The sequence below is a fragment of the Canis lupus genome, chromosome 13 (genome assembly GCF_003254725.2).
Source record: "Canis lupus dingo isolate Sandy chromosome 13, ASM325472v2, whole genome shotgun sequence".
In the NCBI taxonomy this organism is placed as follows: Eukaryota; Metazoa; Chordata; class Mammalia; order Carnivora; family Canidae; genus Canis; species Canis lupus.
In genome coordinates this window covers 45,315,497-45,459,675 of record NC_064255.1, presented here as the reverse complement: position 1 = coordinate 45,459,675, position 144,179 = coordinate 45,315,497, and the positions used below count along the sequence as shown (strand labels likewise).

Here is a 144,179-nt window from a genome sequence, read left to right as displayed (position 1 = left end):
CTTAAATTAACGCGCTTACCCTACAGGGTGCTATTTTTTGCCCCGTTTACAGCTAAAAGAACTGAGCTCATAGATGCCAAATTAGTTGGCCCACAGACAGCTAATAAATGCTAGAGTTTGAGAAACTCAGGCCTTTCTTACTGTAGGGCCAGAATGCTTCCCTACCCCAGGAGAAGCTGTGAAGTGGTGACCCAGAGGCCACATTCGGCCTACAGCTTTGTTTCTTTTGGCTCACCTACAATTTTACATACCGGAAAATTTTAGCTTTTCTTTTAAAAATTGTAAGGTGTGGCAATTATATGCCTGCCTTCTCACACAGCAATTGTCTTAGTTTGGGCTGCTATCACAAAATATCATCCATGGGGTGGTTTAAACAACAGACAAATATTATTTCTCACCTTCTGGAGGCTGGAAAGTTGCGATCAGGGTGCCAGCAGATTCAGTTCTTAGTGAGAACTCTCTGGCTTGCAGATGGCCAGCCACCTCCTCCCAGTGTCTTCAGGAGAGACAGGGAGCTCTACTCTCCTTTCTGCTTCTTTTAAGGACACCACTGAGCATACCGTGGGGACTTCACTCTCATGACCTCATCTAAACCTCATCACCTCTCAAGGACCCCAACTCCAAATATCATCACTTTGATGTTTACAGTGTCAACATATGAATGGAGGGGGCAGGGCACAAACTTTCAGTCCATAACAGCAATAATTGGCTAAAGCTAAATAATAGCTGCCTCATTAGGGCATGAGATTTTATTTCTCTAGAGTCTGCACTTCTTAATTATATCAGACCTAGTTCTATTCATTTATTTACACGGTCCCTTGGCCCCAGTAGTTTTTGAGTTTTCACTATACTCTGCCCAAGAGATGCTATTGACCCTGGCTGGGAGTCTTGCTGAGTTTTGGGTCTTGGAATAAAATGGTAAGGTAGATATCTTGCTGCCTCAGGACACTGCTGAACACAGGGGAAGTCCTGATGTAGACTATGAAGGACTTTAAATAATTGATAGACTGGACTAAATTAAAATAAAAAAAACTTCTGCTCTGCAAAAGACAACATCAAGAGAATGAGAAGACAAGCCACAGGCTGGGAGAAAACATTTGCAAAAGACACATCTGATGAAAGACTATTATCCAAAATATACAATAAACTCTTAATGCTCAATAAGAAAACAAATAACCTGATTTCAAAAATGGGGCAAAGACCTTAACAGACACCTCCCCAAGGACATATACAGATGGCAACTAAGCACATGAAAAGATGATCCACATCACATGTCATCAGGGAAATGAAAAAATGAGATATGGCTATACACTGCTTAGCCAAAATTCAGAACACCGGCAAATCCTGGCAAGGATGTAGAACTATAGGAACTGTCATTCACTGGTGGTGGGAATGCAAAATTGTACAGATACTTTGGAAGATAACCTGGCAATTTCTTATAAAACTAAACATATGCTTACCCTAAAACCCAGAAATAACACTCTATGGTATTTACCCAAAAGAGTTGAAAAAACGTGCGCACGGATGTTTGTAGCAGATTTATTCATAACTGCCAAAACCTGGGAGCAACCAAGATGTCCTTCAAGGTGAATGGATAAACTGAGGTACATCCAGGCATGGAATATTATTCAGTGCTAAGAGGAAATGAACTGAGGGCTCATCAGGCTCCCTGCTCAACGAAGAGTGTTTCCCCCTCTCCTTCTGCCCCTCCCCTTGCTCGTGCTCTCTCTCTCTCTCTCTCTCTCTCAAATAAACAAAATCCTTAAAAAATAATAATTTAAAAAAAAGGAACTGAGCCATCAGGTCATGAAAATGCATGGAAGAACCTTAAATGCACATTACTAAGTGAAAGAAGCTAAGTTGAAAAGGTTATTCCTTCAGTATATTTCCCACTTTCTGACATTCTGGAAAAGACAAAACTATGGGAACAGTAAAAAGACCAGTCATTGCCAAGGGTGGGGGTTAGGGAGAAGAACAGAAGGAGCACAGATTTTTAGGACCTTGAAAATACTCTGGATGGTGTTATAATGATGGATACATGTCACTATATATTTGGTCAAACCTATAGAATGTACAACACCAAGAATGAACCCTAAGGAAAACTATGGATTTTAGGTGATTATGGTATTTCATTATGGTTCCATCCTTGGTTTAAAAAAAAAAAAAAAAAGGACCATTCTGGTAATAATGATATTGATAATGGGCGAGAACTTGGAAAACCAGAGGCAGAGATGACAGTGAATTGCAATATCTTGGATGGATATTGAATTTTATTTGAGGTCCTTTTCTGGAGGTCTAAGCCACTCTCATCTAGATCATAAGGGTTCAGGAGATCCCAGATCATATCCAAGCCTTTGCGTTTGATCAAGAGCTTCCCACTAAAATCTCCCATCTGGTTCCATTTGCCTACCCCAGGCAAATGCAAACCACAGGCATTTGACCCTAACTGAGGAACGGAGTGTCCAGACAAAATGAATGTGTAGACCATGGTGTGTGCATTTTCCCAGCAGTCTCTGCAATTAGAGGACTTTGTAATTCAAGATTGGCATAGCAGTTGTATGAGAGAAAAAGGAATTTGTTTGCGGTTCCTAGATGAGGTATGAATAACATAAATCCCTAACTCACATTGAGCTTTTATTGAGCTTTACTTCTAAAAGTAATGTCTTTGGAATACAAGACACTTTGTCATCTTGACCCAGTGGAAATTTTGATCTCAAGCTCTTGACGCTAAGGACCATTTCTACCCATGTTTTAATTAGAATGATATCGATATTGATGAAGAACCCATTTTTCAGAGCGAATACAATTAAGCCAGCCAATTAGTTAAGAATTATATTCAGCTGTGAGTAAACTGAGGCCTGAAAAAAATAGTGTGTGGATCACACAAGAGTTTATGCTCTCACAGGAAAGAAGTCTTGGAGAGAGTTTCTCCAGGGAAGAGACTAGGATTCTATGAAGTCATTAGGACCCCCGACTCTCCCATTGTCCTACTCCTCCATCCTTGGCCCATGGCTTCCATCTTTAAGGACTCATTCCAGCATAGGCTGCTGGCAATCCAGCTATGACAGAAGGAAAAAGGAAGAGCAAGGGCTAATTACCTCTTCTTAATGAACCTCTTCAGAAACCCCACCTACCAACTCTGCTTATACATCATTGGGCACATCACAGACACTTAGCATCAAAAAAAAAAAAACTGGGAAATGTAGTTTTTTGGCAGGGTACCTCACCCAGCATCCCCCTGAGAAAGTGGGGAAAACAGTTATGGAAGGCCACCTTTAATCCAACCACACCCGTTTAATTTTTTATTAATTTTTGACGCATCATAGTTCAAAACTTCCAGTTTTTTCCATATTTTATTTTACTAAAATTATTTAATTCATATTAATTCCTTCTTTTTTTGAAATTTACAACAGAAATTTCATTCATTCCTACGTTTTAGTCTGTAACTAATTTTACGATCCACAGTTTATGCCATCGTGAGTCTCCCTTTGTGTATATTATTTCTGCCAAAGTAAAATTTTCTATTATCAAATATTGCACTTTTAAATTATCTCAAGAAAATTTTATTCTATTCCTACTGATATTGTGGAAAACAACATTGCTTTACCCTATGATTTTTCAAACCCCAGAATGTTTAAAATTACAAAGGTAACTACTGTTAAACATTTCTTGTGTATCCTTCCACAAAAAGCCAAATGTATATTATGTTTATTTCTTAGCTAATCTGGGAGAAAATAGAGACTACTTCGGTAAAAGAGATCGTTAGAAAAGCAAAGAGAAGAAGACTGCGAAGAGAAGAGACCCACAGAAGAAGTTTGACCTGAGGAAGCCCAAGCAGACAGGAAGGGCAAGTGAAAGAAAAGCCTTCCCCATCAGTCCAAAAGGATTACAAGGTGAGGCAGGTGAGACAGAGGCTGGGGAGAGAGAAGGTGGAAATGTGCCCATCTCCCTGCTCCTGACTGGAGGGAAAGTATAGTAGGTAAGTCTGGAGGACCTCTTGCTTTGCAGGCCATTTGGACCTCGCTAGAGACTGCTCTGCAAGATAACCTTGCCTGTACCCCTGGTGGCCTCTGTGACAACAGACAGAATGCTCAGTCAGAGATGGGATTTAGTTTGCCCTCCTGACCATCCCCTTGCTTTCTGTGTTTCCTGAACGCTGGATTGACCAGCTGGTCAGCGATGGTGCCCACCTTCTTGGGAGACCCACACTGCCCCTACTACAGGCTAAACAGCTGGACCAAGAACTGGATGGATCCATGGCAGGGACTCCCAAAGGGAGATGGGGATAAGGGAAGACAGGGGAGATCTTTTAGGTCCTAACCTGTCTGAGAAAGACTAGAGACTCTATACGTAGAACCCACAAACACCAACAGAGATACCAGTGGAACATTCAAGGCCAGGACCAGGCCAGCCGTATCTCAGGGGACACAAGCTGCACATAACAAAAGTCTAGCACAAGGTCACAAGACCCCTTTCCTATAGGACCATGAGGTTGTGGAAGCCTGTCTTCCACATACTCGGGTGCCATCTTGGAGAAGAGTAGAGGGAAAAGGGAAGAGATCTGAAATACTAGGAAAGTATCCTCCCGACACCCTGGATTGACCATGCATAACTTTAAAGTGTGGAATCAGACCAAGTTTTAAATTGAATTGGGTTAAATCAATTCCCATTCCCCAAAGGAATGAGAGATGAGAGGAGTTCTCGAGGCAGGATTTATCAGTTATATTTAGCTCCATAAACTTTCTTTGCAAGTAGGATTAAGGAGAAGCCATCTGTGACTTCACCAGCGCTGGTAAATTCTTTAATAATCTGAGGGTCAAAACGTTCTGCTTCCTCCCATAACTGCTGTTGCATGTGAGCCTCACTTGAGGTAGGTCTGGAGACATTGTTACCTCCATAGACAAATAAAGAGAGACGAAGGAAGTGGGTCATAAAAGAGGAAGTAGTGGAAATGGTGGAAAGGGCACAGTTTCTCCAGAAAGTGCTCTTTCCACTGGGCAAATGAATGTGAGGCTCCAGATTCACCATCAAAGACCAAAACAAAAAGAAAGAAAAGAAAAGAAAGAAAGAAAGAAAGAAAGAAAGAAAGAAAGAAAGAAAGAAAGAAAAGAGAAAAAAGAAAAGAAAAGAAAAAAGAAAAGAAAGAAAAGAAAAGAAAGAAAAGAAAGAAAAGAAAAGAAAAGAAAAGAAAAGAAAAGAAAAGAAAGAAAAGAAAAGAAAAGAAGAGAAAAAAGAAAAATCCAGTTTTTCAGGGCTAATGGTTATATCCCGGGCACTGCTCTCTAGATACAGTGAAGTTTCTCACTCCAGCCAAAGAGTAGGTTTTTGGACAGAGGAGCCCCCACACACCAAGGGGACCAAAGCAGCTGCCCTCCTTCTCAGTGTTCTGTGCTCCCCAGGCATTTACGAATTCTGTTAAAGCTCCAGACCGTGTTCCTCATTTCATTTTGTGCCAAGGACAATTTATTTGCAGCTTCCCCAGCTCCCACAAGACCTCACTGTACCTCCGTTGATCTGATTTAATTAAAATCAAATTTTGGAAAAGCTCACACACAGGACTTGACTTAGAACAATGTTCATTGTTCTTCCTTGCTAATTTACTGGAAAGCCATATTTAAGCCCCGTTGCACCCACTGACTGGAGACCCGACAATATATGATCATCCAAAGATCACTTCTAAAAAAAAAAAAAACAAAAACAAAAAAAAACAAAGATTCACTTCTCACTTCCTAAACTAGTTATATGGCCAGGCCCAGGTTCATAGGAAGCTCCGAGATCTCATGCACCTTTTCCAGGAGCCAGAGATTTGAGCTCTGTTTTCCTTTAAGATGCCCTGGAAATCTCAAGCATGGAGATGCTGTTTCTAAATCACATTCTCTCACTCTGTGGGCTCCAGCTGCTCAAGTTTCATGAGGATGACTTCTCAGGGCCTTCAGATCTTATTTCACATCCAGCTAAGTCTGGTCTTGATTAAAGTTGCAGTGGGGAAAGCATATGGCAGTCAGAGATGCAGAGACTGGCTAATAAGCCCCTGCAGGTTCACGCTGCAGAAAGTAGGAGCCCATAAACTGTCTGCCGTGCATTGAAGTTGGGCTCCAAATGAAACACGAGCTCGCACATTCCCTGTGTTTATATTTTGGGGTTAATTGAGTTCTTAATTATTAAAAGGGATTCCAGCCAGGCAAGGGATTTAGTGAACTAAGTATTAAAATAACACATCATCGAGGCAAATTTTCTCCAAAGTTCCCCTCATACAATAGGTTTGGAGACTCTCTGCTGTCCTATATTTTTACAGGAAAGGAGGGGTGGAGCTGAGACCATTCGAACTTCACTAAGCTTTTGCATCTGCAGAGTGGAAGGGATAATGCCTTTAGCCTTCGAACTCTGTTAGGACCAGACAAAAACACTTCTCGGAAACACTGGCATTTGCTGCAAGTACCAGCCATGCGAAGAGGAAATGGAGCCTCTCTTCCTGTCGTCAAAGTTCCAGGCCAGACCAGACCAGACCAGACCAGAAATTGCACTGGGCACTTCTACAGACGTGGCATGGGGACAGTCTTTGCAGAGAGATGTCCTGACGGAAGGGATAGGTACATGGTACTCTTTGTCCTAAATTCTGAGGAGCTCTTTAGGCTGTAGGAGAAAAGACTTAAGAGGCGAAGTTCCCCTGCTTCATAAATATTTTGCTTTTTTATTACAATCGTGTGGAATATTTCAAAATAGAAGGCTAGTCTTGCAGCAAGGCGCTCCTGGTTTTTAAGACGTCTGCTTCCTTTCCTGTTAAAATAATGTGCTAGTCAGTCTTTTTCTTCTTATGCGCAATTTTTAACCACCACTTTTCAAAAATGTTCCTTCCGAACAAAGAACAGTGATGTGTTTTCACTGCAGCCCATAGGACAACCAGGCTTGACCTGGTAACCCGTACACTCGACGGTGGATTTTTCTTGGCTACCAGGGTCCTGCCTTCGCTGGGCAGCTTTTCACAAGTCAAATCCCAGGATTTCTAGAAGTGTCCACAGTGACGCATGTCTGGGACCTGAAGGCCGGAAAACTGAAAACCTAAGAAGGAGGGAAAGGGAAAGGAGCCCCATCACTAGGGGAGAAAGGAACAGCACTGGGGGGGGGGGTGCGGGGGAGGCAGGCAGACAAGTGAGATGCTCAACAGCTTCAGAGAGAGACAGCTTAACTTTGACAGCTGCAGTGTTGATGTTCTAAGGGAATCTGGGTTCTCAACACACCCATTTAGCACCTGCTCTACATAGTTTCAAGCTTAGTTCTCACGGAATCATCCCATTTTATCCATCAGGAAAGTGAGTCTGGAAGGTTAACTGACTTGCCCAAGTTTACAAAGGAAGCACAGGCACAGTAGGGATTTCCGTCCCAATGTCCAGTAGCCCAAGAGCTGGGCACTTGTTCCACAGACCAAAGAACCTGATGATGCTGCCCAGAGGGTCAAGAGTTGGCTCTCCTTGAGCAATGGCATCACTCAGGGCTCTGCAGTTCTAGGGGCAGGGGTGGGGGAAGGAGACAAGAGGAACTGGACAGTTTGGCGGCCACCTCAAGGTAGAAGCAAATGGTGAGACCTCAGACCTACCCAGCTATTTGGTAGTTATTACCTACCCCTCTTATCTACCTATTTTCACTCCTACCAGCACTTTCTCTTCCCTCTCTCTCTCTACTACTGCCCCCCTTGAAATACATCTCTCTCACCCACACAATCACCTCTCTCCTTCCTCCCGGGGCCCAAAGGGAGCTCCCTCCTGCTGGCAGGATAGCCTAATTCTTCCTGGTTAGGGCAAAATCCCGAAAGAGAGAGAAGCAAGGAGAAGGAAGAGAAGAGAAGGAACCCAAACTGATGCCAGAGTGTCTTCAAGATGATCCCTTAGTAGGAGTTAGCAGGGGCCAGGGGGTCACTTTAGGTCCTCCTTCTGTATCCTCTTGTTCCCAACACATGTCCCTACAAGGCTCTGTGTGTCTCTACAGAACCCAGGCCCTGCAGAGCCTGGTGGCGCTCCTCCACCCCCAACACAGATGGAGGAATAGCCCTACAGATGGGACAATTCCTTTAACACGAGTAACACTCCCTGTGGGGCAATGGTGGGAGCTCTCGCCACCTGAATGTCTTCAGGTTGGAGATTCAGGGCACTGGGTGAGGTCTCCTGCCCCCTGAGATATGGGGCTGCCCCCGAGACCTGTCAGGAACCTCCCAAGCTCTGTGCCAAACTGCCTGAGCACAAAATGGCCCCTGAGCAAACTTGTTCTGGCAGGAGTGTGAAGGCCAGTCTCTTTTCTTCCTGGGAGGAAGAGAGCCCTCAGGTCACCTCTCAGATAGCCAGGACACCACCACCACCCCCATCCCCAGCACTTCATTTGACATCAAGGGGGTGAACCTCTGGGGAGGGCAGGAGATTATTCTTCCCTCACAGGAATCATCAAAGCCTCCTTCTAAAGTTTCTGGCCTGAGTATTATTTCTAAACTGGCACCAACTCAACACTAAGGCTACTTTTCTAAGGTGCAAATGCTTTACTTCAGGAGGCACGCGTGACTTTTGTCGAAGACTCATGACCTGGTTGGAGTCCCCCCGGACGCTCCCTCTCTGAGGCAGAGTTCCAGCTTCAAGGCAACCTTCAAATATTCAAAGTCACGTTGCCCCCACCAAGAGTCCAGCCTTCATCAGCGGGTCCTTGTATGTGGCAGACGTGCGCTCACGTACAGTGGACAGAGTGTCTCCCCCAGGCTGGCTCTGGAAAGTCAGTCTATTGGTCAGAAGGTGGAAGGCCTGTCCTCCTGTCAGTTATGCTTCCAACGTCCCTCCTCAGCAGTGGCCCTATTGCACGGAACATCCAGAGTCCACTGCTCTGTAAGCTTAGCCAGAGGAGAAGTGATGAAGCAAGCAACCCAGCTCTCTTCTCTCAACCAAACCTGAGGAAGTGTTCTATCCATGGAGACAGCACCATACTGTCATCCCCATTCAGCTTCCACATTCTTCGGTGTGGTTCTGAGACGTGGCAGGCAAAGCTGCCTCTGTGGCTAGAACTCCCCCATCAGACAACCGTGGTACACCTGAAGTTTAGGACCATCTGCCTGGGACCCTGTGGAGGGGACTTCCTTTGTCAGTCGAGACCCTCGCTGGACATGGGCGAGAAGAAGCACATGAGTCTGTGGGGCCCACATAGGCCCACCAGGTCCTCTAAGGTCTTGGTTGATAGACAGGCTTCCCGTTGGACTCCCATAAGTGGTATTTTGCTCAAAGACTTGAACCTTGAAGAAATGAGTGTTCCATGCTCACACTTACTTATAACCCAATTCTTTCACTGCCAACCAAGCCTAAGGGAGCCCAGCAAAATGCTGATTTTTCCTAAAGCTACTTATTTAAAATAGCAGACCCTACATTGTTTTCTTTGAAGGGGGGTGAACTTGCATGGCTGATACCCTAGTTCATGTTAAGTCTGACCAGTGGCAGCCGAGGATTGCTCTTGGTCTTCTTTCCAATTTCAAAAATCAAAAGAGAACAGCGCTGCTCCAGGTTATAAGCATACACGGATCTGCAGGTTCATGGGAAGAAGGGGGAAAACAAGCCTTCTTTTGTTTTCAGGACTTCTATTATCATGATTAAGAATATTTAGAAATAAACAGCTTCAGTTAGAGGTAGTTCCTGCTCTTGGGAAAGAAGTCTTCCAACAGAGGAAGCTTACCGGGACAGCAGGAATATTTCCAAATGGAATGTCTTTTCCAAGTTTCTGCATAAAATTCTCATTGTTTTTCAAAGCAGAGAGCGCTCGAGTGCTAGTGAACACAGCACCATCCTGCAGTTGCTAGAACATTGACTTTAAAGCAACTCCCCAGTGTATAAAGACTGATGCCAAACAAGACAACATATTTCAGAGAGCTCCATCCAAGAAGGCACAACGGAATCGCATCCAATAATCAACAAACCCCCATTATCTTAGATTTCCCCAAGGAAGTGTCTGTCTGACTGACACAAGATGTTCTCTTTCAGTGTGAGCGAGAGAGACTCTATTCTGCTCAAATAAAACAGTTGCCTTGTTGAATCTCTTTAAATTGCTATCCACTGTACACTTGATTAGAGATGCGTTTTAGGTCCACCAGCATGATTGGCATGTATCAGACTGGCAATTCCATCCCTCAGTCCATACTGGTCGGAAACACTTCTAGGAATGAAAAGGAAGGGGATTGATCAGATCCGTGCAACACAGCTCATGTGAATAGAACCTGAAGTTCTCACTCTTTTTTCTTTTCTTTTTTTTTTTAGATTTTATTTATTTATTTATTTATTTATTTATTTATTTATTTATTTAACAGAGAGAGAAAGCTCACAGGCAGGGGGGAGAGGCAAGGGGAGGAGAAACAAGCTCTCCACTGCACAAGGGAGCCCGATGCTGGGCTCGATCCCAAGAGCCCAGGATCATGACTTGCCCACGAGGCAGATGCTTAACCAACTGAGCCACACAGGTGCCCCCTCATTATGTCTTGGATTCAACATTTGTCGCTTTTATGGCTGACAGACAAAAGTTGCTGATGAATGTAATTTCGTCTGATACAAAAATTTTCTATCTTGGGTTTAGTTTTGTTTCCAATGTGATTTACTGAAAAAATATTGACTACAATGAGATTCTCTCATCAAAACCCAGCGATAGTAGCCATGTACTGCTTATCCTGTCTTTACTTAAAATGCTGACACTTTGTTCACCATAGTTTATTTTCTTCATTAACTTCGATTTTTAAGTGAAAGGCAATAAAGGGGAAAGGAGAGAAAATGAGTGGGAAATATTAGAAAGGGAGACAGAACATGGAAGACTCCTAACTCTGGGAAACGAACTAGGAGTGGTGGAAAGGGAGGTGGGCGGGGGGTGGGAGTGACTGGGTGACGGGCACTGAGGGGGGCACTTGATGGGATGAGCACTGAGTGTTATTCTATATGTTGGCAAATTGAACACCAATAAAAAATTAATTTATTGAAAAAAACTTCGATTTTTAAAAATATCACATTAAAATATTTTATTACTGAGGGTTTTTTGTTACCCAGTGCAACCGCATTACTTGCTAGATAGACCCTAGTCCAGATCCTGGTGCGTACTGCTCTTCCTAATGAATCTCAGAAGAAATGCAGAAGCCCTGTTTGAAGAATGCAGTTTATTTTCCCTCAGCAGGGGAACGGCAAAAATGGTTCTGACAGTGTCTTATATGAGGCTTTCCAAGAACTTTGAAGATGCCGTTAAACCGGTGCTACTGCTTCCTCTTCTCCCCAAGGTCCGATGCATAGTGTTGGGCAATGCACAATTCTAGGGGACATTGTTCTCATCATAGTCCAATCAGTGCTCTGCAGTGCTACCCACTGTCAGTCCACAAGCTGTTGGTCCTCGGTCCACCATTAAATAAAGAGCTTGCATCAGAATTTAAAACAACTGTGTCCCTAAGCACCTTGGTTAACTCTTTTTTTTTTTTTTTTATAGCAAGACTTTGTCCATGAAGGAATCGGTGCATTGATTTACATTCTGGTCCAAGTTCTCTGAAGACGGGGACTTTGAGTAGCACTAATCCAAGTGACAGGAGCTCCCTCAGACCATGGAAAGCAAAACGTGCACAGCTGAATGTGGACTTTCTCTTTTCACCTCTCCTGCCTTCGTGATAGATGCACCTCCAATAGCAAAACCTGTTCAACCTCTCCTTCAATCCTCACCCTCTTTTCCTAACATCTCCAACATTTGCAACGTTCTCTTTCCCTTTCCTGGATTGCTTGTGAGGTAAAGGTTGCAGGACACTGTTCTGGTTAAGAGAGAAAGCTACCTTACCCAGGAGGACTTCCACAATCTTGACACCCATACACAGCATCTATTTGTTAAAATTAAATATAAATAATGTAGAAGCTTTACTACACCGAGGAAGAGTTTCCTTTCTTTCAGACAACCAGTCACATTATCTTAAACTGTTATATCTCTGGAGATGCCAGAAAAATTGGGGATGGAGGCCCTTTCCCAAAAGTCTAACCCGGAGGTGCAGAGCCTAAAGAGCTGGGTGAAAGCCTCAGTGAGAAACTGGGGAAGAGGAAATCCTTTGTCCATTTTTGCCCTAAGACTAGTATTTTAACTTAAACTGTGGTGCGTGGCCATTGGCAGAAGGGATATTTAACTTATCAATTCACTGACTGTAAGGATATAAATTTAAAGATCGATGTTCTCTGACAAAGTATCTGGTTAAAAAACAAAATAGAAAAAAAAAAAAAATCAGGCTTGGAGAAGCCAAAATGGCAATCTTCATTTTTTGACAGGAAACATCTCTGCTTCTGAGACGTGATTTTAAAGGAAAGAAAATAGTTATTTAATGTTATACATTTTTCTTCCTTTCATCCGGAGTTGTGGCTTTTTCGAACACTAGCAATATTATTCCGATGAGTCTCTGCAATTTCTTAAGAGAGTTTCTTAGCAATATTACTCCATCTTCCAGGTGAAAACTAAAAGATTTGCTTAGAGTAACCCTAAGAGATGAGCACTGGGTGTTATTCTGTATGTTGGTAAATTGAGCACCAATAAAAAATACATTTATTATAAAAAAATAAAAAATAAAAAATTTCAAAAATAAATAAATAAATAAATAAATAAATAGAAAAGAGTAACCCGAAGAGTTTCTGAAACTGAGCTCCCTGGGGATTTGGGGCCATGGGAAATGCTAATAATTTGAAAAATATTGGACATCATAGAAGATCATTAAAGAAACTAAGTTCTCCTCTTCCCTGTTTAAAAGCAAAGAGCTTTGTTTAAAACATTTATTAACAAACTGAATTATATCTCAATAAGAACTCTTGGTTGACAGGGTGATGGTGTTAGGTTGCATAAGAGGAGATTAATATTAATACACACAAATTTTGTTCTCGCTGAGGAATTGCTTCCCGGGCCTTGGGTATTAAATGTCATATCCTTTATTAGGTACAATGATATAGTTATTTAACACTCACATTTTCTATCATACTCTTTGGATTTTATGCCTGGCTATCCTCCATTAATTTAAGTATTCTCCAAATTTATGGAGAGCTGTAAAACTAGTAATTAACTTATAGATTTTATCGAAGGAATTGCTATTTATTTCCCAGTTTGTCTTACCACCACTGGCATCCTCTCACTCCTTAAGCAACATTGCCATCTCGTGGCTAAACCCATAACTTCCCAGGGAAAAACACCAAGCCTAAATGAACTAAAGAGACCCAGAAAGCACCAAAGATTAGACTTGATTTACATCCCTAGAATTTCCTCCAATTGTGGATTGACTTGGTTAGGGAGGGAGAAATCATCTCAAGAAATTTTACAACTTGGCACACCTGCGTGGCTCAGTGGCTGAGCACCTGACTTTGGCTCAGGTTGTGATCCTGGAGTCCTGGGATCGAGTCCCACATCGGGCTCCCGGCAGGGAGTCTGCTTCCCCCTCTGCCTATATCTCTGCCCACTGTGTGTGTCTAAATTTTACAACTTTAGTTTCCAATAATCAATGCTGTTTTGTTTTACCACTATTTGGCTCTTCAATGAAGAAAAGCTGAATTCAGACAAGGAAAACTTCAAAAAAGAAAATAACTATCATTTCCGCCAAAGCATCTCCGCTAGAACTACCAGCCCACACATTTCAAATCCTGGCACATTCAAACTGAGGTTACACTTGGCCCATCTGAATCAATATTTCTTCTCTGGAGCTAGTTTAGAACCTGCTTTTCAACTCAGACACTGTCTTGATGAGAGAGTCATCAGGCTCTAAAAAGAAAAGACGTGCTTCGGTTTTCATGAATGGAAGTTGAAACAGGTTCACTAAAAAAGAAAAAAAGAAAAAGAAAAAGAAAAAAAAAGAAAGAAACAGGTTCACTTCCAATCTTCTCTTTGGGTCATTAGGGACTTTGCAAAGATAACTGAAAGAGTCAAATTTCCTCTGTTCAATGTTTGGGAAAATCCCAGTGGAGGTAGGCCATCTGTGAGGTCTAATATTTGGATGTCAGTTGCACTCTGTTTTCGATTTTTCTCTAGAGACTCATATGAATAATCATAAAGATGTTCTATGTCTGAAACATCCAGGTGACTAGCTGCATTTGGCAGACAATCATGACGAGGCAAACTATGGCCAATGGGGACTCATTCTTCTATGACTCTCTCAGTTACATACAGTGAACATAGATCTACAGGGTTGAAGGAAACAACTTAGGAGTTTGGTAAGAAATACACTTTCTGACAACTCAACAAGGAAGCTCTCCAAACATGAAACACAAGAGAGGACAATTTTAACCTCTAGGGAAGAAAAATAAAATTGCTCTTCTTTTTCATCTTTTCCTTTCATTGAAAATCTAACTGTATAGCCCATAATTGGCCATATTTTTATACGTGTGTGCAGAAAAAGAATGAATGTGCTAAATTTCCATAATTTACCTGTCACTGGAGTGTGACAAATAATTTAAAAATCTCAGAGGTTTTGAAATAAATACATTATTTTCCATTTAGAAAGTTAAGGACAGCATAATATGTGCAATAAATTATTTCTGTAGTATTTTGCTTATGGATCATTAGAGCCAGATATAGACTAGTGTTTTTCAAACTTGTCTGCTGATATTAAAAATACAGATGCCCCTGGAGATTCTGATTCAGACACTTGGACAGGAGCCCAACAATCCATCTCTGATAAACATGCCAAGTGATTGTCATCATCAAACAAATTTGGGAAATACTAGTCAACATTTTTATTGAAGCGACTTAAGAAACATAGACATGACCACAGTTCAGACTCACTGGAAGAATCATTTTAAGAATCGATTGTCATTTTTAATAACCCAAGTATTCCAAATTTTAGAAAATAATTATTTGAAATTTTCTTAGAAGTAATGCATTGTATAAATCAGGGTATGTGCATCTTTATATGGCACGCTGGTCAGTGTTTTAATTTTGAATAATATCCGCTTGTCTCTTTCATTGATTCGTAATGTCATTAAAGTTTAGGTGCCTGTTTTTAAGAAGTATAAATGATATGCATTAGGGATATTACCTAGGAAAACTGAAACTCTGATAAAGTAAAAGGGAACAAGAGAGAAAGTAGAAACGAAGCAGCAAAAGCATGACATGGTCAGAGATTTAAGGAAAAACACAAATGCTAAAAAAGACTCCCGGACATTGATATGGGGCTCAAGGGAATTCTATTTAATGATACCATTGATAGGAGAAGAAAATAAGACAAAGGAAAAGAGAAGCAGAGATATAAAGAGTAAAGATGGAGGCACTTGGGGGGCTCAGTCTGTTAAGCGTCTGACTCTTGATTTCAGCTCAGGTCATGGTCTTGAGGTTGTGAGAAGGAGCCCCAAGTCAGGCTCTGCACTGGGTGTGGAGCCTTGTTGAGACCCTCTCTCTCCCTCTCCCTGTGTCCCCCCAAAACTGATGTTCTCTCTCTCTCTCAAAAAAAAAAGGCAATAAATAAGAGATTTCCATTTAGGTATTTCTTTCTTTCTTTATTTATTTAATAATAAAATTTTTATTGGTGTTCAATTTGCCAACGTACAGAATAACACCCAGTGCTCATCCCGTCAAGTGCCCCCCTCAGTGCCCATCACCCAGTCACCCCATCCCCCACCCACCTCCCCTTCCACCACCCCTAGTTCGTTTCCCAGAGCTAGTAGTCTTCCATGTTCTGTCTCCCTTTCTGATATTTCCCACTTATTTTTTCTCCTTTCCCCTTTATTCCCTTTCACTATTATTTATATTCCCCAAATGAATGAGACCATATGATGTTTGTCCTTCTCCGACTGACTTATTTCACTCAGCATAATACCCTCCAGTTCCATCCACGTTGAAGCAAATGGTGGGTATTTGTCGCTTCTAATGGCTGAGGAATATTCCATTGTATACACAGACCACAGCTTCTCTATCCATCATCTGTCAATGGACACTGAAGCTCCTTCCACAGTTTGGCTATTGTGGCCATTGCTGCTATAAACATCGGGGTGCAGGTGTCCCGGGGTTTCATTGCATCTATATCTTTGGGGTAAATCCCCAACAGTGCAATTGCTGGGTCGTAGGGCAGGTCTATTTTTAACTCTTTGAGGAACCTCCACACAGTTTTCCAGAGTGGCTGCACCAGTTCACATTCCCACCAACAGTGCAAGCGGGTTCCCCTTTCTCCGCATCCTCTCCCACATTTGTGGTTTCCTGCCTTGTTAATTTTCCCCATTCTCACTGGTGTGAGGTGGTATCTCATTGTGGTTTTGATTTGTATTTCCCTGATGGCAAGTGATGCGGAGCATTTCCTCATGTGCATGTTGGCCATGTCTATGTCTTCCTCTGTGAGATTTCTCTTCATGTCTTTTGCCCATTTCATGATTGGATTGTTTGTTTCTTTGCTGTTGAGTTTAATAAGTTCTTTATAGATCTTGGAAACTAGCCCTTTATCTGATACGTCATTTGCAAATCTCTTCTCCCATTCTGTAGGTTGTCTTTTAGTTTTGTTGACTGTATCCTTTGCTGTGCAAAAGCTTCTTATCTTGATGAAGTCCCAATAGTTCATTTTTGCTTTTGTTTCTTTTGCTTTTGTGGATGTATCTTGCAAGCTCATGGATTGGCAGAATTAATATTGTGAAAATGTCAATGTTACCCAGGGCAATTTACACGTTTAATGCAATCCCTATCAAAATACCATGGCCTTTCTTCAGAGAGTTAGAACAAATTATTTTAAGATTTGTGTGGAATCAGAAAAGACCCCGAATAGCCAGGGGAATTTTAAAAAAGAAAACCATATCTGGGGGCATCACAATGCCAGATTTCAGGTTGTACTACAAAGCTGTGGTCATCAAGACAGTGTGGTCCTGGCACAAAAACAGACACATAGATCAATGGAACAGAATAGAGAATCCAGAAGTGGACCCTCAACTTTATGGTCAATTAATATTCGACAAAGGAGGAAAGACTATCCACTGGAAGAAAGACAGTCTCTTCAATAAATGGTGCTGGGAAAATTGGACAGTCACATGCAGAAGAATGAAACCAGACCACTCTCTTGCACCATACACAGAGATGAACTCAAAATGGATGAAAGATCTAAATGTGAGACAAGATTCCATCAAAATCCTAGAGGAGAACACAGGCAACACCCTTTCTGAACTCAGCCACAGTAACTTCTAGGCTTCTAATTTAAATAGGAACTTACTTATTGGGGAAAAGTCTTAATAGGTGATAAAATGAAGATTCTTCTTTCACTTGTAGAAGTTAAGAAAACGTGACTCCCAGTGGTCAGCAGCATTTATTCTAAAAAACAACAAATAGGTTCTAAAGAGGCATTTCCTGAAATGGGTCTTCTAGAACAATACCTTTACAAGAGCACCGTGAAACAAGGGTCTCATGGTGAAATAAATTTGCAGGTGCTGTATATGACATCCTCCCTGACGTTTCCCATGAACAGCAGGTGATGAAGAGCTCTTCAGGGTTTGGCAGCAAAGATCGGTTCAACTCAGCTTTTAACACCTTTTTCCAAATGGACAGGGCCACAGAATACTTTTTTTTCCCCACCCCATGTCTTTTAACATCCCACAGACTCAGTGAAGAGAGGGTGGGCTTAACATGAGAAAACGTGGCTTTGAGCTTTTGCTCCAACATTTACTAGCCTCCTGACCTGGGATTAGGTTACTTAATAACGGCCTAGAGACTTCACTTCTCCATCTGTAAAATAGGTTTAATAGCACTGAGTGCTTACCACAATGTCCGGCATACATATGTCAGATTAAGTACGTGTTATTAGTGTTCCACAGAGGATTTTCTGGGAAACTTAGGGTCTTCTTAAGCTTTCTGTCAAATTATCAATATAAAGGAATATTAAGAAAAATAAAGTGTAAATATTGAATTACACCATCGCTCTTAAAACATCCAGGAGAAATTTATTTTTCTAATCAAAGAAAACCCCCCAATGTCTCTTCTTGTTTTCCTCTCTACCCACTGACCCCCTCCTTTTTATTTTGTTAGGCAATTTCACATCAAACCAAGAAAGGTCAGTGATTTGCAGCAACAAGCTAGAGTATGCAAGCAGATGCATCTTGGATCAAAGGTAACCATTTTCTAAGTCTGTTCAGGATTCCGTAACAAAAATACCATAGAGTGGGTACTTTAGACAACAAGCATTTATTTCTTGTAGTCCTGGAGTGCAAGATTAGGGTGCCAGCAGATTTGGTGCCTGGTGAGGACCCACTTCATCGTCCTTCATCGACAGCTGTCTTCTTGCTGACGAGGTGGGAGGGATGGGGGATCGATCCCGGACTTCTTTTATAAGGGCACCAATCCTATTCATGAGGGCTCCACCCAAATGACCTAATCACCTCCCAAAGGCCCCCACCTCCCAATACCAACATTTTGGGGATTAGGTTGCAACATATGAATTTGCGGGGAGACAAATGCCCAGTCTGTAGCAACCATTTCTAAGGTGAAACTGCCTTTTAGAAAGAGAGCACTCTGGCCAATAAGACCGCTCATACCAAACACAGCAGTAGAAGAGGTAAACGCTGGTTTTCATGCCTTCGACCACCCCAATCAAAAGGAAAAACCTTGGCATTATATAACCTGCCAACACCCCACCTCAAGGCCCTCCTCGTCTGTCCCCCTATCCATATGACTTTCAGGAAAGAATCCAAAACTTCATTCAGATTCTGGGGTTACTGCTCCAAGTTATGTGCATTTGCCTTCTGGCATCCTTAAGAGTCCTCAATTTGAGTAAAGTTCTAAAACTGAAATGTCAAGAATCTGCCAATAAAGTGCAAGTAAGTAGGGAAGCCTTGCCAAGAGGGTTCCTAAAATGCTTCTGTGGAAAGTAGATTCTTCAGTCTTGACAACATGTCTTCTCTGGTTCTGATTCATGCCTCTTTCTAAGGGTGAGTACAAGGCCCTTTATGTCCTCCGTAACACTTCCGGTGTATTATTTTAAGCTGCATGTGTATCTCCTCGGGGTCATTCTCATTATATGTTACATGAAGCTGGGAAACCTCCCTCAATAAGTTAATACTGGGTGCTACATCTAGGCTTCTAGGTGACAGTGCCGTGGAAGATTGATTCAACCCACTATCAACATCATGGACTTAGGATGATCTCCCAAATAAGAGGTTATCTTGCACCATCTTTCAGAGAGATCACAGACCCATCCCATGTACATGCTGCCAAGGATGATTAAACACATTCTTTTCACGACTGAAAGTCTTGTTCCCCATTATATTCCCAGGGCCTAACACAGTGCCTGGCGCACCATTTGACAAGCATCGGCAAGTGCTTCTTAAGTGAAGGAATGATGAAACAACTAACATTTCCATTCTGGCTTCAACTTGTGACTCACTCAGCTGAGGCAATCCTAAACCCTCTTATTCTGAAGACATGGCTTGGAAACTTGTTCCCTGGTCTAAGAAGATAGCACTAAGTAGAAGAGAAATGTAAGGCCCCGCCCCAGCATCCCAAGAGCAGATATCAATCACTAAAGGGTTTGATTCATCGAGTGGTACTCAGGATCTTCTTCTGTCCATTGTCCAATTACTTCTAAATAAATATATACTTCTAAAATACATCTCACATCACATTTCAATACATTATTTTGGTTGTAGCACTAAAATTGTGGTTTAAACTCTATTGAAATAAATCTATTACATACCCATTTGTCATCTTCTTTTGTTCACCCAATAGAAAATAGAGTTAGCTGCCCAATTTTGATATACTAATTGCCAGTGATACTATGGAAAGTATAATATTCATGCTGGCACCTGGTGGGCAATTTTTTAAGCATAAAATTGTCCCATTACATTTCATTTTGAAATAAGAAAATTAGTTCCTGCTTTATTTTCAAGGCCCCTGTTCACTCACTGTATTAAGGCCAACACACTTCACTGCTTTGGTATTTAAATGGCATACACCGAATGTCACTTACCCATATGGTTCCTGGGCTCACATTTCAGTGACCTAATGCAGTTTGCAATACTAGCTTCTTAAAAGCTCCATAACACTTTGCCCTTAATTATAGGTGTGATATTATCTAAAGTCAGACTACGAAGAAATCTCTCACTCAACCCAAACTTTATAGAACACTGTTGGCAGCAATTCACCTCATGAAGGATGTGGGGTGCCTAGAAATGAATTATAATGGTCTGCAAATTGCCCTGGAGCTTGGGAATATAGCAGGTGGAGCACACAGCTGTGGTAATGGGAAGTGTCAGATCTGATCTTAGGAGTTCCTTCTCCCTCATTTTACTACTAATGATCCCAGGATCATAGGTTTAGTGGATACTTGTTAAGATTGAGTGATTCACCTGTGAATGACATAACTGAGTTACACTGAGTAACATTCTCTTATACAGTTCATCACATTTTTCCTACTGCCTGGCGTAACTTCCTTATATCTGCCTTCCCAATTAATGTATTTAAATTCTTCAACTGATATGCTGTGCTGATGTCATTTTTGTTTCTGTCTTCCATCATTATCTGCTCCCTATGACAAGAAAATCACCAAAGAATGCAACTGGACATGACATTAAGCTCCCCGAGGGCCAGAACCATGTCCATCACTATATCCCCAGTAGTAGGTACTGAATCTAGCACACTGGAGGGACTCACTGAGTAAGTATGCACGAGTGTATGAATGAATGAACCAATAAGCAAATGAAATGATGTTATAGGCTATGACAGAAAAAAAAAAAAAGACAGAGTAGATTGATATTCTGAAAGAAAAGGCCTTGGAAGAAGATTGCATGGTGTATCGGAGGAACAGCTTCCTTACATATAAGTTGAAGACATGCCTGAATTTGCTGTAGGAGCAACTAAAATAATGTAAGTGCAAACTCCACAAAAATGGTAAAGCACTACTCAGAGACAGTATCTTGAATGTGATGACAATGGATTGTGAATAAAATTAACTAAAATTGGCAGTTAAACTACAGCATAAAATTGCAGCAACCACAAGGTCAACCCCAGAGCAGGGGTGGGAGTCCAGATTTACTGAATAAATTTGTGGGCCTGGTTCAGACCTTACAGAATGGAGATGGGCAAAGGATATCGCTGAAGGTGGGGATCTGGAAAGAAAGCATCTCAGTGCAAAGAACCTGCAGATAGAGAACCACTCTTTTTCTTGATTTTATTATTAGATGTTAGGCCAGTAATATAAAAATTGACATTTACCAGTTTACAAAGTAAGAGTTTTTCATATTTCAAAGTTACTAAAGTTAAGGTGCATGCCCAGATGAGATGAGTATAGGTCAGTCTCCTTGGCTTTTGTAGATTCTTCCCCCCAATTATTCTAGATTCTTCACCATTTCCTGTGTGGTTACAGTTCAAATTAGAGACTTGAGAAATGACAAGTGTCCAGACAGGGTACAGAGCAAATAAACTGAGGCTATGTGTGAACATTTTCCAAATCAGGGCTGAGTTACCCCGTTCAATTCCTAAAAATGAATTCTCATTGCTTAGTGAGATTTTAGAAAAGGTCTTTTAACATATAACAAAGTAATAGTTGCATGGTTTCAACGTACACCAACTTTTCCAGGGATGCACTTACTCTGCAGATCAAGGCATGACTAAGTTTTTTGTTCAAAACTCTATAAGGAGTTGTCCACCATTTCAGAATATCATACCCAATGCTGTTTATGATGTTGCCAGTCGAATACATATGGATCTGCACTTGTCACTCAAAACTCTACATACAGGTGTAAGCAACTAGTGACTTAATTTGACCTTCTTGGATGGCAATACCAAAGCCTTTTTACTGAAATGCATTTTATTAAAAACTGCTTTCCCTTTTTTTCTGCTTTGTATTAAAATCAGGATCCTAAGCTCATTATCTAAAAGCCTATATGCATTTGGATCGTATTAACATTGAATTCTATTTCAGAATGACCGGAATATTTGTCATAAAGGGGCACTGAATCTGGCAGCGTTGAGAGAATGTCTAGTCTCACCCAACCTCCACACTCTACAATGAAACTGAGACTCAGAGAGGTGAAGTCACTTGCTCAAGGCCACAAAGCAAACTGATGACCAAGTCAGAGCTGGAAATACCCAGACACCAAGGCCTCCCCAAAGCATGCTGCCTCCCCTTCATGTGATGACTGCATAAGAATACACAGAGGGAGAAAAACTAACCTCATGCTTCAGAATGAGTTGATGACCATTAGACCCAAGGGCCAGGGATGGAGGAGGTCACTCCCACCTCCATCTACCAACACAAGGGACAGGATGCTTTAGGGGGTTTTTTGCTTTGGGTTTTTTGTTTTTTGTTTTTTTCACCTAAAAAACATCAGGTGCTAGTTTGGCACTGAGTTTATACAGAAAGAGCTGTGGCCAATTCAGAGTTCCTCTCTAAAAGGCACATAGCAAAAACAGTCGTTTGTGAAGCTTGTGTTTAAGGCCACATCAAAGTGTGTGGGGGGTGGGGGTGGGGGGCATACAACACATTGCTTATCTTGGGAAAACTACATTCCATTATTACATAGAACTTGAATTTTTTCATCAGTCCTTCACAGTAATCAAGGTATATTCGCTCAGTTTAAAATCAATAAATGGTACCCCTAGTTTTAAACCTTGAGTTTAAGTATTTTTAATCAGATACAGTTCTTAGGACATCTGAATTTGCAAACAGCTAGAGGGAACAGATAAGGCACATGTCCAAGTCACTTCTATATTTAACATGTACCTTAAAACTGCACGACACATTCCCACAAGATAAACACGAGGCAATTGCCATTGATCTCAAAGCTGGTTCTAGCCAAATCACTTTGCATTTATGAAGCAACAACATTCTCGCAGGTAAGCAGCTTTGGCATTGGAACCCAACTAAAACCAAACTGGGCATCCTCAAAGTAGGAAAAGACAAGCAAGCCCATGATCTATAATCTCTGCAATCATCGCCATCTACCTGTAGCCTGAAGTCACTGCTACCACAAATTCCCCAGCCTAGGATTAGAGCTGTCCTCCAAACAAAAGAAAATTAAAACACTCAACATCGTTTTCTAGCCTTAAGCCCATACCAGCAATTACAATATTTATGACCAATCTGTAAACTAAACTGACTCTGTCTTTTGAACCCCACATGGTAAAGATCTTCCACTTTAATTTGTATGGTTGCCCTAAAAAGCCCTAGTCTCTGAAGATTAAAACCCTGAATCTCTGTGATGGACTTTGCTTCAAATGAATATGATCCTAAACACCTATGCAATCGTTTTTATCAAATTAATGGAATTTGTATCTATAAAATAAAATAAAATGCAGTATGTCTGACGTTACAAGCACGCTAAGCCAAAACATTTAACTCTCTGTGTGGAGTGATACACAGAATTGCGTTTTCACATTATCTTAAGTGAGTTCTGAGGCAGGCAGAGGAGATAGAGATGCTGGGAAAGTTGGCTGTTGCAGATGTACTGTGGCAAAGGAACATGTCGGGTGGCCTTAAAACCCTAGGGAGAAAAACAAACAGTTTGGGATTATGGTCACTTTCTTAGACTTTCTTTTGGAAGGACCTAAATGAAACTAGGGTGGTCAAGCTGGGTTTATAGGGATAAAGCCTCTCAAGTGGAGGCTTCTCCTGTGTCACCCATGGGACTTGCTTGGCCAGCATCAATGAGAAGCCCCAGAAATGAAAGGTGTGAGATGGAAGTTAGAGATGAGTTCCCTGGGAAGCAAAACATTCATTTTGGTCCCCAGTGCTGAGTGCTAAAAAGAGCATTAAAATGCAGAAAACTTGTTCCAGCTAAAGCATCCCACTTACTTGGCAATCCACATCTTATTGGAGAAGGGCTCCGGCTTCGAGATAGCTGAAAATATAAAAGAGTAACGTGAATGACACAGTAGGGGAAGCTCAAAGAATGAATCCCTGTGACATTTTATTCTAAAACCACTTAGCTAGTTGTTCTGAGGCACTTTAGAATGATGACATCACATCTAAGGTAGAACAATTCAATTCCTTTTATATGCCCTGAAGTATACGGGCACTCAATTTGGTTTAAATTATGTCATTCATTAAAATCTGAGCTCAGTGGCCTAAGTGTTTTTGTTTACTTGTTTGTTTGTTCGTTTGTTTGTTTTAATGGTGCCTGAAGACTTTGAGATTGGATGCACAGTGGCCATATTGAATTCAATGCTTTCCAGAAAATAATTATTAGTGGTAGTACAATGAACTAATTCAAGCTAAAATGATCAAATACTCTGTATCAGATTTTTATATGAATCCTGTCATGTGTCTGAAACCCTGTCCTATTAAGGAGGGTCACTGGGAAGCCAGGAAAGAATCACTTTCCAAATATCACATTTGCTTTCACTAAGCAAAAGCCACCACCTATACCTATAAACCTGTTACAGCTCAGAAATAAATGACTAGAAGCAATATTCTTGCTCTGAGCTTTCAAAAACTTTATATAAATAGACACTAACAAAGATGAAAGCTGTTCTGGATGCATCAAGACCTCAAATGCCAAAATCAGACTAACTATAAATATTTGTATTTTATTTTCCAGGTGTACCCAGTCATTGTAAGGAGAGGATGGTGGAAAGGGACAGAAAGTTGGCAACAGTCTCACCATTAATAATGTATTTTAGGGGCGCCTGCCTGGCTCAGTTGATAAAGCATGTGACTCTTGATCTCAGGTTCAGGAGTTCAAGCTCCACATTGGACATGGAGCCTACTTTAAAAAAAAAAAAAAAGAATATATTTTATTCTCATCTAAAGTTGAAATTATTTGGTTCTCCTTGGGCACAAAGCAGGAAAGAGAAAGAAGGGGTGGGAAACATGCATAAGGGCTTTATGTGAGGGATACTGCCCACCAACAAGCCATCCAGTGGGAGTCCAGAGGAAAAATTTGCCATGTCTGTAAGCACGATAGGTGTGTGATACTGGTTTTTGATAAGCCATGTCCTCTTAGAATAAGGAGATTGTGATTCTTCCAGGATAAAACTCTCAAGATTTCCTTTTTACTTATCAGTCCATTAAATGCACTATCCTTTTGCTTCTATCCACTGTAAATACTTATTCATGAATACGGATAAGTGAGTTGTATTAAAATTGCCAAGAGCAAAAGATCTGTGTCAGATACGTGCCTTTTCCATTCTCAGGCCATTTCCTTTTTCTGGATATTCCTTCTCAGTTTCCCAGCTCATTGAAATTCCACACATTCTAAAAAGCTAGATCAAGTACCAACTCGCCCACCTCACTACCAAGTCCAGAAAGAATCCCTACCTCCTTGCCTGGCTCTAGTCCTTCGCGCATCTGGTATGGATGGTGGCATATACTGCACTCAGTTACTTGGTTTAAATCATATTGATCTTCCTGTATGGAAAACCATTCAAGGAAGAGACCATGTTTTCATCATTGTTGTGTCCCCCCTCCAAATCTAGCATCCATCAGAAAAGGAAGGAATAGTTGATAAAGAGCATGCTGAAGTAATAGGTGCTCACTAAACTCAGAAAAGTAGATCTTATTAATGGAAGGTGGAGGGCAGTTGGTTTCATTTTGTTTTACAGAAGGAGTTTCAGAAGTTTATAGCTAGAGCTGCATTACTAGAGATAATTTCAGAGAAGTGGAACCCTGTCAGGTGTGATTCTCCTCCATCAGTCTCCCTAAAGCAAGATTGAACAAATATATAATGAATTTTTATTTGAAGGAACAGCAAATTTTTAGCCTATCTGGTGTCCAGGTGTCTTGGTCCAGCCCTGTATTCAAAAGGCATTGACTAAATATTATTTGTTGAATAAATCAACAGTGGTGAATCATAATAATGTTTTTGGTTTTTAGAAATGTTTTGGCTGCTATTTTTTTGACAGAGGTATTAATAATCCTCCCAAGAACTCATACACAAGGAGCCCAATGTTATTCTTCCTACTTTGAAGTGTGGAGGAAAATTAATACCTGCAATGCCCTATATACAGTATTGAAATCCAGACCATTTGAGGAATTTCTCCAAATTCACGAAATAAGTTGAAGAGGAACCAAGGATCTGTGTTTAGATCACTCCCATTCTCCATTCAGAAAACTAGATCTGTTGCTCATTCCAAAACAAAAATAAAACTACAAGATATGTAAAGTCTATTATTCTTTGTTTTTTTTTTGTTTTTGTTTTTTTAATTTTTATTTATTTATGATAGTCACACAGAGAGAGAGAGAGAGAGGCAGAGACACAGGCAGAGGGAGAAGCAGGCTCCATGCACCGGGAGCCTGATGTGGGATTCGATCCCGGGTCTCCAGGATCGCACCCTGGGCCAAAGGCAGGCGCTAAACCACTGCGCCACCCAGGGATCCCCACTGCGCTACCCAGGGATCCCTATTCTTTGAAGTAAGTAAGAAAAACTCAACTTTTACTTCCTTCTTCCTTGAATGATACATTCCTTAGCCCAAGGGAGCATAAAAATCAGTTTGGGGTTATTGCAACCGGTTCTCTTTCTACCTATAGACCTATAATCACCTCTTTTATAGGTGACTACTGGAGATAGAAGTGTCAACTATAAGATGCTTTGTGTAAAATTATTAGATATATACCGTGCTTAAACCAATACGGCTACGGGGGCAGATGGGACTTAAACTCCTGCTTCGACATCGACTTACAGATCGCACTGAATTCCACTAAAAAAAAAGAGAGAAATAGTAGTTTGTGAAAGTTCACATGGCTTAAAACAATATGCATATCCCACAGACCAAGAGGTTTTGCTGATATGATTACACTTGCCCATTACTGGGCATCAATCACCATGGGATACACTCTTCATTTCTTACAGCTGCCCAATATTTGACAATAATTTTAAGGGCACTTCCCATTGCAACAGCTTTGGAATATTCAAATTCTTGGTGCTAGAATATTGTTTTGATGAATAAATTGTTAGAAATTACATTCAAGCATGCAAGTGTCAGAGAATGTAAGCCCCCTGAGGGCAGGGATTTGGATCTCTTTTGTTCATTGCTGAATCCCCAGCACCTAAACTATATATGCTTGGGTCACATATAACTATTGAATAAATAAATATTGTTGAATGAAATGAATTAATGACTGAGGAAGGGAGTGAATAAATAAGTGAATAAAAAACTAGATTCACTATAATGAGATTTTACTTGCAAAATCCTTCTTACAAATTTCCCTTCATTCAGTTTTTTCCTTTATTCCAAGTACTTCTTTTTAGGTTTTTCACATTTTGTCTTGGGAGTTTAAGCTGGGAAAAATGTTGGCAATATGCTTGAGGAGAGGAAGAAGGAAGTTAAAATGCCTATTTGACGTAGAATACATGAATAGTGGCTATTCCCTCTCCCTCCCTTCTGAATTGCACTACAGAGACTCTAAAATTTCAATTTCTTAACAGAAAGTGATAGTTGCAGGAGCTAGAAGCATGTTTTCCAAGCCCATTCATCATAGACAATGTGTGGCTGTCATATCAGCCCAACCTGATTTCTGTAGGTTCAACTTTCACAGCACAAAATATTTTATTGAGATACTGTTCACTATAGTGGGATGTTTAAGCTGAAAAAACCCTTAAGTTCTTTTAAAATATGCTGGTCCTGTACTCCCTTACATGTGTGAAATGTTTGCCATTGAAGCACTTTCCTACTTTCTCAAAGAGAACAGGAACTGAGACCAGCCAGATGGTGGCTTTGCACTGGACTGAAGAACTTCCCTTCAGAATTCTCTTAATTATTTCTAGGAAGGGCAGGATAAAAAAAACCCCATTGTGTATATTATACAGAATATTCAAGCCCCCATGGCCGCCCAACCCCCACAGGAACACACAGTAATACACTTTCATACATACAGTCCGTTTTGAAGGCTGCCCAAATTTTACCATGTTCAGAACACATCATACCAAGGAGAGAAAAACAGAGCAAATTCCTCTTTTCCAAAAATGGAATTTGTCAATAAAAATTTGGCCAATTGTATCCTGAAAGTTCATTGATCACTTCCAAATGCTTAGAATCATAGAGGGCTGCCAATAAGATGAGCTCAAGGAGGTTTGCCCTTATAATAGCATATTTCTAAGATGGAGGAGGCACATATGGCTTGTTCCATCTTATAAATAAAGCCAACAAAGAAGTTAATGCCCAAAAATTATGAAGAATCATGGAAGAATCAAAGAAAAGAATCTCTTTTTCCCAGCCAGTCCCTCTCCTCTCCTTTGTATGAAACGTTGTCAAGCAAGTCTTTAGACTTCCTCTATAGAATCTCTGGATTTATAAATGTTCTCGAACTTGTGAATCAAACACTGGGGATGAATTGTCACTATGCAAGGCCACCGTACAAAAGCCCCTCTCTTGGTGACAGCTTCTCCCTTCATAATGACACAGTCATTCTCCATGAGAGCAGGCCACACATGATAGAAGACCAAGGGAGCAGTGAAGTCAGAGTCATAGCTGCGACGGTACCTATTTTAAACACACAAAAGAACAAAGAAGAGACATTAAGCAATTGATGTAGCATAAAGGGAGGACATCAGTGTAAATTTTCATTTTTTATTACACTCAGACTAGATAAATATGGATCCTGATTGTGTTATTAAAGACATGATTCTGGGCTCTTAGAATAGGAACCAATGATAACACGGACCTAACATGGACTCACATAGAACAAGTCATGTTAGACGAAACTCGGTCCTTTCCTTCTCAGAATTACAAGTTACAGTTCAGGAACACCTGGGTGGCTCAGCAGTTGAGCGTCTGCCTTCAGCTCAGGGCGTGATCCTGTAGTACCGGGATCGAGTCCCACATCAGGCTCCCTGCATGGAACCTGCTTCTCCCTCTGCCTATGTCTCCACCCCCCTCTGTGTGTGTGTGTGTGTGTGTGTGTGTGTGTCTCATGAATAAACAAATAAAATCTTTTTTAAGAATTAAAAAATAAGTTACAGTTCAGGGAAACACTTGAGATGGAGACCATCTGAAGTCCTATAGGCATCCTGAAAGACTTCATATGCTATCTTTGTGGGCAAAATAAGAGAAAAAAAGGTGGATGATTGACTTAAGTAGGTCGATCAGAAACTGGTTCAATGATCTTATCCAAAGTGAAATAATTAGTGAGTCGATAAGACCTTGAATGAAGGTGCTCTCTCTCAATCTTTTTCTAAGTAACATGTTCATCAATGATCTGTGTGAACTATAGAAAAATCACTCAAAGGCTAGGGATGAGTAGGAAAGAAGAAACAAATGATAGTTTCAAAAAAAATAGCTCAACAGACAAGAACAATAAATTGAATCTAATAGGACACAACGTATGTGGATACATATGAGGTCCTAAAATTGAGTCTAAAAAGCGTATAATTGCACAGATAGAGGTGATAAAGGCTTAATCACACAAGCACAAGTAAAATAACAGGTTTCAGTTGAATTCAAAACAATCAACAACAGTGTTATACATCTAAAAAAAACTGGTACAAATTAGCTGGATTAATGGAGAATAAGAATGGCAAGAGTATTGGTCTCTCTAAGCTGCTCAGTTCAAAGCAGGGGACTACACTCAGTGTGGACACTTAAAAAGGAATACTCAGAAGAGCATGGAGCATAGGCCAAAGAAACTGATGTATCAAGAAGTCTCAAATCCCCTTTATATAGAAAAGCCCAAAGCCATGAAACCAGAAGAAGGAAGATCTGAGTAATTGCTTCAAATACATGAAAGGGTGTCAGGGTTTAAAAAAAAAAAAAAAAGCATTAAAGTTGTTTTGTGAAGTCCTTGAAGTAGAACCAAATAGTCATCATTAGGAACTCTAGATTCAGCTCTACAGTCTTCCAGATGTACAGGCTACAGAGTGCCCCAAGAAGCAACAGGTTACATCTGATTAAAGTCATGGAAGCAGGAGGCCCTCACAGGCCCTCTGTGAAATGTGCAGGTTCCATAAACTAAAGTGGGTACACATTTCTGAGTGGTTCTATGCATTCTACAAAGGAGAAAGGAATAAAGGAAGAGGGAATAAGATAACATGTTCTGTAAAGAAATCAAAAAGATCAATTGCAGTGTAATGTTCGAATACCAGCTCTTCCATGAGTGGACACATGTTAGGAGCAATGATCTGAAAGAAAATAGAAACAGGGCAATGGCAGGAAAATATGGCAAGCTAAAAGGCAATTGGAAACACCATCACTGTGAATTTGATAAGCAAAAGAAAGGTATGTAGTCTCTGTCATCAATAGCTTGTAGGGACTGGGTCACCGCCCCATTAACTCTGCAGACTGAACAAACACCAAAAGCTAACATTTCCTGAGAGCTCACTACATGCCAAGCAGCGTCTAAGTATTTTATCTGAATGAAGTCAACTGACCTTCTCCAGCCCTAGGAAACAGGTATCATTATTTCCCCTATATGACAAAGAGGGAACTAAGCAACAGACAAATTAGATAGCATGCCCCGAGTTACAGAGCTAATTGGTGGTAAAGCTGGGATTTGAACCCAAGCAGCCTGATACCAGAGCCTCAAGCCTCAGAGTGTTCTTAACCACTAGCTTGCCCTCTTCCCAATAATCTCTAGCTGTATCATGAGATCCCATAAAATTTCAGTAAAATGTTTTAAATTAATTTCTTCTAATTTATAAAGGAAACATGTACCATGTAAAAGTTGATAGAAATCTAATGGTCCTAGAGAGTCTAGAGCACACATTCTCAAATGCTTGTGTGATAAGGAACACCTAGGTGTTTGTTAAATGGCAGACTCTTGAGCCCCACCCCAGACCTACTGCATAAAATATCATAGAGTGTGATCCAGGAACCTGCCTTTTTAACAAGATTTGAGTAATTCTGACACAAGTGATCTATATGCCATACTTTGAGAAACATGGCCTAAATAATGCAGTAGAAACCAATAAAAAGTAATACACATTTGTAGGTAGATAGCACCTTTTTAAAAAGTGTTCTAGACAGGCTCCAGGCATTCATTAGTTCTCCCCAAGACTAATGCATTCAATGAAAATGATAACATCACCTCTGAATTACATTTGACTGAGAAAGAAAGTGACCCCAGGAGAGGGGTCTGGCCTGTGGTACAGAGAAGTATAGAGCAGGCCCTGGAAGCCAGGTTCTTTCTGTTGATTTCCCCACCCAGAGTTCTTTTCCCTAAATTGTTTCCAGAAAATAGAGAAAAGATTATTTATTAAAAAGAAAAAAAACAACCCTTAGCTTCTGCTCTTATGTCTCTTACTTGCAATCATTAAAAATTTCTCCATCTGCCCCAAATGCGATATCTAGGGGTGGGTCTAAAGTCTGCATTGCAAAGGCAATGCAGCATATCTCCTGGATGAAGTCACTGAGGAGACAAAAGTCAACTTCAGGAGGAAATGAAATCTTGGGATTGACATTCATGGCTCGGATTACATCCTGAAAAACAAAAAGATGGCATCGCCTTGTTACCAACCTGTGACAAGAAGCTCTGACACCCAAAGGGGGTTATGACCGGTGGGTGGTGGGAAAGAGCAAATGGGTCAGAATATCATAAACTAGAAAAGCCGCACATGTGCTGAAGCGAAAGACTCACTGATGGGAAAGGAGAAAAGATGATGCAGGGGACAAATGGCATGCTAAAAGCCAAGAGAGTCTCCCCCCAAAACTAAAGCAAACACCCTTAGTGGCTTTTATTTATTATTTCCTCATTTTTCTATTCTAGGCAAGTATAGGAACTCTGTGGGGTCATGACCATTGTTGCTCCCAACTAAAAACTGGAAAACTGGGACGCCTGGGTGGCTCAGTTGGTTAAGCATCTGCCTTGGGCTCAGGTCATGAGGCCACAGTCCTGGGATCCAGCCCCACATCAGGTTCCCTGCTTGGTGGGGGGTCTGCCTCTCTTCCCCTCTTCCCCTCTCCCAGCTCATGCTCACCCACACTCTCTGTCTCTCAAGTAAATAAATAAGTAAAATCTTAAAAATTAAAAAAAAATTAAAGACTGGAAAACTAAAGCACAAAGGTTAAGTAAATGTGCAAGGTCACATAGCTAGTAAGTGGCACAGCCAGGTTGCAAATCTATATTGTCCCTCAAGCCATTGCTCTTAAGCACTATGGCATTCTATCTCCAATCTTAAGAAACCATCTGAGGTGGGCACTTGACGGGATGAGCACTGGGTGTTATTCTGTATGTTGACAAATTGAACACCAATAAAAAATAAATTTATTTTAAAAAAAAAGAACCCATCTAAAAATAGAACTATAAAGGTTCCCCATAAAATGTCTAAGAAATATCCGTTAATGACTGCTTATACAAAGTCAATTGGATGCTCCTCATTTCTGCTATCCCATTACATACAAGAAATGCCGAGCATGGGATTTCTGAATTACTAGTATTCCACGTAAAGAGGAGCAGCAGCAAACCAGTCACGCCAAGAGACCCAGCACTTACGTTAACACTGCTTTGGGAATCATATAGATCAAGATGACAAATGATATAATCCAAGACGGCATCCTCAAAGTTATTCGACCCCGCCAGAGATGGTGTCAACGATTTCCTCACACGGATCTTGAAATGTCTAAATGCCATTTTAGCTACATGGAATGCCTCCTGCAGGTAAAAATGCAGCAAATTTATTAGGTAGAAGAAGAGGAGGGAAGAGGTCCGAGGCAAGGAATGAAGAAAGACTACTCACCAAAAATTCAACATCACATGGGTCTTCTGAACACTAAATACAGTTGGTCAAAACTAATTTTAATCTTGGAGAAAACGCAGATCTCAATTTTGAAAAGTACATAAATACATATACAACTATGCATGTTCACTAATTTCAAGACATTTGCTCATTGCTCTGCTAATTCTGAGTGTGGGAGGCAGGACAGTGCAGAGGTTCAAGGAAACAGATCATCTGTGGTTGCATCAACACTTAAAAAGTGCTGGTTAGGAGCACCTGCATGGCTCAGTCAGTCAAGCATCAGACTTTTAATTTTGGCTCAGGTCATGATCTCAGGGTCGTGGGATCGGGTCCCGCGTGGGGCTCCATGCTTAGTGGAGCTTGCTTCTCTCCCTCTTTCTCTGCCCTTCCCCATGCTTGCGCTCTCTCTCGCTCTCTCTCTCTCTCTTTCTCTCTCTCAAATAAGTAAATCTTTAAAAAATAATAATAAAAGTGCTGGTTGATCCTATGATCCTACAGCAATGTCATCTTACTGGTCCAGAAAAGAAATTATCAGTGTTTATGTTATACAAAGACACTTATCAAGCATCTGGCATGTTCCCTGGCATATATTAATTCAACAAGCATTTATTAAATGTCTGTTATATAGTAGGCACCAAGGAAACTCAGTTACACGTGAAAGACATGCCCCTTAAGCTTACAGAACCTTAGCCGACCTCTTAATGAGATAAACCAGGGTTGGCAAACTTTTTTCGCAAAGAGCCAGAGAATAAATATCTCAGTCTTGCCTAAAATACATACAGTCTCTTGTCACATTTTTTTTTTTGACAATCATTTAAAAATGTAAAGCCATTCTTCATATTCTTAGCTCTCAGGTGGGATTTTTCTTAGAAATACAGGCCAGGACTAGCTCTGGCCCATGGGTCCTAGTCTGCTGAACCCTGAAATAAATGAATACTACAGGATAAAGTTCAGAAGGCTCTGATAATTCTGTTCTCATCCCAGTAGGTTTTGTTTTGTTTTTAAATATGGATAGTTAAAATAAATAAATAAATAAATAAATAAATAAATAAATAGATAGATAGATAGATAAATAAATAAATAAATAAATAATAAATAAATAAATAAATAAACAAACATGGATTGTTCTCGTGTCTCATAACGGACCCTTCGTATCTCAGTACTCACAAAACAAATACCTTTGGCTTTGAGAATTAAGGTTTATGTATGAGCATCTTCAACCTGCCATACTCAAGGAGCCGATGTACTAGCAATTTTAGTAACTACTCCTACTTAAATAAACAGAAGAGTTAACACAAGCACAGCCTTCTGAGGTTTTGGAGAATGAGAGGAAATAGCAATCAAACGATAGCCATAGCTGCACCATCTCAATAGTGTACATATGCACACATTGGAGGGCCCAGCGCAAATCAATATAGGATACAGGCATTTGAGATAATCCTATACTTATGGATCCATCTGCTATGACAAATGTCTGGTCGACACAAATATTCATAGACCCGAGTTGTTCTTGATTGTGAGTAACTGTTCATCCCAAATATTTGTAATGGAAGGAAGGAAGAAGCAAAGAAGCCAACAGGCAAGGAAGGAAGCAGATGGAAATCCCCCCCTCCTCCCTCTGCGACCTCAGGGTCAACGGGTCCTTCCCGGCTGTATGCTCGGGTCACCCAAGCGCTGTCTGCCCGTGGCGCAGGTGTCACCTACCACGGTGGCGATGTAGATGATCCTCTGCACCGTCTCAGCCTTGTCGATGCAGCGCCGCAGCAGGCACTGCGCATCCAGGCGGGCCTGGGAGTAGGCGTCGCTGAACCGGGACAGGAGGGCAGCCTTGCGGGCCACACTGGACAGTTTGGCGTGATTCGGGGACGGGGTCCTGATCTTGGCCACGGCGGTGGAGGGGCTGGTGGACCGGCTGCGGCTCTGGCTGCGGCTGCGGCTGTGAGGGGCAGGGCTGGGCGTCCGGCTCCTGGCCGACCTGTTGGCAAGAACCGGTGGGAGAGGCAGGCTGATGCGCTCCTCCCTCCTCCCCGGCCACCTGAACTGCCAGTGATGCCCGTCAGCCGTGCAGGGGAAGCAGGTGCCCCCCAGACCTCTCCGCCAGGCATCCAGTACATTTGCGGTCAGATGCTCTAAATAAGCATGGGGAACTGGCACCCCAGGTTATTCTTTCAGCGGCCCTGCAAGCTCAACATTGATCGCTGGCCCTGTTAGGGCTGCGGAGCTCTGAGGCTCAGAAGAGTCAATAGGGTCCCCAAGTAAAGTGGCACTGCTAGCAAGAGCCAGCATTAAAGAGATCAGTTGACTTCTTACCCCAGCCTTGGGGGTACGAACAGATCACGGGCCATATGGTCTAAACAGGATGACCACTGAACAATGAGAAAGATCTGAGTTCTCCTTCTATCGCAGTGGCACCGTTGGCTCGCCTCTCCAAAGCCTAAGTTCTCACCCACAATGTGTTCGCCCTATTTCTGGGTGGGAGTGGAGCTAAGAATAGATGTGCAAGTACTGGGTGAATGTAAAGCAGGGTATCAATGAACGGCATCAAAGGCAATGGACGGGGCGCCTGGGTGGCTCAGTGGTTGAGCATCTTCCTTTGGCTCAGGTCATGATCCCGGGGTCCAGGGATCGAGCCCCGCATCAGGCTTCCTATAGGGAGCCTGCTTCTCCCTGTCTCTGTGTCTCTCATGAATAAATAAATAAAATCCTAAAAAAGGGGGGGGGGGCACTGGGCCCCCAAGGAGGGAGGTGTAGAAGAAACTATGGAGCAAACAGTAATACAAAGCCCACTCTGAAGGAGGGACAGAGGGAAAGCCCTCCAGTGTGGTTTGACAATTTCCAGGGTGCAGGAAATACTGCCACCAGGGCCAATTTCCAGCTACTAATGTGACATCACATTGAACTCAGAATTAGGCAGACTTGCACAGAATCGGTCCTTGGGAGCCAAGACAAGCTGGTATCAGCACAGCATGCCAGACTGACTCCCAAAACCAAGAAAGGCCAAGGTGGCATATAGGGGGATTGGGGACCAGGTGTGGGGGTGCCTTTGACAGTTTGGATCAGGGCATGTTGTGGGGCTGAGGGAGGTGGTGGGTGTTAAAAAGAACAAGGAAAATGCTCCAAGAGAAACATCCTGCTTTGTCCTCACTTAACTCCGAACGACCTGTCTTAACCTTCTGTCCATCCGTAGAAAGAGATGTCACGAGAACACTTACCTACACACTCCATCAAATGAAATGAGATACAGGAAGTAAAATGACAGATGGCCATCCCAGAGGGAGGACTCCCAGGCCTCAGAGAACAGGACCCTCATATTATGGAATATTCTCTCAGCATGGGTATGGCCCATGCATGACAGGTGCACCCAGATCTGCTCTCGAGCCAAAGAACCATCCTCTCCTCTTGCCTAGCTCTCAGTTTCATTCCTTGCGCTTCCACGTCAGCCCCAAATTAATTAGTGTCCAAGCAGAGGTATTCTCTCTCTCTCTAGAAGGGTGCAGTTAGAGAAAATAATCCCTCTACAATTCAAATATTGTGGGGGTTTGGGTTCTGGATGTCATTTCACTTTTTTTCCAAGCCACGCTTTTACCACTACTGAAAGGAACTGAAATGAAAAGATCTGTAAGTATTTGTCAGACCTTCCTTGAAGCACAGATTTTTCAGCAGACAGAACAGCTATCTCATCCTTCAGGGTTCGGAGCTGTTTCTCATAATCAAAAATCACTTCGGTCCGCTGGTCTGGGTTCCTCTTGTCGATGCTTCGCTGGTCCAACTTCCTCTGCTCTGAGGCTCGAGGCTCTGCACCCCGCAGCTCCACACTTTTATGCTCTGTGCTTCTGTGGCGGGAGTCCTCCTGGGCTTGAAGAGATTTAAGCCTGGGCAGAAAACAAAAATTAAGGAGGAAAGAAAAGAGAAAGAGGGAAGAATGGAGGAAAGGTAATAGCAACAACTGGCATATGTGGTAACAGAGGCTACTCTACTTAGCAATGCCATTACTGCGCTGGAAAACTCACAAGCAACCAACACAAATCAGAAAGGAGCAGACTGCCAGGGTCAGAATGCCACCCATGTCTGCAGCTTGCACGCAAAAAAGGCTCCAGGGGGCTCCCGGCGGCTCAGTGGTTGAGCATCGGCCTTTGGTTCAGCTTGTGATCCCAGATGGAGTCCCACATTGAGCTTCCTGCAGGAGCCTGCTTCTCCCTCTGCCTATGTCTCTCCCTCTCTCTCTGTGTCTCTCATGAATAAATATTCATAAATAAATAAAATATTTAAAAAGAAAGAAAAAAGAGAAGAAGGCTTCTGAAAAAGGAATATGTATGCAGATCCTCTAGCAAAAGCAGAGTGGGCCTATAGTCACCCTGGTTTCTATTAGGCTGGTCTTAACTGCATAGAACTCTGGAAGCATTTGACCTTCAAAACCTAGGTCCAGAAGCTGGCCAGAGAAGCAATCTCCTAGCTCTTGGATTCTCTGGACAGGTGGAATATGGGAGGAAATGACAATACAGAAGTGGAAGGGTGAATTTACAAAAATAATGTATTCTAGAAACAAAGCTTCGGAAATAAAGTTGTCATCCTTGTAAAGACACAAAAAGGTGTGACTCCCTAAAAGATACAAAAAGGTTTGACTCCCTAAAACAGCAAAGCCACACAAAGAGAAGGTGCTGTGATGAAAAGGACAATGATATAAGATGAAAAAATAAGGGCTAAGATTAAGGAGGACACAGAGAAGCTAACGATGCAATAGCAGAATTAAAAGCTGCTGCAAACAGTAAAGAACAGAATCGCTACTACAGGAAATCATCGAATTATAGGATCAAAGAAATTGAGAAGGTCTATCAAGTAGGAAATAAGAGATGAACATGACAGTGAGAGTTCTTCTCCTAAGCAGGCTGGGGTGACCTCTGAAAATGGTTCGCTAGTCACTTGACCCAGAAAAACCTGCAAAATCATGCAAATCAAGAGGTTCAGATCTTTCTATTCACTTTAGGAACCCACATGAAGCTGCCCAGGCCATCAAGGGCATGCATCTCCAAAAAGCCACCAAGTATCTGAAGATATCACTTTGCAGAAGCAGCATGTGCCATGCTGTCACTACACTGGTGGAGTTGGCAGGTGTGCCCGGGCCAAAGAGTTGGGCTAGACACTGGGCTGGTGGCTCAAGAAGAGTTCTGAATTTTTATACTTAAAAATGCAGAGAATAATGCTGAACTGAAGGGTTTTGATGGAGATTCTCTGGGCTTTGAGCCCATCCAGGTGAACAAAACCCCCAAGATGAGGCATAGAACTTAACGAGACTTGTGGTCGGATCCACCCATACGTGAGCTCTCCCAGCCACATTGAGATGGTCCTTACTGGAAAAGAGCAGACTGTTCCTAAGCCAGAAGAGAAGGTTACACAGAAGAAAAAGATATCCTAGAAGAAACTGAAGAAACAGAAACTGGTTCGGGAGTAAATTCTGCATAGAATAAATGCAAATAAAGATAAAAAGAGTAAAAAAGAAAGAGAATGATGGTGAGAGGGGAGATAGAAGTGGAAAACAGAAAACTACTCCCAGCTACAATGTTGGTGGTGGTGTTCCCAAAGAAATCAGAACAATGGAACATGTGTGAAGGCAGCAAAAAAGGTCTTCGTGTGTGTGTGTGTTTTAATATAACTCTCCACTTGCTTTTGGGAGGAAAAATCAAAATTAAAATCAAGGAAGGTATATCACCTTATACCTGTCAGATTGGCTGGAATGAAAAAGACAAGAAATAACAAATGCTGGCAAGGACATGGAGATAAGGGAACCTTTGTGCACTGCTGGTAGGAATGTAAATTGGTGCAGCCACTGTGGAAAACACTATGGAATCTCCTCAAAAAATTAAATATTGAAATGTAGTAATTCCTCTACTGGGTATTTACCTAAAGATAACAAAAACACTAATTTGAAAAGATATATGCACGTCTATATTTATCGCAGCATTATCTACAATAGCCAAGATATGGAAGCAACCCATGTCCATTGATAGATAAATGGATCAAGATGTGGTATATGTATATGTGGTGTGATGTGATATGATATGATATCAACATATATGCACATGTATATATACATACATATGTATATGCACACATTAGATATACACACACATATACAATGGAATATTACTCGGCCATAAAAAAGAACTAAATCTTGCCCTCTGTGACAACATGGATAGACCTAGAGGGTATTATTCCAAGTGACATAAGTCAGAAAGAGAAAGGTAAATATGAGAAGACTTCAGTTACATGTGAAATTTTAAAAAGCAAAACAAATGAATAAACAAACAAGTAGAAACAGACCCATAAATACAGAGAACAAAGTGGTTCTGTCAGAGAGAAGAAGTGTGGGAGACGAGCAAAGGGGATGAAGGGGAAAGGGAAGTATAGGCTTCCACATCTGAAATAAATAAGTCACAGGAACAAAAGGCACAGCATAGGGAATATAGTCACTGACATTATAATAGCATTGAAGGGTGACAGATGGGAGCTACACTTGTGGCGAACCTAGCATAAGGCACAGAGTTGTCGAGTCACTATGTTATACATCTGAAACTGGTGGGACACTCAGTGTCAACTATACATTGAATTAAAAAATTCAAGGAAAGTATAACCTTAAAGCATGTGTTTATGTTCTCCTTCTAGGAATTTATGGTTAGAGAATAATCAGAAATTTAAACTAAGACCTGCCACAACAATTATCACAGTTGTTATCTCCAATGTTTAAAATCAGTACCAAGGTAAAATATTCAATATTAGGGAGATATCTAAATAGTATAACATGGTGCATCTATTTAAAACTAAGTTTTGCAGTATTTTTTTCTTAGCAATAGAAAAAAAACAAGGTTAAGTGAAAAGATGGTATCTAAAATTGTATACTTAGGCCTATTTTGCAGCAATAACTCTATTTTTCAATGTATCCGGTGGAATAAATTGCAAAATGGTAACAGTAACTGGCTCTGGAATTACGAGAGGGTCTTTGGGTTCCTTTTACACTCTATTATACTTTGAAAATGTTCTATAGTAGATAGCTAATGTTTTTGTAGTAAGAAAAAAATACATTAAACATTAATAAAAATATTGCTGCCTTTCCTCTCTGTGAACAGCTTCTTTCATATTATAATGGAGCACCAAAAAGCTAAATTCAAAGATCAATCAGCAGCCTACAATAATCCTGTCATTTTTTTTTTCTTACTGCTTTCTTAGCTGATTTATTTCCTCCTCTGCAGCCAAAAGGGATATGGCCGATCTGTTCTTGGTTTCTTCAAGAGTCTTTTCAGTTTCAGCCAGACTGTAAGAGAAATCAATAACTAAAGACAGATTTTTTCCAAAATTGGCAGACTTTCCAAATCAAGGCATAGGTTCTCCCAGGAACTTTTGGCATATGATATAAATTCAACATAAACAAGATCAAATTATGAGACATCTGCATCCAATCAGATGCTATTGCAAATATTATGGTGCACTTGTATGCAAAAACATGCTAGCGCTCTTTCTCAATGTCAAACACAAAGACATTACAGAGCAACTACCATTAAAAGGCTATGTAATAATTATTAACATTAGAATGCAAAGGGCAAAGAAACTTGTTCTCCTTCATCTCCCCCTCCTAATTTATCTGCTCTAATCACACCAAATCCTCAAGCTGCCTCTCCCTATAAAATCTCCATTTTCTGCAATATAATACCATTTTCTGCAGTAGTTTCATTACTTTGCACCGTAGAGTTGCATTTGACTTAATTTTCCCAGGCTTCCTAAATATAAAAAAAAAAAATTATTTGCCCACCTACAAGGAAAGTCTTCCATAATCACACTTGACTACCAAGTATTTCATGTCTTCCTGCCTCTGACTTCCACCACTTATTAGCATGATTTTCCTGAGTTTTTCAACATAGCTAGGTCATTGCTAGCTTCAAGGACTCTCTTCATTGTAGGCAAATCATAACAAATCATATTATTTCTTTAGGTCTATCTAAAATTAAAAAAGAAATGGAAGTATGTGGATGACATGGGATGGAGCAGTGATTCCCAATCAAGTTGCCCTAGTCCAGCAAGAGATCATAGGGTGGGCAAAGGTTTCGTGACTTCTCGGACCCTACTTCCTTAACTATCCAGGCTCTTCCATCACAGTTGTCCTGAGGCTAAGAGAGTGCAGTTGCTATCTAAACACCTGTCTTCTTCCTTCCTTTTAGATGGAAGAATCAAAGGCCCAACACTTGAGTCCTTCCCTAGACAGTGAAGAAGATTGAGAAATAAGAGGCTAGCAGGATCCCTACCAAGTCCCCACAGATTCCAGCCAACCAGGCAGTACAAGAGGTGTTGTGATTACCCAAAGTTCCTTCGGGTCTCCTCCTTCTCCTCGCCACCTAACAAGTGCCCACACATCCTGTGAGTGCTTTCTAGTACAAATGCCGCCCCTGACTCTCTCAATCCGAGTGTGTCTCCCCTTCTCCCGAGTGCCTCCAACACTTGGTTCACACTTACAATCTCATTACAAACACACTGTGAACTACTTAAGGGTGAGAATTTTCTTTAATTCATCTTTTTTCCCCAGCACCTAAGACAGTGCCTGTAACACAGAAGATATTTTTTAAGCTGAGAAATGAATGAACAAAACGTCTAAAGTCTTTTTTAAAATGCCAAAGTAGCAGTAACTTCATAATAGGACTACTGGAGATTAAGAGGAAATTGCTGTGATTTAATTCAAAGGTGAATATGTTACAGGTTTTTTAAAGGATACATGGAGGGGGAAAAATGAATGTTTTTGTCAAGAGAAAAATTAAAAGAAGCAAACAGACCAAGAAAGGAAGGAGAGTATGAACAGGAATAAAGTAGTTATTTTTTTTTCTCAAGACATGGTACACATGTGTGAACACATATACATACAACCAAATGTACATGCTAATTTGGCACTCTTGAGTGATATACAGAGAGAAGAAAAGGAGGTACATCTGTGTGCCAAGCATTCTTTTAAGCAAGTTAACATATTTTATTTATTTTTTATTAGAGATTTATTCATTCATTGAGAATATACCATGTGACAGGCATAATGTTGGGTGCTGGAGATACAAAAGTGTCAGAATAGCAAATACAAGACGGAAACCCTTTGGGGCTTCCAGTCTGGTGGATCAGAACATGCCAACTGATATTTTACAGTTTCAAATTGTGGTAAGTGCCATTCTCATATCACTGTGAACTATGGGAAGGGAAGGAAAGACCTTTTGATATACCTGGTCATGGACAGACTCTGAGAAAGTCACATTTCCGCTGACACCTGAAAGATAATAAAGAACCAGCCATGCAAAGAGCCAGAGAAAGACTTCCATTTTTCTGAAAGAGCACAGGCAAAGGCTTCAAGGTGAGAAAGGGGACCACAGACTAAATGAGGGGAGCCTGGCATGAGACGAGGGTGGAGAGAGAAGTAGGCCCAGATCACACAGGGCTGGAGAGTCCTGGTAAGGAGATTAGAATTTTTTTCCCAACAGTAAAAGGAGGCCACTAACAGTTTTTAAGTAGGAGTCTGATTTTATAAATTTCTGTGTGTAAAATGGACTGTAGTCGAGCAAGAATGGAATCAGGGTAGCCAATTGGAAGGCGACCGGTATTAGAGCCTTGAACAAGGGTGATGGTGGTTGAATAGAAAGGGACAAGGGTGGAAGATGTTTAGGAGGTAGATCCAACTGGATTTGCCAGTAGATTGGATATAGGAAATGAAGACATATGCAATCCATAACTGGAGACCAAGTATAAAATCTAAAAGTCTTCCTTTGTTGAGGATTCATCAAACTTGGACAGACCTGTCCCCATTCAGCACTGTATTAGAATTTGCGCATTTGAAATTGAGTCAAAACCAATCTGGTCTCCACAAGATTAGACATGGGGAATCTCCTTGGTGGGCCATTCATTCCACAGCAGGTAGCATCCTGATCAAAAGGCTGGTAGAGTAAGGAGAAAAGAGAGACCTAGCTATCATAGAATATGGGGGACAGAGAACACAATTTGTGATGCCTTAAAAAAAATAAAAGCCACAGGTGGGTTAAAACAAACTAGGAAATCTGAAGTAAAGGAGCAAATATCTTCCTCTGTGCAACTTTCAAATGAGATATACAGGGTTTGGCTGTGGGAGGGGGTGTATATATAGACACAAATGATAAAGAGAATATGGTGAATGATCATGTCTATGGGTGTTCTTAGCACTATTCTTATAAATGTTCTGTTGGAAAATATTTCCAAAGAAAAAAACTTTTTAAAAAGCATGTGGTCATAGTTTTCTTGACCCCTGATGCTCCTTATGGGTATTTAGAGAGCCATAATGATAAGAGAGGGAAGTAGGAATTCCTGGCTCCTCTTGGTGCTGATAGAAGTAAAAAACCAACAAAGTCTTGAAGCCCTGCTTCACAGCCAGTGGCAAATGGGAGGGCCTGGCCAGCAGCACTTGCCAGCAAATTCTCCAGAAGACTTAACCAGACAAGCCACAAATCAGCAACCCTTACTTGGCACAAAACTCTAGTGCCCAGGAGGAAACAAGGCAGCAAGAACTCATAGGGTAGAACCAGATCAAAAGTCCCTCCTTTCCAGCACAAGCCATCCCTCATGAGCATGCAAGCATCCCTCTACTTCCAGATGCCAGTCTAAGGAAGGAGGAGGGCCCAGGGGACTCCTGGAGAGAAGGGAGAGAAAGCGCCCCCAACAGAAGTTTGAACTTGGAATTAACTGAATATTCACAGGAAAAGGCCTATAGTAAACCAGAAGAGAAGTGGTAAATTTAATTATCCTCCTCACCTCATTCCAAAGCAGCTGATATTAGTTGAAATCAGTTGTAGAAATTCAGAGGAATTGTGTTTTTGCACATTACATTGGTAAATTTTGACCGTTGCAGCCATTAAATTGCTCATTGACAACAGTTCCAACTGGAAAATGCACAAGGGGTGTGGAGGTAACCCTGTGTGTGTGTGTGTGTGTGTGTGTGTGTGTGTGTGTTCATGTGCACGTGCATGCAAGCACACACAAAGAAAAATGTCTGGAGTAAAATCAACCAAAATGTTAGCAGGGATGAGATAACAGGTGATTTTCATCTTTACACTTGTATTTATTGTATGCATTTTGAGTTAGCGACAATCGTGCCTCAGATAAACCTCCTTGGCTATAGTACTGCCACTGCACAAAGCTGTTGTATGCATTTTGAGAAGGGAATGTTTATTACTTTTATGTTTTCCTGAAAAGGAAATCTCATCAGAGAACAAGGCAGCATGCCACACCCTATTCCATCACAAGTCCTTAAAGAATTCCTTGCTGCCTCATCCATGTCAGCAATGGAGCAGGGCTCCAAATGGAGAAACACCCAATTGATGGGTTTGGGTGACGTCGGCTGAGTGCAGTTTCATACACAGTTGTCTGCCTTCCTCAAGTGCAAACCCAAGGCTTGCACTTCTTTGCAGTGATTCCTTGACCTTGCTACCCTGGCTTTGCCTTGATCTCTGCTGCTGCCTTGCATTGCTTAACTTTTTTTTTTTTTCATTGCTTAACTTTTTAAAAAAACTTTTCCTATCTACTAATTGTTCCAAAATCTTGAAACGCTCATTCTTTAAAGAGTCTGACTTCTCAGCCAAGCGTCTATACTCCCTAAATGAACACGTCTGACAGATGGATGCAGCCTCTTCATCTTACTCTTGCTCTCTTTTCTTAATTTTACTCTTTGTCTGACTTTCTTTAACCCTCTCCCTTTTGCATCTTGTTTTTCTTTCAAAAGATAGATTATCACGTGACAATATTCCCCTGTTTATATATATAAGCTGATAATAGGCCTCTAGAGAAGAAGGAGCCCCAGGGATGGAGCCAAGGGGACTAGGGTCTTAGGTATCCTATTATAATATAAAAATCTTATCCCCAGAGTCAAAGACATTGCTCTCTGCTCTCTCTTTCTCTCTCTCTCTCTCTCTCTCTCTCTCACACACACACACACACACACATACACACACACAGTAGTTATTTGCAGATGTCTACATTTTACATGAGCCACTATTCTCCTTTTAAACTTAAAAATTAAGAACAAACAATGCTTTTTGGAAAAAGATAACTTGCATTCCTCTTACTCGTCTTGAACCTGGTTGAGTTGACTACGAGTTGAATTCAACTCAGCATCTATTTGTTGAATGTCCTGATCCCGAACACCAGACTCTTTATGTTTCTCCTTATCAAATGTGTCCTAGAATGATACACAAATCAAAAATAGTCTTGAATATATGAAATAGCATGATGGGTTGCAACACATTGCACTGAGCAAAAGAAAAACAAGCACAAAAGTACACAAATCCATAGTTCCACTTATAGGCTGTTCTAGTGCAAGCAAAATTAATCTAGAATGATAAAACTCAGAAGAGTGGTTGCCTGATGGGGAGGGATAGGTGACTGGGAAGTGACACAGGAAATGCTCTGGAGAGATGGAAATATTTTAGAACCTAATAGGGTATGGGTTACATGGATATCATCAACCTATGGATTTCACTGCAAGTAAATGATACCTCAATTTTTTTATGGCACATCATTTTTTTTAAAAGCCATTGGAATATCATCCCATATCTTCATACTCAGAATAGCACCCACAGGGTAAAAATCTAAGTAGCATGTGAAAATCCCCAGGGAAGAAAAATTTGCTTAGAAACAACTGCTATCTATGGTTAGATATGCTAACATATCTAACCTTATGTTAGTTGTTCCTGCACGTTTATCACATTTAATTCTCAAAATGGCCCTATTGGGTCAACAAAAGCATTGCCTCCACTCAGCAAGCGAGACAACCTACCCAGAACCCTAGAAGAGTGACAAGAATTTTGCCCTGTGACCTCCAAGCAGGAACCCTTCCGCCCCTGCCCCCTAAGGCTGCTAAGAAAAGACTCTCTACGTGCCTTAATTTTAGAAAAGACTTCATCTAAATCCACATAAATGTTCACAATCAAGGTTACCAATGTTTAGAGATGTTAATGCCTTAAGCAAGGTGTGTGTTCTCCTTCCAGTCTGGGCTTCAACTGTCTAAAAGCTGACCCCATTGCACAGAAATCACCCCCCTATCAACTGCAAGTGAGGATACTCTGTCAGTCTCTAAGAACTAAGTTTCCACTGGGTGTTATACTATACGTTGGCAAGTCGAACTTCAATAAAAAATATATTTTAAAAAAAGAAGTTTTCAATTAGTTTCACTTCATTCTTTCAGAATATGGAGCTTTCCCCCACCTCATGGTCTCTTTCTGCGGCCCCATGGTACCCTAAGTGTCTGTGTGCCTACTCTGTCATTCCAAAGCTCTTATTTAGTGCCTAGGGTGGGCAATGTCCCAGATGTGGAACATCACCAGGGCCTTCTTACAGCTGAGGAAGCAGAGGTTCACTGATTTGCCTCAGGTCATACCCTGGGAAAGAGACAAAGCTGAGAATTGAACGCAGGTCTGTTTGAAGACAAAGCTCAAGCCGTTGTGCCACATACTACTGCACCCAGAAACTCACCTTGTGTACCTGTGTCCCCGTTCCCCAAGTAGAGCAGAGTCCCTCAGTAGGGTAAAAGCCATATCTTAGATATGTTCCCGGAGCCAGATTGGGTTGCTGAAAGTCAAGGGTGATCCTTGAGCATCCCTACCTGCAGAGAGGGGACCTTGCTGTCAACAGGTTTTCCCAGGGAAGCTGCAGTAAAGGAGGCTTCCAGCCAAGGCAGTAGGCGCGATTTGATTATTTCCACACCATCATAATGACCGCCTAAAAGAACCCACAAATCGGGGCAGGGAGAGAAGTTCAGCCACACAGTGTGAAAGCACAAAGAACAAAAGAAAAAGAAGGGAGAGCCCGACGGGAAAGCACGGGCCCTTCTCACCTTCTTGGGCTGCAGCGGTGAGGATCCTAAAGAGCTGTCCTTGCACTTTGGAAATTTGTTCGATGAACTCAAGGCATTGACAGAGATTTTGATCACATGTGTTTGTCTACAAAAATCAAAACAGAAAATCAGTGCCTTTCCTTTCTACTGGGACCCTCTGCAGGTAGACAGAGGCCGCCTGGCTCCGGTATGCTCCCAGGCACAGAGACTGCCCTTTGTCCATCAAAACGTCTTTTCCCTTTCCTCCTGGGCACACAGCTAGACCACTTTCCCCAGCTTTCCTGGCAGTTGGTGCAGCTGTGGAACTGAGTTCCAGTCCTTGGGACTAGAAGTGATATGTGCCATTTCCAGGTAGACCCAGAAAAAAGCCCCTTGAGTGATGCTCTTCTCTCTCTCCTTCCCCATCTTCCAGCCAGCTGCGGAGGGCCCAGCAGAGGACCCCAAGGGCATAAAGGGTGGTGGAGCCACAAGATTTGAAAGGCTACTCATTGAACACTTGCAATGACTGTCACATACTCAAGAAAGTGTATGTATATGTGCATGTGTCTCTGTGTGCATAAAGCCACAGAGATGTGTTTTAATAGCAATACCCCTGGACTTCCTTCCTACTCAATGGAACCCTGCAAAAAATCCTCTTATAAAGTGAATAGACGGGATCCCTGGGTGGCGCAGCGGTTTGGCGCCTGCCTTTGGCCCAGAGCGCGGTCCTGGAGACCCGGGATCGAATCCTACGTCGGGCTCCCGGTGCATGGAGCCTGCTTCTCCCTCTGCCTGTGTCTCTGCCTCTCTCTCTCTCTCTCACTGTGTGCCTATCATAAATAAATAAAAGTTTAAAAAAAATTAAAAAAAAAATAAAGTGAATAGACCCTTTGTGACACAAACTACTGTGTCCTGATTTACCTGCTTTATGGATCCATGTCTTCTACCCAAGTTCATTATGGCCATAAAGAACACTACTCGTTAACAGTAAGAAGGTACTGGGGGGGTGAGGATACCATGGAGAAGAAGACAAAAGAGACGGCCGGGGCTCTATGGCACATGCAGACCGGGAGGGGAGGTAGCAGTGAAGATAGTTCCAGGCGATGGAAAATGTGAGCCACAGTCTACTCCAGGGCCTACAACCTGGGAAGTCAGGGAGTTCTGAGAGGAAGTGAAATCTAGGCAAGGAGAAAGCAAGCAGATTTGGGGGGTTTCGACATCCACAGAACATGGCGAAACCGAGAGCTGGGCCTTTAGCTATTATTCTTTCTCAAGCCATGGAAAGGCAGGATCTGTGGGTGCTGGGGATCCTGAGGCAGGAAGCAGGGCACCAGAAGGATAGAAATGAGAACAAAGAGGAAGAGCGACCTCCAGGCAAAATGCTACAAGTCAAATGCATGTGTGTGCCCTCAGGGGAAGTGGTGCAGGCAGGCCGTAAGCTCCTGCGGGCAGAGGCTGTGGGCCTGGTCTCTGGAGTCAAACCCAGTTAAGTACTGGACAACAAGAAGATTCACGTATTTTGTGTTCATCACATAACTCCTATGCACCAGGCATTTTTTTTTTAAGACTTTATTTCTTTACTTGAGAGTGAGAGCTAGAGAGAGGGTGCAAGCACACACAGGGAGGGGAGAGAGAGAAGCAGACATTCTGCTGAGCAGGGAGCAGGTCCAGGCTTCATCCCAGGACCCTGGGATCATGACCTGAGCTGAAGGCAGAGGCCTAACTGACTAAGCCACCCGGGCGCCCCCACCCCAGGCTATTGGTGCCTTCCGTACAGAAGCTCAGTGAAGCTCCATAGCAATGCACTGTGAAGTAGGAGCAGCACTGTTATCACCCGCATTTTCAGATGACAAAACTGAGATGCAGAAAGGTTAAATAACCTGTTCAAGGTTACCTAGCCAGTAAAACAGCAGAACTGAACCTGGTGCCCATGCTCTGAAGATCATAATTAGTGCTGGGAGCAGAGGGAGGACAGGATGATGCGACATGAGTGAATGGGGAGGACCATCAGGAAAAGCTGCCCTGGAAGGGCAGGATTCAGAGTAGTAGAGAGAAGACGGTGATCCCCAGGGAGATCAGCAGGGGCAAAGGCCCTGTGGTGGGGACAGGAGCGAATTTAGTCACCTTGAGAACCAAAAGTAAGTGTGTAGGGTAAAAGCACAGAAGGTGAGAGAGGTTGGCAGGACAGGTCCCGGAGGACCTTGCAAGCCTGGGAAGGAGGCTGGATGGGGTGGACTCATGGCGCCCTAGGGCGAGCTGCGAGCTTAGGTCCACGCTGGTGACAGCACTGGTGACAAGCTCTGTTATGGCAGTTAAGTCTGATGCAGCCATTTGTCTCTGTGTCTCATCCTTCTATCTCCTTCTCCTAAAAAGACAAGGAGCTCTTTTTAAAAATCCCTTTGTCTCTTCTATGTCTCTATCGGTTGCCACTGGTATGTCTAACAAATCAAAGGGCTCCAAAGTATTTGACAAATGAATGAATGAACGAACGAATGAATGAATGAATGAATGACTTACCAGCGTAATACTGACATCGTCAGAACATTTGGAACCCCCAGCTGAACAGCTGTGCCCATTCCTCCCTCGCTGAAGCCCTTGGCCTTGCCCATATGCCTGCACTTACCACGGTGAACCTGTTACAAACAGCTTTGGCCCCTGACTAGACCCCTGACAGGCTGAGTGTCCAGGAGCGGGCCTGAGGGTCCAACGGACCCGAATGATTACATCTCACCATTCTGGGCAATCCTACCCAGGTTACTTGACTTTCCTGAGCCCATTTCTTCTCCAGAAAAATGGGGATAATGCCTTGCAGAGGAGAATTAAACCCAAATATTGCATATCTAGCACCTCAGAGACAGAGGGCACTCCACAGTTGGTACCTAGGAGGTATTATGGGTTACTGAAAGGAGCAGTGGGCACAGAAATAAGGCAAACCTGGGTTCAAATACCGCGTCCCACGTATTTGCTGTATTCTCAGAAAAGGTATTTTATTTTATTATTATTTTTTTTTTTTAGAAAAGGTGTTTTAAATATGAGCCTCTGTTTACTCCTATTTAGTAACATGCTGGTCTCATGAGCTAACTTAGGTGCAGAGTAGAGGAGGGACAGAATAATTAAAAGTATTATTGTAGTATTACCACCATCTGCTTCTATGCCTTACCCAGTGCCTGGTACAAAGGAGGTGCCCAAAGGAATGTCTGTTAAGTGGATTTGTACACACAACTTAAATCACAGAAGAGAATATACAGTATAGGACAGCTCCTGCTCCCAAGACCTGTCACCACATACTGCAGCTTCTCACACAAAGCATCACACAAGACACTCAAGTTGCAAGGGAGCCCATAAAATAAATAGAGCCAAGATACGAACTAATTATGCTGTTTCCTAAATTCCAATGTCCATGCCTTCATAAATCAGTGAGTTGCTATTCTTTGCAAGGCCTTGGGCTGAGCCCAGAAAATAAAGCTACTAAAAAAATTAAAAGTTGCCTATCAGTGAGCTCACCAGCTGGGGAAGAGGGGTGAAAAATGGGAGAGTACAGAGGATTAATAGTTATCTTCAAGTTTATTAAGTGCTCTAGGTGGGTCGTGAGCTGTAGGAGGAGCAAAGCATGCCCTAGTGCAGTGAAGGGCAAGAAATTAAGGTATTTCCAGAGAAGGAACAGCAGGTACCAAGGCAGGGAGCAGCAAGGTGTACCACAGAGGCAAGTGGGATACATTTGGTCCAGAGACCAAATAATGATAAACTTAATTTGCCACATGAAGGGCTCTGAGCTTTATCCTGCCACTGAGAGACTGGAGGGAGCAGATGGAGGAAAGTGGTGATGTCATCCAACTTACTCTGTGTTTTACAAAAATCGCTCTGGCAAAAGCCGATCACATAAAGTTCAGATGAGAGGGTGAGCCTGGTGGGAAGGGGGGCAGTTGTAAACATGTGGCTGAGAGATGCTGAGGGTTGTGGAGATGCCAAGGGCCCCCTAAAGGCCCTTCCCAGCCCTAAATCACATCTGTGTCAGCCAAGGTCCCACTGGTTCTAGCATTACCTACAGAGGATGTCAGAAGGTTTGAAATAGAAAAGAGGTGTCCAAGGGATGGGTTCTGTTCTCAGACAATGTAGGGGATCTGCAGAACATTCAGGGAGAGCTGTCTGGTAAAAGTACCTAACCACTCTTGAGCACTTACTTTGTGCCAGCCAAGCCCTGTGTTGAGAGCTTTGAATACAGTTTCACATAATCCTCAAAATAACCTTACAAACTGGATACCATCCATCATCCCTAATTCACCAATGAGGAAAATCAAGATCTTAAGCAATTTGGAGAAAAGGTGGTTGAGCTGGAAACTAAGCCTGTTCCTGCAGCCTTTGAGGCAGAGCCAGGCTCTCAACCATGGCACTGTACCCAGAATAGAAGGAAAAGACTCTGGATCTCAGCAGAGAGGTAGGGGCTGGAAGTGTGGTTCTGGAAGCTTCAGCAGATGGAGAGAGGGGAACCCATGTGCATAGATGAGATCCCCAGGGCAGGAGAAGGCAAAGGGCAGGGCTGAGGGCAGTTTTGCTGTTTCAGAAACTGGCTGAGGAAGAAGGGCCAGTAAATGAAAACAAAACAAGAGCAGTGAGAAATAAGAGGACAGCCAAGAAGGGAGGTAAAGAACCAGGAAACCAGAGATGGAGATGGTTTATTCTCTGCTTCACTTATGCTTTTAGGCTCTCAACAAATTTTTATGGAGGAGACTACTGTGTGCCAGATTCTAGAAGTACCATGAAGGGTAAGAGAGCCTCTTCTCTCAAGGAATTTATAGTCTAAGAGAAACATGTAAATAAATGCAAAACCAGAATTACTTGCTATGATAAAAGTAGGTCTAGATTTCACAGGTGAGGCTCAAAAGAAGAAGTGGTGGGGGGCCAAGAAGATTCAGGAAGGCCTTCACCTGAAGAGCTCTGTGGGCTCTCATTCCTATTTTCTAATTGCTCTAGTGTAAAGCCTGAGCATTGAAAAGTTTTTTTAAAGTTTTCTGAATGATTTTTATGGGCAACCAAAAGTGCAAACCACAGCTCGAATGGGAAGGGAGATCAATTTAATGAGTCTAGGGACGTTTAGGTGGCTCAGCAGTTGAGCGAAGGGAAAAATGGGGGCTACCTGACAGATATTTAACAGTAGAATCCTGAGGGTGTGATGAACCCATTTGTGAGGCATGGTGGAGAGAGGGGGCCCCAGGTTTCAGGCTTGGACCACAGCAGGCAATGCGGTGCCATTGCCCGACCACAGGACACAAGTGGAGAACCAGCAAGGTGAGAGAGGGGGAAACTAGTCCTGTTGGGTTGGTGTTGGGTTGGGGGATGTCTAGAGCATCCACATGTTGCAAGCTGGAAGGCGGCTGGTTGGCTAGGTCGGGGGCTCTGAAGAAAGCCCAACCTGGAGATAGATTTCACGGTCACTCACATCGGGGAAGTAGCTAAAGCTATAGAACTTGGTGCATCAATTGCCTGCAGAAAATCCAAGGAGATAAGAACCAGGAAAAAGAAGTAGGGCTTGGCTATCAGGTGGCCTCTGGGGACCATGAGAGAACAGTGACAGCAGAATGGTGTGGGGTTACTTGATGTATTTCCACATTGCACGGGGTTGAGGGAGCAAATGGAAGCAAGGAAGGAGTAAAGACTATGAGGATAGATGAGTCTTTGAAGAAGTTCCTTGGTGCGGGAAGGAGAGCAATGGGACAGTGGCTTCATTCCCATCCTTTCAAGGTCCCCACTCTCTTGCCCAAACAAAAGTTCCCAATAATATCAAGCCTAAATATTGCCCCATTTCCCAATACCTTGCCAACATGCATCCACATGACTTGTCCAGCCTTACTTCCCTCTGCTCCCGCTCAGCAACTCTCTTCACTGCAGCCACACCCCTGCCTTGCCTTTGCACACGTAACATGTGTACTAGAACCACCACCAACCTTGATGCCTTTGACGTCCTTTACTTGGGAGCAGCCTTGACCTTACCATTTCTCCTTGTGACAGCCTGATCATCCAAGCCTCTACCAATGGGTCTTTCACATCTTTGATCCTATTCCTCACCTTGAATCACCTCCACAACATGGAAGAGAGAACACTTTTCATCATTACATTAATCAAATTTATCACTAAATATCCTTCATCAATTTGCAAGTTGGCTGGAAAAGCTATTTAAACCCATCGATTTCAGCACAAAATACAGTGATTTACATTTTAAGAAACCTCAGTCTAGGGACCCCTGGGTGGTTCAACAGCTGAGCGTCTGCCTTTGGCTCAGAGTGTGATCCTAGTCTGGGATCAAGCTCTACATCAGGCTTCCTGCAAGGAGCCTGCTTCTCCCTCTGCCTATGTCTCTGCCTCTCCCTCTGTGTCTCTCATGAATAAACAAATAAAAGCTTTAAAAAATAAAACCAAAATATTGAATTTTAGTTATAAGACAGCTTAAATATACCCCAACATTTTAGCAAAAGCTTCTATTTAGACCTCTCCGCAGGATTTTAGCGTCTCAGCCTGCGGTTAATATCTCTATTGGATTTCTTTCATTAATTATTTTCCTTAAATATTAAGCAATGATGATATTTCCATTAACATGTTTGTCTAAGAAGAAGCGAAGAAAGGGAAATTAAAAAGATGATAGACCCTCTGTTAAAAATAATCTGTCTTAATCACTCGTCAATTTCTTTCCTAGCCATGAATTCCTCATTAGTAGCTGTGGCAGAAACAGTAGCACCAATCAAATATTCCACATGCTTTCCATTTCTCAGGCTCTTTTACAATTAGATTGGAGCCACATAACAATTCCGGCCTAGGGAAGATGAGTGAAAGTGATATATATAATTTAAGTGCTCTCTCTCCTCCCCTACCGACCTTTGAGATCCTGTGAAGAGATGACTGGTCCACGAGGTAGAGGGCAACTGAACCCAAGCCAATTGTGGAAGAGAGTTTTCACTGGACTTTGCATGAATGAGAAATCTCTTTTATGCAAGTTTAGGCACTAAGATTTGGATTTTTATTCATTACTGCAGCATAGTAGTAAAAAGATAAAGGGAAGAAAACGTGTTTTCTATAACTTTACTAGATTGAATCCCCAGGAATGTAGAAATGTGTTGACTATGGGGAAGGGCAAAGGCAGCCAGGGAGTCTGTTTGAAGACACCATAGCAACTACAAGAGCCCTTTTGTATTGACAGTCAGGGACATTTTGTCATATAGGCAACATCTATTTCAACCACAAAGAGTATCCTATGACAGAGGGACTCCTCCCTGAGATCTCCTTTTTTATGTACTAATATTGAATATGCTGTTTTCACTTAAGAGGGCAGCTTTCTATAGCACAAGGGAGTCATGCAAGAGGATGCATCATCAGCTTTCTCTATCATCCCCACTCACATATCAGATAATCAAAAGTTTCCAGAATGTAATGTCCTGGTGTCTATTATCAAGAAGTGGAATCCTATTCTCTCTTAGGGATGGGTGATCAAGGGTATAGTAAGGTCTTACCATTTGCTCCTCTAATTATATATAGTACATTTTAAAAAGTAATCAATCGCAGAGCATCTGACCAAAGGCATCTCCCTAGTCCACAAGACTCTGGGTAGAAACAAAAGAATCTCAGGAGGAGGAGCATTTCAGCCCAGAGCTGACCTTCTCCAGGTACTGCTAACATTGGAGGGAAGTTAACTCTTCTTCTTAACATCTCTATGGGTTAATTAGGTCATCAGAACCCAGTTCTGCATAGGTGGTGATTTGACCCTTTTGTAGAGTTGACCAAGAGGACCATATAGATGTTGCATGATCAACTGGGGGCATTTTGGGGCAGCATACTCCTTCTTACTTGAAGGATGCTTCTCAGAGTCTGACCTTGTTTACAGGTCTCCAAAAAGCATGACGCTTTTGGTTCCCCCCCCCCCCCCCACCATTGCTCCTAAGATAAAGTCCAAACTCCTTAATATACCACCCAAAGCCTCTACCCTCTGGCCCAACAACCCCACCTCCTCAGCCTCATCTCACTTCCACTCCTTGCCTTGAACCATTCACAGGCTTCCCCAAATAGGCCAGCTTCTTCATGCCTCCCTGCTTTTTACACATGCTGTTTCCTTTACCCTTCATCCTCTTCTCCAACTGGAAGTCTATCATTAGGATGCAACTGACATTTCTAGTCCCAGCACTGAGCACAGACACATCATAAACTCTGAAAAAACTATTAAGTTAATCAATAAATGTACATTGCCAAATGTGTAAATATAGTGTCTAGTCCAATAACCATTTATTGAGTGAATTATTAAGCTCTTAATAATTGGCTCAGTTCTTGGTTGAACAATAAGAGATTTTCTATGGCTTTTTCACCAACATACTCAATAACCACAAAGACGGAAAAACAATTTTGAAGGTACATGTTTGTACCAAGCTGTCCCTGAACAGCCAATGGAATCCAAGTTTTAAAGACCAAGTAATACAATAATTCAACTTCTCTTTAGTAACTAAAAGAAAGTGAATTGGCAGTGTTTGCTGTTGCATTTATTAGGTTTCTCTAGTGGGGTTTTGAAAAATATCCCTCCTCATAATTTGTTTTTAATGAATAAATTTTTTAAAAAAAATCAAGCAAGTTGTGATTCTGCCTAGGGCCCAGAAGATTATTAGATGTTGTAAGATTAAAATCCAGCCAACAAATAAAAATCAAAAGCTTTGGGGCAGAAAATTACATTTTTAAAAAATTTACTGTGTCTGACAACATACATAAGACACGATGAAAAGATGGTGGTGATGGACAGATTAAGGCAGAGGAAATGGGAATCCATATGAAGGAAATTATAGGACAGAAAGAAGAAAAACTAAATAGGATCTGTTAATCTAAATGAAGGAAAATGAAAATTTTGCATTGTGTTTTAGAACTAATCTATTCAAGTTATTGATCTTTTTCACTGAAAATAAATTGTTTCACAAGGGGATGATTTTAATCACATTCTTAATTCTAGTGTAGTATTTATGGTCTTTTATTTTGCTTGAGTTTAGTTAGAACTAAATCAATGTGGTCACAGTCAACAAAATCAACTTTCCGTAACAAACATAATTTAAAGCTTTTAATGAAAAAACCTCTACAACCAACATTTTAATAATGTAGTTTGCTACAATGACTATTCTGTATCTCAAGATTTCAAGGAAAAAGTCCTTGGAACTAGTAAAACAAACTTGCAGTATTACAGGAAACATCTTAGCAGTTGACCAAAACCCACACTATAGGTGACAAGTTATTAAATAAGTCTAGATGTAACCTAAATTTTGGTAGGTGGCTTATAGATATTTTCTTATCCTCTGCCTTTCACCACATACACACACACCAAAAACAACAACAACAACAACAACAACAACAACAAAAACTATTAAAAACACTTGCATCCTCTCAATTGTGCCCCTACTTGGAAATCCTGGCTTTTGGATTCAATTCCAATTTCAATAAAGGCTGAAATAAAGATACTGGAGGACCATCTTTAATTCTACACTGGATATGAGGTTTTTAAGAAGAGAAATGAGTCCAAGAACCCGGATGTCTGGGAGAATGGTGGTGGCACTCAGTCAGTCATTATTTTCTGAGCACTACTAGGAGGCAGGCATTATTCTAAGTGCCGGAAATACAGTGATGAGCAGGAAAAGGGAGAAATCTTGGCCCTCTGGAGCTTACCTTTTAGTGGGAAAAGGAGAAGGAAAGATTGACAATTCAGTAAAAGAATAAGTAAAAATGAGAAGATGTAGCTATCACAGAAGTAATAAGGCAGAAAAGGGACACAGTGAGTGCCAGCGGCAGGGGTGGGAGATGGTAATTGTGAACAGAGTGGTTTCTCCTGAGAAGGTGACATTTAAACAAAGACTTAAGGAGGAGAGAAAGTGAAAATGTTGATATCTTACTTAAATATCCACAGGCAAAAGTTTTCCAGGCAGAGGGGAACAGAGAGTGCAAAACGTCCTGAAACAGGAGACTGGCTGGTATGCTCTAGACTTCTGTCCAATAGAGTAGCTACTATCCATATGTGACTATCTGGGTTTAAATTAATTAAACTTTAATGAAATTTACTTTTTAAAATTTAAATGAAACTTAAAATTCAGTTCCTTAATTTGCACTTGCCACAATTCTAGTACCAAATAACCACCATATTGGACAGTGCCTGTATAGACCATGTCCAATCCTAGAAAGTTCTATTGGACAGCTTTGCCAATAGAAAGAGCAACAAGACCAATATTGCTGCAGTAGATTAAGGGAGTAACAGATGAGGTCAGAGTTTAAAGGAGCACAATTGTGTAGGACTTTGATAGTCATTGTAGGAACTTTGGCTTTTATTCTAGGTGGGATAGAAAGTCTGAGGATTTTATCAGAGAGGTAACTTGATCTGACTTGACATTTAGGATAATCACTTTGAGATATTTTTATAATAATCTAGATGAACGATGATGGAAGGATGGTTATAGCAGAGGTGGTGAAAGGATTCTGTGTGCATTTTGAAGTAGATGCCAACAGATTAAGCAGGTGAACTTGTTGTGAGGTGTGTCAAGATGAAGACAGTGAAGTCAAGAGGCCAGTGTTCATGGCATGGGCGAAGCTAAGTTAGATTTTAGACTGATTGGACTTCAAGATAATGATAGCAACAACTGAAAATGTCTAAAAGGCAATCGGAGAAGTGAGCTCAGATGAGAACAGGCCCTGAATACAGATATGAGATTCATGGGCTTATATGTGGGAGAGAAGCAAGGATGGAGGCCCAAGAGAAGATTGATAAAGTCTTGAATAATTACTATAGGAGGGAAGTGGACAAGGCAAGGAGACAAACTGTTAGAGCCTTAGAAGAATGGAGATGTCAACAGCCAAATGCAACAGAAACACTAGACAGCCCAGGAGAAATGATCATACAGAGAAATGGTCACAGATTTTTTTAGAAAGGCATTGGTCTCTAAAAGTGCATTCTCTATGAAGGTGGGGGGATGAGCCTGGCATGGGGGAGAGAATCTAGATTGAAATAGTTTGTAGATAGACCACTGTTACTAAGAAAGGGAAGTGTAATAAACTTTGGCATGTCTTAGTACTTATGTGTAGTTTCTAAAAAAATCATTTGATTCAGCAAAATGGTAGTGTCATTTATGTTAAACATGGTCTTGTGACAAACCGAATCTATTTTTTTGTAAAAAAAAAAAAACCTTATTATTATATTTTTAAGTAATTGAGGCTTAAACTTAACAACCCCAAGATCGAGAGCCTCAAGCTCTCTCTCCTAGCTGAGCCAGCCAGGCACCCCCAAAACTGAATGTACTTTTTAACATTCAGAGTTTACTTAGGTCACAGGGTAATAACAAGAAAAAGGATGGAAGGAGGGAAGGAAAGAAAGAAGGGAGGGAGGGAGGAAGGAAAGGAAAGGAAAGGAAAGGAAAGGAAAGGAAAGGAAAGGAAAGGAAAGGAAAGGAAAGGAAAGGAAAGGAAGACGGAAATGGAAGAAGGAAGGAAGAAAAAGAAAGGAAGGAAAAGAGAGGAGGGAGGGAGAAAAGAAAGAGAAGGAGGGGAGAAAAAAGGAAGGAAAGAAATAGAAAGAATATACTATAAGATGTAGTAGGAGGTAAATGTCAATTTTCCTGCGATCTTATAAAATTAAATTAAAGTAAAATTAAAAAAAAAAAAAAAAACCAGGGATCCCTGGGTGGCGCAGCGGTTTGGCGCCTGCCTTTGGCCCAGGGCGCGATCCTGGAGACCCGGGATCGAATCCCACGTCGGGCTCCCGGTGCATGGAGCCTGCTTCTCCCTCTGCCTGTGTCTCTGCCTCTCTCTCTCTGTGTGTGTGTGTGTGTGTGTGTGTGACTATCATAAATAAATAAAAATTAAAAAAAAAAAAAACCACAGACCACAAAAAAATGGGTGGCTCAGTGGTTTAGCACCTTCCTTCCGCCCAGGGTGTGATCCTGGCGTCCAGGGATCGAGTCCCACATCGGGCTCCCTGCGTGCAGCCTGCTTCTCCCTCTGCCTGTGCCTCTGCCTCTCTCTCTCTCTCTCTCTCTCTCTGTCTCTCATGAATAAATAAAATAAAATAAAATAAAATAATTTAAAAAAAAACACAGTCCTGCAATCTTGATGGGGAAGGAATAGTCACAGTGCTCATTCTTTAAAAGTGGGCAGAGGTGGTAAATACTCAGCAGCAGAGAGGGGGGGCGAGGAGAAAGCTCTAAGTGCTGTTGGAGCTCCCCTCCACCACAGGAGCCCTGGTCCAAGGGGGAACGCGGAAGCCCAGAGACTCAGACGGCATCCAGTTGCATTTGTCCTGGTAGGATTTCAGAAACAAGCGGATTTAAATTCAAAAAAAAAAAAAAAAAAAAAGAGAGAGAGAGAGAGAGAAATTTGAGATCCTAGAAAGAACTTCGCGTATCATCTGGTTGAGCGAGTCTCTCCTATTTAACAGACGAGGTACCGAGACGCACGGAGGGGACATGCGTGGGCGCAGGCGCCTCCGCGGGTCTGTGCGGCGCCGGCCCTCGAACCCGCGGTGGCGGAGGGGGGCTGGGTGCAGGGCCGCAGGCGCCCCGCGCTCCGCCCCGCCCTTCCACTCGCTGAACCTCTGCGCCTCCCCTGCTTAAGACGCACGGGTCAACCTGAGCAGATGCAACACTGAGTTGCACTGGGTGGTGGTGGTGGTAGGTGGCGGGGGGGGGGCGATTAATGGGACTTAAGGAGCTCTATGGGTTCGATGCCAGAACGCCGGCTTCCTACAGAAGCCCTGGCTCCAGGCATCCCGAAGTCGGCACACGCCTGAAGCCCGCAACGTTGACAAGTGTCCATGTCACTGCCATCTGGGGGTATTTTTTATAAAAAGTCATTTGGGGAATATAAATAATAGTGAAAGGGAATAGAAGGGAAGGGAGAAGAAATGGGTAGGAAATATCAGAAAGGGAGACAGAACATGAAGACTCCTAACTCTGGGAAACGAACTAGGGGTGATGGAAGGGGAGGAGGGCGGGGGGTGGGGGTGAGTGGGTGACGGGCACTGAGGGGGGCACTTGACGGGATGAGCACTGGGTGTTATTCTGTATGTTGGCAAATTGAACACCAATAAAAAATAAATTTATTATTAAAAAATAATAATAATAAAACAAAATAATAAAATAAAATAAAATAAAATAAAATAAAATAAAATAAAATAAATAAAATAAAATATCACCGCGAGACAACCCCTGCTGCCCCCGAGCCTCGCGGGGAGGCAGGACCAGGGCTGCGCTGCGAGCTGGGGACCCGGACGCGCCCCGTTGCTAGGGCCGCCAGCGTCCTTGGTTACCGCGCGGGGGTGGGGCGGGGAGGGCGCCCTGGGACCCGCGGGGCGTCTGCGGCCCCGCGCCCCCCCCCACCCCCGCCATCCGGGTCCGGGGCGGCCCCCGAGCGAGCCCCAGGAGGCCCCCGCCGGGACAGGAGCGCCCCCGCCCCGCCCCGACTCACGCTGTACTCCGTCCGCCAGCGCTCCAGCTGCTCGTGCAGGGTCCGGAGCGGCTCGCCGGAGACCAGCCTCCTGAGGTTCTCTGCCATCGCTCCCTCCTCCCCGCGGCGGCGCGCTGGGCGGCGGAGACCGAGCGCAGGACGGCGGGCGGGTGGCCGGTGCGGCGGGAGGCGTGTTCTCTCTCCGGGGGGGCGGGGGGCTCAGAGCGCGGCGGGAGCTTCCATCCTCCCCGCTCGGGTCAGACGGGGCAGGGTGCCCTGGGCCACAGCCGCCGCGCCTCAGCCGCTGCCCCCGCCGCCGCCCAGAGTCCCCCCGCCCCCCAAATACCGGGCGATTATTAAACAAACCTTGACGTGGGCGGCCGGCTGCTAGGGACGCGCACTGCGCAAGCCTTGGCAACGCCGGGCGCGGCGGCCCGCGGGGACTGCAATTCCCACCCGCCTACCCCCCACCTCCCACCTCCCACCCCCCACCCCCGGGGCCGGGCACCTGCCCTGGAGCGCCCTGGCGCTGCTCTTGCTGCTGCTGCTGCTGCTCCTGCTGCTGCTGCTCCTGCTCGCGGATGGCTAGGCTGCCCGAGGCCGCGCACACTCCGCGCGTGGCCCGGGCCGGGGTGCCGAGACTACCGAGGGCGCCCACTCCACCCCTTGATGGACCAAGACTCGCCTGCAGTGTGGGATGGGGGCTCCCCGAGGCCTCCTGCCTGGAAAAGCAAAGGTGGTTTCTCCGTGGACAGTTTGGTTAGGCAGTAGGTAAGCACCTAGCCTAGGCGGTAGGTAAGCACCTATTTGGCGCTTAGGCAGTAGGTAAAGCAGTAGGTAAGCACCTAGCCTAGGCAGTAGGTTAGCACCTACCTGGCACCTTCCTCGGTCCTCTAACTTCTCAGGCCTTCAGTGCTTCCCTTGTAATACTTAGGATCTGCAGGGTGCCCGAGTCAGTAGATTGGAAGCTCCGGGAATGTTCACAAATCCAAGGTGATCCCTCGGGTTTGGACATTATTTGGTGTCGTTTTAGGATCACTGATCGCTCTCAAGTTTCACTTACTTCTCATTCTCTAACAAACTTTGTGAAAGTTTCAGACCCCGTTTGGCACTATTTCAAAAGGGTGTGTTAATGCCACAGTGGTCGTTTAAACTGCTTAAGAAATGAAACAATTTAAACCATCATTAAGCAGTTTAGAAGCCCTTATTTTATATGCTTCAAATGATGAGCTGATTGCAAATCATCCTTATCTAGTCATTAAAACAGCAGGAATGGATCGGAGCCTCAGGTAGCCAGCTCGTTTAATTCAGTTCCATTTCTTTAGGTACTTGAAAATATATGAACATTGCACATGTACAAATATGATAATATTCAAAATTATACCACTTTTTTTTAAATTTCTCTTCATTACCGTGGTTTTACTGTCCTCCAGTAAAAATGAGAGGCTTATTTCTGGAGCCTGTGTTGCTACCATCTTCTGTAGACTACAAAATAAGAACTATAAAAGTTCTCATCACAAGGAAAAAAAATTGTGGCTATGTGTAGTAATGGATGGAGTATTGTGTTGGTCATTTCACATTATATGCAAATATTGAATCATTATGTTGTACACGTGAAACTAATATAATTACCTTTGTCATTTATATCTCAATAAAAACAAAAACAATAAGGACCATAAGGGTACATGACACATTTTATCATAGTAGAGCAATAATTACTAAAGTAAGAGAAAAAATCAGAAAACCTAAGTATTCATTAGTTCCTTCCTTTAAAAAATATATTAAGAAGAAGGAAAGGGATGGAGAAAAATTCCACAGCTCTCTTAATTTGGAGCTAATAATTGCATATTTCAATAGGCGGTTGGCATCTTTGAGCAGTCCTACTTATTTATTCATAAAAAACAAGATGCAATATTTGCTTATGTCAGATTAGTGGTTAAGTCCTCTTCCTTGCTGTGGGCTCTTTAACTGCTACTCCTTGGTTACATTATAAACAAGGAACAATAGTTCTTACTTCACAGGATTATTGTGAGACTAAATTTTAAAAATTCCTGTGAAGTGTTTAACAGTGTATTACTACAATGTAGATCACAGTATTGTATTTAATGGTGATAACTAGTTTGGAAACAATCTAAATCAACAATACAGTGACGGTTGAGCAAATCCTTCCATTCAATGTTGCACAATGCAAATCTCGTTACTGAAGAATATCTAGTATCTAGGAATTCTCACTATAAAGTTAAGTGAAAAAAAGCAGGAACACTAAATTATATATATATTGTTATACAGTATGAACCCAAAGCATGATTATCAACTACTTTGCTCCTTTACACTTTTCTGATTTTCCGAATTTCTACCATGAACACTGATTGCTTTTATGAAAACTTATTCAGAAGCAGAATTACCCAAAGGATCTTACCACCTTCAGAAAAATGTTAGCCCAAATATCAATATTAAGTTGACTCAAAACAGAATGTGCTTTGACCAGATGTCCAAATTACTAATTGAATAGTCTTAGAGTCTTAGAATAGAATGGATCTTTGAAATCACTTTAGAGTTTGCTACCTGAAACTGTTTATCTCTACATATGCTCTAGCCCCACAGCTGGATTCAAGACCCTTACAGCCTGGAGTCATTTCGTGTACCACTTGGTTTCCCCAGAACTCTGCAGCACGTGCGCCATGTGTAGCAGGAACTTCACGTTTATCAATAACAAAGCATCATAGTCAACAATGACTCAAAACAAAGTGTTTTAGAAATTTATTCATTATTTATTCCCTGCTACTTCCAAAGGAGGATCTGAGATAACTTATAGTAAAACACTTGTAGAAAATATCATTGTTAGATCAGAAATATTTTTGTAGTGCAAAAAGCAAATATGCCCCCAGTGTAAGCCTATGTATTAAGATTGAGCTTTATTTAACATTTAACCTGCACTTTATGAAAGCCATGCAGAAAGGAAAATGACTTTTATGATTATTGTTGAGTTTAAAAGTACACAACCACTTCTTTTAATGGAAACACATTTTCCTGGTACCAATTCCAAAATACGTTTATTCTTTTCTAAAGAGCCTAGAATAATACAGATGACAGTGTACCTCCCCCACTTTTCTTTTCTTTTCTTTCTTTTTTTTTTTTTTTTTTTTTTTTTTTTACCAAATACAGCAAGAGTCTTGATGTGACTGTTTCTTGTGGTCACCTTTGATCAATGCTGAGGGGGTGACACTAGAACACATGTCATCAAAGAGAGGGCCAAGCAATTGATACCCCATTTCTTAGCTCTCTAGTGATGCTACCCAGTAACAAACTTAGAACTTCCATACTGGTAGGAATAAGTGGACATCCTCATAAGTGCCCTTAATAATGGTCCCCTCCACAGAGCTTCTGTTGGGTGCTGGATAGCAATCAATTTAAGAGAGAGCTGAAGCCTGGAGTGCATAATAGTCTGTGTTGCAGATGAAAGAAGAAGCCATATGCCTCATATCACAAGCGTGAAGCCAACAAGGTTGAGACTCTATTTTAAAAGTCTACTTTTGGGGGATCCCCGGGTGGCTCAGTGGTTTAGCGCCTGCCTCCGGCCCAGGTCATGATCCTGGAGTCCCAGGATCAAGTCCCAAGATCAAGTCCCACATCGGGCTCCCTGCGTGGAGTCTGCTTCTCCCTCTGCCTTTGTCTCTGCCTCTCTCTTTCTCTCTCTCATGAATAAATAAATAAAGCCTTTTTTAAAAAAGCCTACTTTTTTATACCAATGGAAGAAAACATCAGATTAGTAAAGGCTTTATTTGGAAAATATTTTTTGTCTCAATTCGATTCTTTTAGGATACTATCACTAGGCAATTATTTGGGAAGAAAAGATAAAATCAAATTTTTCTTTTGTGGTACACTATAAAGTATATTGCAGAAGTTGAAAAAACAATAAACTTGGATCATGATGGACACTCTTGCTTTATCTCACCCTCTGCCAATTAGTGGTTTCTTGTGATTTTACAGAAGTCTTTAATCACCCTGAACTTCACTTTTATTCCATCTACATAATGAAAAACATGGACTAGATCAGCTCTAAGCAATCTCTTGCACTTCTGACGTTCTTTAATGCTGGTTGTTTCCTTTGTTTGCTTCTTTTAACATACTGGTTGTAGTTGAGATTGAGCAAATCATGCCCTTTATTTCAATTCTTGGTTCACAGTTCAGCTTGGGTCAATTCTTGCATACAATTTATCCTGCAGGGTTGCAGGAAGAACTAGTGCACTTAACCTCCAGGAAATAAGCAAGGGGTTTCTCTATAGTTGCACTTTTAATAAATTTAAACCTACCTAAAACTGACAAAATCTTCCTAACTCCAACCCCCCACCCCTACCCCAGGCTCTCAGAGCTCATCCCTGCTCTTGTTTATGCTCTTTCTCCTCTCACTTTTGGAGGTGTTGATATTGTTGCAATTATCACATTATATTAAACTTATTTGTCTGCCTCCTGTATAAGCTTGTAAGCTTCCTGAATAGAGGGAGGTTTATTTGGCTTTCCTCCACATAGGAACGGACACATTCTAGGCCCTCTATAAAAGTTTGTTGAACCAAACTGCTAATAAGTGAAAGAAAGAAAAAAAGAAAGGAGGAAAGGAGGAGAGGATTGGCTGCTTTATATCTGATGTCATAATCCTGTTGAGGCAAGAGACAGCAAATTTAACAGCCAGTTGGTGGTTCTTATGGCATCATAATTCCACCACTAGCTAGGAGCCATTTGTTCTAGAGAAGTGTCATGTGATAAAAGTCTGGACGGATTAGGAAAAGTCCATAATTTGGCCCACTCTGAATTTTACCTGCATCAGTCAACTGGAAAGATTTTTAGTTAGAGATTTTTAAGAAACCAAGAAAAGATTAACTGAATCCACTCAGTGTCATGAGAGGTGTGTATATACATAGTTCAACACTACATGAAACATAAATATATACAACAAACTGCAAGGATATACAGTGGAATCCTCATGATTTTCAGTTCTTCCTCATTAAGTACAGTTGCATTTAGCCAGTGTGGTTACAAGAATCACTCTGTTCAGCTCTGGCCTGGACGCTTTTACCGGTGCCCCAGATACTAATCTGTGTGCCATGCTATTCTTGTCCTACAGCTGTCTGTGTTAGGACATTGCTCCTTTAGGGTAGGGCCTATTGGCATCAGAAGAGAATCTTTTAACCTTTTCTCACCCACTAGCATGAAGCTTCCTTTAAATCCAGTTGTCATTGGTGGTATTGCTCAGATGCTTTGTCTCCACTCGCAGGTAGCAAAATACTCATTTATCCATTTACTTCGTGTTCTTCAGTCTGAGTGCTCCCTATACGCATTTTATCAGCTTCATTGGGCCCTTTTTGTTCTTTGCTACATTGCAAGAAAGGAAAAGATTTGAAGAGTTTAAGGGGCATCTGGGTGGCTCAGTCAGTTAGGTATCTACCTTCGGCTCAGGTCATGATCCCATCCCTGCTGAGAGCCTCCTTCTCCCTTCCCCTCTCTCCCTCCTCACTGTGCTGGCTTTCGCTTAGATAAAATATTTTTAAAAGTAAAAGATTTTAAAAGAAAAAAAAAAAAAACACCACCCATTGGAGAAAGAACTAATTGGTTGGGATCTGAACTGAAGGCAGGTTCCCCCACTGCACAGAAGCAGGGATGCTGTTTCCTGTGTCATACCAATAAGCATTCCCTGCTCAAAGCAACAGTTCAGGATTTTTCTGTAAAATTATTTCATGCCCCTTATTGGTTAAACTATAAAAACAAGAGGAAAATTTTAATATCGCAACTGTATCACCTTAGCACCTAAACTATAGAGCTTTTGTAGCAAATACAGATAAGAAGGGGGGGGGGGCGGAGCCAATTCAGTGCGAGTTTTGAGAGCCACAAGGTAGCCCTCCTATCTCAACCCAGGTCTTAATTATCATTGTGATGGAATATTGAGGCATCCTTGTCCTCAATGTTTTCAGCTCTGCTAGCTAAATGCAATGGCAAATACTTGGCTCTGAAAATGGCCATCGAAGGGGTTCACTTAGGATATTTTAAGCTGTTGCAAATGTGCACTGGGTGTGATCTACACTGTAGGATGTCCTTAAGCATCCTGGGAGAGGACCTGGGACAGCATGAGGGCGGTCCCTAAGATGAAGGATGTTGAAATAGGTTTTTTCATCACATTTGATAAACATTTACTGAATTTCTAGGCAACAGAAACATTTACCATAATCATAAGGCAAGATTAGACTTGATCTCTGCTCCCTAGCATCTCATAATCTATTCAGAAAAGAGATACATAACCATAGATCAATGTGAAAGTTGTAACAGTAAATATAAAATTCTCTGGAAACACTATCCTTCCCCTACTTCCTCCTCTAGCTTCTTGAAGAAAGGGCCAGAGGAAGTTACAGAAGAGACTGACATTTATTGTCAGATCTGGAAGGATGGAGAGGAGTTTCACCAGGAAGAGATGGAACAGAATGGACAGTAGCAAAGAGGCATGAAATCGCATGGAGAGGCAGGGAAGGATGAATGCTAGTCCAGTGTGACTGTAGGGAATTCAGGGAATCAGAGCCAAGACTGGGAAGATAATCCTGGGTTCAACTGTGATTCAGTCTTGTATATCAGGCTGAAGTCGATCATTATTTTGTAGGCAATAGGGAAGCAGCACAGGGCTATAAACAGAAAAAATGGTCTTTTTGATATCATGTTGGTGCTCGTAGAGGTGAAGTTTGGAGCTAGGCTGGACCCAGAAAGAGCTCTTAGGAGACAAGATTTGAGAGTTATTGAGGCTCTTCCATGGAGTAATGCATGGTGAGCATTAGAGTGGACATGTATCAGAGACATTCAGATGTTAGTAATATTTTTTACCCAGCAGAAGAAAATTAATCCAGCATTCATTCATCAGAATTATTAAGTACATTTACTTGGATCCTATAGTATGTTCAGGATTTGGAGCACAGAAGTGGTAACACATTGACACTGCTTTGTAAGGAACTTACAGTACACTCTGGGACAAACTGTACATGCATGAAAAGTAAAATAACACGCTAGCGTATTATGGAGTATCCAAAGGGCATCATAGCAAATCAGTGCAATAACAACTACTGAGGGCCAGAGATATCAGAAATTTGGGATGAGGAGAAAAATTATGAAGGGCTTCCCAGAAAAGATATCCTTTGAGCTGAGTCCTTGTAGACAAGTAGAAGAATAGCTAGATAAAATAGAGAAATAGCCACATGTGCAAAAGCACAGACATTAAGAACTTGATGCACTCAGGCAAATACATGGGAACTACAAATACTACACATGGCTGGAGAGAAGATGAGTTTGTAAAGGGGCAGGAAAGGAGGATAGAAAGAGGTAGACGGGGACCAAAAAGTACAGAACTGTATGTGCTAAGATAGACTTTCATTGTAAAAGTTATCGGAGGATTTTAAAGTTCAAAGAGTATCATGATCGGGTTTGTAGTTTTTTTTAAGATTTTTATTTATTTACTCATGAGAGACACACAGAGAGAGAGAGAGAGAGAGGCAGAGACACAGGCAGAGGGAGAAGCAGGCTCCATGCAGGGAGCCTGATGTGGGACTCGATCCCCGGTCTCCAGGATCAGGCCTGGGCTAAAGGCAGGCGCTAAACCGCTAGGCCACCCAAGCATCCCTGGGTTTGTCTGTTTTTTTTTTCTTAAAAATCACACTACAAATAGTATAGAATGACTTTGCAAGTTTCTGACTGGATGGTGGTATCATTCACTAAGGGAACATGCAAAGAGCAGATGAAGGGGAAAGATTTTAAGCCCAATTTTTTGACTTGTTGGGCTTGAAGTGTAAGTTTCCCAAGGGCTACTGTAACAAATCTGATAGCCTCCAAGAACAGAAATTTATTTTCTCACAGTTCTGGAGGTTAGAACTCAGAAAATCAGCAGGGTTCCTTCTGGAAGCTCTCTGGGAGAATCTGATCCATGCCTCTCTCCTAGCGTCTGGTGACAAGTTTTGGCATTTCTTGCCTCGTAGAAACATTACTCTGATCTCTGCCTCTGTCTTCACATGGTCTTCTTCTCTGCCTGTGCCTTTGTCCTCTCCTCTTTGAAGGACACCAGTCATGAGATTTAGACCCCAACCCAAATCCAGGGTGATCTCTCTTGAGATCCTCAACTTATTTATATCTGCAAAGACCCTATTTCAAAATTCAAAATAACATCACATGTATAGGTCCTGGTGATTAGGATTTGGATATATTTTTGCGTGGGGGGGGGGACAGTATTTAATGTGTTATAAAGCGAATGAAGGAATAGCTGTCTTCATAATCTGATTAATACTCTAGCTTTAGTGTGCATGTCCAAAGGTAAAAGGAAATGCAGAATTAAAGACAAGAGTTAAGGGGCAGACCAGCAAAAAAACTGCCTGTGGGAGTCTGATAAGGCTTTAGAGAGAATGTGACATTGGAACAGATTCTTGGAGGTTGAATAAGCGTGTGCTTGCCAGAGAGAGCAAAAGAGAAACTCTTCCCCAGCAGAGGAAAAAAAGAGGCAAAGCATCGATAGGGAGGACTGTGGTGGTACCAGAACTGGAAACAGGAACTGAGGATCAATCAAAAGCCCTGTTATCTGAGCTGATAAATGGGAGCAGAGCCAGAGCACAGACAGACTTACTGCTGACTCCCAAAGCCTTGGGCTACAATTGACAGTCAGTTGTCCCAGCTAAGATGCAGGATGTGCCGGAGCGCCCGGCGGGGCTGAGCACGGGGATGGGTCAGTGGTTCCAGCATTTGGGAAAGAAGATGCACAGAGATGGACATCAGCCAAACTCCAGAGGGAAGGGAAACGTTTAGGAGGGATTTCTTATGCATCAGATGATCTAGTTTAAACTTCACAGCCAAGTCTGATGTAAAGCAGACAGGGCAGGGACATCACACCTCCAGCCACCAAGAAAGCGAACACCGCGGACGTCGCAGCTCGGGAACGCACCAGCCCTGCGGGGAGGGACGGAGGGCCACGGGGGAGGCGTCGTCCCCTCTCGGAGCGCCCTTTCGGGAGGAGGAGAGGCGGCCCGAGCTCGCGGGAACCAGGCGCACCCGCGGCCACTGCGCCGGGCGCAGGCAGCGGAGCGCAGCGGAGACAGGAGGCGGCGGCGACCACGAGCTGGGAACCCGCCCCCCATCCCTCCAGTGCGCAGGCGCGCGGGGTGCAGCGACGGCGAGCTGGGAACCGTCCCCCCATCCCTCCAGTGCGCAGGCGCGCGGGGTGCAGCGGCGGCGAGCTGGGAACCGTACCCCCCCATCCCTCCAGGGCTCAGGCGCGCGGGGTGCAGCGGCGGCGCTCTGGGAACCGCCCCCATCCCTCCAGTGCGCAGGCGCGCGGGGTGCAGCGGCGGCGGCGAGCTGGGACCCGCCCCCCATCCCTCCAGGGCGCAGGCGCGCGAGGTGTAGCGGCGCCGAGCTGGGACCCGCCCCCCATCCCTCCAGTGCGCAGGCGCGCGGGGTGCAGCGGCGGCGAGCTGGGAACCGTCCCCCCATCCCTCCAGTGCGCAGGCGCGCGGGGTGCAGCGGCGGCGGCTAGCTGGGACCCGCCCCCCCATCCCTCCAGGGCGCAGGCGCGCGAGGTGTAGCGGCGCCGAGCTGGGAACCGCCCCCCCCATCCCTCCAGTGCGCAGGCGCAGGAAGATGGCGGCGGCGGCAGCGGCGGCGGCGGCCGAGCAGGTCTGGGAGCCCCGCCGCGGCCGGGGGCCAGAGGGGCAGGGGAGGCCGGGACCTCGCCGTGGGGCCCGCCGTGGGGCCTGCCGCAGGGCGTCGGGGCGCGAGGGCGTGCTCCGGGGGGCGGGAGGGGCTGTCCGCAGCCAGGGCTGCCGGCGAGGGCGGGGCGGGCCTGCGGGCGGGGGCTCCGGGGCGGGGACGGGGTGGGTCGCCAGCTGCGGGGGGCAGGCGGCCGGGGGCAGCGGCGGCTCGTGCCGGGTTCGGTGGCCCGCGGAGCTGCGGGTAAAAATAGCGTCAGCCGGCGCGGGCGGGGGGGCTCCCGGACCGCAGCCAGGACCGCGGGCGGTGGCCTGGGTGTCGGCCTGGGGCCGCTGGTGTCCGCCCCCCGCGGGCAGCAGGCAGCAGGCAGCTCTGCGCGCTTTGGTTTTGCAGCTCGAGTCCGCAGTTTAAGACCGCCTCCCGTCCGCTTGGTCTACGATCATTTCTTAATGCTTTAGCAGGAATTTCCTGATCCTCCCCCCAAAAAAGCAAGCCATGCATACGCATACCTGCTTGCATGTGTTGCATACGAACCTAGAGGTGCGACGGCATTTGGTTGTAATAAAAATAATTTCCATAGTCATTTTACCCCCTTAACTGTTATCTTCCTCTACAAAACTATATGACCGTTTTTTTTCTTTTATATATATATGACCGTTTCTTTTGAAAAAAAGTGTCATTCTCCAACATTGCTGAAGAAGTGAATGCAAGTCAAGATGCCAGTGTTCTCAGAAAATACTTTCTTGACTAATTAACTGCTTTTAGAGATGTATTTATGTCTATATGTATTTCACTGGAACAGTCATTCAAAAGGACACAAATAGAAGCTATGAAACCCACCTTCAAGGAGCTTTAAACCCAGACTGTCAAACGCAGAAAAATCAGCTAAGGGGGGGGAGGTGGGGGCACGCTACAGATGGTGGCAGGAAAATAAAAACTAAAGGAATGAGTGAAAGTAAAAGGAGACAAAGCTCCTTGGAGTTACTGAGATAAAAATTAATTGTTCCTTGGCTTTCCTGATCTCCCTCCTGGCTTATCAGCTCTTGTTTTAGGTGGTTCTCTTTTCATCCATATCACCTGTTGATGATGCTCCAGAGGTGCCGCCAAGGTTCCGTTCTCACTTTACACCTAAGCTGGGTAATCTGGTCCATTCCTTAGTTTCCACTTGAGAGTTAAAAACATTGACGTCTTCAGCCTGTACTGAATTTTTCCCACAGGCCCCTCAAACTCAAACAGGTACAAACTGGGTGGCATCGTGTTTACCATTAAAAGGGCTCCAACCATCCATTCGCTAGGTTAACCCCACTAGAAAATTGAGAGCCGGACCAGCTCCAGGGAGCTCAGAAGGGACTCACACTTGCTCTCATGCTCTGCTCTCCCAAGTGTGACATTTGAACAAAGGGTCCCACGTTTTCTTTTTCCTCCATACTCCATATGTAATTAGCAGGTCTCTACCTGGGAGTCATCTTAGATCCCCTCTGGGTCACACAGCCCATCAGTCAGCAGGTTCTGTAGTTCTTCTTTTTGATGCCTCTCCCCATCTTTTCATCTAAAGCTCAGTCAAGTCCTCCTTTGGAGATACATCAACCTGCTCTTGATGTATCTTCATGTCTAAACTCTTCTGTCTCTTTTTGGTACATGTCTTTGATTTTGCTGTAATGCAAATCTGATGGTATCACCTATTTTAGATTTTCAGTAGTTCCCTATCACCTTCAGGATAAAGTCCATTGTTCTTGACACAGTACTTATGTCCGCTCCTTAACTGGCCCCTAACCATATCTCTGATCTTATTTTTTGCCCCATTTCTGTACTCATCCTTTTCACCATCCACAGAAACTTCCAAAATTGGTTCACAGAGAGATAACTTGTACTCAGGGTTTCCATGCTGTTCCCTTTGCCTGGAATGCCTTTCTCTGTGCTTTTGCCTGGCTAACTCCTATTTATCCTCCCAAGTTTCAAATGAAATCTCAGCCTTTCTTAAAAACCTTCACCTGATGCCCTTGCTTGGTACGTAGAGTTACATTCCTCTTCTGTACCCTCCCAATATTGTGTGCATTTGCCATGTTGAACTGCCATTGTTAGTGACCCTGTCTATCTACTCTCCTGGCCCCTAAGGAAGTTCATTGAGGGTTAAGTGCTGTGTCCTGTCTTGGTGGTCTGGAGCATTTGGCATATAGTAACTCTTCAATAAATCATAAATACGTCAAGTTGAATATAATAATGGACATGAATTGGCGAAGAAGAGTGAAGAATGCATCCTAGGAGAGAACAGTTTTGTCCTTTCTTTTATGTAAACCTTTATTCAAGCTCTGACTTTAAAATTGCCCATGATGTGTCTGTGAAAATTAGAAGAAAGCATACCTCCCTTAAGGTATCATATACCTTCAGCCAAAAAGTATCAAAATGCATATTGCACTCCGAGTCATCTGCGGTATCAATGTACCCCTCATAGATGTTGCACCTCATGCAGACACAACCTATACAACTGTACTCAACTACCTGTTTTATGAAAAAAATCTGATGGATGGATTGAATTGTATTCTATAGGCCTTCCATACTGCTCTGTGGAATTAAAAAATTGTATCTGTTACATTACAATAATTATTCGCATCTTTTTCCATTTTTCCTTAAGCCTTTAACCAGCCCACTACCTCTGCCACCGTAAGATTGTAGTAGCTCTCTCCACTCTTTATTTTCAGATGACCTTTCCTTTTACATCCCGAAGAAAAAAGAGTGTTTTCTCTTCTGAGTGTGAACTGTTTCACCAAAGTGGGAGCCTATCTTTAAATTTAAAGCCTATTCTTTTCTCATATCCTCTGTATCACTTTCTTTCCTGCTTCTTAAAGGGTCTCATTCCCTGTATTATCCTGCCCTCATCTGAGGTCTTTGGTCTTTGCCCCTCTTGGCATCTTTCCTTCTGCCGTCAAACATACAAGTCTTTCCCCCAAATTGTGAGGCGGGGAGGCTGGGGTTGGTTTACTAACAGCAACATGAAAAGCACAGTTTCCTCTGACAGTACATAATTCTTTAGCTCCAGTCTTTCTTTCCTCTTTTCTCTTTCTGGACTGGAAAATAGATGTTTACATGTGGTATTTTTTCTTCAGACTGCAGCTTCGCATTTTTTTTTTTTAAAGATTTTATTTATTCATGAGAGACAGAGAGAGGCAGAGACACAGGCAGAGGTAGAAGCAGGCTCCATAGAAGGAGCCCGACGTGGGACTCGATTCCAGGTCTCCAGGATCATGCCCTGGGTTCAAGGTGGCGCTAAACCGCTGAGCTACCCAGGCTGCCCTCCAGCTTCACATTTTGCTGGAAGAGTTCCCCTTTGAAGGTTATGGAAGCACTTTTGAACAAAGCAAGTTCAGCGACACTGCCCGTCCTTGGTTTTCTTACCATTCATTGTATTTCTCATTTTCCACTGTAGCTGCACATTTAAATTTCTCCAAGACTATGTGCTTGGCTCTTTGTTCTCTTTCCTGTATGCAGTTTTTCACAGTAAACTGATGTACTCTCATGAATTTAATTTACCTTGAGGCTAAGGACTCTCAAATCTTTATCTCTAGTCCTGACTGATCTAATATCCATTCCATCCTTCCCCTTGCCTTTGAGTCATATGGTTATTTCTCATTTAGTTTAAGTGCAACATATGTAGAATCTTCCTCCTTCATTCCCCATATTTAGCTAGTCACCATTCAGTAAACACGAGATTCTTTGAAGTTGGCTGCAAATTCAGTCCACTCTTCTCACGGAGTATATTTTTAATCTATCCTTTTTCATCCCACCTCGTTATCTCATTACCTCGAACCTCCATTATGACAACATCCCCAACAGCCTACTTACTGTTATTCCTGTCTCCTCTCCTACAAACATCCACACATTTAGCATCCTGAAATATATGTCATTCATGTTTACAAACCTCCAGTGATTCCCAGTTAAACAGACAAAAAGACTGGGATTTGTACCCAGCAGTCCAAACATTTTCTCAGCCTACCCTACTCTGCAACTTTATTCTCCCCCCTGTTACGAGCTCTGATCCATCTACTTCTTGTTTCGTTGAAAACAAATCCAAAGCCATCCCGTCTCTCCTCCCGTTGAGCTCCATGGCATGTATTGGCCAAAGTATTGAGATTCTGGCACCTAAACATACAGAATACTCTATTGCATTGCTAATTATTTTATACCCAAATTATATTTGGGTATAAATCTAGAGAATATGGGCAGCCCAAGTAGCTCAGCGGTTTAGCGCTGCCTTCAGCCCAGGGTGTGATCCTGGAGTCCCGGGATTGAGTTCCACATTGGGCTCCCTGCATGGAGCCTGCTTCTCCCTCTGCCTGTGTCTCTGCCTCTCTCTCTCTCTCTCTCTCTCTGTCTCTCTCTCTCTCTCTCCTCTCTCTCTCTGTCTCTCATGAATAAATAAAATCTTAAAAAATAAATAAAAATCTGGAGAATGAGGATCCTGTCCTATATTTCCTATTTATGGTATTAGTGTTTAGCATAAAGTGTTTAATAATTTTTTTCCTTGAGCTCCAAAATCTATGTAAGTTGGACAGTATCCATTTCTACCGTTCAGTGTTCATGATATATTACCAAAAATGTTATTTATTCAACCATAGTCTTAAGTTAGACGTTCTCAAACTTTTTGGTCTTGGGTTATCTTTATGCCCTTAAAGGTGAGTGAGGATCCCAAAGAACTTTTGTTTACGTGGGTTGGTATTTATTGATATTTACCACATTAGAAATTAAACCTGAGAAAATTGGAAACACAGGAATACACAAGCACATATTCCATTCGCTGTTAGAGCATTGATGTCATCCCATACACTTAGCCTCTGGAAAACTCCACTGAACATTCATGAGAGGGGGAGAGTGAATAACGTCTTGGTGTTATTTTGAACATAGTTTGTCCTCTCCAGATTCCTCTAAGCGTTGAAGCAGTTCCTCCAGTTCTCCCCGGCCCTGACTTTGAAAACTGCAGATGTAGGATAATGTCAGCTTTAGCCAGTTGGGGTGACAAAAAGCAAAATGTGTCAACCTTTACAAATTCCTGTAAATGAAAAAACTTTATATAATCTCTATCTATATATATAATGAAATAAATCACTATAAATCATTAATAAAAAAAAGATAACACACCATGGAATGTGTATGTCAACTTTTCCCCCAAGTGAGCTAGCTGTACACACTAGGACTATTCAAAGCAGAGAGTGGAAATGTGTCACCATATAGTCACACTAAAGGTTCTTCTCCTCTCTAAGCATAGTAATGTCATGACTTGGAGCCTGCAACTCAATGTGACTTAAAGTTTATTCATGGAAAATATATCATTAACCCGTTCAGCTTTCTTTGATTAGGAGTTTGCACTTCATCAATAAATGCCTTGAAAAGAGTGAGTATGGCGGTTCCACTGTGCTGTCCTTTGTTTTTAGCAAAGTTCCAATGGTCCTGTAAAGAAGTCCATGCGTGAGAAAGCCGTCGAGAGAAGGAATGTCAATAAGGAGCACAATAGTAATTTCAAAGCTGGATATATTCCAATTGATGAAGATCGCCTCCATAAAACGGGATTGAGAGGAAGAAAGGGCAACCTGGCCATCTGTGTCATTATCCTCTTGTTTATCTTGGCTGTCATCAATTTAATTGTAAGTATATGGTACAGAATTTCCTTCTTTTAATTACCTTAGGGATTTTTCAGTGAAATCGCAGACTTTGTTTCTATAACTTCTTTTGAAATCCTCTTACTTTCTGCTTTTCTGTACATGTTTTATCTCTTAAGTTCTTTTAAATGCACAATTACCTTTGACACTGTGTGCAGAGAGCCCCTGACTTGCCTACTGTCCAATATATTGTCTAACAGAAACCTGTCTTCCTAATTTCATGACCAAGAGGGCATCTTATCAGATGTTTTTTCCTCTGATGTATACTTTGAAAAACAACAGGAGATTCTGTCTTTTACACACTTACAGAAAAGACCCACTGGCCTTTTTAAAAATTTATTTATTTGTTTATTGTTTGTTTATTTATTTATTTATTTTTATCCATGAGAGAGAGGCAGAGACACAGACAGAGGGAGAAGCAGGCTCCATGCAGGGAGCCCGAGGTTGGACTCGATCCTGGGACTCTGGGATCACGCCCTGGGCGGAAGTGAGACACTAAACCACTGAGCCACCCAGGCATCCCTAAAAATTTATTTTTAAAGTGCAGTTAACATACAGTAGATTAGCTTCAGATGTACAACAGGGGGATTTGACAGTTCTGTAGATTACTCAGTGCTCACTGTAAGTGTAGTCACCATCTGTCACTATACAACGTTATTACGATGTTATTGACTATATTCCCTGTGCTGTACTTTTCATCTCTGTGACTTACTCATTTCATAACTAAGTCTGTACCTCTACTCATTGAGTTGTCTTAAATATGTCATATATTTTAAAAACCTAGTATGCTAATATTGACACGTATTAATTTTATTTAGAAGAAAATGTGCATGGAAAGTTCCCTTTAAAGAACTTAACTTTTGGAAGGGTAGAGTCAACTTGGTCAGGAGAGACCTTTGCCATCATGACTTTATTGCCTTTACCTCTCCTAAAAAATACAATCCTCTCTGTTTTCATGCAGTCCTAAACCTAAATTTAGTCCTAAACCTTCTCAACCGGAATTTTTTTCTTTCTTCTTTTTTTTTTTTTTTTAATTTTTTTCTAAGATTTATTTATTTATTTATGAGAGATACAGAGAGAGAGAGGGAGAGACAGAGGCAGAGGGAGAAGCCTGATGGAGGACTCGATCCCGGATCCCAGGATCATGACCCGAGCCGAAGGCAGGCACCCAACCACGCCACGCAGGAGGCGCCACACAGGTGTCCCTCCTCAACCAGATTTTACAATTGCAAACCCTTATTTGACAGCAAACAGTTATATCTATAGTCTTAAATCTCTGTTGTCAAATGGGAGGATCTGGTAGGCCAGTTTACACTAAGGTGCTAAAGACTTAGTATGTTGCCTTTTCCAAAGATACTTGATTTTCTAAAGAAGAAGACTTAATCCAAGGTTGTAACAATCTGAGGGCTACACCTGAACCCCTCTGGCATGTGTGTAGATGACATATTGAGAGGGTAGTTATTGGTATACCCAAGACTGATGATCATGGGCTACATTGGTTCTAACCTTGATTCCATTTAGTTTATTTTTGACTTCTAATATTTTTAATCCCATCTTTTGTATTTTATGTACATTCAAAACATTTGTGTCTAATTCTTCCCTTACATTGAAAAGACTTCATACTATAAATAGCTTTACTAAGAGCGCATGTTCTGACTTTATAATTTTTTTGTTGTTGGAAACTTTTGGTTAAGATGGCAGAATGGGGACATTTTTGTCCCCTTCCTCTTTAAAAAGCTCATCCCAAGGTGACAATGTCAAGAGATAGAAATATCTTGAAAGAACGTGGGAGGCACCTAAAATCCTAAATTTGGCCCTATAAAGAAGCAGGAGGAGAAATGGCAGATTTCTCTGCATGTGTGCTGGGGAGGGGGCTGCAGGGCGTGTTGGTGAAAGTGCCTTGCAGAATCGTCAGGAATTGGAAATACAAGTGCCATGAAAAGCAGGACTGAGGCAGGAACTGAAAACAGCTTCTTTGAAAAACCTGTAGGAGCCTTGAGATCCCTAGCCTCACTCTCCCTTCCAGCCAGCAGTTGGGCAACTATGCCTCCTAACCCCACACAGTATGTTATGGAAGGGAGACAATTCTTCCTGCCTGAGGATACTGCACAGAGCAGGTGGGGATGGGTTTCCATGCTGGAAGCAGAGAAGTCTGAATCCTGAGCACTGAGACTCCGTTTCCCAGCTCTCTTCTCATCCTCTGACTCCAGCTCCCTGGCACCAGGCTTATGTCCTTGAGGCAAGAGATGAAGTAGTCTGCTCCAGAAAAACTGAAGCATCTGGGAGAAAAAATCTGTAGATACTGACACTTGGCAGGTCCCAGTGAGACAGCCACCCTCTCTCCTACTGTGAAGCCTGTCTGTCACAACCACCCCACACAGAGAACTTTCTGTGCACTTTTTTAAACCTCACTGTTAAATATGAACACTGAGCTATCAGAGATAATGGAGTTTTTTGGAAAGCTCCCAGATTTGAAAAATGATGAGCACCAAATCACCCAAACCGTGGGGAAACTAGGAATTCAGGGAGACAGAGAAAATAGAATGAATGACAGAAAACTTAAAAAATTAAAATCAGTATTTTCAGAGAAATGAGACGATATTACATCCATGAAACAAGGATAACATGCCATTAAAAAGGAGCAACTAAGGAATAAGGAAGAACTTAAAGAAATACATAGGGATGGATGGATAGATGGAAAGAGAAGGAGAGAGATTGGAAGATAAAAGGAACCCGTCCAGAAAGCTCAACAAAATTGAAGAATCAGTCCAGGAAGTGGAACATTCTGTTAATAGGAGTTTCACAAATTGATAAGAAGGAACACTGGGGATAAAATTACCAAATAAATTAACCAAGAAAGTTTCCTGGAACAGATTGAAAACTACCATTCTAGGTCCAGTGTCATGCACAAAAACACACCAAGGCCATTACTGTGAAATTGAAGAGAACCTGGGATAAAGGGAAGATCTTAAAACCTTCCAGAGGAAGTGAAAAAAAAAAAAAAAAAAAAAAAAGGTTGCATATGAAGAATACAAAATCGGAGGCATCAGACTTTTCAAATGCAACCCTGGAGACCAGAAAGCAAGAATACAAGGGCCTTCAACATTCAGAGAGAGAATAGCACCAAACCTAGAAGTTATCAAGCTCGACTGTTAAATGTGAGGGCTTATAAAGACATTTTTAAACCATATATACTCTCAAATTTTACTTCGCATATATTTTTTCTAAGGAGGCCACTGGAGGAGGTGCTCACCACAAGAAGGAGCTGACTCCCAGAAGGCTGAAGACAAGGATACAGGAAACAGTATCTATCTAGTGCAGGAGAAAGAAGGAAGTTCCAGCATGAAAATGAAGGACAAGTTCACGGTTACAGTTATGTAGCCGACCCAGCAGTGACCACCCAGATTGGAGCAAGAAGATCAGAGGTGCAGCAAGATCGCCTGGGAGAGAAAAATTAATAGAAAAAATTGTTAAAGAGGTTTGGACTTTTAGAACATTTTATCAAGGGACATTTTACAGAAACATGGGAGGTTTTGAAAAAATTCAGTCAAGTTTTCAAATGAAAACTTGAGCAAAGGGATCCCTGGGTGGCGCAGCGGTTTGGCGCCTGCCTTTGGCCCAGGGCGCAATCCTGGAGACCCGGGATCAAATCCCACATCAGGCTCCCGGTGCATGGAGCCTGCTTCTCCCTCTGCCTGTGTCTCTGCCTCTCTCTCTCTCTGTGACTATCATAAATAAATAAAAAAATTTAAAAAAAAAAAAAAAAAAAAAGAAAACTTGAGCAAAATTTGAGTAAGCAAATTTGGTCCAGTGCCCAAAAAAAAAAAAAAAAAAAAAAAAAAAAAGAATATGAAACCACAAGACAGAGTACAAGAAAGGAACTGCTCTCTTAGTTACAGTATTTGGCTTAGCAATGAACAATACTTATATGGTTACAATACTAAAAATACTGAACCTGGATCTAATCTAGCCAGCACTTGAAACCTATTTCCATTTCAGGATTGGAAACAATAAATTCTCATCTGCTAAAGTATGAAAATAATAGATAAAACCTCAAACTGATGTGTCAAGAAATAATATATCACCTAAAAATCTGGGATAAATTCTAGATGAAATACCTAAAGTGGTTGTCCCAGGATGAGATGTAGAGGGAGCAAAAGGAAGAAGAAACTGCTCTTGTAGCACTTTTTGACTTTTAGCTATTTGCCTCTAATACCGTGATAAAAATAAAACTGGTTCTGTTTATAAGTGGAAAACCAACTGATGTGTTCATACCACTGATGAGACATCTCAGGAAGTTTAATGCTTCGGCAATTATCTTCTGTTTGGTTTCTAATTATGTTGAATATATGCTACCCATTCGCAGGGGATTGTTTTCTTTTTTAGATAACACTTGTTATCTGGGCTGTGATTCGCATTGGACCAAATGGCTGTGACAGCATGGAGTTTCATGAAAGTGGCCTGCTTCGGTTTAAGCAAGTATCTGACATGGGAGTTATACATCCTCTTTACAAGAGCACGGTGGGAGGAAGGCGAAATGAAAATTTGGTTATCACCGGCAACAACCAGCCTGTAAGTTACCACTTTAGTCAAGGGACAGTAGAGAAATTTTCCTTGTTAAAAAACTAGAGTTGATTATTGGAAATGGATATTTTCCTTGAGAGAATATTCATCAGCACATTTAATAATATTGCGGGTCTTATAATCCATTAATGTTATTTGCTTTCTTAATACAGATTAATTATTCTAAGAATACAGAATATCCTCTATCTCCTCCACACAAAATAACCAGCAAACAAAGCACCTTCCCAGGTTGGAATACCCTGTACTTTCTGGGAGTCTAGAGAAGAATATGCCAATCTAGTCCATGGCAGCCTGTGCCCCGTGGCTGCTGCAGTGTAGGTTTTCAATGACATAGAACCTAAAGGTGTTCTTACCACCTCCTGCCCATGTGACCCATGGATTTGTGCAGAGCAGTGTAAGCAAACCAGCATATAAGCCCTCTTTTTAAAGAATTCTTCCCAAGTGGATAGAGAGGGGACAGACCAATGCAGTTAAAATTCTTTGAAGTTAGTCTATTATTTTAAAGTGTTTTTGATAATGTTCTTGATGAATTTTGGCTGCAGTCTCCTTTGAAAACATACTCATGATAAAGTGTTTTTCTGAAGATTGTCTTTCAGCAAGGGACAACAAAGCTCAGTGTAGAAAAGAACAAAACTTCTATTACGAGTGACATTGGTATGCAGTTTTTTGACCCGAGGACTCAGAATATCTTATTCAGCACAGACTATGAAACTCATGAGTTTCATTTGCCAAGTGGAGTGAAAAGTTTGAACGTTCAAAAAGCTTCTACTGAAAGGGTATGATTTATTTTGTTTGCTTTATTACTGGAAGAGAATTGCTGTCTAAATTTACAAAGTGGGAGGGGAGTTTTGCTGTTTTATAAGTGATGGGAAAGAATAAATTATGGAAAAGTGGGAAGGATTGATTAGTTCTGGATTTGTAATCTGATCATTATCATGCCACATCTCTGTCTCAACACCTATAAAACGTGACAGGAAACCCTTGCCTTTCATATTCTATGGCTGAAACTCCTGTTTCTGTCTCTAATAATTTTCACTTTAATTTAGAAACACTTTTTATTACTTTTTTTAATTTTCAGATTACCAGCAATGCTACTAGTGACTTAAATATAAAGGTTGATGGGCGTGCTATTGTGCGTGGAAATGAAGGCGTATTCATTATGGGCAAAACCATTGAATTTCATATGGGTGGTAATATGGAGTTGAAGGCAGTAAGTATTCCTTAAGAGTTTAAGAGAATTATTAGATTCTTGGGCACATGAATCTATATGTAGAATAGTATACAATTATTAAAAATGGTACTATAGTTGTATATTTTTTGACCTGGTAGTGAAAGAGAGTTACAATTTGTGAAATAAATTGTTTTTATTTTTTAAAACATAACTACGTTTATAAAAACCTGGAAGGGTGTGCCAGATGTCAACAGCGGTTGGCTGTGGGTAGCAGGGTAACAGGTGACTTAATTTTTCTTTCTGCTTGCCTCTTGTTTTCTAAAAAAAAAATTTTTTTTTTTTTTTTACAAAATGATACCTTTGTTATTCCTTTGTTATTTTAAAAAGCAAAAATGAATAAACTTCCAGAATTCTGGAAGATTTTCAAAGTAAGAATTATCAAAGTAGTGTCCATTCCCTGAAGTTGTTGGGGTTTGTTTTTTTTTCACTTAAAGATTTTCCATATCCTTTACTGAGTTTTATATCCAGTGATGTGAAAATCAATTAGCAGATGTAAGAAATGTATTTTATTTACCCATCTATTATTAACTACAAAAGAAAAAGATTTTGCCTTTATTTTAGCTATTGAAAAGTGAAGTTTTGTCCTTTACAGTTTATATCTGAACTTCAATAGGTAACATATATAAGGGAGCCAGAAGTCCAAAAACAGTTTACCTGCTCACAATTTTAGTCGAAGCATATTTATTCAAAATGTCTTCCTTTGGTCGCCTGCTATATGCTACTTAACTAAAGCTAATTAAATTGATTTTACCAAGCATCATATGCGACAAAAATAAACTGAAACCTAAGGATTTGTATTTTTACCTAAATTTAATTTCATAGTTCTAGAAAAAATTTCATAGTTCTTTAAAAAATTAAGTTTTCCATTTTCTGAAATAGCTTTCTCCCTTAAGCACACATTCTAATTTCTAAATAATAAAGATGACATAAAATGTGTTTCTTGCCAGAAACTCAATAGCAATACTGAGTATTTTTTGCATGTATTGTAGTAAGAAGCCATTCCTCTAAAAGAATAGTGTTGAAGAACCGTCACTGTGGGGCTATTGTTCTCAGCACTGGAAACTCAAAGAAGCAAGAGGTGTGATAGATTTGTATATAGCCATTAGCAAGTTACGTAAATCTTTTCTTTTTTTCTACCTGAAAACTCTATCTGTTGTTAGAGAAATACTAAGATTCTTTGAAATACACATACATACGTTTCAGTTTCTCCACAGTTAAAGAAAAACAGGCCAGTACTGAAAATAATTAGCTTTACAATCTAGTTAATATCAGCAATTAGTTTTTAAGCATATAGCTAATGATAAGAATTTTGTTTAAAAAAATAATTTTATCAGTTAAACTGTTTTTAAAGAAATCAAATTCTTTAGCAGTTTTAAAGAAAGTAAAATTAAATGACCACAAGATGGCAACATTGGAACAAAATTTCAAAATTCATCACTTAGGGATTCTATTTCCATATACATACTAATTAATACTGCATAGTACATTAGCTATTTCCATTTCTTCATACCCAGCTTTGTCTTATTGCTTTAAATGTCTTCTGTAACCTGATGACTCTCAAATTTGGAACTCCTGCTTTAATCTCTCCTCCAATCTAAGACTCACATACCCCGCCGACTTACCTTCTCCACTCCAGGACAGAACAGGCATCTCAAATTAGCAAGTCTAAAATCTTCATACCCTTCCTCCCTCCCCAGTCATGCTTCTCTTTCAGTGTTCCCATCTCGTTAAATGGTGTCTATCAGTTCATCAGCAGCCTTCTTGCTCTACCTTCAAGAGATAGAGCCTGGCTGCTTCTCACTGCCTCCCCCACCACCCATGCTATAAAGCACCACCGTGTCCTGCTGCACTGTTGGAAAGGCCTCCTATGCGCTCTGGCTGCTTCCTCATTCACCCCTGTGATTAGTTTCCTGAGCAGCAGCCAGAGCAGTCCTTCCTCAGAGATCACATCACTTCCATATTCATATGCCTCCAAGTGGCTTCTCCTCTAACTGGGGATAAAATTCAAAGTCCATTTCCTTCGACTCCTCTCCTACCAGTTGACTCCCTTGTGCCTTCTGCTGTAGCCACACTGGCTTCCACCTGTTCTCAAGCACCTAGCACATCTTCACACTGTGGCCTGTTGTGTCCTCTGCTTCAGGTGCCTCTCCCCAGTTGCCCACATGGCTTATTTGTGTCATCCCATTTCCGCTGCACTGTGACCTCATCGGAGAGGCCTTCCTTGACCACCCTATGTAAATAGAGCCCCGGCCTGCTCACTGTCTCTCTGCTTACCTTATTTCTCTCCGGTGAGGTTTTATTTATTTTACCTGTTCACATGTTTATTGTCTGCCCCTCCCCATTAAAATGTCAACTGTATGAGAACTTGGACTTGCCTGTCTGTTGATCGCTGTACCCTCAGCACCTAGAATAGTATCTAACATGTAGCAGACATTTAATAATTATTTGTGGAGTGAATGGGAAAAAAAAAAAAAAAAAGAAAGGAGAGAGAGGGTTAGGAGTTCCCAAAAAGAAAAAGGCCACAATAACAAGAATATTCCTGAAATAGTGGGCTTGAAGAAGAGAACCTCCAGGCTCTCTTTCTTTGAGTGCCTGGTCTTTAAAATTCATTTTCTGTAGGAGAAAAACAGTTCTTTTTTTCTTCTCATCATCAGAAATATACCAGTCAGTAACTTTGTAAAAACTCTTAGGAAGTAACAAATGATCTCTATCAGTCTCATGCAGGTAGGATTGATGAATATTAGGTATCAATACACATTATGAACTAGAGGCCACTAGCTGAATCTCGACACTGGTTTTAATTTCCTTTGTTGTTGTTTTGGTCATGACTTTACTGTTTTTCGTTACCTATTTTTCTTGTTAACATTCTAAGTTTTGTGTATTCATCTCGTCCTGTCAACACTTGTGGAGGCAAATCAATCATACTATTATCTGTTACTCTCCTGATAGGAAAACAGCATCATCCTAAATGGAACTGTGATGGTCAGCACAACTCGCCTACCTAGCTCCTCCAGCGGAGACCAGTTTGGTGCCGGTGACTGGGTGCGCTACAAGCTCTGTATGTGTGCAGACGGAACTCTCTTCAAAGTACAAGTAACAGGCCAGAACATGGGCTGCCAGACCTCAGACAACCCCTGTGGAAACACTCACTAGAAGAACCCGAGAGGTCACCAGTGTGTTCATACCTTGACTTGACTTTTTTCTTAAGAGTGTGCACGCAAGTCATGTTTTTAGAGAGTTTGCAGTCAATCTTATTTTATCTACAGAGCACTACGTACCTATACTACAATCTCCATATTTTAAAAGATTCTCAGCCTGAATTTTAATACATTTCATTAAGTTGCACTGATCTTCAAATTAGAGTTCTAAACTAATTATCAGAAGTGAATACAACCAAAATTAATCTTTAAAGAAGTGTTTTTAAAATTCCACTGTTCCTTGTCTCTAAAAGGGTAAAGGGCTGAAGCAACTGTTCAGACTCACTATAAGTAAATTTTGGTAACTAATGGGGTTACACCCACTTAAGATGTTTGAAAGGTACACCGTTAATATGTGTTGCACATTCTGTCTTTGGGCTTCTAAGAGGAAAGATAGATTTTTAGTGCATTAATTTTCAGCTATATTCTCAATGCAAGTGAAGTCATTAGAGAACTTCACATATGTAAGCTGGTAAGAAACCATGGTTTCTTAGTTTTACACTAGTATGAAAACACTTTGTAAAGAACGTTTACCTGTTAAATATTGTTAAGTATGAAGTGTTAATGTGGTAAAAAATTGAAACACAGTCTCAGCTTTAACTATGAAATAATAATGATAGCTGTCATTTACTGAGCATCTTACACATCCTGGGCACTGTCCCAGGCGCTGCATGTGTAATATCTCTTAATTCTCCCCACAGCTCTGTATGTCGGTGGTATTACCCCAGTTTTACCCATTAGGAAGTTAAGAAACTTAAGTAATGTCACATAGGAGATAGCCAGGTTGGGATTGGAATTCACATGTGATTCAAGCCTATATGTACCTGTTTCCAAATACTGTGTTCTTTTTACTATTTGCGCTGAAGTCTTAATACTTAAAACTCTAGAAAAATGGAAACGACTAATTCAAACTCCCCTAAGCAGAGAAGATTCAAATCAGTCATGCTTACTCTAGTTTAAAAAAAAAACAATCTCATGTCCAAAAAATGGCTAGCTGCTATAATCAGGTTTTAAACTAGCTTAAGCCAATTCCAAAATATTACACTATAGAGAGGTCAAATTAGCCTCATTATGGGTTAGTCCAGTTTCCTAGCCAGTGGACCTTGGCCCCTTGGAGCACCTGAATTGGATAGAAGGGTTCCTAAGATATTTATACCCTCAGCCCCCGGGCGATGCAGTGAGAAGTGGGAGGCCGTGGCCCCAGGCAAATCCTCGGGGCTGGGAGTGGTTGGTAAGTTTACCCCAGTGTGCCATTTAAACAGTACCCATTTTAGTGTTCGCCAAGCCTTGAACAAAGTTGGGAAGCACTGGAGTAAAGGGTGCTGATACAGGAAATAATTTTTAAGTAAATTTTGAGTAAGTATGAGAACTGATCTCTGCTCCTCCTTATCACAATCCCATTGTAACAATTTACAATCCTCCAGCCGGTTGATTTTTTAATGTTTTTTATATTTGACTTAAAAGGAATTCTCTGATATTATTAATCATACACACAGCGTCAGGGGCAGGTGTTTTCAACATAGTTTGCTGCAAAATAAGCAGTAGAGATAAATCATAAGCCGTACTCTGCATTCAAGTATAACAGTATCCTGTCGTGGTCAGTTAGAACAGTGTAGATTAGAAAATCAATACAAAAAACAATCTGCATTCAATACAATCACAGTTCTCTCTGATAGAACAACCAAATGCCTTAGAGATTATGAATAATCATTAAAGTAAACTAACAGATCGACTTATTATCTAACTGAAGTTTTTAAATGAAGGAAAGAAAGAACTTTATGACCGCTGAGTGCTATTAATTGATGTGATATTCAGATCCTAGTTGAATATAATCAGTGTCACTTAATATTTGAATGATATTCAAAAAAACCCATTGGTATTTTCATTCAGATGCTTAGTATATTTTTAATTTTACATTCTTTACTTGTCTGCTCTATTTAGATTTGTTCTGAAAGTCTCTTTAAATATTTTTGTAAAAACCACAAAACGCTGTTACAAAGTATTATTTATTGAATATAATTCATGAAGCAATCTATTTTTACTCCTCCTTGAGAAATACTTGTGTTTTTGATACATCTCCATTAAGTGCTTTTGACACGAGAGGATATTTTGATGTTTTTATAGAACTGATTGTAAAGGTAACAGGTCTTGTATTTTAGGACACTGTGCAGGTAGCCCTTGCCTTTTCACTGATGTGTAGACCTGGAACACTCACTGAAAATGAGATGAAGAACAAACCGTCCACTTCACCTGTGATCTGTTTTTGCATAATGGTAAAGCTTCAGCTACTCCTCCTCATCACCAGATGGTATTTCTCAAAAACTGAAATGTTGACTTTGCCCCTTTCTGCTGGCTGTTCCTGCCCTGCTCGGAGCACAGATACGATAAGCAGCAGACTCAGGGAAGGTAGACAGGCAAAGACAGGATCCCAGGAGAGCGGGGTGGATACATGCTTGCTTAAATAACCCCAGTACTTCCCAGATAGGTTGCAATGACAAGGGGACAAGTGAAATTAAAACAGAGCATTTCAGAAACCGTCCAATGGGCAGCTAGGAAAATGCGAAACAACTCAAGGGGGACTGCCTATACACGGTCTGCAAGATTTAAAAATATACCTACTTGTGTTCTTTCTGCATTATGAAAAAAATGAAATACTTTTTGTGTGATAATTTTGATGATGAAAAGTGAAAGTTCCACCTAGTTTCGAATGAATTTTTTTTTTTAAGAGGATAAGAACGTTCTGATGCTAAACTTGACGAAAAAGAGACTATTGAAATGCTGATAATTTCAGTAGTCTTAAAAAGTGTTGAGAGGGCAAAGACTACAAATTATGGCATATAAAAAGAAACCTGTAACTCGTTTCAGATTGTTAACCTGAGTTTCAGTTTGTTCAATTTGTAATAACTATTAATGATCTCTGTTTACAATAAAGACTCCATAAATTGTTTGCTGTTGGTTTTTTAATGGTTAAAAACCTGAGCACAGGTGTCTTCTTAATCATACAAACATGATGTATTTAAATACAGCTTGGTGATGCTTAACTACATGGGTGTTTATGTAATCTGTCTGGAGTCCTGGCGATCGTAGTTCGAAGCTGTACAGTTGTTCCTGTTGGGATAGTCCTGCCTTCTGTGCATTGCAGACTCTCTCTCCCTCTTTAGTGGCTCCTCCCTCAGTGTCTCGGGGGAATGTGCATGCTGTCACAGTGGCAAGAGGCCAGAGCCTGAAGAGGAAAGGGCGAAGGTTTGCCAGGGACCGGCAGGTTCCGGGGGCGGATGGGTGGAGCCTCATAGGCTCAGGTCTAAATTCCCACCTGGCTAGATCTAGACAGAGACCCATTTGAAAAGGACCTAAGGACCATAAAGGTATGCCTTAGAAACTGTTACTCTTGTGTTCTTCCTGCATCTTGCCAAACATAACCCCCTTCTGCTTTTTTTCTTCTAATTGTTATAACTTCTCTTTTATAGAAGAATGAATGGCCTCTTGGTTTCCATTGTGCTTTTCTGGGGTTTTTTCTACTGCCTTCTCCCTATCTCACTCTCTGACACACACACACACCCCCAATATCTCTAACTGCTTCCTCATACTTAGGCTTGAATATATGTGTCCATATAAAGACTGACACTTTACCCAATGTTTCCTGATTTCCTTAGAAAGTTTTTCTGGAGTTCTCAGGGGTTCTTTACCTAGTACATAAAAGTTTGTATGTAGTATACATAATTTTTCTTTAAAAATCAGCATTTCATTTTAAGACCTAAAATTATCTTACCTCCTTTTTTAACTCAAATCTGTTAGTTAAATGTATAAATCTCTTCAACTTAAAAAGAACTAGGTCAATGAAAATCTTTAACTTCTGCCCTCCTAAGTATTTTTCAATCATATGTTTCTCTTCAATACTGCATAGTAATGTGCCTGTGAATGATGACATTTTTTGGTGGTTCATATTAAAATTAACTTGGTATACAATTATATTTATAATGATTGCAGCTTTGAATATAGAAACAAATATCTTTCTGGCTGTACAAATTAATTTCAAGTTCTGGTATTGTGTAAGAGGCACACTATAAAAATAAATCACTCCTCCACACTGTAGGGCACCTTTACGGTCCATGGCCATGTGTACCTGGATTTAGGTGCCCTTCAAAATGTAGCAGAATTGACCTTGTATAAAACCAAAGTTTAAAAGTTACATGTTGGGATCCCTGGGTGGCGCAGCGGTTTGGCGCCTGCCTTTGGCCCAGGGCGCGATCCTGGAGACCCTGGATCAAATCCCACGTCGGGCTCCCGGTGCATGGGGCCTGCTTCTCCCTCTGCCTGTGTCTCTGCCTCTCTCTCTCTCTCTCTGTGTGTGACTATCATAAATAAATAAAAATTAAAAGAAAAAAAAAAGTTTAAAAGTTACATGTTAAATTTCATTCTTTCCATGCATTCTTTTTATCCGAGCAACATAGCCCTAAGACAGACTACAGACTATTGAAAATATTAGACATGGGAGAAGAATTTTATATACATAGTATATATATCTACACACATATATATGTAGTTCTAGTCATTTTAAAAAAATAAGTCTCTTGTGAGTTGAACTTCCTATATATATCTATATAAAATTTCCGTGTGTGTGAGTGTGTATTTGGAAAACCTGACTCTTCTGGGAGCTTACAGTCTTTGGGGAAGTTTACTGTCCATTTACTTTTAAAATTTTTTGCGTATACATTCAGCCATTGTAGATACTTATTTTAAAATTTTCGATTGCTTCTCCATCTTTGATGAAAAAGATACTTGATGTTTCTGTATCACATCTTTATGGTTCTGATGCAGAACATCCTTTTTATGACCCACATTGTTCAAAGTTTTAAGTCACAAAAAATGTAAATTTATTTATAAAAAATCAAGAGTCTCCTTTGTGAATTGAACCTTCCCTCCATACAGTTCACAGTTTAGTGTAACTGGATGGCTTGTCACTCACATAATAAACCACGTAGCTGATTACAGGTTGTAGATAAGCATAATAGACTTTGCTCAGTACTAATGACCAGTAAGAAAACAGAGAAGTCTTTAATCTTGGTAGGTTTCTCTCCAAAGCAGACTGCCCAGTGAATATTCCTGGAACAGCAGACACGAGGTGAGGCCCAAGTGAATATGTATTTTCTGAAAAATCAGGGGAGTTCTTTCTTTAATGACATAAATGTAATTGTATACTATAGCTTTACCATTTTTTAAAAGACTTTTTGAGAGAGCACAAGCACGAGGTAGTGGCATAGGGGCAGAGGGAGGGGGCAAAGCAGACTCTCCACTAAGCAGGGACCCTGACCCTGGTGGGACCCCAGGATCCTGACCCGAGCTGAGGCGGAAGCTTAACAGATTGAGCTATGAGCTACCCAGGCGCCCCATAGCTTTACCAATTTTTAGCTACATTTAATGCCCCAATTTCTAAGAAATCAAACATGCACTTAAGCTGGCAATCAAGGCAAGATAATTTTCCTAAATCTTAAATTGAAAATTGAATTTTCTGTGCATTTGCTGTTAATTATTACATTATTTTGAATAAATCATTTTCCTTTCTCTAGGCATTATGAAAAACCTACACTTCAGAGTCATAACAATGCTAATAAGTCTTTATTTTAGTGGAACAATGACCAACCCACCCAGAGAAAACAGTATTTTATTCAAATCTGAGTGCCAATGGAATGGGCATCATCTGACAAATTGTTCTTTTACCGGAAAGCATGATGTACCTGCGGACACACCGCAGGCAGCAGCCACAGTGGACTCAAGTGCCAGTTTCCTTAGGGTTCTCTTACAGTCTCCTATGAGAAGAGAAGACTGGAATACAAAGCATCTGGACCTCAGTAACCATCTCATTTCGAACATCACCTTAAGTCCTCTTGCACACTTCCGTGCTTTGGAAATACTAAACCTCAGCAACAGTTCCCTCCGCTCCATCTCGTTGGATCTACCCAGTGCTAAGTCCTTGTGGGGGAAACGCCACAGAAGCCACTTGAGAAATAGGCTTCCAAGTCTAAAGCTGTTAATTCTTCGAAGAAACAGCCTCAGTGACATCCCCGAGGGTAAGGCCAATTTTAAAAGATGGACTAGACCAAAGAATGAGATGTTTGTTTCCATGTTTGTTTTCAGTGTTGAGGAAATAGCTGAAAGGAAAGCAATTTTATCAGAACAAATAAATGAGTTTCTAAGTGGAATTTCAAGTTATAATATGTGGAATTCATAGTGCAATTAATCTCCCATTACTATAACTTAATTTGTCGAGAGACAAGTATTTAAGTGCTGAATAATAATGCATGATTTCAAATAACCTACTTTGATTATCATATTTGTTACTAAAAATAGAAAAGCACTAAAAAATAACTAGTTCATGTACTTTCAATATGCAGCACAATTCAAATTAAGTTGCTATATTTATAATTTTTGTTTTGTTCAAATGCATTTTGCATCTATTTGTCTAATTGTCCTCCAAATGTAGACTAGAAATATGTTATTGATATATAACCAATATGTAAATTCCCATCTATTCTGGTATCTAGTAATCTACACAACCAATATTTTATTAAGAAAATGTATCAGATTCATAATCCATAGCCTCCTTTGCCTTTTTTTTTTGCCTTTTTTCTTTTTTGCCTTTTTTAATATTCAAGAGTGCTAGACAATTTCATTTGGCTTTTTAGTCTTGGTCACTATATGCTAAGTATTTATATAAGACATTCTGCTAAAAAAGAAAATGTAAAGATACTGTCTTTTTTTTCTTCATCCCAAATTATGCATAGTTTTTCTTATTTTCAGTTCTTTCATATTTTTATTGTCTTGCTTTTTCTCCAGCTTTTGGTCTTGTTTTAAGCATCGTTTTGACAATAGCCTGCCAGGTGAAGGAATGACTATCCCAGTCACCATATCAACAAAATGGTGAGAGAAGGGAAGGAGCCTTCTCTTCCTAAGCTTGTCCATAAAAGCAATGTGCAGGATTATTTTCAGTGTAAAGCATAAAATAATTGCATCTTATTTTATAATTTTATTGTATTCTTATTTTTAGAAACCTGTTATTTGTAGATCATTGGTAATTGAAGAAAAATTTAAAGGAAGACACTAGTCCATGTAATACAGTTGACCCTTGTGCAGGTCCACTTGTACGTGGATTTTTTTTTTTTAATAAATACAATACTGTAAATATATTTTCTTTTCCTTCTGATTGTCTTAATAACATTATCTTTCCTCTAGCTTACTTTATTATAGTAATATAGTATATAATGTTTATAATATACAACGTATTTGTTCATTGACTTTTTGTTATGGGTAAGGCTTCTGGTCAACAGTAGGCTTTTTTTTTAATGATTTTATTTATTTATTCATGAGAGATACAGAGAAAGAGGTAGAGACATAGGAAGAAGTAGGCTTCCTGCTGGGAGCCCAATGTGGGACTCGATTCCAGGCCCTTTGCCTGAGCCAAAGGCAGAAGCTCAACCACTGAGCCACCCAGGTGCCGAACAGTAGGCTTTTTAGTTTTGGGGAAGCTGAAGTTATATATAAATTTTTTACTGTGGGAGGTCAGCATCCCTAAACCCTGTGTTGTTCAAAGATCAACTGTATATATTCTTTATGCCTTTGTACATATTTTTCTTTCAAAACTGGATCATACTTTCCATAATATTTCATAATTTGTATTTTCATATCAGTATATTTTGGACATCTTTATATAATTAAGCAATGTCATAAATAATATTTTAAATAGTTGAATAGCTTTTATATCCATATACATATGTTATAATTGAGTTAATCAAACAACATTTGGACTTTCCATTTTGTTTGCTTTAACTTTTTTTTTTGCTTTAACTTTTTAATGATCATCATTATAGCTACACGTATCCCTACAATATAACATTTTTTAAATAGTATGGTAGATGTGAATATCAACCCATAAATTCAAATATACTAGAGCTATAACCTTCTATTGTCTATAACTCAACATAATTTCTGAGCCCCCATTCTAGTAGGGTCTGTTGGGGATTGGGTGTAGATACTTGTACTTAACATCAGTCTTTCATGGGCTTTCTTTTGCTTTCCCCAAATTTGTGCCACAGCTGTAAAATCGTATACCCTGAAAAGGCATCAAAGTGTGTATGCATGTGCATGCATGTGCTTGTGTGTGTGTGTGTGTGTGTGTGTGTGTACGTCCCTTACACCTGCCAGCCAGAGAACATTTCCTTTCAGTTTTTTCAGTTTGGAGAAAATCCTTCCCATTTTTTGTTTCTTCAAAACCCTCTGTCTAAATCTACAAATTCCTTTCCTTTAAAGGTTTAGGCCTTTGGAAAACAAAAGCCAGAAAGACTTGTAGTCTCCTCTGTTTTCTGCCCTGCACTGCGCCTTCCCTAGGGTAATTAACACAGAGCCTACTTTCTGCTTGCATGGGAAGAAATGGAAAGAGAGAAATAGAGTTAAAAGATTAATAGGTCAAAATATCCTACCACTGAACATATTTCCTTAAGGCAGATGAATTCCCCAGAGCTAGCTGGAAGTCAGAGGGAATACAATTTCATTTAAGGACCAGACACCCCTTATAAAATGCACATCCAACCCCACCTTCCTTTTCCAAGTTGCACTTCTGCCTCCCCAAATATCAGGAAAAATGTTAAACTTGGAAAAGAGAAGAAAAAGTGAAATGCGCAAATTGTATATCTGAAATTCTACTAGAATTCTAGCAAATGAAGCCAGAGAGAGATGAATGAAACCAACAGGTGATGGAAGGCCAGTGTAAGCCCTGAATCTAATTGGATATAATTCAGAGTTCTTTTATCCATAGCATTTTGTGATTTGAATTATTTTCCTCTAATCATCATATATTTCAGCTGAGCCTCTGTAACATCCCTCTGCCATTTAGTGATTCTGTGACCGTGGCTCAGTCACTTTGACTTTGAAATCCCATTTTGGAGAGAAAGAGCTGATAAAGAAGTGCTGCCTGGAGTACCATTCTGTTTCTGACCTTCCCTTTGTTCTTGGATTCCTTTGTAACTAAGCCTGTTTATAGGCAATTTTGGGGGGCCCCTGGCTGGCTCAGTACAGCATGCCGCTCTTGATCTTGGGGTTGTGAATTTGAACCCCACATTGGGGGTACAGTTTACTTCAAAAAAACTTTTTTAAAAGGGTAACATCTTGATAATGTAAGATTTACACATAGAATTGTTGTGAGGATTAAAGGAAAAATGTATTTCAAGAGCCTAATGTAACGTAGCACTTGGCATAATAGATGGTAGCTATTAAAATATGTGAAAAGTACTTTGTATACTTGTAAAGTACTTTGCAAATATTAGTTATTTTTACTCTCTTGGCACAAATTGAGAATAGCAATCTATTTAGAAACAAATTATAAATTCCGTTTTGTCTAAATCTCAAGTTATCTTTTAAAATGTTAAATAACTACTGCAGTAGATGGAACTCCTAGCCCACGATAATTCCTGAGCAGAGACTCATTTGTATCCACCTGTTTATATAAGTGCTTGTGCTCCTCTAAAATAATATTCGAGATTCTCACAAAGTGGCAGTCAAGCAACTGGCCTTGCAGCACATGTGTACTTTTATAAATCACGGCCCCCGTCTTAAAATGGTGACAGCTTAAAGAAGCAACAGAAAGTTGCTTTCACCCCGGAAAGCCCACCTCTGTAAGAGTGACAGATCACAGTGACTCACTCAGTGTTAACTGATCCCGTATCATCAGAGTCAGCTGCGATGTCACCAATAAGCTTCATGTTGGGAAAATACCCAAAGGAGGTGCCAGTCAATGCAATTTACCAGTTAGCCAGCTATGAATTTAACCTTACTGATGATTCCACCTTCCTCACATATTTCTGGAGTGCAGCGTTAATAACAGAAAATCAGTTTCAAAACATTTAAAACAACGGGATCAATCTCCAGTTAAACTGTCCTACCTTCATCAAGCAACATTTTTGGAGTACCCGTAGAGCCCCCTGAAGTGTAAAGGCCCGACATCTTACTGGGATTCCAACTAGGTTGACAGGCCAGATTTGACTGCCTGATACTGGACACACTAAATTCTGGAACCCAAGAGATAAATGTGTTGCAGATGAGAGGACGTAATCCCTGACTTCTGAAACTGGTGGAGGAAAAAAAAATATATATATATATATAACCAGTGTATGGTAAAAAAACAAAAATATTTTGTATTCTTTTTTTTTTTTCAGGGAATTAAATATTTCCTCCTGGTTGCTATTAGATTTTAAAAATACCAATAACCTGCGTTCTCAAAACCAGGTCAGGTTCTAAAATAACAACATGAATGTATGCCAGTAAGCTAAGAGGGTAAGGTCTTTGGCTCACCTATATAAGATTGACCACATTAAGGGCTACCCTTATGAATCAAATATCTTGTCTAGGACCATTCCAGACTCTTCTGATTCTTTTTTTTTTTTTTTTTAAGAGTTATACTGTTTTTTTTAATTATTATTATTTATGATAGTCACAGAGAGAGAGAGAGAGAGGCAGAGACACAGGCAGAGGGAGAAGCAGGCTCCATGCACCGAGAGCCCGATGTGGGATTCGATCCCGGGTCTCCAGGATCGCGCCCTGGGCCAAAGGCAGGCACTAACCCGCTGCGCCACCCAGGGATCCCAACTCTTCTGATTCTTAATGCTCTTTGAACTTGAAGCCATAACCTCCTGAATGTCACTATTTATGTCACCAGGTTATCATTTTTAAGAGAACATTTAAGAAGTTCATAGTCCAAAGGAATGTTCCCAAGGCAGTTTAACGTCCGGGTGTACCCTCTGTGGCCTTTCTGCTAATAGGCACTGAGATAATTTCTTGGAAACAATAAAACGCCTTTGGCCACTTAAAGGCAAAGGCTAATCGGATTCTTGTCCCCCACGGCTTATGATCATAAGAAAGCAGTTCAATAATTAATCCCTTCTCCACAAAAGTGCCTCCACATTTTCCTCCCAGTGTTCAACCCCCCTCCCTTGAAACATGGCATCTACCCTCTGATGTCCAAGCCCCAGCCCTGAATGCCCCTCCCAACTTCTTTTGTTCACCTGAGTTCCCCCTCATCCTTGATGCACCACACAAAATCTCTAAAAGAACACATTTCTCCCCATTGAGAAACACAGCCAAGTGTCATGGACAAGTTTACTCAAATTTCCCACCTCTATCCTGGGAGACCCCAAACAAACAACATCATTTCTAGGACCCCACCAGTTCCCTTCATACAATTAAACCTTAATTCTCTAACATTGGAAGTAGATGGAAATTTTTCATGTAGAAGGTGTAACTGAACTTAACTCCTATCTGAAGGTTTACCTTCCTCTTGGGGATCTTAGCTTGATACTAGGGAGTCAATTAAGGAGGTATCCTTGTAACTCTCTGCCTTCAAAGTCCCTACCCCCCATGCTTAGGATGTTCTGGTCCCATCCTTCTTATTTACTCTTTGTTTGTTTGGGGGGGGTTTTTGGTTTTATTTAAATTCAATTAATTAACATTACCGTATTATTGGTTTCAGAAGTAGAGGTCAGTAATTCCTCAGTCTTATATAACACCCAGGGCTCATCACATCACGTGCCCTCCTTAATGCCCTTCACCCAGTTACCCCGCCTCCTCACTCCTCTCCCCTCCAATGACCCTCAGTTTGTTTTCTATGATTAAGAGTCTCTTGTGGTTTGTCTCCCACTCTGATTTCATCTTGTTTTTTTTTCCTCTCTTCCCCCACAATCCTCTGTTTCCTCTCTTATTTTTTTTAAATTTTTTTTTTAATTTTTATTTATTTATGATAGTCACAGAGAGAGAGAGAGAGAGAGAGAGAGAGGCAGAGACATAGGCAGAGGGAGAAGCAGGCTCCATGCACCAGGAACCTGATGTGGGATCCGATCCCGGGTCTCCAGGATCGCGCCCTGGGCCAAAGGCAGGCGCCAAACCGCTGTGCCACCCAGGGATCCCTGTTTCCTCTCTTAAATTCCCCATGAGTGAGATCCTTCTTATTTACTCTTAAACTCTTCTTCTATACTCTTATACTTCTTGTATTATTCTATTTACCTGTTAATTGACCTTAAACAAGACACTTAACCTATCAAAAGCTGCCTGGTTCTTATTTTTAACTGCGGATGATGATGATGGCACCTACAGGAAGGATATGAGGGGTAGCGATAGTGTTTGTAAAAACTTTAACACAGAGAGTGCTGATACACGTAAAACATTTCTCATATAAAACATTTCTCATCTGGTACATAACAGGTGCTCAAAATGTCAGTTACCATCTAGTGCCTTTTGACCACCCTGAGTCTCCAATTCTGTTCCCCATGCCAGTCTTTGCTATCATGGTCACTTCTGTGATTTGAGGTACAACGGGTAACTGTAGGTGGTTTCCGTTCTCTTTCTGCAGAAGTTCAGAGTTCATATGAAGTTCCGAGTACCCATCAACAATCCTGTTGCTACTGTTCAGGCTTCTGTAAGTCTGTACATTGTTGAGAGGCCCCTGCTTCTCTGTCATCTGAGCACACTTTGATCTCCCTTTGACTCTCTGAACCACACTGACCTGTGAGACCATCACCACTATCAAGATATAATGAACTATCCATACCCCTAAAAGCTTCCTCATGCCCCTTGTAATCTATCTTTCCCACCCATCCTCTCCCCTCAATCCAAGTGAACACTGATCTTTCTGATGCTATAGATTTGTTTGTATTTTCTATAATTTTATATTCATGCAATCATATGTACTTTCATTTTTTGGTATAGATCCTTGCATTCAGCATAATTATTCTGAGATTCATCCACGGTGTTGTCTGTATTAAAATTTTGTTCCTTTTCATTGCCAGAATTCCATTGTATAGATATGCATTTACCTGTTACTGGACACTTAGGCTGTCTTTTTTGACTATTATAAATAAAGCTGCTAGCTAAAGGGATGGAGAAAGATAAACCATTACGTAAACACTAATCAAAAGAAGAGTGGAGGGATCCCTGGGTGGCGCAGCGGTTTGGCGCCTGCCTTTGGCCCAGGGCGCGATCCTGGAGACCCGGGATCGAATCCCACATCGGGCTCCCGGTGCATGGAGCCTGCTTCTCCCTCTGCCTGTGTCTCTGCCTCTCTCTCTCTCTCTCTCTCTCTCTGACTATCATAAATAAATTAAAAAAATAAAAAAAAATAAAAAAAAAGGAAGAGTGGAGTGGCTATATTAATTTCAGACAAAGTTTCCTTTAGAACCAGGAAACTATCAAGGTTAAATACAGCACTATATAAAGAGAATAAAGGGGTCAATTCTTGAAGACGACCTAATAATTTTAAACATAAATCCACCTAACAACAGAGTGTCAAAATATATGAGGAAAAACTGACAACTGAAAAGAGAATTAGAAAAATCCACTATAGTTGGTGACTCCCAGCACTCCCCGGTCAACTAACAGATTAAGCAGGCAGGTGATCAATAAGGATGTAGTTGACGTGAATATCACTCTCAATCAACTTGATCAAATTGGCATGTATAGAATACTCCCTCCAACAACAGTAGAATACACATTATTTCAAGCTTACATGAAATATTTACCAGGACAGACCTCGTTCTGGACCATAAAACACATCTTAACATATTTGAATAACAAATCATGCAAAGTATGTTCTCAGATTACAGTGGAATTAAGCTTGGAAATTAGCAACAGAAAGCTGCAAACCCCTCAAAGCTCTCGGAATTAAAATAACACATTTCTAGGTAACACATGTCACAGAAGAAATCTCAAGAGGGATTTGAAAATATTTTAAACTAAGTGAAAATGAAAATTCAGTTTGTCAAAATTTGCGGGATGTGGCAAAAGCAGTGGTTAGAGGGAAATGTATAGCATTAAAAGCATCCACTGGAAGAAAAGTCTAAAATCAATAACATAAGTTTCCTCCTTGGGAAAGTAAAGAAGTAAGAGCAATGTAAGCTTAAAGCAAACAGAAAAAAAGAAATCATAGAAATCCCAGCAGAGGGGCACCTGGTGACTTAGTGGTTGAGCATCTGCCTTCAGCTCAGCACGGGATCCCGGGATCCTGGGATGGAGTCCTGCATGGGGCTCCCTGCAGGGAGCCTGCTTCTCCCCCTGCCTATGTCTCTGCCTCTCTGTGTGTCTCTAACGACTAAATAAATAAAATCTAAAAAAAAAAAAAAAAAAGAAAGAAAAAAGACAAGAAAAATCGCAGCAGAAATCAGTGGAATTTAAAACAGGAAAAACAATAGATAAAATCAAAACCATAATGTTTCTTTGAAAAAAATAAAGCTAATAACCCTTTAGCCAAAAAGAAAAAAAAACAAGATGACACAAGTTGCCACTATCCGAGATAAAAGAGGGGTCATTGCTACTGTTCCTATCAACATTTAAAAAAATAATAAAACAGTCTTTATAGTAATACATGCTTTTGTTTCTCTTGGATGAATAACCTAGGTGTAGAATGGCTGAGCTGTATGTCAAGTAGATGTCTAACTTTTGAAGAAATTGCCAGTCCTGTGTGCAGTGGTCATATCATTTTAAATTCCCACCAGCATTGTGTAAGAATTTCAGTTGTCCTATATCCTTACCAGATATGGGCAATCTTTTTAATTTTAGTCATATTAATAGATGAAAGTGGTATATCATTGTGGTTTTAATTTGGATTTCCCAAATGACTAATGATATTGAATATCTTTCTGTGTGCTTATTTGCCATCTGTGTATCTCCGATGATGCATATAAATCTTTGGCCAATTTCTACTTTTTTTTAAATTATTGAGTTTTGGGGCACCTGGGTGGCCCAGTGGAATAACCATCTGCCTTCAGCTTAAAGGTCATGATCCCAGGGTCCTGAGATCAAGCCCTGCATTGGGCTCCTTTCTCAGAGGGGAGCTTGCTTCTCCCTCTCTTTCTATCACTCCCCCACTTGTGTTCTCTGTCAAAGAAATAAATAAAATATATTTTTTAAAAATCTATGAAAGAAGAGAAAAAATTTATTAAAAAATTATTGAGTTTTGAATGTTCTTTATATATTCTGGATACAAGACTTTTCAAGATATATCATTTGCAAATATTTTCTCCCAGATTATGGCTTGAGTATTTATTGTTTTAACAATGTCTTTCAAAGAGCAGAATTTTATTTATTTTTTTTAAAGATTTATTTATTTATTCATTCAGAGAGAGTGAGAGAGAGGCAGAGACACAGGCAGAGGGAGAAGCAGGCTCCATGCAGGAAGCCCAATGTGGGACTCGATCCCGGGTCTCCAGGATCACACCCTGGGCTGCAGGCGGCGCTAAACCGCTGCGCCACCAGGGCTACCCAAAGAGCAGAATTTTAAATTTTTGTGAAGTACAGTTCATCACTTTGTTAATGTATAATTTGTGTTTTGGTGTCATATCTAAGAAATCTTTGCCTAATCCAAAGTCACAAAGATTCTCTCCTATGTTTTCTTCTAGAAGTTTTATAACTTTACTTTTTTACATTTTATATATTAGGTTTATGATGTCTTTACATTTGGGTTTAAATTTAGGTTTATGATGTTTTAAAATAGTTCAAGTTAATTTTTTTGTACACGGTATGAATAACATATAGAAGTTTTAAAGATATGCAATTATTCCAGCACCATTTGTAGAAAAGACTATTTTTTTCCCCATCCTTTTACGTGTATCCTATCCATGTTTCTATATTTAAAGTGGATTTCTTGTAGGAATTATATAGCTGACTCTTGAATTTTTATCCAAACTTGGAATCTTTGCCATTTATTTGGTGTTTTAGGCTATTATTCATATCTATCATCTTGATTTTTTTTCTATTTGTTCCTTCTCTTCTTTGTTCCTTTTATCTTTTTTCTGCCTTTCTTGCATTCATTGCATATTTTTAAAAGTAATCCAATCTCCTTTGTAGGCTTACTAGCCATAATTCTTTGCTATTGCATTTTAGTGATTGCTTTGGGGTTTCCAATATACATCCTAACATCACAAGAAATTTTAACAATACTCTTCCACCTTTCTTCTATTGTTTGTGCTAGTATTGTCATACATTTTACCCCTACATATAAGTCTCACAATACATGTTAAATTTTTTACTTTAAACATGGGCCTGTCCATGTCTTTTTTTTTTTTTTTTTTGGTATGAAATGTTCATGGTTAAACAGTAATGCTTACGAGATCTGAATTTCTTTTTTTTTTATTTAAATTTATTTTTTATTGGTGTTCAATTTGCCAACATATAGAATAACACCCAGTGCTCATCCCATCAAGTGTCTACCTCAGCGCCCGTCACCCAGTCACCCCATCCCCCACCCACCTCCCCTTCCACCACCCCTAGTTCGTTTCCCAGAGCTAATAGTCTTCCATGTTCTGTCTCCCTTTCTGATATTTCCCACTTATTTTTCTCCTTTCCCCTTTATTCCCTTTCACTATTATTTATATTCCCCAAATGAATGAGACCATATAATGTTTGTCCTTCTCTGATTGACTTATTTCACTCAGCATAATACCCTCCAGTTCCATCCGCGTTGAAGCAAATGGTGGGTATTTGTCGTTTCTAATGGCTGAGGAATACTCCGTTGTATACATAAACCACATCTTCTTTATGCATTCATCTTTCGATGGACACCGAGGCTCCTTCCACAGTTTGGCTATTGTGGCCATTGATGCTAGAAACATCGGGGTGCAGGTGTCCCGGCATTTCATTGCATCTGTATCTTTGGGGTAAATCCCCAACAGTGCAATTGCTGGGTTGTAGGGCAGATCTATTTTTAACTCTTTGAGGAACCTCCACACCGTTTTCCAGAGTGGCTGCACCAGTTCACATTCCTACCAACAGTGCAAGAGGGTTCCTCTCCACATCCTCTCCAACATTTGTGGTTTCCTGCTTTGTTAATTTTCCCCATTCTCACTGGTGTGAGGTCGGATCTCACTGTGGTTTTGATTTGTATTTCCCTGATGGCCAGTGATGCGGAACATTTCCTCATGTGCTTGTTGGCCATGTATGTGTCTTCCTCTGTGAGATTTCTCTTCATGTCTTGCCCATTTCATGGTTGGATTGTTTGTTTCTTTGGTGTTGAGTTTAAGAAGTTCTTTACAGATCTTGGAAACCAGCCCTTTATCTGATACGTCATTTGCAAATCTCTTCTCCCACTCTGTAGGTTGTCTTTGAGTTTTGTTGACCGGTATCTTTTGCTTTGCAAAACTTCTTATCTTGATGAAGTCCCAATAGTTCATTTTTGCTTTTGTTTCTCTTGCCTTCATGGATGAATCTTGCAAGAAGTTACTGTGGCCGAGTTCAAAAAGGGTGTTGCCTGTGTTCTCCTCTAGGATTTTGATGGAACCTTGTCTCACATTAAGATCTTTCATCCATTTTGAGTTTATCTCTGTGTATGGTGCAAGAGAGTGGTCTAGTTTCATTCTTCTGCATGGGGATGTCCAATTTTCCCAGCACCATTTATTGAAGAGACTTTTTTCCAGTGGATAGTCTTTCCTCCTTTGTCGAATATTAGTTGACCATAAAGTTGAGGGTCCACTTCTGGATTTTCTATTCTGTTCCATTGATCTATGTGTCTGTTTTTGTGCCAGTATGAATTTCAATCCTAGCTCCATAGCTCCACCTACCATGACGTGGGGCAACTTCTTAACTTCACTGCACCTAGGTTTTGCCATTTACAAGATGATAAAACCCTCAGGGCTCTAAAAGGATTAAAAGGAAATGTTGGGGGCACCTGGGTGGCTCAGTCAGTTAAACATCTGCCTTGGGCTCAGGTCCTGATCCCAGGACCCTGGGATCAGGCCCCACGTTGGGCTCCCTGCTTGGCGGGGAGCCTGCTTCTCCTCCCTCTGCTGCTCCCCTGCTGGTGTGCTCGCTCTCTCTCTCTCTCTCAAATAAATAAATAAAATCTTTAAAAATAAAAAAAAATAAATCAAAGGAGATGTTTGTGAAGTGCTTAGAGCATAAAGTGAGTATATCATTAAATAGGAGTTTTAAAATGATTTCTTCCCTCCACTGAGCTCCTAGGGTCCATGTTAAGCAGTGAGATACTACAGAACTATGATCTCACACCCACCTAGAGGCAATGTTGAGGAAACCATAGCTTCTTTCATACTGGTGTCTTATGCTGCACTTTTTTCTCACAGACCCATATGTTGACATATTAAAAGGTGTAGGACTATTCTTCACAAAGAAACATATTTTCTCTAGGGGTTATATTCAAACTACTTTACAACTGGCCTGTAGCCTGGGCTTTCAGTTGTGTGCCTAGGGCAGTGGGGCTGCACACAAAGGCCCGGCCATGGTTATTTACAAACCAACATGGAAGTATTTCTTGCTAGCCTATGGCAGCTAAATTTCAGCCTGGGTTCTCTCCCATTTTTCTTAAACATGCCGCTTCTTGGCCTATCCTTTGTTTTCCTGCTTTTGATAGAGGCATGAGTACAAAGAAATCTTCTTCTGTAAGTGCCTGCCCCATCTAAAGCAGGCAGCCCTCATTCAGCTCTAGCCCAACATTGTCTTGTGCCTGTTGGGACTTCCAATTTTTCAAAGAGATGCTAGAAATGCAAATTTTTGCATTGAGTCTTTAATGTTAGCTCAGTAATTTTTAAATCTCTCTGCGGGTCACACACTGTGACCTCCAGCTTATTGAATACATACTATATTCCAGGCACTGCAAGAGTTAACAACACTATGAGTTCTGCCTCCAGAAGGTACTAAAGTATCTGATGGAAGAGGCAGGGAGGCAAACAACAGTTCATTTTACAGTAGGAGGGTGGGGGTGTAACTGCTTGTATGACCGGGAGCTTTTTCTTGTGTGTATGTCTTATCACTCAGACACAAGGATGCTATGCTCTATTTGTCCTCAGCACTAAGTGCCTAGCTCGTTATGTTGTGATTGAGTTGTCTAATGGTCTCTTACGTAATCCGTACAGCTGATATGAACCTATGATAACATCAATGTATGGCTTTTTACATTAAGTCATCATCTCTGCATAATCAGTCTGATAATGAGTGCCTTGCAGACCGTAGACAAGGAATAAACCCTTCTGGAATTGAACCAACCTGATCTCTTAAGTAGCAGTTGGTTAAAGACACAAACTACGTTCGAGGGGCGCCTGGGTGGCTCAGTTCAGCGCCTGTCCTGGGCTCAGGTTATGACCTGGGGGTCCTGGGGTCCAGCCTGCCAGGGACTCCCTGCTCAGTGAGGAGTCCGCTTCTTCCTCTCCCTCTGTCTCTCCCCCCTCACTCGTGATTTCTCTCTCTTTCAAATAAATAAATAAAACCCTTTAAAAAAAAAGAAAAAAGACACAAACTACATGTGAGAACAGAGCAGAAGGAAAATGTGAAAATGCAGGGCATCCTTGTGAGACTCATATGGGAAATCAGATTTGGAAGTCTGCTCTGACTGGCACCTCCTTCTCAGCCTTTATGTTCTGTGCCAAATGGGCCTCCTGGTTTACTCTCTGGAATCAAGTGAAATACAGAGACAGAGACCAAAACCACATTAGATTGTCTTGTCCGGAAACAAAACCTAGCTACAACTTATTATGTCTGGAAAATAGCAAGGCCTAGAAATGTTACAGCATCCACAGTAACTCTTGAGTGTTACTACCACTGATGGTTTAGTTCATCTCCTTCCCTCCCCTTGCTCAGAATGTCTGTATCTGTTTGCATGTGGCTCTTTCTCCCCCAAGAACGTTGGAATCATACTCTAGGCTGTTCTGCAACTGAACACTGTCCCTCCCAGGCGGGCCGTGGTTCCTGTACATCTCCCCTGGCTCTCTAAGCCTGGGGGATGCAGCGCAGGATCGCGTACCCTACCCCATTGAACCAGTCCTCCTTGGACGGCCACGCAGGGTGTCTCCATTGCTTCACCCTTATAAACAATGTTACAGTACATATCACCCATTTATATTTTAATGTGCTTTTTCATTTTAATAGGATTATGGAAACTGAAGTCATTACAGAGTCTGGATCTGTCGTTCAACAGGATATCGCAGATCGGTTTGTCTGACTTTCAGAACTGCCTGCGGCTGGAGAACCTCTACTTAAAGAGCAACAAGATAGTCCAGATTCATCCAGAAGCCTTCAAGGACCTCAAGAAGTTACAGGTTATAAAATGACTTTTAGAGCTTTTCCAATAGGCAGACATCTGGGCAATTACATTAAAAGAATATTTCTATTGAAGAGCTCCTCGCCCAGGAGTACTGGCTATTAGTCAAAATCTAGAGATTTTAGAGTCTGTTTTAAGACTCTGCTGAAATTGCTGAAGTCTCTCTCTTGCCTCAAAAATCAAATGCCTCAGTAATGGATGTGAGTTTTACTCGAACATAACACTCAGCAGCAAAAACTGGCACATTTTTCTAAATCAAATTAAACCCAACTCCAAGCTTCCACTTACCAGTTGGCAAGAAATTCCCTCTGAGTTATAAGTCGAGGCTCCCTCCCTGAGCTGCAGGGTGGGTCAAAGGTCCCTGGGGTCTTGTGCAGTCTGGAGCACTTGCGGAGGTTCCCCCTGCCCCCGGGGCAATGCTGAGCTGTCCGGAACCGGGCTATACAGGGCTCTGAAGGCCTGTGACACTGTTGCTTTCAAACCCAAACCCATTATTTTATTTCAAATAATAAAAATGATGATAATAACAGCTCATATCTGTAGAGTACTTACCACATGCCACCTACTGTTCTAAACAAATGTCGGACTCATCCTGGGGGCTCTGTGTCACATTTTGGAGCTGCAGTGCCTGTCTCTCAGGCACCTTGAGGTTTATCTCACTGAAGAACTGACAGCTGTGAAGGGGAGGATCGATCCCCCGAAGCCCTGCTCCAGGCTGGGCAGCCTCAGCTCCTTCCCTCAGCACCTTCCTCCAACCTCCCCACAGTGTTCCTTTAGAAAGGCCTCCAGTGTGACATCTAGCGATGTCCTAGGTAAAGATTCAGTCCCCCATATCCTCCATCACACACCCTCACTCTGTATATAGGCCAGCATCGTTCAATAGAAACAAATTGTGAGCCGCACATGCAATTTTAGATGTTCTAGTAACTGGATTCAGAAAGGAAAAAATAAGCAGGTGCATTTCATGTAGTAACATATTTTGTAACCCACAATACCCAAATATTATCTCTTACCCATGTAACCAATATAAAAATTATTCATGAGATATTTTACATCATTTTTCACACTTAAGACTTCAAACCCTGGTGTATATTATACACACCCTTGTCCCAACATGACTAGTTATGTTTCAATGCTCGAAAGTCACGTGTGGCTAAGGGCCGTCATATTGGGCAGCATCGACATAGACAGCGGCTGTTTCCCAGTTTTATAAAAAGTGTTATTCAAGTACGGGTGCAAGACAAATTTCCAACTGCCACCTTTCAGCCAGCGCCCCCCGCCCCCCAGTCCCTCCGCTATTGAAGGGAGGAGAGTGAAGCAGTGGTAAGGTGGGTGGACTCTGGGCTCAGCTGCCTGGCTTGAGATCTAGGCTCTGCCCCTTTGCAGGCACACAATCTTGGGCAAGTCACCGTATCTCTCTGTGCCTCTGTTTTCTCGTCTGAAAAATGGAGGTAACTTCATTCCTTTCTCATAAATTAAATGTTTTAATGCATTCGCAGCACTTTAGTGCATAGTGCTTCGAATAGTACTTGGAATATAGCAAGCTCTTTATCAATACAGACTGCGTATAGAAATTCTCAAGTGGCCACAGCACCCTACTCTTGAACATACAAATCTGGTCATGCCACTTCTTGTTAAAAATCCTTCTAAGCAAAATAAATAAATAAATAAAATAAAAAACAATCCTTCTAAGCTTTCACAACAAGGGCCTGGCCCCTGCCTGTCTCTCCAACCTCTTTGCAAACCACTCTCCCTTGCTCACTGCACTCCTGCTTCTATCTTCACACCAAGGCTGAAAGAGCACACACGGATCCTCCTCTCCCTGGGAGAGCTAACTCTTACGAATCCTTCCAATGTCACTTCTTCAAGGAAGCCTTCCTGGGGCCTCCACATTGAATTAGCTGCCCTTTTATATACACTTATAATGTGCTATGCTTTTTCCTCATTGCAGTTCTCACAACTCAATTTATTTAATTATAGGTACGGTTCATTGTTAATGCCTATATCCCCATAATCTCTTTAAGGACATACATCATGATCTATCTTGTTTTAGTGCTTAGCTTATGTCTAATTCATAACACATTTAAAAATACTCGCTGAACAAAAATGGATGATGATCCTGAATAGGTACATTACAAATGACTACTAATTTAGCAGCCTAAAGCCACACACATATTATCTCATGATCTGGGGAGTCAGGAAGCCAGGCAAGGGCCTGGGTCCTTTGCTAAGGGTATCTCAAGAGGCTGAAGTCAAGATGCTGGCCAGGGTTGGAGACTCACCTGAAGGCCCAGCTGGAGATGGACCCACTGCCAAGCTTACGCGGTTGTCAGCAAGACTCAGTTCCTTGTGGGCTATGGAAGTGAGGCTCGGTTCCTCACTGGCTGTCAGCCTTAGCCTGCCTTCAGGTCGTGTCACGTGGGCCTCTCCATAGGGCAGCTCACTTTAGAGCCCGAGTAGAGAGCCTGCTAACAAGAAAAACATTACAATCTAGATGATGTAATCACAGGAGTGACATCACATTGCTTTTGCCATACTCGATTGCTTAGAACCAAGTCATAGCCCCTGCCTACACTCTAAGGGAGGAGAGTCCTCAAGGGCATCAAGACCAGGTGGCAGGACCACTGGGGACCATCTTTGCCACGGTAATTATCAGAGCAGATGAGAAAGTCCACTCAACTTGGCAGTGCTCCCCAGCTCCCCACAAGTAGGCTGCTGGATTGCCTGGGAACCTCCCCTAGTATACTATACACTGATTATAAGTGTATTTGTGGGTGTGATTGCCCTGTGTCTGTTGTTACTTCCTATGCATTCTTACTGTGCTTCATAAGTGTTCTGTAGCTCACAGGTAAGAACTGCTACAGGCAAACTAAAAACCAGCCCCAAGAATATTTTAAATCATCTGTAATTCTCACTTCATCTGAACTGCCCAGAATCACACAATTCCTCCTTCTCCATGATCCCTTCTCCATGTTTGGCAATAACTCTAAAAACTGGTTTTGGAACTTGGTGAACATATTTGGTACCAGAAAGCTGAATATCAAAATAGATGTTGGGTTTTTTTTCCACTTTCAGGAGATGAATTTAGTACTTGCACTATGCTATGTGTCTTCCCATGTGGGAATCTTTTCAAAAGCCTGGATAGATTTTTCGAAGCATAAATTCATCATTGTGTTTAGATCAAATGAAATAAGTTCCACCGACATTTCAAATTAGCATTCCTTTTCTTAATTGTTCCCATTCTTCTTAGAGGCAGTGATTTGTGTAGCAACATTAGATGCCTCTCCCAATCTTTTCTATAATGTACACCCCTCTCGGATGATGGTGGATGGCTTTTTCTTTAGGCAAATGAGACTGTTCTGCTTTCATCTTTCCTCAGAAATTATTCCTCCTAAATCATTCTATTAGCTTTCTGTTCCTGCTCCAGTTTTGTTTTTCAGTTCCATGATTTGTAATATAATAAGATGCTGGGATGAAGAAAATGCAGATATGCCCTAAAAGGCAAATAACTACCTGAAACACATCGGAGTGTTTCACTGTGTTGCTGAGGAGGGGTACATAAGGAAAGCTACTGATCCCAGGCAAGGCCTGGCCAAGTGAAGTGGCCTTTGCTCCCCTTACCTCCCCCACCTCCCAAGTCTCCTCCTTCCTGTTTCAGGCAACCTCCCTTTGGGCGTCAAGACTACTTGGTTGCTCAGTGCTGGAAAGGTCATCCTCACTACCTAAATTCAGGGAGAATTCTGATTCTATACTTTGTGGTCTTGGTCGTGGTGCTGTTTGATTGTTTGAATCATCTCTTCTTAGGAATTTATATAACCCAAGATGCCAGTGCTGTTTTTCCCCCTGATGTTTAAAAAACAATTGACCTGGATAACATTCAGCCTCTCTGGCTGTCATCCATGGCCCACTTTTTTTTTTTCCTTCCAGCAAGGTTTGCATTTTCTCTTTTATGATTTTCTCTTCTTCTGATTACCACCTGCCCCTCCCTAAGCCCCTTGACCCCACCCTGCTGCCTCCTGCCCAAGGCCTCCTCCACCCAGCCTGTTATTCCCGTGCAGTGAACCCAGGCTCCAAGAGGGCGTGTTCCAGAGTGGAAGGTACACAGCTGTGGAGCTAGATCACATTTCAACTCTGCCATTTCATTCATTCATTCATTCATTCATTCATTCCCTTCTCCATTATTTACTGAGCGTTCACTGTGTACCAGGCCCTGGTTCTACAGGGGCTGTGTGGTATGCACTGTGTGACCTAGCCCAGTTTACTACTCTGTGAAAGGTGGGGAGGGGGAGGGAGAGGAAGCTTTTGGGAAGATTGGAGACAATATATGTGAAACACCCAGGAGAATGCCTGGTACACAGCAGCACTCTGCGAACAATAGCTAGAGCTACACCCAACTGCTTTCCCTGCTGTATCATGCCACTATCATATTCAACTTCAACAGATCCTGCTCTGTGTTTCTAGAGCCACTGAAGCCCTTGTTGTTCCCCAGGTTCCCGTTCATTTCTGATTAGACTAGCAAAATTAGTCATCTTGTGAATACTAGGTAGCTACGGATACTGATATCTCAGGGGGACCCTTGAGATCATCGCTGATGCAAAAGATCTCTGTCTTTGCTACTTCTGGTCAACCACGATTCTTACGTGTTCTATGTTCTCATCGTCTGGTATCTTTGGTTGCTTTCCAGATCACAGCGCTTCTAGAAATTCTAGACCTGGTATCTAATTCTAGACCTTGATAACAACAGGGAGTCTAGATTTTATTTAAAAGTAAAAATTAGGGATGCCTGGGGTGGCTCAGCGGTTGAGCACCTGCCTTTGGCTCAGGGCATGATCCCCCAGTCCCGGGATTGAGTCCCACGTTGGGCTCCCTGCATGGAGCCTGTTTCTCCCTCTGCCTGTGTCTCTGCCTCTCTCTCTCTGTGTCTCCCATGAATGAATAAATAAATAAAATCTTAAAAATAAATAAATAAATAAAAGTAAAAATTACAACTCATAGGAAAAAAGGAAGGGGAAATGGTTGGGCATCTAATATAGGCACCATACTTAAAGCTTTCACATACATTTAATCCTTAAAACAACCCTAGGAAGTAGGCTCTTAAAAAGTGAACCGTTTGCTGAGGCTCACAGATTCTCTAACTTCTCAAATCCGTGCTAAATTCCTGTTGCCTCCACAGCAATGTAAACAATATCTGTAACTATTATTTATTTTGTCTCTAAATGTCTTTATTCACAGGCTGTCCTCAATTTGTCTCTTCTCAAACAGGTTGTAGACCTCAGCGACAATGTTCTGACCACCATCCTACCAATGATGATCATTGCTCTCAAACTTCCCCGTCTGGAGGTGGACTTGGCTGATAACCCATGGCAGTGTGACTATAGCGTGGCAGCCTTTCAGAATGTCATTTCTGAATCCTGGAGGAAAACATGGAATGTAATCTGCAGCAAGTCTGTGGGTAAGTCAGTGGTGCCTCTTCTCTCTGAAACGGTTCCAGCTGAACTGAAAAAGCACATGAAAAATTTAGTCTCATTTGAAACCGTGACAGTCCCCGTGAAAGCGAGGGTGTTGATTATGGCATTAAGTCAGCCACGGGCTGTGTCACGGAGTAATCACTGGCGCCTAACTGCTTCCCTCAGTTCGCGAATGATTTTCTTCACACGGTCAAAGAAACCTAGCTCAAATAGCTCAGGAAGCAATTTGATTTGATCGAAGACAGAAGTCTCACAGGAAGACAAAGCCCCAAAAGGTCACATTTTTATTCTGATTCTTAACAAATAGCCGGTCAAAGAAAGAACTGAAATGCAAAACATGATTAAAGTATTTGCCCCTGAAAATAACACTATATTTTAACTATGCTAGAATTTAAATAAAGTGCTTGCTAACCCTCTGAAAGTATAATCCTATATATGTGTGTGTGTATGTACATACACACACCATACACATATTTCAAAAGTATACGTTGATTTGTTCCCTGATCTTCTCCCAAAATGCTAGACTATGTTACTAGAGTTGAACATTCTGGAAGACTTTTTTTTGGCCATTAACTATCTTGGCTAAATCTCAAACTCCTAACTGGGTCTCAGGGGGAGGGGGGTAGGGTTCTCTGTAATGAGTCCTGGACTCTGTTCTGCCCATGACCGCCACTGACGTAGAAACATCATGATGCTTACCAGGTTCTAAAGAAATCCATGAAGATCACAGAGAAGTCTTAACGTCAGCCATCCCATTTCATTCCTCTATAAAAGCCATAACTAGCCTCCTGGGTATGGAAAGCAGAAGGTCAGAAACCGGGAGAGAAACTTGAATGTTTGTTTACCACCGGTGGGGGTTGGGGGGTGAGACAATGATATGCACGTAGGTAAAGCCAGGGCAGGCTTTGGAGGTGGCTGATGGAATGTAGGAGGTGGAGGAGACGTGGAAGGAAAAGCGATGTCGATGTCGCGGTCCCCCGGCCTGGCTTCTGTCGCCCCATGGGCAACAGGCAGGCAGGAAGCCTAAGAAATGTACAGCTTCCCGGGCCTCTTGAGTAGCCGCCCTGGGCCCGACCGCCGGTGCCACAGTGCGCAGGGCCGCAGACGTAGTGTTGGCCTTGCCCAACCAACTGATCAACCGGTGAAGCCTGTCGTCCCGGCCTGACACCTCAGACGCAGCTAGGGAAGGACTGAGGGGCCTCACAGAAGCTTTTAAAACCCTTGGAGGCTTACTCCAATGTCCACTCACTGTATTTCCCCCGCCCCACTTCCAGGTAGCGAGGAGGCCTACGGGTGGACCCCCCGAAGCCGGATGTCCAGGGAGACCCACCTCCCCGACAGTGCCCCCGAGGGGCCGCGGGCAGGCCCGCAGGAGCACGCCGGCACCCCGCGGAGGGGACACCCTGCGGGCGCCCAGGCCACCCGGAGGCCCAGCCGCCTGCGCAGGGGGGCCGGGAGCCCCAGGGATGCGCCGCCGGCCAGCAGAGCAAGGGACGCTGCCCAGGACCTCGCCCTGGCCGTCTGCCTGGCCGTGTTCATCACGTTCCTCGTGGCTTTCTGCCTGGGGGCTCTCGCCAGGCCTCTCGTGGACAGACTGTGGTTCCAGAGGTGCGGCCGCCAAAGGTCGGGCGTGGACCGTGCAGACTCCAACCAGGCTTCGGGCGGCGCTGCGGGGAGCCCCGGGCGCCCCGGCCCCGAGCCCGCCCCTCCGGCCTGGACTGCCGTGGAGGGCGGCGGGGAGCGCGGAGGGCCCGGGGCCGGGAGGGACGACCCGATGTCCAGGGACGGCGCGGCCCCCTCGGGCCTGCCGGGGCCGCCGAGCGCCGCCCTAGAAGGACCAGCCGGGGCGGGGCGGGACGGCCTCCCCAGCACCCATGTTCTTGCACAAGGCAGCTACGCACGTCTGGCCCTGGAAGGGTCTCCCGGGGCGCACCCCGCCGCGCCTGGCAGGTGCACGGCGGGCCCCGGGCCGGACTTAGACGGCCGAGCGGCAGCCTCCGTCCCCGAAGCGCCAGCGTGGCCCAGAGCAGCGCGGGCCCCGCCGGACGGGCCCTCACCTTCCGAGCATCCCGAGGCAATGCACGTGGGCGCTTACCTGAACTTGGGGGACTCACAGCAGCCGAGGCCCCGGGGGGCCAGCACCCCGGAAGGACTGTCCACCTGCATGGGAGCCGCGACGCCCGACGACCCAGGAGCGCCCGGCCCGGCCCCAGCGGACCTTCTCTGGGATGCAGGCCACCACCTGCGCGTGGAACCGGGGCAGGAGCATGTCCCCTCCACGCTGGACAGCGACTCGGACTCTGAGGAAGGGTCCTTGTTCACCCTGAGTTCGCTGAGTTCAGATGATGCGGGAAATGCCGAAGAAGAGGCACCCAGCGACCACAGCCATGGGGCCCGCGAGTCCCCGGAGGACGAGGACTCGGGGATGAGGAAGGACAGGGTTGTGTCATTAGACGATGCTGAGGATGCCGAGGACAACAGCCCCCGCTGGGAGACTCTGGACAGGTGTGAGACTCCGGAGGAGCCTTTTGATAAACCTCTCATTTCGGGTCCAGACTCTGGCACCCAGCCGTCGGGGGACCCACTGACCCGGCCCGGGTCCCCGGGCAGTCCCGGGCCCTCCGGTGAGCAGGCCCCAGGCAGGGGCATTAGTGATTACGCCGCAGCGCGCCTCTCCGAGGCAGTGGAGTGGCGTTACTCACTCAGAGACCTAGAATTTTTAGCTGCGGATGCTGTACCGCAAACACCACCGCAGACTGCCGAAGTCCCCCCAGATCCCGCCCAGAGCGACTGTCGGGGAAGAGACCCGGGCGTTTATAAATACGAACCCCGCGTGCAGGAGGCAGACCCAGGCCCACGTGGTATTCCTCTCCGGATCGCTGCGGGTGAAAACTTAAGCCCCTCACAGCAAAATTCTGACGGGGGCAACCCGAATTCCCACCCGATGGACGCTGATGCAAATGGGGGGGTTGTATGTCCCCGTGAGGACTGTGATTCCAGAGGGGTTATAAGCCACACACAACTGTTACAACCCTGTAGTGATGAACCGGCTCTTTGGTGTGAAAGAGGACGAGGGGATGATGCCGAAAAGAGTGTCAAGAGCCAGGGGCCATTATTACAAGAGTTCCCAGAAGAAACCAGTTCACTGGGAACAGGGGAGCCCCTCGGTGGTAGAGACTGGGGTAAAGACTCAGAAGAGAATCTGTGGTGGTTAGAAAAAGAGCCTTCTAACTTCTATATTCAAAGGGAGAGCTGGGCCAGCATGTCGGGCGTTGACTCTCTGTACGAGGACCAGCTCTACTGCGACGAAGACAAGGATGCGGAACTTGGGAATCAAAGGGAATTCAAGTAAAACGTTTCGTAGAGATTGAAGCACTTCGATGGAACCGCTGAAAAGATGCTCAGCAAACTCTGCCCAGAGAACGGCACAGCTTTCTGGAGGTTGGTCGCGAAACTACAAAGCTGGGGCGATTCAGAGCAACTCTAAATATTTTTTCATAGGTTATGTTAAAGAGGAACCATTTTGTAGACCAAACTGTAGATTTTTTTTTAAAAAATCAGTCTTTTCAGAAGAGAAGTGTTTTGTTTTGTTTTGTTTTGTTTTTTTTTGGTAAAAGGCAAAGATGCTCTGCCATTATCCTCAATTAGCCCTTCCTGGCGTGACTCTCCAATCTGGGCTGTCAGGAGTTGTGTTCTTCTGTCTCTCCTCCTGCTTCTCTGGCATTTTCCCCTTTTCCTTCCTGACACCCCTCCCCCATCTCTGCTTGTCCTCTCCAGAGCATCCCTCCAAGATCTGTTCCCCGACTTTCTTCTGTACCGCTCGCTCTCCCTGGCCCCCACTGCCTCCCAACCAGCTCCATACGGACAGCGCCCGCATCCGCACCACGAGGCCCGGCCTCCCTCCCAAGCTCCAGACTCACATTTGCAACCCCAGTTGCCCAAATCCACCCAGATCATCCTGGGGCCGAAAATTCCTAATTTCCCTTCACAGGTATGATCTCCCACATTCTCTTTCCTGGCCTGATCATGACATCAACCCAGTAAAGCCAGTTGAAATTTCTTATCTCCGACTCCTTCTCTTTTATTTCCTGTATCTGAGTAGCCTGCAAGCTCCATGCAGAGGCAATCCGTGTACGTCTATACAAGGAGACAGTGAAGTGTGGCAATCTGGATGGTGCTAGGCACTTTATGTCAAACCAGTGTCTGCACAGAAAGCATCCTATTTTTGCTCAGAGTGTATATTTAGGGTGGATTAAGATGGGAGGTGATTGAGTTTGGGGAAAGGAACCAACCATCCTGCAATCCACCTGTTGGCATCACCACTAGTCTCAGCGGATCTAGCTCCTCAGTGACTCTTGGTCGGCTCTACTCTCAACCTCCAAGTAAGGTACATCCCTGTCTGTCTCCTGGATTACTTTAAGGCCTTCTAGGGGCCTTTAGTACTTCTCCTTGCCCCACTCCCCCACCAGAAGTCGTATGTTTTCTTCATCCCTCCACGAATCAGAAACCTTCAGTGCAGACACCTGGCTGGCTCAGTGGGTAGAGCATGCAACTCTCGATCTCAGGGCTGTCAGTTCAAGCCCTGCGTTAGGTGCAGGGATTACTAAAAAGTCAAGCAAATAAAAACTCAAAACCCTTTGATGCTCCCCATTGCCTGTATAAAGACCAAATCCCATAATTAGACACACCCTACCATTCCAACTTTATCTCATGACATTATCACTTCTCCACACATTCTACATTCTGGCTTATATCATTTAGACCAATCATTTATTCAATTATTTCAGTGAACTTTTGAGACCTTCGCTGGTCCCCGATCAGTTTTCCTCCTATTGTTCACGACTGCTACTGAAATTTCCCTGTCGAACTTTCACTGAGAAAATTTAGGCTCCCAGGAAGAAACTCCCTCATTACCTACCCCACAGCAGTACACATTGACTGTCCACATCTACACTCACTCCTCAGCTTGGATCTATGAGGTCAGCATTCGATGGTCAAGGTTAACTCCTCCGGTCAGCTCTTGCTAGAGTCCTGGGTGAGCATCCCTTCATGTTTCCCATTCCTTCACTTCCAAGCTTTCCCTATCCATTGGCTAAAAGCATTTAAATAAAAGGAAGAGAGGCCTGGGTGCCTCAGTTGGTTAAGCATCCGACTCTTGATTTCAGCTCAGGTCGTGATCTCAAGGTTGTGGGATCGAGCCCCACATTGGGCTCTATGCTCAACGGGGAATCCACTTCTTCCTCCGCCCCTACCCCTACTCGTGCTCTCTCTCTAAAATAAATAACATTGTTAAAACTATATAAATCTTTAAAAATATATTAAAAATTAAAGGAAGAAAACACCCCCCTACAGCTCTGTGTATCTACAGCTCCTTCAGAATACCACCTTCTTCTCTTTTCATAGCGAGGCTCCTGAAAGGAATGGTCAACACCTCTCCATCGACTCCTCAGTGCCCTGTCATGAGGCCCCAGCCCCTCAGTCCCTTAATATGTGCCAGCTGAGGCCACATCACCCTCCGGTGACTCTACACCGCAGACTCCTCAGCCTTCATCAAACAAGGTCTCCGCAGCATTTGATGCTGTAGCCCACCCCCACCTTGAGACTCTTTCCGTGGTTTTGTGCTAGAACTCTGGAAATGAGGATCCCAGCAGGACACAGATGGCAAGAAACCGGGATGACTGGACCAGAGGTTGATGATCTAGGCGGGATTAAGGGGGCCTAGCAACGGAAGGTGAGGGATCTGAGAACTAGCAGCAGGGGACAGGTCTTTCCCACCCTTAGGCCTGCAGAGACCGAGGAACCGCAGCTGCGCGTGCGCCCCCGGAGTGCGGACTTGGGTAGAGGAACAGAGCCGCTGGCAAGCCAGACCCTGCAGGAGGAATCTCCCCGCGTCTCCCTCTTCTGGCCCTGTCTTCTCTGTCAGGGCCTCCAGGCTGCTGACCTCGGGGAGCCAGAGAGCAAGAGAGCCAGTAGATGCAGTCCACAGGGGTCAGCCTCCCAGGCCACAAAGCCGGATGCGGAAGGGAAGAAAGATCTGGAGGGGCAGACGGAGAACATCCAGCTTAGACTTTCTTCTGATTCTTCTACCTCTCTGGTCATTCTTCCTCAGGCTCCTTCCTAGTTCACCTCTTAAACACCCGTGCTGCCCCGGGGGGAGTCTCGGCAACTCTTGTCTTCCCACTCAGCTCACTTTCCCTGGGTGAGCTACTGATGCCGCCACCACCTCGTGGACGATACATTTCATTTCTGTGACTCCAGCTCTGAAATCTTCCTGGAATTTCACACTCCCTTCCACTGCCCGTGGGATGTTTCCATAGGCACTTCCAACCAGGGGTGTCCACAGTGCAACTCCTCGGTTCATCCTAATCCTCTGCACCCACCACGTCTGACCTCCGGGCTCCATTTCACTGCCCACCCGGTTGCTCCATCCAGAAACCCTGGAGCCAGTCTTTTGGCTTCCCCCTCCTCACCTTCCAATCAAATTCATTGGTCATTGAGAACGGCCACTTCAAGCCCTTTAAATATCCACCGAATCTATTCCCTCATCTCGTCTACACGGTTACAGCTTTTGCCTTCACCGTGACCCTCCCACTGGGTCTGTGATAACAACGAGTCTTCACCTCCGGTCCTGTGTGCTGTTGTTCTTTCCCACACTACAGCCGGGGGATGGTTTCTAAAATGCAAATATGATCACGTGGCTCCCCTGATTAGAGCCCATCCGTAGGCTACCAGCTTTTCGGTTTCTCTACAGACCCACATAACTCTGTGTCCCCAGGCCTTTGCCCTGTCACATCCCCCTCAGTGTTCTTTCCAACCTCACCCAACAACTCCACCCAAATACGCCCTCCTCTGGCTCAGTTTCCCCTACTCTGTTCTTAGGTCCACGCTCACTCCCTCAGGGAGCCCCCCCTTGGAGCCTCAGATTAAGTTAGATTTTTCCATCACAAACTCTCATTTACACAAGCATCGTCCTTCACAGACGAGAGCTCATCACAAGTATAACCAGTTATTTGTGTGATTACTGATTTAATGTCCGTCTGCCCTTTTTATACTATAATTTCCATAAGGACAACAACAACAACAGCAAAATGTGTCTTGTGTCCCCAAGGTCTGTCCTTTAGTAGGTTTTCAATACACCAATATATTAAATAAACAAATGAAAACAGACTCTTCAGTACAAGGATGTCCATGAATCTGGCCCTGCTTTCCAGGCAGCGTTCCACCCAGTATTTATTTCACTGTGCCCTACCTCATTCCTGACCTCCAGAGTCACAAGCACCCTGGACTATGTCACCCCACCACACCTTAGTCCACACTGCCCCCACTTTCTGGGTTGCACCGACGACTTTTCCACTAACGCCCTGACTCACCGGTCTGGCAAATATCTACTCTTCTCTCAAGATACAGGGTCACCTCCTCTGTGAGTCTTTCTAGCCTCATTCCCCCCAAGCAGAGCGGACCACTTCCTTCTTCTCTGCACCACCCCCCCCCCCGCCCCCGGCTCCGCCCCGGCACCACCGCATACTGTGGAAGACACGGGCTTCACGTGGCCTGAATGAGATCTTCCAGAGGATCATCTGTTGGCCAACTTGTAACGGTTGGGTGAAATTCAGTCTCACTTAGCGCCTGTGAAGCTAAAAATCATCTCAAGGTGGGTGGTTATTTTATGAAGTGAAAAATTAGTTTCTATTCCAGTAACACAGAGCAAAGGTATACACAGTTTGGAACTATTTTTGTTTGTTTTTCTTCACACTTCAAAAGAAAAAAACAAAAAACAAAAAAACAAAAGCTTCTGGTAATGTGGCATGAACACCACAGGCATGGCAGGTAAGTAGCTCTATTTCTCAGCAAGCACTTGGACAAACAAATTTTTACAACCCCTCTCCACGCGCCTGCTGTCAACGCGGCTGACACTGCTCAGTACGGGTGAGCTTGGAGGCCTGTGACTTCCAGATTTCCCAAACGGCTCACCTTTGGCGTCTGCCTGCAAACTGCCTCAAACTCGAAAGCACCTAAGTTCCACAGATCTTCTTTACCTGAATTTTCCCCTCTGTTTTAGTTCCACTCATTCTGATTCTGTCTCTAGCTCTAGGATTACATAAATGGCCTTTAGAACTTACCTTACTTTTCATTAAGTTAAATCTTTTTGCATTTTTCTAGCAAAGTAGCCCAAATGTTTATCAGCCTAACAATTCCATAATAGCATATTTTCATCTAAGAAACATTTGAAGAAAAATCCCCTGTATAATTTACCTTTACATGTCTCTAAACCTATTCAATAAGTCTTGGACCAATGACCATAAACCCAAAATATGAAACATTAAGCTCTTAGCCCTCTTAAACCAAGTCATTATGCTATAGACCTTAAACTTACGCAGTGCTATACGTCAATTAAATCTCAATACAGGGGATCCCTGGGGTGGCTCAGCAGTTGAGCATCTGCCTTCGGCCCAGGGCGTGATCCTGGAGTCCCAGGATCGAGTCCCACATCGGGCTCCCTGCATGGAGCCTGGCTCTCCCTCTGCCTGTGTCCCTGCTTCTCTCTCTTTGTGTCTCATGAATAAATAAATAAAATCTTTAAGAAATAAATAAATAAAATAAAATAAATCTCAATACAACTGGGGGAAAAGATCTCATTCTCCTTGAAGAGCAACCAATGCCATAAATGAATTGTCTTTTTAATATCTCCTACAAAACCTTCAGGCTCAATATATTCCTTTTTTTTTTAACTGAAACACTTGACACACAATATTGCCTTAATTTCGGGTGTCAGTAAACTCATTTTCAATCAAATTGGTAAAAAAAAAAATTTTTTTTCAGATCTTATTTATTTATTCATGAGAAAACAAAAAGGCAGAAGGAGAAGTGGGCTCCCTACGAAGCAGGGAGCCCAATGAGGGACTCGATCCTAGGACCCTGGCTGGGATCACGACCCGAGCCTAAGACAGACACATAACTGACTGAACCACCCAGGCACCCAGTAAAACTTTTTCTTAACCCTCTAGAATGGTTGAAGATGTGAGGTTTGGGCCTTCATCTCCCCTCCAGAAGCCTTTGTCTGGTTCTTTGCAGTGGCCACGCAGGGCCAGGGAAAAGCAAGGGAGTCATGAGGAATAACTGCTAGAACCACCAAATAGCAAATATATGCAAGGAAGCAGATGTCTCCTCATTTCCAGTCTATTTAAAAGACAAAATCTAATCCACTCAAAGCTACAATGTCTTTGAAGTGCCTTCAGACCCGAGGGAAATGAAGGTGGGAGGAGGAGAAGGCATTCTTATAGAAATAATATTAATTAACCATAATTTTTTGGTATGGTTTATATTAGATTGATCTGTCCTTAAACAAATGTAATTGGCAGGCCATGGACTTACCACAGGAGGTCTCAAGAGCCTGTCCCCCAATAAGCAAGGGAAGAGGGTACTTTCTTTCTGTTGCCTGAAAATCACATATTTGCAAGAGTTTGAGGACAAGACCTCTGGCTATCTGAGCCTAGATTCTGAACAAACTTCTGCTAATTTCTGTTTTTCAGTACCCCACTTTAATGTTCTACTACTATCTGAAGATGCTAGGTGATGTGGGCAATGAAAGTCTCACTGAATTTTAAAGTTTTACATGCTCCGTAATTTAGCATATGATGAATGCCCCTCAGTCACCATAATAGACAAGGACATCCCCAACCCGGGTGTAAATTCTTTCCAGTCTTTTCCTGACATACATTTCTTTTTTTTTTTTTTCCTGACATACATTTCATCTCCCTTTGAGTGTCTATGTATCTACAATCCTGAAGCAATCTGTATGATTAAACATGAGTAACATCGTTGCTCATTCGATTAAATACAAACATATTTGTCATTTAAAAAGAAAATTCTCAAGGCGCCTGCATGGCTCAGTGATTGAGCATCTGCCTTCAGCTCAGGTCCTGATCCCTGGGTCATGGGATCGAGTCCCGCATGGGGCTTCCCTCACGGAGCCTGCTTCTCCCTCTGCCTGTGTCTCTGCCTCTCTCTCTGTGTCTCTCGTGAATAAATAAATAAATTCCTTTTTTTGAAGAATGAAAAGTAAAAAGAAAATTCTCAGGGCACCTGGGTGGCCGGGTAACAGCAGCCCGGCTATTTAGGGGCAGCGCCAGAAAAGATCTCCTTTGTGTCCAAGGGTTCACCGTCATACTCTTAGGTTTCATTTCAGATTTGCTCTATGACAGACCTGCTGAAAACTGCAATTGTTAATCCAAATTTTAACTGCTTTTCATTCATAACTTGCCAAGTCCAATAATACACACCACATCTTTATCATTCATCAGCGGATGCTTGGGCTACTTCCATAATTTGGCTATTGTATATAATGCTGCTCCAAACATCGGGGGGCATGTATCCCATTGAATTGGTATTTTTGTGTCCTTTGGGTAAATACCTAGGAGTGCAATTGCTGGATCATGGTGTAGCTCTATTTTTAACTCTTTCAGGAGCCTCCACACTGTTTTCCAGAGTGGCTGCACCAGCCTGCATTCCCACCAACAGTGCAGGAGGGCTCCCCTTTCTCCACGTCCTCTCCAACACCTGTTTTTGGTGTTGTTCATTAGAGCCATTCTGACAGGTGCAAGGTGATACTACTCAGCCATCAAGAAGAATGAAATCTTGCCATTGGCAAGGTTGTAGATGGAGCTAGAGAGTATTATGCTGAGCAAAATAAGTAAGTGAGATAAAGACAAATACCATATGATTTTACTCCTACGTGTAATTTAAGAAACAAAACAAACAAGCAAAGGGGAAAAAAAGAGAGAGAGGCAAACCAAGACACAGACTCTTAACTATAGAAAACAAACTGCTAGGAAGAAAGAAAGAAAGAAGAAAGAAAGAAAGAAAGAAAGAAAGAAAGAAAGAAAGAAAGAAAGAAAGGAAGAAAGAAAGAAAGAAAAGAAAGAAGAAAGAAAGAAAGAAAGAAAGAAAGAAAGAAAGAAAGAAAGAAAGAAAGAAAGAAAGAAGAAAGGAAACGAAAGCAAACTGTTGGTCACCAGAGGGGAGGGGAGTCAAGGGATGGGTGAGAGGTGATGGGCCCTAAGTAGTGATGGGCACTGGGTGATACATGGAAATGTTGAATCACTACACTGTGCACCTGAAACTAACACTGTGGGATTTAAACTAAAACCTTAAAAAAATAATAATAATAGGACTCTCTGTTTCATCCTTCCACACAAAGTCAGTCCAAAGTAAAAAGGTTGATATGAACCCAGATAATAAAACTAACTGGATGAATAATGAGATTTCACGCTGCAGGATTCGGCGGGCGTATTTGAAACAATCCCCTTGCTGATGACCCCTCACATTCCCTGGCCTTGATGGTGTTGAATCATAAACACACTTCCTGTCGTATTTGGGTTTCGAGACGACGACGAGCTTTGTCATGGGCACGGCTGCTAGTGTCAAATACCAGAAATGACGTTGTACTTGCTCGAGTTGCCATAGCACCAGTTGCAGGGTTCTCGCTTCCCGGAGCCCAAGACTGGATCTCACGGACAGAAGGGTAAAGTGAAAAGTTCATTAAGTGAAGGTGAGAACAGAAAAGGAAAGCTCTAGGGGGGCCTGGGGGGCTCCGTGGCTGAGCATCTCCTGCGGCCCGGGGCGTGAGCCTGGGGGCCCGGGATCGAGTCCTGCATCGGGACCCCCGCAGGGAGCCTGCTTCTCCCTCTGCCTGTGGCTCTGCCTCTCTCACGAATAAGTAAATAAAATGTTAAAGAAAAGAAAAGAAAAGAAAAGAAAAGAAAAGAAGAAAAGAAAGAAAAGAAAAAAGAAAAGCTCGACGGAGAGTATTCCAGAAGGGCCGGCCCGGAGGACTTTGACCATCAGTCTTTTCTGGAGAACTGGCCAAGGAACCTGGTAACTAGCATGTCAGTAAGGGAGACAGGCACGGTGGCCTCGTGCGTAGCAGGTGGATTTGTCACACTTGCCTTCTCTTGGGGGCGGCTCACTGCGACATGCCTCCCCACCTGTCCCCCGCCCCAGCTTTCAACGGGGAAGAGAGAAAAGGCCCGGCCATCGGCCGTCGGGTGTCTTCGCGCCTGCGGTCGTCAGCACGTGCCACCTGTCACGGCGTCCGTCACTGTCGCTCGCGCCAGCTGCAACGGGTGACTTTGCAAACTTCCCCCAAGGCTCTCTCGGGATTAGCGACGTCCAGACAGGGGAGGTTATGCCTCATGCGTGTGTGGGAAGAGCCTTGCCCCGTAAAGCAGCTTGACAACGGGGTCCTGCAGGCTCCGTCCTCGGCGCCTGGAACTCGCAGCTAGAAAGACGTGTCGCTGGAGCCGGGGCGGCCTGTGCCACCTGCGGCCTGTGCCACCTGCGGCCTGTGCCTCGGCCCGGGGCGGGCGCCAATGCGCCTGGACGCGCTCCTGGCCCGGCCAGCGGGCAGTACCCTGGACAGCGCTGTCCCTCCAGCCAAGGGGGTGCTCATACTCGCTTTCCCCGCGCTCTCGGGACCCTTGGCCGCGAGCTGCCCGGGCCCCCCTGCGTGGGGCGCACGTGAGGCCAGGCCTCCCACGCAGGGCGGCACCGCGGGGCCTCTGTCCGGGCTCCCTAGGACTTGCCCATCCAGGCCACTCTGCACATCAGCTTCCCAGGCTGCGCCAAGGGGCGAGGTGGGGGCGCAGGTGGGGAGCCCAGGAGGGCTGCTCCAGGTGGGGTCGCCGCTGTGATCTCGCAGGTGGCAGCGAAGTGGGGGGTGGACGGAGCAGCCCAGGGATCTTAGAGGGGAAGGAGCCGGCTCTCCTGGCTGACCCGGTGCGTGTACAGCAAGTGCCCCCCCCCCCAGAATAGCCTAGATGGGGGATCCCTGGGTGGCTCAGCGGTTTAGTGCCACCTTCGGCCCAGGGCGTGATCCTGGAGTCCCGGGATCGAGTCCCACGTTGGGCTCCCTGCATGGAGCCTGCTTCTGCCTCTGCCTGTGTCTCTGCTTCTCTCTCTCTCTGTATCTCTCATGAATAAATGAATAAAATCTTTAAAAAAAAAAAAAAAGAATGGCCTAGGCTGGCGAAGGCCTGCAGGCCGGGAGGGAGGATGGAGGCTCGGCTCCACTGAGGGGCAGCAGGTCCCTCCACCACCCCTTCTCCCCGCCACTGACTTGCTGGAAAGACAGGGTTGGCCGCCCCCCTCCCCAGACTTGGCTCAGGGCTCCCCCCAGCACCCGCCTAGGATTTGGGTTCTCGCCGTCCGGAGTCTAGGAGCCCAGTTGCTCATTCCTCCTGGGACTATCCCACCCACCCGTCAGGACGCCCCTCAAAGTCTGCTCCCCTTTCCGTGAAGCCTCCTCCGATTGTTCTAGCCCCCGACTCCTGACTCCCACGTGGCTCCCTCGAGCTCCCTAAATGCACACCTTGCCGTTCTAGTGAAACTATTTCACTCTGCTCAGGTCTACAGTATTTTTCTGACATAGTGTGGGTCTCACTTTTTGCCATACATGTTTATAGGTTTAGTGGGCTGTTGTACCAGCACAGCCCGGGTAAAGCTGGCCTCCCCGATGTGGGCCAGGACGACACCACGGACCCCATAAGAAGAGAGGGCCCGCTGACTTCTCCTGCAGGGTAGCCCAGGGCAGCGGGACATGCACTGGGTACACCGCGGAGACTTGGGGCTACCCGAACCCTCCTCTGACAACCCTCTGCTCTACCCAGAAGGGCTGGGGATGGCACTGAGGTTCCTCATGAGGTTTTACTCTCACCTGGTGTTGCTGCATGAAGACCCACTCCTTAAAGAAAAAAAGCACCTGCTTCTGGTTCCACGGATGGAATTTGTGTCCTGTAGCATCTGGGCCATATGCTCACTGAGCAAGGATCATGTTTTATTTATTTTTAAAGATTTTATTTATTTATTTATTCATGAGAGTGAGAGAGAGAGAGAGAGAGAGGCAGAGACACAGGCAGAGGGAGAAGCAGGCTCCATGCAGGGAGCCCGACGTGGGACTCGATCCTGGGACTCCAGGATCATGCCCTGGGCTAAAGGCAGGTGCTAAACCGCTGAGCCACCCAGACGTTTCTGGGATCGTGTTTTATACATAAGCCCCCCCCCCCAACCCCGTACATTCCAGTATCAAATATTGAACAGAACTTAAGGAATTAAGTCAACTTTCAAACACATCTTATTTGGTGAATCATTTCATCAAAATAAAGTGAACATAGGGCTGACTCATTTTTTAAAAAAGATTTATTTATTTATTCATGAGAGGAGGAGACACAGGCAGAGGGAGAAGCAGGCTCCATGCAGGGAGCCCGATGTGGGACTCCATCCCAGGACCCTGGGATCACACCGTGGGCCAAAGGCGGCGCCAAACCACTGAGCCACCCAGGCTGCCCTGACTCTTTTCATTTTAACGGAAAGCAGTTAGGTGTTACTAATAAGCAAGGACAAGTGGCACAGCTTTAACCAATTCTGCTGGAAGGCGTGGCCCCAGGGGCTCCTGTCACCTGCTGCAGAAACGAGAAAGCCTTTCAAATCCAATGTAGAAATGCTTTCAAATTCAAACAGAACAAAAATGAAAAAAAAAATACCTCAGTATCTACTTCTGGAAAAGAGAATGGTTTATTATTACTAGAGATTTCCTATGAATTCGTTGCACTCACACAGTCAAGTCTTTCTACTTAGTTTCCTTAATATCTAGTGTAAATATTACAGTCATTTCTTATATCTTATTGATTTAAAAGCTCATTGTCCACTTGAATGCAATGTTTTCCTTAAATGGTGGCCACCTGCATACAGCTGTGAAAAATCGAGAGTTACATACGCTTTGACTGTTTTTAGATTCACTAATTATGAACAATTTAACCACATTTGCTTTCTGTCTGGAAGGCATACACTCTATGTTTTTATATATTTATATTTACATATAAGATCCAGAAACATAAGAGAATATGCTTAAGCTCCACCCAGAAGGGCTCGTTGTCACACATTATCTTCAATGTGAGACACAGTAAAATGGTATTAGCTACGTTTCCAGATTCTCTGGAACCCTTGCGGGTCCCCAAATCACTCTAGATGCATGTTCGTCTTGCCTTAGTGACAGTTTCCTGACGTTGATCCCACTCCCTGAATGCTATCCCCACACCCGTCAGCAAGGGGGCTCAACCACTGATTCTGGTGGATGATGAGAAATAACGTGGATAATTAGGCAGGAAATAAACTCCCTCCCTCCGTTTCCCCCCAAATCTGTCGTTCTGTTCTTCCTTGCAGATGGCAGAGGTAGCCGAACTGGCTCTGGGGAAGCAGGGTTCCAGCCTGAAGCCGTTGTCAGGTGACCAATGGGATCACAGCTGGAAGACCCTACCATGTACCCGACCTTGTTCCGTAAATGAGGAAGCTGAAGCACAGGTTAGTCAACGTACGCGCCCCGGTTACCCAGCCAGTCCCTGTTTGCAGCCACTTTGGACGTCGCCCATCCATGAAGACAGTCCCTTCCTTTGATCTGCCACTGCTGCTGGACAGAGAGGCCCTGCCACCTGGAGCCTTTAGAAAACGTCCTTTCCAGGATGTCACAGCACCTTCCTGACTCTTCTTCCCAAGAAAGCCATCTGCCCACCTGCCCGCTGCTCCGCTGGGAGGCCGGGGGTGCTGCCTGGCAATGGGGTGCGGCCTTGTGCATGCTTCCCTTCCAGGCTGCACCTCCCCTTCCTGCCCCCCGGGCTCCACGCAGCCGCCTTCCAGGGTCACAGCTTCCCTCTTCTCGTTCTCCCTCACCCCCTCTGCCCCTGACCCGAGGGCCGTGGCTCGGCCTCTCCCCATCCTCCGTCCCCACAACCTTTTCCTTACAGTGCCCTCCCTGCCTCCTTCAGCCCCACATCACCAGAAATGCTCCATTCGACATCTCCCTATCTCCCAAGGGGGCTATTGGGGGCTGCCACGATGAGTTTAAAGAGGGCTCCCAGATTTAGGAAATACGAATACAGAGGGCCCAGTGGAGAGTGTCTTTTGGGTAAACAAGAAACCCTTAAACCTTTGGTTAGTATTGAAGTGGGCCCCGTGCAACATTCGGGACCTCGTGATACTAAGCTACTACTGTTTGCCTGAAATTCCGAGTCCACGGGGTGAGCCGCAGGTCGCCTGGCCACCCTAGTTTAACAGTCAAAGAAGATGAACTGGAAAGGTCCCTGCGCAAGGTAGGGTCTGCGGTTCCAGCAGGGGTAGGGGGCACATGCTGCTCAGGGGCATTTGCCGCAGCAGCCAGGTGTGGTATGTTCCACAGGAGGCATTAAGCACGTGCCACCCAGGCCTCGGAAAGCGCCTCCTTCAAAGTCTGGGCCTATGCTTTAAAAGCAGTGAAAATGGAAATTCAACTCACACCCAAATCCAGGGGCGGGGCGGGTGGGGTGGAGAAAACCAGCAACAGGAAGTCCTGCCTGCAGTTGCCTAGCAGAAAAAAATAAATAAATAACCAAAACCCACAAAATAAAAGGGTGACAAAACCAAATAATTGCACAAGTGTTTCTTTGCACAGAAGCGAAGTTACTTGCAACAGGGAGAGCGGATGATGGAAAAGCTGGCTATTTCAAAAAGGAGAGTTCTCCTGGGATCCCGGCTCCCGTGGGCCCCCCGCGACCGGTCACACCTACTCCCGACCTCGTGGCTGCAACACGCGTCACTTGGACTGCGGCTGACTCCGCGGCCTGCGATGCGGGGGCCTCAGCTAAGTCCACACTCACTGCACACGCACATGCACGGGGCGGTCTTGTTTTGACCCATCAGTTCAACCCAATGCCCCCGATGTGCAAAATGGTGTGAGGATGGGACGGGACCCACACCGTCCTGCCCTCAGAGAGCTGAGAATCCGGAGCAGGAGACTCACAGAGACCTGCCTCCTTCGCAGAAGCACGAACATGAGCTGTTGCGGAGAAAGCAATTCCGTGTTTGGGGAGGACGGGCTGGGGTAGGAGCGGGGGCCAGGCGGGTTGGCAACAGGCACGCTGATGACCCAGGCAGGCAGGCAGGACTCGCCCTGTGTTGTCCAAAACACAGATCCAGGTCAAGAATGCGAAATCGAACTCAAAACTGCTAAAATGAAATGGGCTACAGCCTTACTTGGGGAAAAAAAAATCAGTTTTCTAATTCGGGAACAAGATTCCATTTCCATTCAGTTACGAAGGCCCAGCCATTTCGGAAGGTCGAAACCTAGAGCTGGAAGCATGGGGGCACCTTGCCCTTGGCTGCGTCCTGTTCCAAACGGCACCGCGCGAGCCAACCTCACACGCTGCGGGCCACCGGGCGTACATTGCTTTGCCTTTAGTGAAGAAGATCGCCACTAAACAAAACACAAAATGTTTCTATTTTTAAAAATGTGAATCCTGGGGCGCCTGGGTAGCTCGGCGGTTGAGCACCTGCCTTCTGCTCAGGTCATGATCCCAGGGTCCTGGGATCGAGTCCCGCATCAGGCCTGCGTCTCTGCCTTTCTCTCTCTGTGTCTCTCATCAGTAAATAACTTAAAAAAAAATTTTTTTTAACGTGAATCCTGACCCAGGAGCGAAGGTACGAATGGCCCTTTTGTTATTTTCCTTGAAAACATTGCCGGACAGGCCCAGTTTCCATGCGGCGGCCTGGTCCTGTCCCTGCCCCTCACCACGCTTGCTCCGAGTGATAAAGACCCCAGGTGGCATCGCCCCCCGCAGCCGGCCTGCCCGCCTGGCCTGTCTACGGTGCGTACCTCGCACAAAGCATTCTTGAGCGCATTGCTGGTGTCGTCTTCCTACCTCCTAGAATCATCTACGAGATTGTCATCTCACCGTCCGTCTACCCAATAAGGGCAAACAACTTTTTTTCTTTTTTTTAAAGATTTTATTTACTCATGAGTCTGTTTCTTGATTTGCCTCTCTCTCTCTCTCTCTGTCTTCCTTTGCTCATTTGTTCTGTTTTTAATTTATTATTATTATTATTTTAATTTAAATTCTAGTAGTTGACACACACAGTTCAATATGGGTTTCAGGAGTTCAGTGGTTTGTCGCTTGCGTACACCCCTCAGTGCTCATCATCACAAACGGCCTCCTTGACCCCCGCCACCCACCCATCTCATCCGCACCCACCTCCCTCCAACACCCTTCAGTGTGTTCTTATAGCTAAGAGTCTCGTGATTTCTTTCCATCCCTCTCTTTTATCCCCCTCCTGAATGTTCATCTGTTTTGTGTCTTAAATTCCACATCTCCGTGAAATCATGTGGCATTTGTCTTTCTCTGCCTGACTTATTTCGCTGAGCATGACACTCTCTAGTTCCATTCACGTCACTGCAAATGGTAAGATGTCATTCTTTTTGATGGCTGAGTAACACTTCACCGTGTGCACGCGCCACATCTTCCCTGGCCACTCATTAGTCAGTGGGCATTTGGGCTCTTTCCGTAGTTGGGCTATTGTCGATACTGCTGCTCTAAAGCTCAGGGTGCATGTACCCCTTCAAATGGGCATTTCTATTTCCTTTGGGTCTTTAATAGTGCAATTGCTGGGTCATAGGGTAGCTCTATTTTTAGCTTTTTGAGGAACCTCCATACTGTCCTCCAGAGCGGCTGTACCACCACCAACAGTGCAAGAGGCTTCCCCTTTCTCTGCATCCTCACCAACACCTGTTGCCTCTGGTGTTGTGAATTTTAGCATTCTGACCGGTGTCAGGTGGTACTTGGCACAGAGTAGGTGCTCAATTAGCATTTGTTGATTAAACAAATACATTTCAACTCCAGATAAACCAGAAATAATGCTTTTGAACATACATCACAAAAGACACACATATTAATGATGGGAACCAGGACCCAGACTATGTATTTTCAGAAACAACCGAAGAAAAATGCATCAAAATTAGAAGAAGAGCACCTGGGTGGCTCAGTCAGTTAAATGTCTGCTTCTTGATCTCAACTCAGGTCTTGTTCTTGGGGTTGTGAGTTCAAGCCCCATATTGGTCTCTTTAAAAAAATAAAAATAAAAAACAATAAAATAAGATGAGAAGAATGTTTACAATTGCCGACTTCCATGCTCTTTTTTTAAAAGATTTTCAAAAACTTTCAATAGATAGGGCTATCACGCATCACCTCTTTGACAATTTTCACCATTAAAAAATGGTTACTTTTACCCAACTTTTATTTTATTTATTTTTTTTTTAATTTTTATTTATTTATGATAGTCACACAGAGAGAGAGAGGTAGAGACATAGGCAGAGGGAGAAGCAGGCTCCATGCACCGGGAGCCCAACGTGGGATTCGATCCGGGGTCTCCAGGATCGCGCCGCGGGCCAAAGGCAGGCACCAAACCGCTGCGCCACCCAGGGATCCCTATTTTATTTATTTTATTTATTTATTTATTTATTTATTTATTTATTTATTTATTTATTTATTTATTTTTGAGAGAGAGAGAGAGCATGCATGCATGAGGTGGGTGGGGAGGGCCAGAGTAAGAGGGAGAGAGACAATCTTAAGGCAATTCCACACCCAGCCCAGAGTCAGAGGGGGCTCGGCCTCATGACCCTAAGATTATGACCTGAGCTGAAATCGAGAGTCCGATGCCTGACTGACTGAGCCCCCCAGGCGCCCCTACCCAACTTTTATATGCTTTGGAGAAAGGAAACCCACCTCTAAGTGTATCTTAAGAGGGGCTGGGTAAGGATTCCCAGGGTTTCGAGGTCCCTGGTGGTATCTACCCTTGCCTTTCATCTCTTCAATTTGACATATGTTCCTCGGCCTCTCTCAGTGCTTTAGCCAAAGTCCTGTACTGGGCCTGGCCCTTCACCCATGCTGGGAGGCCACCCCAACTTCCATATAGCCCACATGCCTAAGTGACAATCACCAAGGGAAGCCTTTGGCCATAGTCCTCAGTGTTCTTACCAGACAGCGTATCTTGAGTTAGCACTCTTCAAGGACAAGGAGCCGGTTTATAGAATTCTCTTAGTACAACACCTCGATCCACAGGACAGGGAGAGTGAGTACAGGCAACCGAGGCTCTCCCTGCAGCCAACTTTGTGATTTTTAAATCTCTCTTGTCATCTTAAATAATCTTTTATAGGCCGTGCACACAAACCCGGCACAAATGAATAATCTTGAGAACTTCAAAAGTAAGGACAGCAAATAGTTTCGAGTTCTTCCCACTACTCTGCTGGGCCTCACATCAAATCACAAAATAGATTATCTGGAACCAGAAAGCCAGTAAATAGCTGGTTGTTTCTGGAAACAGCTAGCCACCTGGCTTTGTATGTGTTTAGGCTCCAGAGCAGCCACAGATGGAAGCCGCCTACAATAAGAAAAGAGGAAAGTGCTATAAATACCACCCCCCAAATTCTTCACTGGGCCTTCGTTGGTGCTCCCCAGAAAGGCTGGGGACAGGGTGCGAGGATGGCAGTGTCCTGGCCAGGGAACGCCGAGGCTAGGGAGGCCCCTCTCCTAGAGCAGGCCTGCTCTTTGGGGACAGATGTCACCTCGGGCCTCAGGCTGCCCCCCGCAAATGCAACCTGGAGAAGGGGCCAGAGAGATGGGTGGGAGCCTTGCGTGCGCCCTTGGCACACTCGCTAGGGACGCGGTGGGCCGCTCCGCCGAGCAGGTGAACACCGGGTTCTGAGGCCGCGGCCCAGGGAGGCCCTGCCCCGATGGAGCAGATCCTTCTCTGGCCCTCGTGGCCTGGCCCCAGGCCTGTTGGGGGGTCAGGAGGACCCAAAGCAGCGGAAGCGAAGAGCTGGACAGTGGCCCCACTGCTCCAGGGGCTGGGGAACCCCAGGAGGGAGGAAGGGGCGCTGGGCATGAGCCTCCCAGGGCGGCTCTGGCACCCCGCGGGGGACTCAGGCCCACAGGGGCTGCACCCACGGCCGACCCTGTGCCCCCCGCCCTGCTCCCGTGGCGGGCAGCTTGGGCCAGGAGCCTGCAACCACGTGCTCGGGTCTCTAACCGTGTGGACTGGGGCCTGGGGAGCTGCGCAGCCTCCAGCAGCAGGTGCAGCCCCGTGTTGTGGGGTGTGGGAGGGTCCCCCCGAGGTCTGAACTCGCAGAGACAGGGCTGGGGGGAGCCCGAAGGTAGCCCCTTCCCCACCTCCTCGCGCCCTTGTGCCCCCCACGATGCTGAGACCCCCTGCCAGCGACACCCTGACTTTTAAGCGTTATTGCGGATCGTTCTTCTGGGGACTCCGGCCAGGGGGTTGCCAGGAGGGGAGCGGAGGGTCTGCCTGGGGCCTTGCACAGAGGTGGAGCAGGGGGCTCCCCATGCACCCCGCTTGGGAGCTGGGGCACCATGAGAGCCCGGGGTGGGCCCGGCCGGGGAGGGACTGACCTTGACCAAGACAAGACGAGGGACAGCCAGAGGTGACAACGAGATGAGCAGCCCCCCGTGGTCCGGGGCCCCCTCCCACGAAGCCTACTTTGGGAACCCCTTCTCCCCGGGGCCTCAGACCACGCTGGCCCTCAGCTCCGGACGCCGACTGCAAGAAGCGACTGGGGCCAAGACAAAGGTCAGAGACGGCCACCCTGATGAGACTGCTTCGGCCTGGCCCGACAGAGCTCAATTAGTTTTCAACAGATTAAAATTTTAAACAGGGGTGTGTCTGGGGGGCTCAGCGGTTGAGCACCTGCCTTGGGCCCAGTGACCCTGGGGTCCCGGGATCGAGTCCCCACAGAGAGCCTGTGTCTCCCTCTGCCTGTGTATCTGCCTTTGTGTGTGTGTCTCTCACGGATAAACAGACAAAATCTTTTAAAAAAAATTTCAAACGAAGAGAAGACAACTAAGATGGGAAGAGCTACAGATCCTTCCCGTGGGTGAGGCTGTGTTGGTCCCGCTGTCCCAGAAAGTCTATCCGTCGGAGACCCAAGGAGGAAACTCCGTTTGCTGTGCGGGGCCGGGCCCGGGAGGTGCTTCTGCGGCCCTGCCGGGGTTCACTAGGTGACGGCCTTGCTGCCCAGGATCACAGGTACCGGAGCCCCGGAACTGGCCCCGGTGACCTCGTGAAGCGGGGTAGTTCTTTATCTAGAAATGTGGCTGTTGGCGCACAGCAGCCAGGCAGCTTGCCGTACACGGTGGACTCCCTGGAAGCTCTGTCGGACAGGAGGATGTCTGTCCTGTGTACGTGGGGCTGCTCCTGTCGGCCCCTGCGGAAGGGGGTGCAGGGATCCTCCGAGTGTAGCTCACATTCTCCAGGCAGACGGATAACCTCATTTTAAGCTCACAATAACCCCCCATGAGGAGGTCCTCTTATTATCCCTATTTTTCAGATGAGAAAAATAACTCCTTACTGAGTTGCTTTGAGTCCTGAAGGCCCAGAGAGGTCAAGTAAGTCCAAGGTCCAACAAGTCAGAAGGCGCAGAGCTGGGATCCAGGCCCAGGCCGTCTGGCTCCAGAGCGTGCCTACTAAAATGGCACAATTCCGCTGATTCTTCATTGGTCAGAAATGGAGACATCCCCCCCACACACAAAAAAATTAGTCTCCTCATTTAAATACTCAGAGTATTAAGAAAAAAATACTCCGTAAGCCAAAGAAAACTAAAGTGTGGGCCAAGATGCGGCCTTCGAGCCTCCAGTTTGTGCCTGGTGTTCCAAGAGGGTAAGTTATGAGGTATCCTTGGAAAGCCGTGTTTTTGTTTTCATTTTTGCCTCCCCTCCCCGCCCCCAAATATCCACAGCGGAGTTTAAACTTGGTTTTCCTTCAGTGTAGTCAAGTTGTGCACCTGCCCGCTCCTACCGGTCCTGCTTCCATTACACCAAATGCAGCTGAATCCCTCTCCTGGAGTTGCCTTCAGAAAGGTTTACAAGTCAGCTATATTATTTTGTAGCCATGTCTTCTTTTTTTTTTGATGAAACTAGCATTTCCCTGCATGATTCCAATCATGTTCACCAGATGTGGCTCTGAATCACTTTCAGTTATTTCCAGAAATCACATCCACTCTGAATGCATGGCGACTGACTGCCCGGGGAATCGTTCGCAAGAATGTGCTCTAACAATCATTAAAACATGTTTACAGCCTTCAAGACCGTGACATCCAAAAGGACACACCAATCCATCTCCTCACAGTCTTACCGGTTAGAAAGCCAGTCACTAATGCACACCTTCGTCCCATTTGGATGACCTGGGTTAGATATTCGGAGTGATGCTGAGATATTAGCTCCTGTAAATTCTGCTACATGAGATCAATCGTTCCCTCCACACATCCCCGCCCCCCGCTGCCAAGGATTATGAACAAGGTACAGAAACTTGAATGGTCTACAGTAAAACAATTAAAAATAAGACTCTCCTTCCTCCAGCTCTTCTACTTCTGGGCATATGCCCTAAAGAATGGAAAGCAAGGTCTTGAAGAGCTATTGGTACATTCTAGTTCAAGCAACATGATTGACAGTAGCTAAAAGGCGGAAGGAACCTAAATGTCCATTGACAGATAAGTGGCACCTCAAGTCGTCCAACTCACAGACACAGAGAGTGGTTCCCGGAGGCTGGGGGAAGGGGAGATTTGGTGAGTGGTGCTTTAATGGGGAGAGAGTTCCAGTCTTGCACGATGACTCCGTTCTGGAGATGGGTGGCAAAGCAACGCGAATATATGTAACACTAGTGAGCTCTACACTTGCAGATGGTTAAGATGGAAAACTCTGTTGTGTGTATTTCACTACAATAAAAAACGAAGAAGAACAAAATCAAAGAAAGGAAGCCACGATTCTCTTTAAAGCAGAACCAGACCCGATCCCACGTGAGCGGATCTCTTGCGTGAATCACATCTCAGTAGGTTGGTGGGGCCTTCATGCCCTCGGCGATGGGCTAGTTGGGAACCCTTGGGCCTGGACTCTCATGCTTCCAGGAGAGGGGAGGGGGCCCAGGCTATGGGCTAGAAACAGAAAAGGAGATGTGGAGCGTCCCTGGCCTCAGCTCACAAGGAAGCCCGGTTGTGGGCCCCCGGCCAGCGGAGGCGCCAGGCTCTGTCCACGCTTAACCTCAGAGGAGGTAATATCAAACAACGTGGGGTAATATCAAACTACGTTAAAGACAAGAAGGAAAGTCAGGTGGATGCTTGCCGAAGGCAAGGGCAGGGATCTGGAGCTCTCCTGGCTGCCTCACTAGTTGCTCTGCCTTCGGTGGGGGGCTTTCAGGGCATCGGGGAACCTCCTGAATACCAGCTGGTACACACGGGTCTCGATCTCCCCACCCCCCAGCTTTATCGAGGCATAACTGACAAATAAAAAATGTATTCACAGAGTACAATGGGATGGTTTGTATATGTGCACAAGGCAAAATGAACCATAATCAACTCAGTTAACATATCATCACTTCACATAGTTCACATTTGTGTATGTGTGTGTGTGTGTGTGTGTGTGTGTGTAGAGAACATTCAAGACTTCTCTTAGCAAATTTCAAGTATACAATGCAGCATTATTACCTACAGTCACCATGCTGTGCATTAGATCTCCAGAGTCTCTTCATCCTGCATAACGGCGACCGTGCACCCTTTGAGCCGTTGACATCACCGCCTTCCCCCCACGCCTCACCCCTTGCAACCACCAGTCTACTCTTTGCTTTGGGTTGACTTGCTCAGTTTCCACCTATAAGTGAGATCACGCAGTTCTTTGTGTTTTCTTCCTTATTTCACTCAACATAATGTCCTTCAGGTTTATCCATGTCATCCCAAGTGACAGGATCTCCTTATTTTTCAAGGCTGAATAATATTCCTGTGTGTGTGTGTGTGTGTGTGTGTGTGTATGTTGTACCACACTTTCTTGATTCATCTGTTGACAGATAAGTTGATTCCGAATCTTAGCTACTGCGAATAATGCCACAATCAACACGGGAGGGCAGATAGCTCTTCGGGATCCTGATTTCCTTTCCTTGGGGTATGTACCCAGAAGGAGATGGCTAGATCATAATACATACTTTTATTTTTAATTTTTGAGGGAACTCCATACTGTTTTCCATAACGGTGGTACCAATTTACGTTCCCACTCACAGTGCGCCAGGACCCCCCTTAGTCCACGTTTCAGCACTCATCTGTTGTCTTTTCGATACTAGCCATTCTGGTAAGTGTGAGATGTATCTCTTGGTTTTCTTTGTTTGTTTGTTTCTTTCTTTGTTTGTTTTTGGTGTTTTTTGTTTTTATTTTTTTGGTTTTCTTTTTTATTCCCCTGATAGTTAGTGATGTTGAACGATTTATTTATTTATTTATTTATTTATTTATTTATTTATTTATTTGAAAGAAAGCATGAGCAGGGGAGGGGGAGATGGAGAAGCAGACTCCCCACAGAGCAGGGAGCCTGATGTGGGGCTCAATGCCAGGACCCTGAGGTCATGACCTCAGCTGAAGGCAGATGCTCAACCGACTGAGCCACCCTAGTGCCCCAATGTTGAACATTTAAAAATTTGTCTTCCAAAGATGACAGAAGGCTGTTTCTTTTGAGAAATGTCTATTTAGGCACTTTCCCTATTTTCTAATAGAGTTTCCTGTTTTCCTGTTGTAGTTGTTTGAGTGGCTTATTTTTTAAAAAGATTTTATTTATTTATTCATGAGAGACACAGAGAGAGAGGCAGAGACACAGGCAGAGGGAGAAGCAGGCTTTCCATGGGGAGCCCGATGTAGGACTAGATCCCAGGACCCTGGGATCACCCCTTGAGCTGAAGGCAGATGCTCAATCACTGAACCACCCAGGCGTCCTGATTTGAGTGACTTATATATCTTGAACATTAACTCCTTATTGGATGTATAGTCTGCAAATATTTTCTGCTGTCCTTTACATATTTGCTTTACTCTGTTAACGGTTTCCTTTGCCACGTAGAAGTTTTTTGGTTTGACACAGTCTTGTTTGTCTATTTCTGTTTTTGTTGCCTGTGCTTTCGGGGTCATATTAAAAAAATCATTGCCCCAACCAATGTCAAAAAACTTTTCTTGAATTCTTCCAGTAGTTTTACAGTTTCAGGCCTTATGTTAAATCTTTAATACATTTTGAATTGATTTTTGTAAATGGTGTGAGATAAGGGTCTAACTGCAGTCTCATGTACACAAATATCCCGTTTTTCCAACACCATTTATTGGAGACACTCCTTTCCCCATTGTGTGTTCTTGGCACCTCTGTCAAAGATCAACTGACTGTAAATGCATGGATTTATTTCTAGACTCTCTATCCTGCTCCATATGCCTTTTTTTATACTAGCACTGTACTGTTTTGATTATTGTGGCTTTGTAGTATATTTTAAAACCAGGAAACGTGATGCCTTCAGCTTTGTTCTTCTTGTGCAAGATTGATTTGGCTACTTGGAGTCTTTGGAAGTTTATTGAATTGTAGAATTGTTTCTATTTCTGTGAAAAATGCCATTGGAATTTTGGAAGAGGTTGCATTGAATCTGTAGATGACTTTGGGTAGGATAGATATTTTTAATAATATTAATTCTTCCAATCCATGAACATAGGATATCTTCCATTGTTTCATGTCTTCTATCATTTCATTCATCATATTTTATAGTTTTAAATGTACAGATAAAAAAATAAATGTACAGATATTTAATCTTCTTGGTGAAATTGATTCCTAAGTCTTTTATTGTTTTTGATGCTATTTTAAGTGGAATTTGTTTTCCTTATTTATTTTTAGATAATTTGCTATTACTGCATAGACATGCTGATTTTTATGTTGATTTATATCCTGCAACTGTACTGAATTTTATTACTGCTACCAGGTTGGGTTTTTTTTTTTTTTTTGAGTATTTAGGGTTTTCTCTATATAAGATGATGTACAGAATATTTTTAAATCTTTATAATGAATAGAAGCATATTAGTGAATACCAGCTCAATACTCGGTTGCCCTTTAGGTTCTTAATGAAGGTCTTCCTAAACTCTCCGAATTCTGCTGCACTGAACTGAGGAGGGAGGAGATTTGTCTGGATCTGGAGCAAGTTAGCTAGGAAAAACCAAGTGATCTAGATCAGGTTTATGGGCTTAGGGAGGAGTCAGGAGAAGGGTGCCAGCAGCTGGCCAGCTGGAAAATCAGGGAAGAGCCTGGTAAGCTGTGGTAAGGATGTGGGCAAAAAGAAGTTGGAAAGAGTGAGTGGAAAAACACCTCTCCCTTCCCTCTTTTCAAGGGTGTGTGTGGAGCCTGGCATCTGTAATTAACCTTGTAAACCTTAAAAGTAAAGACCGTTCATAGCTTCAGCTTTCTCCCACCCACCACCCTGCTGACACTCGGACCAAATCACAAACCAGATTTTCTGAAGCCACCAAACCAAATAAATAGCTGGCTAGTTCAGGAAAAAGTTAGTTTTTGTACACATTCAGGCTCAGGGGCTTTTTGGCATCTTGTGGGCACAGTCTCTAGTGTAACCTCCCTTCCCTTCTTCCACCAGGAGGTGATGGTTTTGACAGACCAGAAGGCTGGAAGCCAAACAGGAAATAGAATAGACAGCAGTGAGCCAGAAGAACTAAATGGAAGGCAGCACATTCCATTGGAGAAGCTTTGACCATCATCAGGTTTAAACTCGAGAAGCCTCCCCACACTGGGTGGTGTGTGTGATGTGCACGTGCGTGTACACCTGTGTTCATGCACACAGGTGCAGCTGCCCATGTTTTGTGGATGCATAAACAGAGGGATGTGGGAATGTCAGTTCCAGGACAGCAAATAATTAGTGGAAGTGCTTCACCACGTAGTCCCTGAAGTGGGGAAGCGGGTTTTTTTTTTTTTTTCAGCTACATTTACTCTGTATTTCCCTTCCTCTCACTTGCATCTTCTGTCATCCTCCCCCTCATTCACAGAGCCCTTTATTCAGAGTACGTCTGCAGTAAGGTTGGGTTTGGGAAAAATTATTACAGGCAGTAGGAAAGTATAAGAAACTTGAAGCAGAGAGAACGGAGCATGGCAGTGCTGAATATAATGTTTGTTGAGTGAACAAGTGATGGGCCAGAGTGGAAATAGCTAGGAGGTACTAGACTAACGAGGAGGTAGATAATAATGGCAACCACACCAAGCACTCTCTGCCAGACGCATCCTGGGTATTATTTTTTTAATATTTTATTTATTTATTAATGAGAGATACAGAGAGAGAGAGAGAGAGAGAGAGGCAGAGACACAGGCAGAGGGAGAAGCAGGCTCCACGCAGGGAGCCTGACGTGGGACTCGATCCCAGGACTCCAGGATCATGCCCTGGGCTGAAGGCAGGTGCTAATCTGCTGAGCCACCCGGGCTGCCCCATACCTCATTTTATTGTGCTTTGTCTTTTCTTCTTTGCAGATATTGCTTTAAAAAAAAAAAAAACAAAAAACAAATTGAAGGCTTGTGGCAACCCTGCATCTCAGACTCTCATAGCTGGAGAGGGGAAGTCAAGACCTGGCTTCAAAGTTTCAAAGGACACGCTGACTCTGGTTAGGGGCTAATGCAGCTGGTGAGGTTAGGTCGAAGCCAGTGCTCATTCACCATCTCAAAAATCCTAGGGCCCTTAAGAATTATGCTGAATCCACTCAGCTTGTGCTCTATGAATGGAACAACAAAGCCTGGATGACAGCACATCTGTTAGCAACAGGGTTTACTGAATATCTTAAGCCCACTGTGGAGATCTACTGCTCAGAAAATATTTCCTTTGAAAATATTACTGCTCACCGACAATGCACCTGGTCACCCAAGGGCTCTGACCGAGATGTAGGGTGAAGCTAATGTTTTCTCAAGCCTGCTGACACAACATCCATTCTTCAGCTCGTTGACCAAGGAGTCATTCTGACTTTCAAATCTTACAGGTTAGGAAATGTTTAAGAAATTTTATAAGTCTATAGCTGCCATAAACAATGATTCCTCTGATGGATCTGGGCAAAGTAAAACTGAAAGTCTTCTGGAAAGGATTCATCATTCGAGATGCCATTAAGAACATTCATGACTCATGAGCAAAGGTCCAAATAGCAACATTAACAGGAGTATGGATGAAGCTGATTCCAAAACTCATGGAGCACTTTGAGAGCTTCAAGACTTCAGTGGAGGAAGGAACTACAGCTGTGGTGGGAATAACAAGAGAACTAGAAAGAGAAGTGGGGCCTGAAGATGGGACCGAATTGCTGCAATCTCATGAAACATGAACGGATGGGGGGCTGCTTCTCGTGGATGAGCAAAAAAAAAAAAAAAAAAAATGGTTTCTTGAGATGGCACCTACTCTTAGTGAAGATGCTGTGAAGACTGTTGAAATGACAACAGACTTAGAATATGACCTCAACTTAGTAGCTAAAGTAGCAGCAGGGCTGGAGAGGGCTGACTCCAATTTGGAAAGATCTCCTAGTGTGGCTAAGACACTATCAAAGAGCATCACGTGCTGTAGACAAACTGTTTGTGAAAGGAAGACAACTGATGGGGCAAGCTTCACTGTTGTCCTATGTTAAGAAACTTCCACAGCCACCCTGACCTCCAACCACCACCACCCTGATCTGTCAGCAGCCTTCAACACCTAGACAACACCCTGCACCAGCAAAAACATTATGATTTGCTGAAGGCTAACATGAGGTTTAGCAATTTTTAGCAAGATTTTTAAATTAAAGGATTTACATTGTTTTTAGACAAAGTGCTACTGAATACTTGATGGACCACAGTGTCGTGTGAACATAACTTCTGTACACCCTGGGAAACCAGAACGTTCAGTTGACTTGCTCTAGCGGGATGTTCGCACTTTTGCGGCAATCTGGAGTCAAGCCTGCAACATCTCCAAGGTGTACGTGTACATGATCTCCTTTAGCTCTCACAACAGCCCTAGGGGGTAAATCCTTTGGTCTCCTCACTACTGGATGAAGGAATTAAGGTTTGGAGGCACAGATGTGCTGGTAAATGTTTAACAATCAGCTTGGGGAGGGAGGAGGATGCTAGCTTGTAGCCTTTGTCAGTGTCCATGGTGTGAAACTTCGCCGTGGCCAATTTCGAGCTGCCAACAGGAAGTCAACTGAACACAGAGTTGGGCAAGAGCCCGCGCTAGCACAGGTGTGCTTAGGGGAGTTAAGCCCCATCCCCAGAAGCGCGTGCCTGCACATTAGTGCCAGAGCCAGGGCTCAAACCCAGCCTCACTCCAGGCCACCCTTGTCACCGATGCACTATAGCACCCCCTTTTTAAATCACCAAGATGTTAAAAGGGTCTGCAATGGGGCGAGGACCGTGGCAAAGGGGAGGAAAGAATGGATGAGAGGGTTTGCAGAACGCACTCGAAGAGCCCAGCTGTCGCAGGAAAGCAGAGTTCAAAGACTGAGGACTAACTTAACCTCCAGCTGCCCACAGACAACTGCGCTTTGACCTTAGCAGAGAGTCACAGAGACCCTCCCCGGGCAGGAGACTTCTTAGGGACAAAGGGGGTTCACTGAGGGCGAATTGGAAGTATTCTCCTGTCTAACCCCGGGAACTCTGGCCGAGGGGTGAACGCTGAGGGGGGCTCTGTAGCATCTCTCCATGTCCCAACCTGAAGGAATCAGGGTTCGGTGGGCATTCCAAAGCCAAAGACGGGGGATGACGGAGGCACTGGGGGTGATTTCCACTTTCTGCCACTAAGCTTTGGGGCCACTCGGGGGTCCCAAGCCTGATGGTTGGAGTAAAGGCTCTGCCTTAATCAGGGCCATCGGCACATGGTGCTGACTGCGATACGCGCACCGCACACTGTGGCCTGTTGGAAAGAGCTGCTCTGGATTCTAGTCCCAGCCCTGCGGTCATGGGCTGGCCCATCCTGGGTGTGCTCCTGAGTCTGCATTTGCACAGACTGCTTGTAACACAAAAGGTTTGGACCAGACTGATTTTTTTAAAAATCCACTTTAGTTCTAAAAAGCTACAATTCTAGGGCAGCCCGGGGGGCTCAGCGGTTTAGCTGCCCTGCCTTCGGCCCAGGGCGTGATCCTGGGGTCCTGGGATCGAGTCCCACGTCGGGCTCCCTGCATGGAGCCTGCTTCTCCCTCTGCCTGTGTCTCTGCCTCTCTGTCTCTGTGTGTCTCTATGAATAAATAAATAAAATCTTAAAAAAAAAAAAGCTGCAATTCTCTGACATGCACATATGGTCATTTGCTAAATCTGGTGCTCCACGAAGACCCTCTGATGAAGCAAATCTAACATGAAAACACAGCGACAACTATGAACTTTTTTATATGGTGCTTGTTAGCACCAGACACTTTTTAAAGTGCTTTATACACGTTACACGATTTAATCCTTGGAGCAATCATTTGAAATACGTGGCATTTGATATGAGTTGATAGATGCTGACTGAGGTTCTCGATGCTCCTTGTGCAGCAGCTGCACATCAAGTCATTGCACTGTTGCACCTGAAACCTGGGCGACTGTAGGTCGGTTCTAACTCTATAAAAACTGGGGAGGGGGGAAGAAATGGGTTATATTATCTTCATTTTGCAGGCAAGGAAACTGAGGCACAAGGTGGTTATATAAGCCAATGGCAGGGGCTCTTCTTATCCCTCTTACGTGGATGAAGAAAGTAGGGTCACAGGCGGTGACACGCTGCAAGCTTGTGGTGGGGGCCCCATGACCCACCAGGGAGCCCGGGAGCCCGGGGCCAGGGGCAGGCACCTGCCGTGTGTGCAGCCCTCCGTAGGCCCTAGCCCCCCCGCAGGGTGCCAGAGCCTCCCTGGGAGGCTCACACCCAGCGCCCCCTCCTCTCCCTTGGGGTCCCCCAGCCCCTGGAGCAGCAGGCCACCCGCTCTTTGCTTCCGCTGCTTCGGGTCCTCCCAACCCCCCAGCAGGTCTGGGGCCAGGGCACGGGGGCCAGAGAAGGATCTGCTCTGTCGGGGCAGGGCCTCCCTGGGCTGCAACCTCGGAGCCCGGTGCTCACCTGCTCAGCAGAGCAACCCACCACGTCCCTAGTGGGTGTGCCAAGGGCACACGCAAGGCTCCCACCCATCTCTCTGGCCCCTTCTCTGGGTTGCGTTTGCGGGGAGCAGCCTGAGGCCCGAGGTGACATCTGTCCCCAAAGAGCAGGCCTGCTCTAGGAGAGGGGCCTCCCTAGCCTCGGCGTTCCCTGGCCAGGACACCGCCATCCTCGCACCCTGTCCCCAGCCTTCTGGGGAGCACCAACGAAGGCCCGATGAAGAACGTGCAAATGGGCCTAAATATTGTACCTCCAAGGGGCTCTGTAGTCTTACGTTGGCCACACTCAGCCATTAGCAATTCATTAAAAATCTTAGTTGAATTCCTGTTACCAGCTTGCACGCCTCCGCCGGCACCCGCCCTGGCCCAGCAAGTGCTCCTGGGCCATTCTTCCCTGGAGATGCCTGTCCTCACGTAGATTTCGAGCTTGTGGGTTGACCTGCAACCTCAGCTCTCTGATAAGTTCAAGAAAAGTTTTGAGTTTTCAGATTTTTTGGCCAGATCATCACTTGTTTGATTAAGGCCTAACACATTGGCGAGAAAGGCCAGGATAAGCTAACTGAACGAAATGACTCATCGCCGAACAGGTAAATTAGAGAACAAACCATCGAGCAGTAAGAGAAATCTCTTGGATATTAAAAACATAATAGGAAAGCGGAGCCGAACACGGGTGGTGCAGATGACTTGGTTTCCGTTAGAACGCTTTCTGAATTACACGATCCACAACCACGTTCATATATTACGTTGACAAAAAGGTTTGGAAGTTGTGGAAGGACACACAATCTTATCAATCACAAAGTCAGAAAAATAAGCAAAGCAGCCCAGTTGTGTGCTGTTGGTTTCCGCCGCAGCGTGGGAATAAAACAGCTGAACCACAGACCCGGATCTGTTCCCACTGAGGGAATCTGAATCAGCTCTTCTCCAAGAGACAGAAACCAGAAGCCCAGGAAGTGCTGGATCATTATAAACTTGGCCATCCTATGCCTCTCATTCTACCTATTCGATGACTTAAAAAAAAAAATCGAGTTGTAGTGGCACCAAGTCAAGATCTAAGAGGGTCCTTAAAACGTGTGTGCATATGATTACATCGCACAAGACGAGCCATGGGCAGCAGGCCTCCCCCGCAGAGGTCACGGCCCGGACCAGCAGAAACACTGTGGGGGTGACAACTCCCGTTGGCTTCAGTCAAGCCTCTTTCCAGCAAAGAAAGGCTTTGCCACCCATCTGCCGACACCCAACAGTTACCTGGGTTGGAATCCGAGTTCCCAGCCTGGCACCCCTAAACAACCGGAGCCGTGTTGGGAGTTCTCCTTGTCTTAGATCACTTTCTTCAGCCGAGCCTTTCCAGAAACACATTTCCAGAAAGAAATGAGTCATGCTGATGTGATATGCAATATTTTAGCTGTGCGAGAATTCCCTGGACTCTTTCCATTTAGTTGCTTAGAACTCAGGCTGAGGGAGGAACCAGCTTCCACTTACCATAAGATGAAGTCAGATCAAGCGGAGACTTGAAACTCTGGAAATGTGGGATGATCTGAACGGCGTTCAGGAAGGCGGGGGGAAGCTGCCGAGATTCGGATCGCCGGCCCCACTGCTCATTAGAAACACACAAAAAACCCAAATTCATATGATCTCATGTCTCTTCACGGAAACAGATCAATAAAAACCCAGAAGCCCGAACAGAAAAGATCCCACTGAAATCTCAGTGGGGTCCCACTGAGAAAGGCTGGATGTTACGGAATGATACGCCGTCTATCATCTCCCTGCCTCCCAAGGGCCTGCAGACTGAAGCTGGGTGTTGAGCAGCACCGAGCTTTGCAAGGAGAGAGGATTCCTCCTGCTTCCAGAACTGGGTGGAGCTACTCCTTGTCACAGCCAACTGCAGAAGCTTCTAGGTGGTAAGCAGCCTCCCCTAATTCCAAGCCTCCTGCTTCACCTCCTGCAGGAGGGAAAGTTTTCTCTTGCTGGGCTGCCGAAGGAAGGGCTTTCTGCACAGAGGAGTTTCTAACCGCAGCTAGCAGAGGGGAAAAAAAAAGTTTGTTTTTTTTTTTTTTAATTTTAGTGGGAAAAACATTCTTCTAGTGCATAAAAAGCTGTTTTCCTTCCATATCGTTCCGGAGCATATATGCAAGAGCGGTTTATAAAGGTGCTAATTAGGCTGCAGGAGCTGTGTGGCGAGAAGTCAGGAAGAGTCCGGGGCTCTGGCCCAGTTTGCATCTTGTCTCTGCCCCTCGTTGTGACTTTGGAGAAACCGCCACGCCTGTGCAGGCCTCTGGAATGTTCAGCTGTGTAGTGAGAACAGTAGGATCGTCGTGAGCACGAAGTCCCGAGGCCCGGAGCGGAGAAGCTCTCAGCAGATGGCACCCACAATCATTTCCGTGGTTAACTTTCCGCGGTGCAGTTGCTGGTGAGCCCGGAAGCATCCGCGACCAGCCGGCAGAGGAGGAGCGCAGGGGCTCCCGCAGGGTATCTGTCAGCTGAGCCTTCTTCCACACCCCCACCCCATGAAGGATTTTCCTAAATCATCTTCTGGTCCTCGAGGTCCCTGGCAGCTTTGGGGGTCCATTATGCCAGCCGGGGAATTTACCTGGTTGCTTTGCCGGTCACGTCTGCAGCTCAGCACTGGGCCCGCTGGCCTGA

At 43.6% G+C, this 144,179-nt stretch overlaps 3 protein-coding genes and 1 long non-coding RNA gene across 6 annotated transcripts; 3 read left to right on the top strand and 1 right to left on the bottom strand.

The window, feature by feature from the left end:
• Positions 1–23,259: 23,259 nt before the first annotated feature.
• On the bottom strand, positions 23,260–60,168 carry SPATA18 (spermatogenesis associated 18). 3 transcript variants are annotated; one of them, XR_007401672.1, is made up of 13 exons: positions 59,873–60,167; positions 46,436–46,541; positions 46,205–46,320; positions 44,670–44,782; positions 39,773–39,868; positions 36,198–36,434; positions 34,267–34,537; positions 32,319–32,477; positions 31,131–31,306; positions 28,202–28,375; positions 26,510–26,593; positions 23,750–23,795; positions 23,260–23,438 (listed from the first exon to the last, which is right to left on the bottom strand). XR_007401672.1 is itself a non-coding variant. In XM_025435714.3 (13 exons), the coding sequence occupies exons 1-13, from the start codon at positions 59,957–59,959 to the stop codon at positions 23,431–23,433; spliced, it is 1,623 nt and encodes a 540-aa protein (XP_025291499.1). In that variant the 5' UTR covers positions 59,960–60,164; the 3' UTR covers positions 23,260–23,430. The 3 variants fall into 3 exon arrangements, 2 of the variants coding, with proteins under 2 accessions (XP_025291499.1, XP_025291500.1); XM_025435714.3 differs by having other exon boundaries at positions 28,252–28,375; positions 59,873–60,164; XM_025435715.3 differs by lacking the exon at positions 39,773–39,868 and having other exon boundaries at positions 28,252–28,375; positions 59,873–60,168.
• LOC112652221 (uncharacterized) lies at positions 59,734–62,598 on the top strand. The gene is made up of 2 exons (XR_003131290.3): positions 59,734–60,622; positions 62,448–62,598. It is a non-coding gene; the product is annotated as an uncharacterized LOC112652221 (long non-coding RNA).
• Positions 62,599–69,383: 6,785 nt separating this feature from the next.
• On the top strand, positions 69,384–87,181 carry SGCB (sarcoglycan beta). Its single transcript, XM_025435590.3, has 6 exons — positions 69,384–69,538; positions 74,998–75,207; positions 79,609–79,794; positions 80,391–80,582; positions 80,885–81,016; positions 83,987–87,181. The coding sequence occupies exons 1-6, from the start codon at positions 69,503–69,505 to the stop codon at positions 84,188–84,190; spliced, it is 960 nt and encodes a 319-aa protein (XP_025291375.1). The 5' UTR covers positions 69,384–69,502; the 3' UTR covers positions 84,191–87,181.
• A 141-nt stretch (positions 87,182–87,322) lies between these two features.
• On the top strand, positions 87,323–113,324 carry LRRC66 (leucine rich repeat containing 66). The gene is made up of 5 exons (XM_049093076.1): positions 87,323–87,599; positions 89,802–90,302; positions 104,140–104,309; positions 109,574–109,763; positions 111,054–113,324. The coding sequence occupies exons 2-5, from the start codon at positions 89,807–89,809 to the stop codon at positions 113,129–113,131; spliced, it is 2,934 nt and encodes a 977-aa protein (XP_048949033.1). The 5' UTR covers positions 87,323–87,599; positions 89,802–89,806; the 3' UTR covers positions 113,132–113,324.
• The last annotated feature ends 30,855 nt before the right edge of the window (positions 113,325–144,179 follow it).

Coding starts and splice junctions, on each gene's coding strand:
- LRRC66 (XM_049093076.1), top strand. CDS start 89,807: ATGAAAAACCTACACTTCAGAGTCATAACAATGCTAATAAGTCTTTAT. Junction 90,303..104,139: donor CCTCAGTGACATCCCCGAGG/GTAAGGCCAATT, acceptor TCATTTTAATAG/GATTATGGAAACTGAAGTCA. Junction 104,310..109,573: donor AGGACCTCAAGAAGTTACAG/GTTATAAAATGA, acceptor CTTCTCAAACAG/GTTGTAGACCTCAGCGACAA.
- SGCB (XM_025435590.3), top strand. CDS start 69,503: ATGGCGGCGGCGGCAGCGGCGGCGGCGGCCGAGCAG. Junction 69,539..74,997: donor CGGCGGCGGCGGCCGAGCAG/GTCTGGGAGCCC, acceptor CTTTGTTTTTAG/CAAAGTTCCAATGGTCCTGT. Junction 80,583..80,884: donor AAAAAGCTTCTACTGAAAGG/GTATGATTTATT, acceptor TTTAATTTTCAG/ATTACCAGCAATGCTACTAG.
- SPATA18 (XM_025435714.3), bottom strand. CDS start 59,959: ATGGCAGAGAACCTCAGGAGGCTGGTCTCCGGCGAGCCGCTCCGGACC. Junction 34,538..36,197: donor AAATCTGTGCTTCAAGGAAG/GTCTGACAAATA, acceptor TCTTGCCAACAG/GTCGGCCAGGAGCCGGACGC. Junction 28,376..31,130: donor GAAATTTTTAATGATTGCAA/GTAAGAGACATA, acceptor TGTTTAAAATAG/GTACCGTCGCAGCTATGACT.